This window comes from Artibeus jamaicensis, unplaced genomic scaffold, assembly GCF_021234435.1.
Source record: "Artibeus jamaicensis isolate MK-2021 breed Jamaican fruit bat unplaced genomic scaffold, CSHL_Jam_final scaffold_833, whole genome shotgun sequence".
Classification (NCBI taxonomy): Eukaryota; Metazoa; Chordata; class Mammalia; order Chiroptera; family Phyllostomidae; genus Artibeus; species Artibeus jamaicensis.
In genome coordinates, this window is record NW_026522056.1 from 15635214 (window position 1) to 15756152 (window position 120939).

General features: G+C 46.9%; 1 protein-coding gene across 1 annotated transcript; it reads left to right on the forward strand.

Annotated features, from left to right (window-relative positions):
• The first annotated feature begins 21100 nt into the window (after nt 1–21100).
• PRAG1 (PEAK1 related, kinase-activating pseudokinase 1) lies at nt 21101–70012 on the forward strand. Its single transcript, XM_037128857.2, has 6 exons — nt 21101–21311; nt 25806–26222; nt 28287–30115; nt 50400–50557; nt 61273–62030; nt 68457–70012. The coding sequence occupies exons 2-6, from the start codon at nt 25893–25895 to the stop codon at nt 69624–69626; spliced, it is 4245 nt and encodes a 1414-aa protein (XP_036984752.2). The 5' UTR covers nt 21101–21311; nt 25806–25892; the 3' UTR covers nt 69627–70012.
• The last annotated feature ends 50927 nt before the right edge of the window (nt 70013–120939 follow it).

A 120939-nucleotide genomic window follows, 5' to 3' on the forward strand; every position in this document is an offset into this window, starting at 1 on the left:
GCTTAACTTCACAGGGCGATAGGTGCCTCGTTAGTTCTCAGTAGCAAGTAGATAAGACTTGATGGAAACGCTAACCTCGAGTAACTCCTCAGTCCCCCCCAAAGCTTTTTAACACAGCCATTTTCAGGGTTTCCAGAAGCAGCACATTCCTTCCTAGTGTGGTCCACTCCTAGAAAAGTGCCACTAGGACTCAGATACTCGTGACTGAGTTTCCAGAGCCTCTGCTCTTCATGGGGAGGTGGAAGCGCCGCCCAGGTGAGGTGACCCAGTACATGGCTGATGACTGACAGAGCCTTAGTTAGGAGTCAGATAATTTGTCTGCAGAGTGTCTGTCATCAGCCACCGCCCTGTCCTGCCCTCACCCAGGTGGCTGTTCTTTAGCTACTGACTGGCTCTGTGAATGAACGTTCCAGGCTCTCCAGAGAACCCAAACCAGCAGCCTGTGTGAGTACATATGTACGTATACAAGTGTGTGTGTGTGTGTGTGTGTGTGTGTGTCTCCATAGTTACGTCTGTATATCTGTACATCAAGAGAGAGAATAAGAGAGATTTATTTTAAGGAATTGGTTCACATGATTGTAGAAGCTTGATAAGTCGAAAATCCCCAGGGTGGGCTGGCAGACTGGAGACCCAGGAAGAGGCAGTCTGCTGGCAGAATCCTCCCTGTTCCTGGGAGGTCGGTCTTCATACTCTTTGAGCCGTCAACTGACCGGGCCAGGCCCACCTGCAGTGTGGCAGTCATCTGCTTTACTCAAAGTCCACCCATTTAAGTGTTCATGTCATCCAGAAAACACAGATACAGGAACAACCAGAACAGTGTTTGACCAACTGTGTGAGCGCCCATGGTCCAGCCAGGGTTGACACCTGACCGGCCCACGGTGGTTTTCCGCAGAGACTCATTCTAGGTCCTCTTTAGTGTTCCACAGTGTGACAATCAGGTAAGAGCACGTGGGCTGATTTTGGAAATAGCTTTTGAGATTCTAAGATGAAAGGTGATGCTTCGTTACCCGGATTTTTTCCTTCTTTCTTCTCTCCTTCCTACCCACTCCTACCCCCTTTCTCTCCTCTCCTTGTCCCCTGTCTTTCTTTTTTTCTGGGAAAAAGAAGAGGCTGGAGAGAGAGGGAGAGAAAAAGAGAGAGAGAGACATTTTAACAGCAATAGTTTTGCAACGTGATATTCACAGCGCCTTGCAAAACTATCCCACCTGAGGCAAGTGTATCTTAAAGACAAACTCCACTCCAGCTGGTGTGGCTCAGTAGATTGAGCACCGGCCTACAAACCAAAAGGTCACCAGTTTGATTCCCAGGACACACGCCTGGGTTGCAGGCCAGGTTCCCATTTGGGGGTGTGTGGGAGGCACCAGATGCAAGTGCAAGCACTATAGAATAGATCAACATTTACATATCTTAGAATTTCGACATCCTTATAGGTACCTTTTCTCTTGCTTCTCAGGGAGGCGATTTTCAAAATGTTACAGACTTTGAAGAATTTAAATATGGCTCCCAACTGCCGGTGAGTCAAGTTGGAAACCCATTCATATGCAATTATTTGCTTCATAGCCTTATTACAAAAGGGAACACTGGATCTCCCTCGGCTACAGCCACCACCTTCTGAGTCCCTGCATCCCGCAAGCCTGGGATAAGTGCAGAAAGAGGGCTACCTATTGGAACATCTGTGATGAGTTCCCATGACAAGTCTGCCTGGTTATGGCCATCTTTCAGAACAACTGCTTCAGCTAAAAAGGCAGAGGGTAAGGGTAACTCCTTCATATCAACTCAAACTAAAAATACAGTTGCTAATTGCTAATTGCTACATGAGTAAGTTACAATAAATTGCCTACTGAATTGAAAAGCAAGGTTGACTTAACTTGCAAAGCAACCCTTTCAGGATGAATTTTTATTCAAAATCACCAAACCCAGAAACAAATCAAATGTTCATCAGTCAGTGAATGGGTAAACAAATTATGGTATATCCATATAATGGAATACAATTAATAAAAAAAGGACAACTTACTACTATGTGGAAAACATGGATAAATGTCAAATACATTGTGTTAAGTAGAGGAAGCCAGGCTTAAACTGCTACCTACTAATACAACTTTCTAGAAAAGGCAAAATGAAAAAAGGACAGAAATCGGATTAACAATCTCCAGGCACTAGAGATGGCAGCTAGGGGCTGACCTCAAAGCAGCAGGAGGGAATTTGGGGGGGTGATAGCACTGTTCTGTATCTTGATTGTGGTGGTGGTTGTTACGCGACCACATACAGTTGTCAAAATTCATAGACCTGCAACACCTAAAAAGGGTGGCTTTACTGTACATCAAACATGCCTGGATAAATATGACTTCTAAAGAAAGATGTATGGGAATGCAAATGTCTGGAGAGAGAGAGAAAGGCAACAATTTCTGCAGTGTTTTCAAGGAAAAGCAATGGGAGTCACAAGCCTCCCCAACCTTGCACGTGCTGGCAGTGCTCCGTTCAGAGTGAAGTCCGAACGCTGTGCAAGAGGCTTGGAAGGCAATCAGCAGACCGCACACTCTGTTCTCCATCCAACTCTAAATATTCTCTGCCAGGGCCTTTGTTTCTTTATGGCACACGTTCACTGTCTGTCTGGAGGTTGAAAACGTGCAGTCAGTGCAAACCTTGCTGCACAAAGATTCCTCTCCCGGGAAGAGGATCCCGTTCCCTTTCCTGCTGGTACAATATCTCTACGAGGGCACGAAACGAATGCCAACCAAGCTCATTTGGCTTCCCTTTATCTGTTTCTGGGCTGCACCTCAGGAAGGTATAGGACCAGTGAAACAAACAAACAAACAAAAAACAAGTTTTCAAGTTTGCCTTAAAGAGGTAAAAAGAAAAAAGTAGGAGAGAGGGGGCTGCCAGCATAAGTTAGCAAAGGAGTGTCAGGTGAGTGGTGTGTCACTCAAAGTGCCAGCCAAAATCGCATTTGGAGTCAAAGGCAGGGACTGGTAGCAGAAACAGTATGAAGAAATCCTAACCGTCTTAAGAAGATGAGATATCGTGACATAGGAGGCTTGACAATAGGCCTGCTAGGGGTGGGAGAAAAAGTAAGAGCCTCTAGGTCTTTCTAGATGGAAGGGAACACCCCAAATTGCACCAGTGGTGGCTGGAGAGACTGACCTACTTCCAGAGTAGAACTTAAAGATCTCCTTTCCTAGCATCAAGCACGCCCCTGATTTGCAAGGTTTTACCTCTGTCTTCTTCTCTGCAGCCTGAGATCACTAATACAGGCTATGTTTCCTCCTCACAGGAAAGCCACCTCTGCAGCCCCGATGCACTGCTAACTGGCATTGGGATGGCAGTCCGTACTTGGCTTTGAGATCCGGAGACAAATGCACCGCTTTGTTATTACCAAGGTTGTTTATCACCTCCGTATGCATTATGAGTAAGCTGCTGATCTTTGCCTTTTCCGAGCTGCATTCTTTTCTTCCCATAGCCAGACCATTCACTGGACTCACCTCTGTCACTATGAATCAGGCTTGGGCATCTGAGCCCTGTGCTAGGTGGGGGAGATGGAAGGATTATCAGAGCCATCTACAGAGAACAACCTTTTGCAAAGAAATCAATTGGAGCCAGTAATAGTGCTGCTGTCATCAGTAAGTCTGGCCTCTAAGGAATAGTCTGCTTGTCTCCTATGGTGCTTCCCTAGTCCTTGGCTTTTCACTGATTTCATGTCCTATTAAAAGCAGCCCTCTGAGCAAGGTGCCATTAGCACTCCCATTTGTCAGAATCAGGGTACAGAGGCCTAGAGAACTTGCTGAAGGGCACTCAGCTGTTAAGGGGGCAGACCTGATACTCAAACCCATCCCAAACCAGTTAGCAAAGGCTGCTTCATCCTTGTGAAACCAAGACATTTCTTTCCAAAGTAATGGGCTCTCTAAACATGGCCTTCAATATTTTAAAAATATGCAGGATATATGATTAGGAGCTGGCCATGGGATTCTGTGGAAAGGGAATGGCATCAAATTGGCTCAGATTCAAATATAAGCTCAACAACTTACTGGCCATGTGAACTTGAGTAAGTTGCTTGCTCTCTCCAACTCTGATACTGAAATGAGAATTAATGCTTATCTTGTAGAATTATTTTAGAGATTAAATGTGACATATGCTTAAAAATCACTCCATAAATGGTACTTTTTCTCTAAATGATGATTGCCCCAAAATCTAATTTCTTGCTACTCCTAGCCATTGTAAATTGGCATGAAAGGACAGCTGGACATGTTCAGAGCAACCAATCATTGTTTTTCAAATTTTAAATGTCTAACATCCTGGTGTAGGTATTGAGCTGTACCCTGGATGTGAAGGAGGGAATAAAATTGGCACTGCCTTCTGAATGACCACCATGTGTTTAAGAAAGACCCACTTGAACGAAGACTTCAGCACCGACATTGACCCTCCCTTCTCCCTCACCCTCCCTCCAAACCCTACCCTTGCTAAAAATCTTGATTCATCTCTGTCCGAAGCTGGAATCTCATTTGTTAGAGGTGCTACATATCAGGAAGAACATAAATGAGTTGGAAACCATGATAGTGATTTCTGTGTGTCATTAGAGAGCACCTGCTTTTTATTTTCATGCAATGCAGGAATCTCTTTTGTGTGTCTTGATCTGAACCCAAGTCCTTACGTCTTACCAGTGTTGGGAGTGCATTCATCACATTATAATGCAGCTCCTTTTATTTTTCACCCATGGTGACTCCCTATAGTTTGACCTCACTAGTCTCTAGCGTTCATACAAACGAGTTCCACTTTCGCATTACCTCCTCACATGTGTAGACAGAAAGATGATCCTGCCGCTCCCTCTCCGCATCAAATCTTCTTTTCCGGGTGATCCAGCGTTCAGCCTTTTATTCTTTCTTATGAGCAGTGTGCAGACTGTTGGCTCTGCTTAGCCTTCAGCTCTGTCCAGGACGTCATCATCCTACATTACCACGAGGCTAAGATTGTATTGACTTGTTTAGTTTTCTGCCACTTTGTTGGGTGAGCACTGAGCTTGTAAAGTTAGAATTGGCCTAAGGAAAAGATGAGGTCCTTGGTCCAGAAAGTGGTGATGAGCACCAGGAGTGGGGGGTAGATTTGACTAGGGCAGAGAACCCAAGCTCTATCAGCTCCCTCGACATCAGTCCTGCTCTCCAAGGTGGGACAAATCTGTGAGACTGACACAGTACATAAAATCCATTCTAAATTAATTTAGAATGATAATAATGTGTTGGGATCAAGAAATGCCTTGGATTCAGCACAGTTTATTTCTCCCTCTTTCACATAAAGACATTATGGACTTCTTAGTCAGATGTCTCCATGGAATTTCTAGATGCTCGATATACTGTGTGATCTTCCTCTACCGGTGTGATAACCACTGAATCTCCTTTCTGCTTCTTCAAATGGCAATGACCAGCTTTCCCAGTTATTTCAAGTGTCCTTGCACATCCAGAAAACCACCAACGTGATCCAGGTGGAAGATAAAGTTGGCAAGAGATCAGACTTGGAATAAAATATTCGCTTGACAAAGATTGACAGGGAGACCACCAAAGACTCTCAGACACAGCATATGGCTCCTCTGATATGCAAAGCTCACCCGTGGAGGCTAAGAGGAGCTTGAATCAGAATATCTGACCTTTGGGCTCTTGCTGTCAAGGCAAGAGAAGAGAGAAACCTGTGAAATGGTTGAGAACAATGAAAGGAGGCATAGAAGTTACATGAAAAGCCCAACGTAAAGGGTGTTGGAGTTCAGAGTGGATTGGACTGAGAGGGAAAGAACATGGTGAGGGAGTGCAGAAAATGACCTAGAGGTGACCTTTAGAGGATGAGTGAAATTTCGATCGGAAGGGGTGAACTCTGTGCCCTGCGTCAAATAGAAAATAAGGAAGGAAGGACGCACTGCTGGGTGAACGCATCCTGTCAATGATGACAGAGTTAAGGAGGCCTGTGGAGAACGAACGTGTGTACTGAAGCATTCGGGGACCAGGGGAGACTTAAGGAGGACCTGCAGCAGTGGTGAGAGAACGTGAACTGCGTGGGTGGAGCCCAAAGGGAACGCGAGAGTTAACCTGTGGAGCTACAAAATGACAGCGTTTGGAGAAAGTAAAATACAATATTATTTTGCACAGGAGCTGGAAACTTTAAAGATAATAACTAAACATATTCAGAAGGGTGGCTACAAACTCATAGTTTATACGCACGTCATGAGTCATTAGAGAAACAGATACGTGCCTGCATCTTGAACTGATTTGAGCATAAAAAAGGACAACAATGTCTTTTCTAAATGAAATGACAAGACCCAATATATCCAGTGTTATATCACATATGAGGCCAGGGATTCAGCGACACACAGATGACATCTCCGAACAGAAATGTTTCCTAACACCCTAGTCCCCAAAATAGGGCTCCTTGCTCCTTGAAGAGTGTCCAGTTTTCTTTCAAGTAGTCTGTGTGCTAGTAAGAGCTATCCTTGTTTTCTCTCTTGACTGTCTTTGGTCTTCTTTTAGAAGGCATCAAATATTCAGGGAACTTTATTTTTAAAGACTAAATCAAGTAGGACATAGCTTTAATTGACCCAAACATGCATAATCCATCCTTAATATAAAATGCACTCAATTGAAAAATTACACATAAAATACAAAGGAAATGGCCCTGGCTGGTGTAGCTCAGTGGATTGAGCACGTGCCTGTGAAGCAAAGGGTCGACAGTTCGATTCCCTGTCATGGCACATGCCTGGGTTGCAGGCCAGTTCCCCAGTAGGGGACACAGGAGAGGCAACCACATATTGATGTTCCTCTCCCACTCTTTCTCCTTCCCTTCCCCTCTCTCTAAAAATAAATAAATAAAATATTTTTTAAAATACAAAGGAAATGCAACTTTACATCAGTAAAATGATTGCTAGCAATAGCAGTTTAACAATCAAATTAATAAAGACATCATACATTAGAAAAAAAGAGCGATACCTTAAAGTCAATTATTTATAGTACACCAAGGGACATTCTGATATGGGATAGTTTAACTCAAAGCAAAGAATAAGGCGCCTCCTATGAAGTTAGAATAGTAACTTTCATCTTATAAGTTAATAAAATAGAATTAGTTAACCAAGACACTAGTTTCAAAGAGTATAGGGTTGATTTCCTGGGTGAGGAAGAAAAAGGAAGGTAACAATGAAGATAAAAACCCGCTGGCCCCGGGTCAGCGGATTCCTTTCCTGTTCTAGGCTGGTCAACTTTCTGACCGTCCAGCCTCCCCCCTCCCTCGCTCTCGCCCATCCTTTGGGGCATCAGAAGCTCTCTCCGAGGTCACTGTGTGTAGACTAGGTGGCAGTTTTCCCCTCCCTTCCTCCTAAAACAGCTTATTTTAAAAGAAATGTCCTGAAGCAGTTAACAAAGCAAACCAGCGGTTTTCTTTCCAATTCATTAATACATAGACACTTCTCAGGCTTTTTCCATTGTTATGGCTAAGTATTCAAATAGTAGTTTCCAAGTGTGCCTTCTCTCTCACCCTTACCTTTAATAAGAGTTGAATCACAACCTATAAAATCCAACAAAGGAAGGACTACAGATCTTTATCTGTAAATCTGTTTAATTCCAGATAACACTTCAGTCTGAAGTACCTAGAACCCGAACAGAATTTTAATCATAAATCTGGCCCCTTGCCCATCTTGTAAATTCACTGAACTTTCTGATCTTTTCATTTCTAGATACTCCTCTGGCGCTTGAAAAGTCTTGATTGATGGAATTTGGGATAACTGTGAAGAAGATACTTCTGTTTTCCTTTAACTTTGGTTAAAAATAGGTGTGCTACTAATGTGCTATTTTTATAGAAAATGTATTTTTGTATGTAGTATTGCATCAGAGCATCACAAACTTAGTTACCAGCTTTCTCTCTCTACACCAGAGAGCCCAGAGGCTGTTGCTATGTCTTGTTAATAAGATGTTTCAACGCCATGCCTGAGTACTCCCCAGAAAAAGACAATCCTATTTTTTTTTAAAGATTTGCTTTGTAAAATAAAGAGGATTTTTGGTGAGGAGGGGATATGTCTCTTCCCAACATTTTATTTTAACAATGTTTAAATTCCACTGGAACCGCCAAGGGCTATTTTTACCATGATTCCTTTCCTCTAATAGAGGAACAGAAATAAACACCTTGGAGCCTTTGATATTATGTTTAACTGGCCACACATTTCAATATTTTACAAAAGTGTAAACAGAAAAACTGAGTGTGTGGCAGGGGAGGGCAGTGACGCGGACCTTGGCACAAAGGACGGTGTCTTTGGTTGTGTGGCTCCGGGGAAGGAGGAAATGCCAGAATGGCCTTGAGGACAAGCCCATTCGCCTCATACCTGGAGGAGCCAAAGAGGGACCTGGCTCAAGTAATGAAAGACAAGGCAGTGCCCGGGCTCCAGACCCGAATTTCAGCCTGGTGATTTCACCCGCTGTCTGTCCTGGGTGCAAAGTAAATCATTCCTTTGCTGTGTTCTCTCTAATTTCTTAACCTATAGGCTCCAAACCACAGCCTGGAAGTGGCTGATAGAAGGAAGCTTGGCTGCCATTGGAGCTGCGAGGACACCAGGGCTAAGGACTCAGAACGGTTTGGGGTTCTCTGAGGGGTTCACATCTCCACGGCTCGCCCTGTATTTGGCACGGATAAGCCAGCACTGGCTGAAGTAACCATCAGGGTAGATAATACGGTGGAGAAGTTCTGCATCTCTCCTAGGGACTGCCCTTTTGGTGGGATGGGGGAACAGTAGGGGATTGGTGGTGATATCCATGTGGATTTCAATGGTTGTAGAGCTGATTAAATTGGACATATTCCGAAGTTGATAGTCATAGATAGAAGGTGAGATTAGTTTCTATTCTATTCTATCTATTCTTTTCTTTTAGCTTCTTTCTCGCTTTTTCTTATTTCTGTTTGTCTCTTTGCTCCCTTGTTCCCTTGCTTACCTTTCCTTCTCTTCCCTTCCTTCCTTCCTTCCTTCCTTCCTTCCTTCCTTCCTTCCTTCCTTCCTTCCTTCCTTCCTTTCTTCCTTCCTTCCTTCCTTCTTTCCTCCCTTCCTTCCACCATAGAAATCTTTGTAACATCAAACTTTAGACCTGGAAGGAACCTTAGCAGTTACTTTCTCAAATCTTCCATTCGTGGCATGGGATAAAAAGTCCTGGGTTTCACTCTAAGTCCTACCACCTACTGGGTGCGCATCCTGGGGAAACACCCTTTTTTTGAACCCTGGTTTTCTCATCTGTCACTAGGACCGCTGGCCAGGGACGGGATTCAGCTCTCCCAACCCTCAGCCCAGCGCTCCTTGCATTTGCCCCAGCATCCTGTTGGCACCTTTCCATTTGCCCCCATCACCTTCCCCCAGGGGTCTTCCCCCAGGCCCCTAGCCTCCCCCTTGCATCATCCGTGTTCCCTCCATACCTATCCCTGTGAGGCCAGAGGACAGCTACTCCTGGGCCATGAAAAGCACTGGAATATAGCTTTCCCCACAGCAATAAATATCCCGATCCTCCAAAAGTATGACAATAAAGCCACAGCAGAACATATACCCTTTCCCACCTCCTGCTTCTGTCTCAGGCCCCACCTTCCAAGCAGTTGACCCTCATCCTTGCCATCTCTGCAGCCATGTCTCTTCATAAGGAAGACCTCTTTGACCACCTATGGGATGGGGTCCCCCTACTCTGTGACCTTAGACAGCATCATCCCTTCTGAGTACTTGTCACAATTTGCCATCAGGAATGCGTGATCCTGTTTGACTGTGTCATTCACACACACACACACACACACACACACACACACACACACACACACCCCTTTATATTGTCTGATTCAGAAAGTCTGAACATATCCCTGTTTGGCTCGTCACTGTATCACCAGGGCATTGCTTAGAATCTGTTTTCTCCATGAAAATGTGCGAATGAGTGAGTGAATGGATTTAACTTTCTGATGATGATCTAACAACACCCATCATCTCTCCAGGGCATCGCGTATGCCAAGTGCTGTAGGTGGCTGCTTGGGTTCCCCCAAAATTTATACATTTATACAAAACCCCAGAGTGGTAGTGTTAGGGGGTGGTGATCTTTGGGTTGATTAAGTCAATAAGGTCAATATTATTTATTAGTCAATATTATTTAAAGTCAATATTATTTATCATTAAATCAATAATCCCATGAATGGGATTAGTGCCTTTATAAGGAGATCCCAGAGAGCTCCCTTGCCCTTTCAACTGTGTGAGGACACAGCAACGGAACAGCCTTCTGTGAGCCAGGAGGCCAGCTCCCACCAGAAACTGAATGTGCTAGTGTCTTGATCTTGGACTTTGCAGCCTCCTAAACTGTGAGAAATAAATATTTGCTACTTATAAGTCGCCAGCCTATAGGACTTTATTATAGTAGCCCCAAAGAGCTAAGTAAGACCCTGGATCTAAATAGGCATTTTACATAACTTAGCTTGCTTAATTTTCAAAATAACCTTCTGGGAAAGCAATCACTATGTTTTATAGACATAAAAACCAGTGAGGGACATTGAAGCCAGTGAAAGTACCAAGATGGACCTTCAACTCAGCTTCCAGACTCAGGAAAGGCTTTCCAAGCCTTTGGAAATGATGAAACCCCACTTAATCCCTTTCACGTCTTGCTAAAACCAAGTTCAAGTGGCTGAACTCCTCTGGCAATTTAGCATCTCAAGAGGAAGCGATGGATCGATATCTTACATGGATGATCATACAACTGATGTTCACAAAGGCTCTATTAGCTATGGGAGATATTAGTAAATACGAGACATAAGCGTCTGGAAAAGATCTGGGGTAAGCTAGTCACCCATGGAAAGTATGCGGATTGTTTCCTTTTGCTCTCCCTTCCCCTGCCCACAAGTATAGCCCCTTGGAAACTCAAAACTGTCCCTTCTGGCTGTCATAAGACACTAATACCAATCTGTCAAGCACAGGCTTAGCTGTCTCACACCCTCAAAGATGTGGATCTCCTTCTTATCTCCTCTGTCAGGCCACAGCATTGTGATGCGTGTTCTTTCAATGAATTACACACAAAGCAACACTATGCCCTGATATGAAAAGTCACATTTATCCTCCTTCTGGACACTAGCTCCGTGGGATTATGTAAGTGAATGCCACTGTCATCCCCACTCAGCCTTAGTCAGCTGAGTTGGAAGAGATTTTGTGTTTGTCTTTTTTTTTTTTTTTTAAGAAAAGAGATTAGTGAATAGATGCCTGTTTGAAAGCAAATTCCTTTTTGGGCAAAATCACCAGCCCTCATCGTCCCATGAGCTCTGACCTAAGGGTGAGAATAACAGATAATAAGAGGTTTATTTAAAGAAGAATCAGAGATAAAACTCTACAATTCCCTCATCTCACAAATGCACATTTTTCTTTTCCTTTGATGCTCTTGTGTTACATCTTTTTGGAAGCTGTTTTCTCATTCAAACCACCCCTACTGGGCAGGCCCGGCTGGAAGAGCCGCAGGTGTCCCCTGGCTGCTGCATACAAAGCCTACTTGTTAATCAGCCCCATCACGTGGCTTTTGACCCCCTTCCTACCCAGCTCTCTCCACCTCTCTCCCAGCCAACCACCACTGCTACTTCTAAAAGGGAAAAAACTGAACAGCCAGTTCAAAGAGCTATTATCCTAAAGACTCCTTAACAAGGCCTGGAGCTTCCAGTAAATGAGTTCAAGCTTTTGCTCCCCTCCCCAATTCTACACATGGTTTCCCCTTCCCCCATTCACTGGTCACTGCAAAGCTCATTGACTCTGCTACATTCTGTGGGCACTGGACATTCTACCAAGCATCCGCCTGGGAGCCTCTCAGTCACCATTCCTTATACGTCAGAACCAGTTAGGAATGCAAGCCACACGCAGAGCGTCCCGACTCCAGCCGGGTGGCGACGGTGATAATGGTGTGCCCTGCTCTCTGGGAGTTTGTACAGAGGATATGGGAGACAAATTAATTTTTGCCCCCTCCAATCTTCTCTGCTTGGTTATTGACTGGTTTGACTATGCAAATCCTCCCCGCATCTCTTTATTGAGATCCAAAATGAGAATATTAATTTTATGACATTATGACTTGGGGAGATGTAATTGGCTAATAAAAGTCAGTGTTTGCAGAGGCTCTGGGGTTGGCATAGATAGGTTAGAGATAATCTAGGTCAATTACGTCCTGCGGAGCTGAAATTGGAGGAAGCCTGCCCGTATCTGCAGGTGCTGGATGGGAAGGTTTATTTGCTCCCCAACGTCACCCTACCCCACCCAGTGCAGAAATCAGGCAGCATCTGTCTCATGACTGAGTTCGTGTTCATGAAAACCTGGAAGGAGGAAGCAGGTTAAGGTTTGTTGTGGTTGTGAGGTGGGGAGGAGAGGCGTTTGCCCTGTGGTAGACCCTGGAGAGAAATAAGATATGGCCCCGCAGTTCCTTGTACTGTACTGAAATGGACTGTTACTCCTGGCAAGGGCCAATGCTGGCTACTAGTAAAATACCTTAAGTGTCTGAAAGATTGCCTTAAGATCCTTTCATGATATATTTCCTTGTAAAACCATAAGAAAATAAGAAGTGAAAGAGAAAAAGGCCACCTCACTTCAAGGGTGAGTCAGCAAAGGAAAGACTTTGTTTTTCAACAGGTTTATTAAACTTTACGATGGGTGGCAAATGTCACAGTTTTTTGTTTTTTGGTTTTTTTTAGATAAATAGGAAGGTTTTTTTTCCCCTACCATCAAACGATCCTCAGGAAAACTCGATTCAGAGCGCTGGCTCGCCTTTGTGAGTAAAAACCCCTAAGATACGGTCCATGGGGTGACAGTCTCACGGCTGGGTTTTGGCAAATGATAACTAGGTCTCAGAGGTGATATTACACAGGAAGGTTCCAGGAGAAGTCAACAAAAACAGCACAAAGGTCAGGACACCTGGACACCTAATGACCTAGTCAAATCAAAACCACAGTTGCCATGGACAAGACGAGGGGAAAGCGATAGGACTGTGGAACACAGCGAAGCATGTGATGTTTTCTCCTCCGTGACTTACGAGGCAGCAGCAGGCCTAGGATGTGCGTGGCTCTGGAGCATTATGGGTCGATCCCTTTCCTGCAGGAGGTTAATGACCAAAGGCCTCGGGAATGACTAAGGCTCACTGACTTAAGATAACATGCGATTTCCCAGACCTGTTTCATCTTCCAAAAAAGGCACTTCGCTTACAGAAACATAGGCTGTTTCTCTCTCGCTTTCAATTGTGACAAGATATGTGTAACGTAAAGTTGACCATTTTAACTGTTTTACAAGTGTACGGCTCCATGGCAGTGAGCACATTCGCACTGTTGTACAACCATCCCCGCCATCCGTCTCCAAAAAAATTTAATTTTTCCAAACTGAATCTCTACCCACTGAACAGTCATTCCCCCCTCCCCCCAGCAACCACCATTCTATTTTCTGTCTCTATAAATTTGACTAATTTAGGTGCCTCATATAAGGGGAATTACATAATATTTGTCCTTTTGTGACTGACTTATTTCTCTTAGCATAACGTCTTCAAGGCTCATCCATGTTGTAGCATGTGCTAGAATTTCCTCCCTTTTAAAGGCTGAATAATATTCTATTTTTTAATAGACAACTTTATCAAGGTATAATTTATGTACCATACACTTTGACTCTTTCAAGGGCACAATTCAATAATTTTTATTACATTTGTCAAGTTGTTCAATCATCAAGACAATTTTAGAACATATTTATCATCTCATAAGACCGCTAACGCTCATTTACAATTAATCTTCATTCCCATTTCCCTTCCCACCTCAGACCGAGGCAACCATTATTCTACCTCTGTCTCTAATAGAGCTGCCTTATCTGGATATTTCATGTAACTAGAATCAACACATTAGTCTTTTGTGTCTGGCTTCTTTCACTTGTCATAACATTTCTGAGATCCATCCATGTTTTCATATGTATCAGTTTATCAGTATTTCATTCTTTTTTAATACTGATAAGATAGACCATTATATGGAAATATTACATATTGTTTATTCGTTCACCAGTTGATGGACATTTGGGATGTTTCCACTCTTTAGCTCTTATGAACAATGCAGTATAAACATTTCTGTGCAAGTTTGTGTGCGGACATATTTTCATTTCTCTTAGGTAGATATCTATGGATAAGATTGCTGTGCCTTATGACAAATTTGTGGTGAACTCTTTAAGCAATTGTCAAACTGTTTTTCAAAATGACTGTACCATTGGAGGTTTTCTTTAGGGGGACTACACAGATCTTTCCAGTGGGTTTGTTTTTTTTTCTTCTGTGACCCTTTCTAATGTAAAATATTCTGCTTTTTCCAACTCTGACCCTGGCTCAGTCAGAAAGCCACGCAGTGGGAGTTATGAATGAATTCCTCAAATAGTTCTCATTTTCACATCTTTGGCACACAGCTGAGTTCACATGAAAACCAAACAACCTTGAAAGTGCAGAAGAACAGTGTTATGAAATGTCCAGGGAGACCTTGGACAAGTCACATGGGTCATTTAGAGACTCAGTGTCCCCATTTGTCAGGGAAAGATTAGACCTAGGTAATCTCTAATGTCCACGAACGCCATCTCCAGAAATATGCGTGGGCCCAGAACGATCCCTTGATGGGCTTTGAGATGCACCTTAGCTCACACAGCCTGCGTGAGGAGGGAGAGTTGCTCAACTGTGCAAAGGCCAGCTTGATTAAGGACCTTCCCCCACGTGTGGCCCCTGAATACTGAAGATGGAGCTACAGATGGAAGGATAAGCGTTCTCTTCCTAGGGCAGGTTGAGTGAAGAGACACTCTGACTTCCCTACAGTGAACTTTCTGGCGTTACATCCATATTGGGCATTGATTAACGTGTATGTCATGTATGTTCTTTTGAGTTGATTTTTGAGAAATCTTTATTTTCTGCCTAGCAGCAATATATCATTCATCCAAACATTTTCATTTTAGTAACTACATCAAGTTTCCTGATTACCATATCAGCTACAATAACAGTACCCCCCAAAAAAGTACCCCCTTCACCTCCCCCCCCCCGCAAATATCCTGACTGGCTTAAAACAGCAAAGATGTATTCTTTCATAGTCCTGGAGGCTAGAAGTCCAAGATCAAGGTGTCAGCAAGGGCTAGACTCTTTTTGACAGACCGAGGGAAGAACCTTCCCTGTGTCTCCTTGCTTCTGGCGCGTTCTGACAGTTCTTGGCTTTCCTCGGCCACTAGAAAAGAGACTCATCCCTGTTGTAGCGTGTGCTAGGATTTCCAGCACATGTGCTAGCTAGAGCCTCTGTCTCTCTAGTCACATGGCCTCTGCTCCCACTGCCTCGTCATCTGTGTTTCCTCCACGTGGGTCTGTCACTGGGTCCAAAAGTCCCCCCTTTTACAGTGGCCTGTCATGCTGAAGAAGGACCACCTTCCTGACCTTAATTTAACTTCACTTCTGTCAAGACCCTACTTCCAAGTAAGGTGACATTCTGAGGTAGTGAAGGGTAGGACTTCAATATATCCTTTGGGGGAGGTCGGGGAATACAGTTCAACCCCAAACAGTAGCATTTTGGGGGGAAATGAGATTTGCGATAAGATATCTGTTACTGAAGGCATGTTTAACTATAATTATATTATAAAAAAGGGAAAAACTGTTTTCCTTCTTCAACATCTGATATCTGAGCTCTCGATCCCAAAGAAAGATCACAATAATCTTGAACCCTGGACCCTCAGTTCCCTGTGGTTTGAGGTTCTGATATCCTGCAGTTATTTAAATAATAGCTTTCAGTTTGGGGGAGGGGTGGTGGTGAAATCTATTCAGTGTTTGGAATGTAATGCTGTAAATTACTTAGAATATTTCATCCGGTGGAGAACTGCCCAGGACTCAAGTCGAGGGGAATGGGATATTGAAAATGCTTTTTTTAAAGGTTGGGGCACAGGACAGGGATTAATGGATATGTTTGCTTGAATTTCCACACCTCAGGGAAACAAAAGGTAACCCTGGGTTGGTAACTCAAAGAGCTGATTATCACTGGGAGGAAAGAGGGATGAGGGGAGGGAGGTGCTGAGCATGCTTGCTAGCTGAGCCTTTAACTGCTTTGCTGAGATCATCTACTTGAGGGAACCCAGAAGGCTCCTCACAGCAAATTTTCAGAAGTTCTTTTCCATCCCCTTCCTCCCCTCCCAACTTCCTCTATGGTGGTTCCGGGACCCCAGACGCCACCAGCGCAGGAGCAGCACACGCCCATGGCTTCCAGGTGCTCCATCCTCCCTCACCTGGGTCACCCTCCTCCTCTTGCTAAATGCTGCTTGGCCCTGTTTGCAGCCCCATCAGGTCCACCTGCCCCATTCCATCTGTCTTCCCTCTGACTTAGTTCTCTCACGGAACCCCCTGCTGTGATCAACAAAGCCCACAAGGGCAGAAGCTGGACTCAGGTTGTCCCCACCTCACCCAACTAACTGAAACCTGGACTTTCCACGACAACACCTGCTCCCTGGCTAGCCTCTCCAAGACACTTCTCTTCTTACTGCTCTGGGTTTAAAAAGTGTGGGAGAACCCTGGCTGGTGTGGCTCAGTGGATTGAGCACCGGCCAAGGAACCACATGGTTGTAGGTTCAATTCCCAGTCGGGGCATATGCTTGGGTGGTCAGCCAGGGTGCCAGTAGGGGGCATGTGAGAGACAGCTACACATTGATGTTTCTCTTCCTCTCTTTCTTCCTCTCTTCCCCTCTTTCTAAAAATAAATAGAATATTTTTTTAAAAGTCTGGGAGAGAGGGTCCAATCTTTTTCTTTATGGCTTCTTCTAGATTCCTGTGTCCCATTTCTCAACTTTTCCAGTCAGCTTTGCTCCTGCTTCACCCAACTTCTTTCGTTTTTCCTGTGGTTCTAAACACCACACGGGACATGAGCACTGCATTCACGGGATGGCCACCACACACGTAGGACTCAGGAGACCACAGACCGAACCCTCTGACTTCCCTGTTTATACTTATGATACCATCATCAGTGCCGTCAGCCTCCGAGGCTGAAGTTCATCTTTGATTCCTTCCTCTGCCGCAATAACAGCACCTACCTTGGAATTCCTGTAAAGTTTCAATAAGAGAAGGCATGTAAATCATTTAGCATACAGGGCCTGAGCCAGCGTGAGTGCTTCATAGTGACACGATGATTAATGAACATCTTATCCTTCATAACGAATCAGTGCATAGCCTGTCCCCATACCTTCCTCTTTGTGTCTTTTAAAACCACCCATCCAGCATCTATTCTTCTATCCCACCCACCACCTCCCTTATCAAGGCCCCTTACCTCCCATGTGGACCAGAGACAGAAACTCTAAGCCAGTTTCCTTGTCTCCAATCTTCCCTCCCACTTCCTAACCCATCTGAGGTATAACTAGATAGAGCTAATGAAAAATCAACTTGGGTAACGCCACTCAGCTACTGGGGAAGGCCGGTGCTCTTCTGCTGGCTCACTTGAGAACCAAGCCCATTCTGCCCAGTGCCACACTGAATTCCCCGCCTCGCCTCCAGGCAGACTGGCTAGCGAATCTCTGAAAAGCCCTCTGCCTCTCCCATGTCCATCCTTGGTGGATACCATTCTCTCAGTCTGGAAAATCCTCATTGTCCTCAAATTAAAATCCTTCTCATCTAAGTCTCCTTCCTTCATGAAATCACCGTTCGTGCTTCTGTCTTCTAACTCCCCCTCACAACGCTTATATTTGGCCTCTTACTCATGTTTCTTTTTCTCCCTATAGTACATTGTCATGTGCCTCATAAATTGAAATGTTTATGGATACAAATTGTCCACCTTTCTCACTTTAAGGTGAGAGACCCTCTGTTTTCCCAGGTCTATTCTCCAACCGGGGACGTATCGCGTGTGGGATCACTTTCTTCCAATCTTCACACTTTCTAACCCCTCAGACACCCCAGCTAGTGTTTTCTCAGTGCAGTGATGCAGCCACAGCTGAGCAATGCTGATATATTCTGAGAAACGCGTGGTTAGATGACTTCACCACTGTGCGAACACCACGCAGTGCACTTACGTAAACTTAGATGCTACAGCCTACACGCCTAGGCTCTGTGGGATAGCCCATTGCTACAAGCCTGTACAGCAGGTTACTGTACTAAACAACACGAGACTGAATCAAGCACAGGAGAAAATGATGCAATCAGCAGACAAGGGGAACACGAGATACGCGAGGCTGCTGCTGCCATACCACGGCTTACTGTCTGACAGCAAACTGTTTTAGAAGTAGAGAGAACACACTCTAAGATAATGATGAATAGAATGTATAGTAAATACATAAATCAATAACATAGTCACGTGCCATCAAGTATTATGTACATAATACTATGTACTATACTTTTATACAACTGGCAATGCGGTAAGTTTGTTATTGTCAACGGCACCACAAACACATGAGAAATGGGTTGCCTCACATTGCTATGATGGCTACAAGGTCACTAGGCTGTAGGAATTGGCTCCATTATAATCTTATGGGACCATTGTCACATGAGCCGTCTGTCATTGATGGAAATGTGGTTGTTACGCGGTGCAGGACTGTAAGTTAATGCTGTGCACTTCCTCATTCTGCCTTTCTAATTCTGAACTAGTTTACCTTCCCTGCCCTCAAGCCCCACCTGTCCCAGCTTGCGTCCTTATTTCCTGAAATGTGACTGCTCTCTTGTACAGTGTGGCGCCCGTGGACTGAAACCCTGAAGGGAATCACTCCTCTTCCAGGTCTGATCTGTCCCAGGGAACCCAAGCCCTACAGTGCAAAGTGCCCTAAAAACGGACAGGTAAGCAGGTCGAAGAGGAATGCTGTGTATACACAAATTGCACTGCATTGCAGGGAGCCGTTTGGAAGTTCAAGCAAGATTTGTTTATTAAAATGCATGAGCCTACCGTAGCTTTACTGAGGAGAGAGCATACTTCACAGCCACTGGTGGAGCCCTGCATGAGAAAACGGACATTTTTATGTGGATCTAAGGGAGGCTTTGGAAGTATTTTTTTATTCTTTTCATTAGGCAAGATGAAGCTACCTTCAGGCCACAATGCTCGTGTCAAAACTGATGCACGTTAAATGTCAGCAACTACAATATAATGCATTTACTTTGTGTGAGCACGGAGAACACTTGAGAATTAGTTTATTTTGCAAAATGACTGAATTAACCCTTCAATTGCTGCTGCATACCACAGAACCGCCAATCTTGTTCAACTAGCAAGATTTTCCTTATAATTTTGTTCTTCAGCCTGTTCAGGTATTAAGGATAGATAGGCAAAGAGATGGAAATAAAGTGGGAAGGTCAGCACTTCCTCCGTAATCAGTCCTGTCGGATGAGTATCTCCCCTGGGCCTCACAGAAGAAGAACCTGTCCTGAATCACAGGGACCTGCAATTTCTCAACCCCCCGCATTTGCCCTCTCACACTGTAGCTGACTAGCATGCACCTGTTGACATCATTTATTTCTCCAGCACAGATGGCTTTGTACCTACTTGCCTCCTGGGTGTTGTGTTGGTAGGTGAATGGGCTGGACCCTTCCATTTTGTTGGATGCAATGGAGCCTAACCAGTTTGGTCAAATGGTTTTCCTCACTTTGGAAAGAAGGAAAGATAGGGCTGGTTTCCAGCACTTGGAGAGCACGGCAGGGTGGCAGAGTGGAATTGCCCATCAGTGGGGTCAGAAGGCTCCAGGTCCCAATCCTGGTACTACCACTTACAGCTGATGGGCTCTGGCAAACTATGGTCCCTTTGCATCTGTTTACTTCTATAAAATGGGGAGGATGTCCCCCTTATGGAGATGTTTGGCACAGGGTAGGTACTTAAGGACTGATAGTTCCATTTCCATCCCTCTACCCCTTCCTCCAAATTCCATATCCGTTGGGTACGCTGGAGCATGAGGAAGTATTCCCCGACTCCCCTACCTTCCTCCTCTTCTTCATAGAAGCCAAACCTCAAAAACAAGTCTTCTTCCTCTCTCCAGTCCACCTACCTCTCACCCTCTGAGTCCTACTATGTCAAGCCAGATCACAAGGAGAGCGCAGGAACCAGCCTCTGTTTTCTCAGCGGGATGGGGGCGGACAGGTTCATCCTGACTGGCTCACCGTCCAAGCACCCTAATTGGAATTACAATACGCTGACTCCCTAGGGAGGCCCAGGGCCGCGAGGAGACCTGCAGGTGTTTTGCTGGGGGCTTCTTCCTGTGCCGTTTCACCTCATTCCCCAGCCCAGGCCAGCGGAAGGCTTGAGCCTCCTCCGCGCTGGCTGCCTGAGGACACACTCAGGTCAAGGTGTGAGCCTGTCTCGGACAGCAAAAGGAGGCGAGGGGACCGACTGGGCCTTAGGCTGCCCTACCTTTGGTGAAAAGATTTTTAGCCCCAGGACTGTCTCTAACTCGTCCCATTCCAGTGAAAGAGTCACTGGGTGGTAACGGTGTAAACGCAGGTGTAACAGTGGCCTGCAGACGACCCAGCAGTCCCAGGGGCGTGGAAGAGCGGCAGTCTCCAGTTCAGCCCTTGCATTCCACATCCAGCAAAGTAAAATTAAGAGAGATTAAGCAAATTGCCTGAGGCTTCGAGTCAGTCCAGAGGCTGGGGAGGACCTGGAACCGGCTGTCCCGATTCCCAGCCCGCCTCGGTCTGGCGCCACCCTCCTCCCAAGGACATGAGTAATTGACAGTCAGGGTGCCCACGCAGCTTTCGCATTCCGTCTCGGGTCTTGACCTCATCATTCCACCAGCGACCCCTCGTTTTCTGCTTCCCCAATCCAGAGCTGGTGCTATACCCCCCCCCGTCTACCCCCCCCCCCCCGCCCCCCGTAGAGCCTGATGGATGAAGGGACACCCATGCACACATCGTCGTGGAAGGCTGCAGAGACCGAAATTCGACCCCGCAGAAGCGCGCTGAGCCACTGCTGGGGAGGGTGCCTATGGGGGCTTGGCTCGGGGTCAGGCTGCGCGGAGTCTCGGGCGGGGGCGGAGCCTCACGGAGGGGAACGGGAGGGGCGGGAGGAGGGGCCGGGCGTGGAGAGTTTGGGGGAATCCGGCTGAAAAGCCGGAGCCCGCCGGGGTGGGAGCTGGAGGCGTGCGGGACGGAGGGAGTCCGGGCCGCGCGGAGTGCGGAGGTGCGGCGGGAGCCCGGCGCGCGGCGTCACCGGAGGCGGAGGGGGCGGAGCCGCGTTCTCAGCTGCCACCCCGCCGCCGGGCTCGGCAGACGACACCCGCCCGCGGCCGGGCACGCACCGCGCGCTCACACTCTGCTAACAATGCTCCCCGGCGCCCGGCCGGACGGCTGGCGGCTCGGCGACCGACGGCGAGGCCGGGAGAGCGCGGCCCCGAGGTGAGCCCGCCACGCTTTCTCCAAATTCGGCCTCTTTTTGTCTAGCGAACGTGGCCGCAGAGGGGAGCTTTGGAGGACCTCTGCGATCACTGGGCAGGCGGTCCCCTGTCGGGTCCGCTGGGGTGACAGGCGGCCGCTTGGGGCTGGTGGAGCGTCGGGACCGCGTGCGCCCGGGGTTGTGCCCGAGGCGGAGGCGCGCAGCCCGGGGGGCACGGTAGCCGGAGGGGTGTTTTCGATTCATTCGAGAATTGCGCTCAGGAAACGGGGAAACTTTCCATGGAGTTCCGGGAGGGGAAACCGACTCTTCTGCTGGTCTTGCCGACCCCGCTGCTCCTTTCGGGGCGAGACTGAAGAGTTTTGTGATCGCTAGAGCGGAGACACCCTTTCCGCCGCAGCTGTATTGTCAAAGGAGTGGAGAGGGGTGATGGTTTGGGTCCCCAGGGTCGTAGCTGCCCCTTATGCGGGCTCGGCTTAGATGCCAGCTTCGGAGCCCCCAGAGGTGCTGAGATGATGCCTTTTCCCTGAGCCACGGCTCCGCCTTCTGTAAGGCATGCCGTGGGCATGTTCCTGACCCTCGCCGCGGCTGTCCCCTTCCCCAGCCGCCCGCGCCCGCTCCCCCCCCCCCCAGAAGAGAACCTCCCCACTTTCAGGTGCTGTGCATGGGAATGGAGGCAGGCCCGGCTGGCTGTGTAACTGTGTTTCTCTCGGATAAAGCCCAGCCAACAAGCACATGGCTTTGCACAGCTGATGGGATAGCAAAGCCCGAAGGGCCAGTTTTGCAATGCCTCCCGTTCCGAGGCAGGTTCCGAGGCCTTAGTGGTCACCAGCCTGCACTGATGAAAACAACCCCTTCCCTCTTTGAATCTAAAATTGGACATGAAACCCTGGGGAATTCTGAAGTTGTTTTCTTATTGCAGGGTCTTGGGGAACTCAGCATCCTTACTGTAGGTTCAGACTGTAGTGGGTCTAACCCAGAAGAACACATTCCTGCTGGTGAGAGTAGATTACATAGCAGCGGAGAAGGAAAAAGACGATATGAAAAGTTGGGTGGATATCATGACTTGCTCTGTGTGTGTGTCTGTTTGCAGGTATGTGTGTGTGTGTGTGTGTGTGTGTGTGTGTGTTTTAAGGTTGTCCCTCTCCTTTCGATCCTTGTCAGTGGGTTGTTGAAATCCAGCCTCTTTCCATACCTATGTTCTCTTTTCTGATGTTGCATTAACTTAATTGTAATATGTGTACAATTTGTAGAGGAGTGTTTTCTGGTATCCTGTCATTTCAGGGTAAGGCATAAACAACTTTTGATGCAAGTATGAGGGGCAATGTTATGAGCCAAAATATTTAATTTTGTGGCTCTGCATCTGGCCAGCACTCTTCATATTGTTTTTAGAAGGAGGTGGGAATCTGACAGCTTCAGTCTTGCACTTTGTAGCCCCAAGTCTAGTGCACAGATTTGCAGAGGTAAAGGTATTTTATCACAACTTGAATCAGAAAGAATGCTGCAGTCTTTTTCTAGTCTCACACTACTGCCTCCTACAGAAATGGGGGAATTTGCATAATTCTGGGGGCCGCCTCCCTGCAGAGGTAAGGAATGTGGGCTGGAAAGGTGCCATTCGCAGGCTGGGGAGAGCTCCCTGGTAGGCAAGGCGCTGCTCCCGATTTGTGAATGCCCCTTGAGTTTTTCACCATCTTTTACTCAAAACAAATAGAGATCCTCTCAGGCCGTCTCTAAACAAATAGAACTGGAAAATAATCTCTTCGAGCTTGACACGGTGGTAAGTTGTTTGCTGTGACTGAGAAACTAGTTATTTTATCTTATTTTATTTTAATTATTGTTCAAGTACAGTTTTCTGCCTTTTACCCCCAGCCCAGCCCTCCCCACCTCCCTCTCGTTTCCACTCCCCGCCCCCATTTTTGTCCATGTGTCCTTTATACTTGTTCCTGCAAACCCAGTTTTAAGAAAATGCCACTGAGCCCGTGATGGCGAGAAGCCCGGGGCTTTGGTAACTTTGCATCTCTGAGCAGTCACGTTGATGAAAGTTGTGTCCACTCTCAGAGAATTGCAGAGCCTCAGAGCCAAGAGTGTGCTCAGAAAGGGAGGGGTTCTGAAGGAGGCGTCCCCGTGTGGGTAGCCCAGAGCCTGCCAGAAGTCCCAGCGCTGCATCGGGCCATGGTCTGCAAAGGAGGGCGACCTCTGGCACCAAGTAGCCATGCATGACAAGTGTGTTGCTCTCAGTTGCCTGTTGAGGAAATAAGATGTGACCACCCCAAACAGCTTCTTCATGGATCTATGGTAGCTCTGAGGAAGTAGTTGGATGCCCAACCCCTTGGACAGCCCAGCCTCTTGAGGGGCTGCAGGAATGTGGGGAGCCCACACAGAACTGGTTTCCAAGCTCTCTTCCTCCAGCCCACTGAGGGGCTCCGGAGCCTCATCCTGCACTTGAAGGGGGGCCGCCTTTTCCGAGGCCAGGAAGGCAGCCTTCATCAGCTTCTGGGAAAGAAAAGACCTGCTCCTCACCTTGGGGCAGGAGTGTGGAGACTTGCGGTGCTGAACACCAAAACGCTTCCTCCACTCTTTCCCCCTTCCAGAATGCAGCTCAGGCCAGGCCCTCTGTGGCCCGAGGTTGTGGGAGAAAGAAAAACCCCTGCTCTCCTCCTCTGCTTGTTGAAGCTTAGTGACCTCTTCTGGGCAAGTTGGCAAGGAAGGGACGAACCTGCAACTATGGTGTAGGGAGAAGGGCCTACCCTGCAATCATCTCCAAGGGAGGGGTGTGTGCCATCCTCACGACGGTTGCTGGAAGACAAACACTGTCTTTTATTTCAGAGTGTTCATTTAGCTTAAAGACGCAGGGCTTCGAGGTTAACTTTGGAGGCGAAGGAGGCAAACGCAGCTTCAGCACTTGCTGAATGAGCGCTCCTGTCTGTGAGTGTGGGAGATCAGAAAGATAGCGCTTCCCACAAAGATTCTGGAATGATCTTTGGGACACCTGGCTCATTCCACCTGGCTAGCCCTGTGGGTAGTAGCTTAGCCTCAAAGCAAGTTCTCACAGGAAGAGAGTGGAGAGCAAACCCAGGGCAAAACTTTCCCTATTGAATGAGAATCTGTTCACTTCAAGTTCTTCAGTGAACTATTTTCTCATGAACAGGCTTTGTGAGCTGTTGGTCTAACACAGTGATTTTCAACCTTTTGTATCTCGTGGCGCACATAAACTCATTACTAAAAATCTGTGGCACACCAAAAAGTGAAATTTTTTGCCAGTCTGACAAAAAAATTAGGTATAACTTTGATTCATTCACACTGGACTGCTATTGTTGTGTTGGCTGTGCCCCTTACTAAATAGTCAGATATGGCATGTTTTAAAAACGCTTGCGGCACACTGGTCGAAAATTGCTGGTCTGACCAATGACATGGTGAGGTGGGGAGTTGCCAGCAAAGTTGACTTCTCTTTCCTGACCTACCGAGCTCTCCATGTCTATGGACAGGTCTTAGTTTATGTGGCTGCCATTGTTTTCCCATCCATATCAAAGGGATGCATCGGCCTGACAGGGTGTTATCCAGGTTATTAATTAATACCTGCAACCCTTTGAGCTCCTCCTGGACGGGGAATTTACGAAGTGCTATGATGCAGACTCTGCTTTCGGTTTTACTCTCAGAGGCAATGCCTTGCAGCCAGCTGACTGCCTCGCCCCCAGGGTTATCGGGGAAACGACTGTGCGGTCCTCTCCCCGCTCTCCTGTATTCCATCCTGCCCCGCCTAGACCGCAGCGCTGTGGCACAGATGCATTTCTGTCTGTTTCCCCCTTGGCCTGCAGCTGCAGCTTTGCTGAGCTCATTGAGCACTGGGTTGAATGATGTACGGGAAGCAGGGGGAAGGAGGCAAATTTCCAGGGTGCCAGACCGGACAAGAGTCCCCCGTGGGGGCAGGCCAGCACCACACCCCTTGCCTGTCTCACCCCCTCCGTCTCTGCCTGGTTTCAAGTGTGGATTACAGCCCTGCTTTTAGGGCCTAGGCTCACGTCCCTGCGCACATAGTTCTTCGTTAAAAATCGTGGCTTTATCCTGCAGAAGCCACTGTTTGTATCCACTGCACCACTTCTATTCTTGTTTCTCTGGGGCAGTCCCAGGCTCTAGACCCCTAGTGGCAGAGAATGCATGGATGAGATAACAGGCTTCTCTCCTGTGTGATTTCTTCTCATTCAGCTGCCCGTACACCTCCAGCCACTTGGGATTTATTTTCAAGGACTGAAATGTCTTTTATGCTCTCTATCCACATAATAGAGCTCTGTTTAGTTTTTCAGCTTCCGATAAGGCCACACCACGAGAGAGACTTAAGAGGAATGGGTGAAGGCCTGAGCATAAATGGAATACTGGTCTTTAGCTTCTCTCTCCTGCTTTCCTCCCTCCTCTCTGCTCCCCAGACAGTCAGACCCTAAGCAGTGATGCACTTGTCCCCTGGCGGGGAGGTCTCTGATCAGCCCAGTGTCCTTCCGTTCCAGGAAGCTGCTCTGTGACCCACACCCGCCTCCCACAGGACCACGCCAGAGAGCCAGGTGCAGGATGAACCAGCGCACTGTCCACCCAAGATGCACCAGACCATCGGACTGAACCCGGAGAGCCTGAAAATGTCCGCGTGCAGTGACTTTGTGGAGCATATCTGGAAGCCTGGGTCCTGTAAGAACTGCTTCTGCCTGCGGAGCGACCACCAGCTGACGCCCGGCCGTCCCCAGCCCAGAGCCGGTAGTCTGCCCCCTCCTCCCCGCCTGCCCCCCAGGCCTGAGGACTGCCGCCTGGAAGATGAAGGTGTGAACAGCTCACCCTACTCCAAGCCCACCATCGCCGTGAAGCCCACCATGCTGAGCTCCGATGCCCCTGATATGTGGACAGAGGCGAACATGAATGGAGACGTCCCACAGGTGAGCCTGACCGTCCCGTGGTATTCTTACTGGGGCTCTTCCTAGTGCCGAATTTGGTGACCAGCTGGCAGCCGGGAAGGGCCGTGAGAGCAAGACTGTCACAGGACGGCAGCCCGTCAGCTTGCCCGGAGACCACGCCTTCCTGACAGCTGCCCTCTTGCCTGTCTGCTCCTGTAGGCTAAGGACCATTAATTCACTCTCTTGAAGTCCATCTGGAGACTATATTCATTATTCATTCAGATAAATGTCAGGGCACACAAAATGAAGCTCCTTGCGGTTTTTTAATCCATAATTTTAAATGTGTGCACAAGTAGCAATGTGGCATGAGGAATTCCATGCACCCGCCGTGGCTTAGCCGGTGTCGACAACCACCAACTCACGACCAACCTTGTTTCTCCCTACCTGTCCCCCACCCTCCCTGTCCTATGATTTTAAAGGCCAGTCAGTCACTGCATCATTTTGGTACGTCTTTAAAAAAAATAAAGCCTTTTAAAAAGTATAACCACAATACCATTTAACACTTAAAACTATTAGCAGTCATTCATTAATGATGAATTAATGAATGACTCCCAGCTAGTGTTCATATTCTCTGTTCTGAAGCTCAGATCTCACCAGCTTTGACGTAGGATCAGTAAAAACAGTTACATCCATGGAGAGTAGTCCATTCAGCTCATCCCACAACTAACGCTCCCAAGGACTCATTATTTCAAGGGCATGGAGAGCCTGCTGCCTGCAGACGCTTACAGAGTTGGGCGTTTGGGACTTGTTCTTTTTTTTAAAAATTATATTAAAGATTTATTTAGTTTTTAGAGAGGTGGAGAGGAAGGGAGAAGGGAGAGGAACACTGACTTGCAAGAGAAATGTCGTTAGCCGGTTGCCTCTCGCACACCCCAGCTGGGGACCTGGCCTGCATCCTGGGCATGTGCCCTGACCAGGAGTCAAACCAGTGACCTTTCGGTTCACAGGCCAGCATTCAGTCCATGGAACCACACCAGCCAATGGACTGGTTAGGGCACATGCCCAGGTTGCAGGCGAGGTCCCCGGTTCTGCAACTGGGGACCTATAACCACATTCTAAGAACTGCTGGCGACCTCTGTGACCTCTTCGCCTGTTCTAGTTTTCCCAGACCATGGCAGTGAGTGACTCAGGAAGGGTGGGTGAGGGTACGTGAAACCAGGGGTCAGCGTTGAGTCGGGGAGCGGTCACTGAAGAGAGGCCTCTCCTGGGGTCGCGCCGAGTGCTGTTTCCCCTCAGGGCCGCTCCGGCCTGGGGACGCTGGTTCCATCCTCTCACCGGGTCTGCCTTCACAGACACGAGCCAGGACTCTTCTATTTAGAGTCATCTCGGAAAGGAGCCAGATGCGGGTTGACTTCGAGGCTGCTGCTCGAAGTGGTGTCCCGGGAGCCTAGACGGGGAGCAGGAGGGGACAGTGACTTCAGGGATGAGAATGACCAGTCTGCCTCTCTGTCTCGTAGCTCAGCTACTCCAGCCACTTACGCAGGCCCAGGCCGGGGTCACCGCCTGTCACTGGGAGAAAGAGCAGCTCTTTGGCACTGGCCAGCTCAGAAACCACCCCTCACCCTCCCGCTCTCGCCCCCACCGCTCACCCAAGGTGTTTTAAAAAGCCTCATGACTGCTTTCTTCAGGAATGTGTCATCACACAGTTATCAAAAGACTAACAAACACAAAACAAAAATTAAACTAAACCCAAATATTGATATTCAGAGCCCATAGGAGAACTTATCTCATCCGGCAGTTTCAAGGGAGAAGGCAAAATGTTCCTTTCTGGAGTGATTTTTTTCCCCTCCTTCACGGACCTAAGCTGAAAGAAGGCCAGGCCCCGGTGGGCAGGGCAGCCCGGTGTCTGGGCCGACCACAGGCTCTTCGGGGCCTGGCAGCGGCCAGAGGGCTGTGGGGAAGTCGGGGGGCAAGCTGCTGCCCCGCTTGTGCGCTGTGTCCTGGAAGACGGTTTGCAAGGTCTCGTCACTTCCTTCCCACTTTTTCTCTCTCCTTTTTTTCTCTGATGAGGTCTAATGTGAGTCTTTTCACCCCGGGGCTGTGTAGGTCCTCTGGAGACGGCCCCCCGGCAAGCTCCCCTTCTCGAAGCAGGACGAGAGGTCGGTGGTCTACCTGGGCAGCTTCCTTGGCATGCAGAAGCCCGCCGGGCCCTCGGCCCCCGCAGACGGCCACCCTCGTGGCCCGCCCGCCTGTGCCGCGGGCGGCCTGCACAGCCCAGAGCGCCGGGGAGAACGGAACACTGCCTTCCACCCGCTGAGTTTCCCCGCAGAGAAGGCCGGGCGAGAAGAAAAGCCCACGTTTCCCTACCAAGAGCCGACTTCCACTCAGGAGAGCAGCTTCCACCAGAAACAGGCTGCCTTCGTCGGGGTGACAGCTGGCTGTCACAAGGGCCCTGGGCCCCAGCCCTCGCCGCAGCCCCTGCGGGAGTCCCTGCCCTCGGAGGATGACAGCGATCAGAGGTGCTCCCCCTCTGGGGACAGCGAAGGGGGAGAATATTGCTCCATCCTGGACTGTTGCTCCCTGGTCCCTGCAGCCCAGGGCACCGCACAGGCCGAGGGGCCCCTGTGCAAATCTGGCAGGGACTGCTCTCCAACGTGCTGGGAGCAGGGGACGTGTGTGGGGCCAGCTGAGGACGTGAAGCGGGAGTGCTGTAGCCAGGGCCCCAAAGAGACCCCAGCCCGTCTGGGCCCCAAGCAGCTGTCCCCTCCCTCGGAGGCGGCCAGTTCCTGCGATGGCCTCTCCTGCGGGAGCGCCAGCAGCGGCACCAGCAGCCCCTTCACCCCGCCTCTTGAGAGTGATTACTGCTCTCTCACGAAGGAACCTGTGCAGGGGAAGCAGCAGGACTCTGGCTGCCACGTGGCGCCCTCTAGCGGGTGCCTTGGGCTGACCGGGGAGCCCCCGCCGCCAGCCCGCCCCAGGGAGGCTGTGCATCCCGAGCCCATCTATGCTGAGAGCACCAAGAGGAAGAAGGCGGTTCCAGTCCCTTCCAGGCCACAGGCCAAGGCACCACAGGCGGCAGCAGCCCCCAGCCAGGGCCACAGCCACGGCCAGGTCCGGACGGCTAACACCTGGGCTCAGAAAGCGGCGTCTGGCTGGGGCCGGGACAGGGAAGGCGTGGATGTGGCCCCCCAGTTGGCGGCCACCATCACAGTCATGGCGGCCCACCCGAAAGAGGACCACCGGACCATCTACCTGAGCAGCCCCGACTCCGCGGTGGGGGTGCAGTGGCCACGCCAGCCTGTGAGTCGGGACTCGGAGGCCGGGGACGCGGAGACTCCAGTGGGGCAGGGGAGGAGCCCCGGGGAGAGCCGCCGCCTGGATGCGAGCGAGCGCAGCTCCCAGGGGAGGCCTGCCATCCCCCCCAAGCTGTCCAGGAGCAGCCCCGGGGGCTCCCCTGTGTCACCGTCAGCCTCCCCACTGGCAGACCTCAGCGAGGGCAGTTCGGGCGGTGGCACTGGGCCTCAGCCCTCATCCAGGGGCCCCACCGACTCTGCGTCTTCCTGCCGGGCCAACGGTGTCGCCAGCCGTGACTCTGTCAGGTATTCCCCGCCAGCCGCCAGCACCTCCTCGGCCTTGGACCAGAGGCGGCCCCGGTACCAGACCGGGGCCTGGAGTCGTCAGTGCCGAATCGAGGAGGAGGAGGAGGTGGAGCAAGACTTACTGAGTCAAAGCTGGGGAAGAGAGACGGAGAGTGGCACCACGGACTCCTCGAACTCCTCCACCTGGCACCGCCTCTGCCCCCCAGACAGCTCCTCCGGGCAGAACGACAAAGCTGGGGCTGGGATGAGCAAATCGGCCTCTTTCGCCTTCGAGTTTCCCAAGGACAGAAATGGCAGGGAGGCCTTCTCGCCTCCTCCACCACCTCCAAAGTCAAGGTGAGTACGAGTGTCTGTGTGTGACTCGGGGCTCTTACGGGAACCTTTCCTGCCCGCACCAGAAACCTGCAGCCCAGGCTCTGTTAGGTAAACTTCTGAGAGCTGTTGCTCTTTTTTGTGGCCTGGAAACACAGCTACAAGCAAGTGCCCTGCTTGGGATTGGCTCTTTGGAATGAATTTTTCCAAGAAGCCCTGCCAAGCCGCGTCCCTTTCGCAGCGCCCATAACTTCATACTCTGGTGCCCTTTTCCTCCCTGTCTCTCTGAAGGATCTTCAGTAGGCTGTTTCAAGGAAACTCTGAAATTCTCCGTTTACTTTTAAACCCGCGGCAGAAGGAGGCTGTGCTTCAGGATTTGGGGAAGCGAAGGGGCCGGGCCAAGTGTGCGCGGCAGGAACTGCAGCTGCCCTGGCCAGGAGGCCTCAGGGCCAAAAGCAGGATAGTGGGAGGCTCTGCACCTGGTTAGGAACCCTCAGATGTGGGTTTTTGAAGAAAAAAACCCTGCAGTTCCATTTTAGCACTGAAACTCACAGCTTTCTCCACTGCCTCACTGCTCTCTCCTCCCAGTCCACAGAACCTTTCACGGGCCCGAGAAAAATAAATGCCTTTTTTAAGGTACCCAGCTGTTCATGGAATTTCAAGTCCAGAGGAAAAAATTTCCTCTATTAAAGCAAAACTGATTCCTATCAGAAAAGGAGAAACCTGCTATTCCCCCCCACCCAAAAAAAAGGTGGTCTTTTTGCAAAGACTTTCCCTAGTCTAATGTCATTTCCGGTGGATGTTTGGCTCTCTTTGGTTACAGTTTCAACTCCCTAAATGAATGAGGGGCTCAGCAGCGGAGAGGAGCTCCCATGTATGTGGCACTTACTGAGGGCTGGGAGTTGGACATATTCATTCATCTGATCCTCAGAACAGCCCCCGGAGGCAGGACAGACCACCCCCACTGTACTGATGATGAAATGGAGGTGGAGTTAAATAACTGCTCAGGTGGTATGGCCGTACCTGGCAGTCTGGCTCCCGGAGTCCGTGCTCCTAAACATAGAGGGCACATCAGCAGGCAGAGGCCGTGAGCAGGGCACGAGAGTAAAACGCGGGCCTGGCATTGTCTGCCTCGGGCCCGGGGAGGTGAGTGAGAAGCACCAGTTTTAGCCTTAGCAGTCGAGGTCATTATGCATCTTTCTCACCTACAGGCCGAATGAGCTTGAACAAGCCACTCGCCATGACTGAGCCTCCAAGTTACTCTTCTCTAGAACAGGATGACCATAACAATAATCACACCATTTATTGATGGCTCACAGGACCCAATGGCAGAGGTTAGTTACTGTGTAGGCAGAGAGCTACAGGCCATGGCAGGGACACTCGCCCGCTCTGGGAGTGAGCCTGGCCCAATCCCGGACAGGCTGCCTGAGCTTTGAGGAAGCAGCTAAAATGTTCTTGTTTTAGCATCTACAGCGGGGCTGGAAGAAGCCCCAGTCACCCCAGCAATGCGTTAAAGACCGAAAATTAGCCAAGTAAAGTGACAGATCTAATTGACTTTATTAAGCAAATCATGAATCAGGCAGCGTCTCATCTAGTAAATACCAAGGTGCCCTAAGGAATGGTGCCCAATGGACTTATCGGCAGAAGCAGAGTGAGTCAAGGAAGTTAAAAAGGAGCATCATTTCAGGCAAGGTCCCCTTCCCTCGGGGGAGGCAGGGGGTCTTATCAGGCATATTTCCTCGCTAGGGTTGACAAGAAATTCTAGACTGGTTTGAAATTCTACTCTTGGGAGAGGCTAAAAATGGCAACTAGATTAGGTACTGAGTCTTGGTGGGACTTAGAAAAAGTGACTCCACTTGGGACCCATTGTTTCTTTTTACCGTTCTGAGAGAAGTGATCCAAATGTCCACCACCAGCGCCACTCTCTGCCACCGCTCCATAGATAGTGGGTCTCGAAACTTGTCATTGATCCCTTTGTTGTTGTTGTTTGCTGAATCTCTCTGGTTGCAGCTTTAGGCTCATAATTTTTTTTTAGGGTAAATCCTGTTAGGCACAAACCACTTCCACTCAGGCAGCGTTGTTAATGAATTCATTCTCAGGAATTGTTGCATTTGCCCATTCAAGCCAGGAGTCGGCTGGGTTTCCTCCTAGCCTGAAATAAACGTTTTCCTAAATTCCAGAGGCTACCCACCGTAGCAATGGTCTGGGAGATACAGGGACAGCATTATCTTTTCCTTCGGCCAGTGCCAGAGTTAAGGTAAAGCGGGAGGTCTTGGTCCAGCCCCTCGGGCACAAGCAGTCTGCATCAATGTCAGCTACTTCTTTTTTTCAGTCCAGTGTTTGGATAAAAATTATAGCCCTCCTCCTCACTTCATTCAGTCCCAGGTAATTAATACTCTTTTTGAATCTATTTTTGAAAATTTGTTCTGGAAATTTCCACTCAGGTCTTCTCCAAGATCTCAAAGTCACCTGAAATCTGCACCTGTCAAAAGTCCCCTCCATGAATCCCCTTGAAGACAGAGCCCCTTTCAGGAACATGTCAGTAAACCATCAGAGTAAAACACCGACTGTGAATGACAAACGACTTGAAAATGTCCATTATTAAAGATCTGATGAGAGTTTATTATAATGGAATTGACCAGGAAACTTGGTCATTCCTGAAACATGCAACATTTTATAACATTATAGCAGAGCATGCTACTTTGGGAGTTTCATACAATTCCTAGAACACATTCCACGAACACTTACACTCATACAACATTAAGCTTAGTATTCTTATTCGACCATACTTCCCATGTGTTTTAACATATCAGGTGAGCCTGAATATTTTAACATCTCCCTTTTATGAGGTGAGAGAAAAACATTTTTTAAACTGTTCTAGGAGTTGTCTAGAAAATCCCAAGTGAGTTCAACGTCAGAAGGACTTCATTTGGAATTTGATTTGGGGAAATCGGTTAAAAACAGCAAAAGGTTTTACAACATTTGGTCAAATAGGAGGACAGTTTACTGGGAAACAATACTTAGTTGTCCATCATCCCACAGTAGGCACGATGGAAGGTTTCACGGGTGCATACGGCAGGTTACACAGCTCTGAGAAAGACTTACTCCGTTGAATGTCAAGAAGACTAGGTTTACCAAGAACACGCACCCGGCTTCCCTTGTATACAGGGTTGTCTTTAAGTAGCTTTAATTACATATATTAGAATTCTTACCCCTTAACAGCCTTTCATTTCTAGTGAAAACTAAGAAGTAAACAATTGTGAACTATCTCTTACATTAGCATTCTGTGGATGGGTAGACTTGCAGATACTTTCTATGATTTCTAGAAATGTACTTCCTCACAAAATTTCTCAGTATGGCATCAAATATATTTACTAATAGACCCAAGTATGTTTAGATACTCTGTAAAAGGAAGCCAAAAATGTGGGGGGGGGAGGGGAACCCAATGTTCAGTAATTAATGTTTCAGTATTTTATTTTAATTGGAAATGATCTAGATATTTAATAAATTTTCATCCTCTAGCTTTTATCCTAACAAAACTGAAGTTTCAAGTTACCAAAAAGATTTGGAGTAACGATTTTAAAAGTTCACCTAAAACTTTTTATCCTTACTTACATTTATTGGCTGCACCTGTCCCTAAGAAGTATGTTTAGATTACTTATGAAAACTTTCCAAGGTGGAAAAGTGTTGGAAGGTCTTTGAGCAACCAGAAGGTTGATTTAATGTCCTCACTCAGGCCGCCTGTTAAATGGGTTCCATTTCGAGGGATCAGCCTCCCCTGTGAACAGGTAACGGATCCGGTGTGAGTGTTATGCTCTCCCAGAACTCTGGGGAAAGGTTGTTTGATTCAGGACGGTGTTGCTGTACCTGCCCTCACATAGATGTGTCTGCTCTCTAGGGCTGTTATGAATACAAACAGAGAATGATTTTTAGTTTGCCTGGGGTCCTGGTTTAAAACACTGACTTTGACTTAGAAGGAAAAAAAAAGGCTGGTGAGAATGACTTGGCTTTCCTGTGGTCTTGTTTTGAATGTTTGGCAGTCGCTTGTCTGTCTGCGTGAGATACTGTTCTCTGTAAACTCCCATTAGGGTTCCCGAGAAACCTCTTGCTGTGATGCCATGTAGGACAAAGTTTCTCAAGGCCCGTTGGATGGGCTGACAGCGTGTTGGCTTCAGCGGTGTCGGAGCCTGTACCCGGCCCAGTGAGGCAGAGTCTGGGTCCTTGCCTGCCGCTGTCAAGGCAGCCTGCTGCAGACACCAGCCCATACCTCCTTAGACGGACAGGGCCCGCTGAGTCTCTGGGTCAGAAGGTGAGAAGTGACCAGGACTGCTGTTTAGGAAACTAAAACCTGCAGGAAAGGAGTGTGGACCTCTTAGTCTAAATGTCAGGGTCAAGACCTAACACAATTCAGTGAGAGCAGAAGTGCCTGGGGAAGTAATTAAAATGCGAAAGAATCAAATTCATTTCTGCCTCTTATTTCTTCCCAGAAGCAAACCTGTTTTTAAATGGCTTTTGAGTGACAAGGTCTGCTGTGGGAGAATCATCTGATTAGTGCAGACAAACATCTCACAAAGAAACCCAAATTGGGAAGGAAGGCCCGGACTCAGAGGTGGGATAGGAGCAGGACAGGTGAATGAGACATAAGACACGTGTACACGGTTGCAGTTTCCAAACAGTCTTTGGTCCCTGCGAGACTGATCGGGAGGAAGGGAAGTTTCACCGAGAAAGTGAGGCATGACTTTGTTTTGCAGTTGTCACTGGTGTTAGTGGTGATTTTCACCTGCTACTCAGCCACATTGTCCCTCTGCGGGGACCCTGGGGAGCAGAGTCTGTCCTCAGGCTTTCGGTCACTCTTCGATGCCCCCCTCTCCCTCACGCTGCCTCTTGGCAACGGGTGGTGACCGTGTCATAGATGCAGGTCTTTTCTGTCCAGAAGTGTGGCCACTGCTTCTGGACCGACTTCCCGGCGGGCTCTCTCCTGAACAGGGTCTCAGCATGAGCTCTGGGGGGTAGGAGCAGAGGGAGTGAGATGGGTATTGACCACCAGCCCCCGCATCCGATGCAGTTAAAGCTCCAGATGCTGCTGCACTTGCTGCTGCAGTAGACTGTGGGGTGGGGGCGGGGGGACGGCAGCAGTTTACTAGGAAGTCCCATCACCTTTGATGCCTCTGGGATTTCCCAGGTGGCATTTCGAAAACCGCACTTTGTATTAGAAAGCACTATATGTACTTAGAGAACCATCTCTGACTGTGTTTTGCCTTTTTGACAAAACTGAAATGAGTCGGTCCAGGAGAGAGTGAGCAGTGGGCACACTTCAGGGAGAGAGTCCTTCCCCCGCAGCCCCACACAAGGAGTTTGGCAAACAGAACAAAGCACGTGTATCAACAATGCAAAGCTGATGTTCTGTTCCATGCCAGGGGCCAATTACTATTTGGCCTCTTCCCTGGAGCTTGTGGAAAGAGCCTAAAAACACTGGACGTCTAAAGATGCCGTAGCACTGAGGATTCAAATTGATTCCTAACTTTCTGTTCTGTAATTTAAAAAATCACTGAGTTGAATAGTAGTATATATAAAATATTTATGACATTCTTTCCATTTTTAAGCACATTGCCCATGGCTAAAGTTAGGGATTAGTGATTCTTTCATTCATCAATATCTACTAATCGCCCACGTTCTGTTACACTTTGTGTAAGGTGCTAAAAAAGCCAGTGGCTTCCCTTAAGGCCCCTGAGGGTTGAGTTGATATAATTAGCTCAGCAGATGTGTGGTGTGGCCACCAGTGGCTCACCCCTGCTTTGATTCCCTCTAAAGAGACTGGTTATCATAGCAACTGCATTCAGTAATGCAAAGGTAAGCTCAGTTTGGTGCCCAGGAGTAGTCCTGCCTTTTGACCTGATCCAAGATCAAGATCATGCTTCGTGCAGGCATATAGATAACCATTTATTAAAGAAAATCATGCCAGATGCTTCTTGGTAAAGAGCATGTTTAGCCATCTATAATTTCATAATCTGCTCTTGGGTTGCTGGGCACAAAGGAGATGCTCAAAAAATATTTGTTAAATCGTTGTAGACAGAGAACATTCCCATTTATTTCAGTTGCTCCAAAAGCACCTAACTCGAATGCTTTGAAATGCTGAAGATAGGAACAGTAGCTTTACAAACTTGTATCACAGTTTCTCCCTGAAACCAGCTCTCCTAATTGCCCCCGTGCTCTGTTCACCGCTCATGCCTCTGTTTGGGCAGCTGACAAGCCTGCCTTGTTGTATCAAGTCGGAGACAGGTTTGTATCCATGTGTCAACTCCTTGGTGTCCTACACAGGGACTGTGTTTCACTTTTCTTCATTTGAACTTTCCTAGAGGTCAGCTTAGCACAGTGCCTGGGGTATAGTAGGTACTCACCGAAGGATGGTTGAATTAGAAAAAAGAGGTCACTGTGAACGACCAGTTTTTCACTGGACACCCCATCGTAATTCTCTTCCTAGACTTACTCAATAGAACATGGTCACCTTTGGTTAAAGAAGCTGAGGTTAATAATTATTAGTGCTTCGGGTGGGTAAATGCCACGTGGGCACAACACATCCTTTCATGGATTTGGTCCCCAGTGGTTGTACATTTCACTTTTGCTACTGGTCTCTCTCTCTCTCTCTCTTTTTTAAGTTGAGCAGGCATGTGGAGCCTGTCCTTTCTCGTCCCAGAATGTCCCTTTCAGGTAGTAACCACTTAAGGACTTTCACTGCCCGCTACCACTGCCGCCCCCCTCCTGTCCCCACCAATGAGTTGTAAGGAATTCTAGGGTGTGGTTTTGCTTCCGTGAAAATAGATTTTCCGTGTTTTCTAAGGCAGGTTGGAAAACACACACCCGAGCCATATGATCAAGCCCCTTTTGTCCTCAAGTGATCGGAGGGACTTTGTTTCTGGAACGGTCAGCCTCCATTTGGTGTGTGGACTCACCAACGGTGAGAAATCTGCTCGATTTGGGTTGCAAACAACTCGCTGCTGTTTCAGGACCGTGGTGTGCCCCTGGGAGGGTTCGTTCGCATTTCCTTCCGTCAGGGTTGGTGGACCGGCTGCAAAGAGTCGTCGGCAGCCCTTTCTGCAGCTGGTGGTTTTAAGATCAGAGTCTTCATCCTCTGTGCCAAAACTGCTTGTTATTTCTCTTTTTACTTTGGGGCAGATCCCTAGCAATGCCGGGCATACGGGTGCTCGCAGTTCCCGTACAAGTCTGTAACGTTCCCTGTGTCAGTTGGCTTCTGTCTAACGCCCCAGGCAGCTTACTCCTTGTGCCCCTCAAACAGGCCGACTCCCATAAACGACTGTTGGAGTGATGCCTCTGACTTCACTGGTAGTTTGTTTCTTAGCCATTTCACGCCCACTCATGCGCACGCTATGAAAACCAGAGTCTGAGATCCAAGCAGATGGATGATTGCTGGTGTGAGCTCTGTGTGGTGCTGGGCTGTTGGAAAGCCCCGCACAGCTCCCTACAAGGATGGTCAAGTGAACACAGACACACCTCCATTGGGTGAAGACAAGAACAGTTGAGATGCATTGACGTTCCTGAGTCACATGACTCAGAAGACCAGGAAGAAAGGTGAGAAGAGTTTGGGGAATTTGAAAATAGGTCGTAGGAGCTTGCCCCTGAAATAAGTCTTACAAATATGTGCAGATGAGAAGGAAGGAAGATTTTGGGATGGGCCCTTTTTGAACCACAAGGGCAGTGAGGCTGCATCCTCCACACCAGTCCCGGTCCCCTGGAGTGGGAGTTCGGGGGTCCACATGGGAGACAGGGAGGCTGTGGGCCCAGCCCACAGGACAGCTTGCTGCAACCAGTCAGCAGTCTTCAGGTTACGGGACGGGGGCAGCAGAGGGGGGTGCTGGCTGTTTGCCAATCCAGCTTTAGACTCTAAAATTTACCATCTGTAATGCAAACTCATTGGTGGTGGATAACTAACAGTTCCATACCCTGGAGGGACCCTGTGGTCTGTCCAGCCCAGGGGGCCCTCAGCAAAGTGTTTGGCAAAGGGTGGTCATCCTCTCTGATTACAGCTTCAAAGATCAGAGGGTAACACCAAAACGTTTGTTTCCGCTGACTGAGTAATTATGAAGATTTCATGAATTTTAATGAGCAATTATGACTAGCCCATGAATTTTTGGAACTCAGCATTTTAGTAAATAGCAGTTACCATTAAATCTATTTTCCATTATTTAAAGAGTTACTTTGCTGTATGGACCTTACCTTTACCTTTTCAGTCCTTAAATCTTGGTAAATAATGTGTGTTCACTAAGCCTCACCCTCTTTGGCTTGTAACATTGACTTTCTGTGCCCCAAACTGGGGGGGGGGGGGGGGGTGAGGAGGTCAGTGCAGGAGGTGTGTCAGAATCTTTTGGAGGAATAGTTTGAAAATAGAAATTAAATATTATACATTTAAATGTGAAAAATAAAATCAAAACGACTGCTTTCATGATCTCCAGTACACATCATTTTTTTAAGTCTTCTCGACAGGTAACAAGTTAGGCCATCATTCTTATGGAAATGTTCAACCTTGGGACACAGCAGGTCTCCCTAGGAGAACTAGGCAAAACCAGGACAGAAACATTCCCAATTTATTACATGTTCTTGGTGCTCTTCCTCCGAACCTCGCAGAAAGCCTTCTCTGTGTTCGTGTCCCCTCCCACACCTGGACACAGGGACACTGTCGGTGGGGCAACTCCCCAATCCAGCCCCTGGGTCCCGCCTCTTACCCAACTCTCTGTGCTTGTCCACATTTCCTGTAAAAGCAGAGAAAGGTAATGAAATCCATTCTTACAGCTCAGAGTTTGAGGCTTTCTTGTTCTTGACAGTCATTTAGCCACTAAGCACTAAGGACTTAGTGTAGGTAGAGCTAATGTGAATTACTCAGTAATTAAGAGTAAGACTACCTTATGCCCCCACAATCTTCATTCCGGGGTGTGTGCCTCAGAGAAATCCACACACAGGTCAACGCGAGGGCATATGCAATGAAGATTATTCCAAGGCTGTTTAGAGCAGATAAGGGGGGCGAACCCAGGTCTTCATCTCTAGGGAAACAGAAAGGTAGAAGGTAGTGAGTATAAAGTGAAATATTTAATAGCAGCCCCATGGACTAGATGGATATACAGAAACATGATGACAAAGAAACAGAACGAAATCTGTAACACAACGCAATTGATAGAAATGTAAACCACACAAAGTAACACTATATATAGTTTAACATAAATCCCAGGGTATGTGTCCAAGGGAATATACTGTGAGTGCCTGGAAGTGGAAATTTGGGAAAGCCGAGTCTTCCAGATGGGGGCGAAGAGAAACATTTAAAATGATGCAGATTAACTTGAAAGTGCGTAGTTAATTGAGGCATGACTGATAGTGAGTACAGCGTGAAGAGAGACCGTGAGTCAGGGAGGAACAGAGGACTTACTTGAAAGAGGCAAGAATTAAGAATACCAAGAAAAGGTGATGAATGTTTGGAATCACTGCTTTGGAGAATGGGAAGTCAAGTTCAAGGATTGCTAGGAAGCCCCAAGGGCTCCCTGAAGGCAGGAAGTGTGAACTAATTATGGCCCCGGGCTGCGTGGCTGTGCCTTTCCCCAGAGAAACACGGAACTGCCTGGTGCAAGAGTGAGGATGGAAATGTTCGGAGTTACCCCGTGTGCATTATGACTTATAATAAGAAAGCATATTTGTTCTTCCTCCCTGGTTCTGCCACACAACTCCTAAAACACCTTGGAATTTCCCAAGAGCCATAAAGGTGATTTTATTATGTGAATGAGGTGATTTTTGGAACTCACCTAAAAATGGTACTGGTTGCCAGGAAAGGCAACCATCGCCATTACAGGGTTGGAACTTTCAGTCCACTCCACAACCTTCCTGGAGGGTAGAAGGACCAGAGGTTGAATCAGTTGCCAGTGGTCCATGATTTGATGGATCAGGCCCATGTGAGGAAGCCTCCGTGAAAACACACAAGGACACTGTTTGGAGAATTTCCGGGTCAGGGAGCACACGGCAGCGTGGGGAGCGACACACTGGGGAAGGCGTAGAAGTTCCACACCCTTGCCCTGTGCCTTGCCCTGTACATCTCTTCCTTCCGGCTGTGCCTGAGCTCTATCCTTTTAAGTAATTTTTCTGATTTCGGAGTGTTGTTTTACATTATTAATCGAACTCAAGGAGGGGCCCTTGGAACCTCCAGTCTGTAGCCAATCAGAAGCACAAGTGACAACCTGGACTTCCATTTGGCATCTGCAGTGGAGGGGAGTCTTATGGGACTGAGCCCTTAACCTGAGGGATCTAATGCTCTCTCCATGTAGACAATGTCAGAATTGAGTCTAATGGTAAGACACCCAGCCGGTGCCCAAGAATTGGTGGTGTGGGGAACCCCCACCCCACAGCGGATTCGGGTGACCAGAGCCCTTACCTAACGTCGAGGGGTCTCAGCCAAGGCTGAAGAAAGGGAGATGGAGCTGTAGAGGGGCAGGTGAGAGAGGGCTGAAGAGCACCTGGGTGTGGGTGCGGGAACCCCACCGTTACTGGGCAGCACGCTGGACCAGAGTGGGAGTGGGAAGCCGGTCATCCTCACAGCTCTGTGGCAAGCAGCCTGACTCTTCCAAGCCAGGAGCGTAGAAAGGAAACCTCATATAAGTCAACACATGTTTCTTAAGCCAAATAGCTGGACTCAAGATCTGGGTCAACATGGGGGACTTAAAGCATTTGCTGAATCAAGGAAAGGGGAGAGGGAGGTAATTCTGAAAAAAATGCAGTTGCCAAAACCAATAGTCTAGAAACAAACAGATTTTGGTCAGGCACAGACCGTCTTGGTGGGTGGATCCCAAAGGAAGAGGTCAGGACTGGAGCAGCAGCAGGTCTCAAGCTGGTGAATACCCACTGCTACTGCTTTGGTTTAGTCAATCAGAAGAGTCCTCTGGGTGTTGGCGGAAAGGGTGGGGAGAGGTGTGAAGGAGGCAGGAATCATGGGAGGTTCTGTTTTTGTAGGGGGAGGCAGGCTGATATAATAAAAGAGGTTATTCTGTTTCTAAATTTTTGTATAATGGAATGTGTCAGCTGCTGAACCTGGGGCTACGCCAGAAATGATCTCACTCTTGAATATGTAGATTCAAAGTGAGATCTAGTTAATGGACAAATCAACTCTTCCTAGTTATGGGAGAACAGTGCGTGTGATGGTTAAATCCCGTTCTTTAGCGAGTCTCCTTAAAGACACAATAAAAGCAGAGGTGTCAGGAAAGTGAGACCTCCAGCCCACCTGCTGTTTTCCGCTTCTCTCCCACCATCAAGGAGAATTTGGGGTTCACAGCGGCTGCTGAAGTCCTCACTCCGTCTCTGCCTTTCTGTGTCTCTGTTCCTCCCCCCACCTCCATGCCCGACCATCTGTTTGTCTGTCCAGCTATCCACATTCATTTTTCTACATAACAACACTTTCTATGTACTGGGTGCTATTTGTAGCACTCGTCAAATATTAACTCAATGAACCTTCCTATCAGCGCCATCAGATAAGTATTACTGTCATGCCCATTTCATAGATGGGAAGCTGAAGCAGAGAGAGGTTTAGAGCCTTCCGCAAGGCACAGGACTGGTGGAGCCAGGACCCAACCCCAGGCAGCGACGCCCTGGGGTTCACACTCCTGCCCACCACATGCATCAGTCTCCTGAGTGACTCTGAAGTCCATCTGGGACATTAGACCAGGGCTTGCGTGGTGGTTCCTCCCCAGGCTCCTGAGGGTCCTCCCACCCCGCACTGGCCTGCGGGCTGGGCAGCTGGTGGGAGGTGCCCCTCTGAGACTGCAGCTGCTCTATCTTTACCTCCATTTGTTACGCATCTCTCTCTTTTCATCTCCTCTCCCATCTGCCCTTGTGTGAACAGATGTAAGAGCTTCCTCCTTGAGTTTCCAGGGCAGGAGCTGGGGGCTCATGAGTCTTAAGCTGTTGTGTTCAAGATGAAAGTGTCAGTGGCCTGCTGTTGAGTTCCCTGCGCCTCAGCAGTGCCTGTCCCTGTCCTCAGCCTTAGCTGAAACCTGGCCATGCCAGGTAACTCCAGACACGTGCTGTCCCCTGTCCTGCCCCAGGCAGCCTGGAGCTGCTTTAGGAAAGCACATACCCATGCAGACTCAAGCCACTTGCAATTACTGAGACCGGAAAGGTCATCTCTTAAAAATATTGGCATCTCTCAATGCCAAAGTGTATCTGCAAATAGGCAGGCAAATGCCTGTATGTTTCCACTCGACCGATTTAAGCCTTTTTACCTTTGACCAAAACCCACTAGTAATCTAAATGTGAATGTGTGTTTCTATCTTTAAAAATAAGTATGGCTTAGTCCTATCTTTAAATGGTTTCCACTGAATGCAAAGCGTGTTCATCTTCAGGGTGAACCAAAGGGTTTTTCAGCTTACAGAGCCCTGCAGTCACTAGAGCATTAACTGTAAAACGCAAATTAACAGGCCTGCCCCGTAAAGTCACATGACCAGCAATGAAGCTGCCTTCCTGCCCTGAACATGCTGATGGGAACAAGCCCCCAGAGCAGACTGGGCTCAGTAGTTCTTTCAGGTGGCACACAGGCACTTGCTAAATAACTCCCTTAGCATTTTCATCTGAGGATGCCAAAGATAAAAGCCGTAAAAACTTTCCAGCTTAGTTTTCTGCCTTTCTCATCTCCTGTCCCAGAAAACAGCAGCAACAATACAAAGACTACGAGCCTCGTGCAAATTCAGGATCGGGTGGGACGGTCGTGTTTTGTAGGTACAAAAAGGATCCAGCTATTGCATCCAGCTTTCTTGAGCGTGGTTGTTTGCTCGCTGTTCCTGCCTTTTGCAAGTTTTTCTGGGCAAGTGTAAATTTTTTCCTAAAGGAAACATTTACCCTCCTGCATGCCACCAAGTTACTGAAATGGAGGCAGATAAACGTAATCCAGAAGCATTTGATAATTACCCTGTGTTCCAGGACACCCTGACTGTGACACAGCTCCTCAGTTTATAATTTGGGGGCAGTAGCAAGCCCAGCTCCCATGAGACAGAATAATCTAACCAGGATTATAACTCAGTGCTCAGGGATGGGTGCCCAGCACGGTTCAAGGCGAGTTCCAGTGGGGACAGGCGAGTCAGAAGACTGAAGCGGTTTGGGAGGGATTTGCAGGTGCTACTGAGGCTGGCTGTGAGCATGGGGACGGTGTGAAGGGGACAGAGAATTGTTTCCTGTGAGTCCAAGTGAGGAAAGGAGAGCACAGGGTACTCTGGGGACAGTGAGAGACAAGCCTAGCTGGAGCGAAGGGTTTCATGAGGTGGGGTAGCAGTGTATTAACCAAAATGGTGATCAGTTTTTTCCCCCAAACCACAAATCTAGGCACATGTTGTGATGTATAAACAGTGGAGGGAGGGGTATTTGACAGGGAGATTGTCAAAGGAATTTCGGAACGTGTGTTTTTGTCACCATGGAGGACCTGAGTTGACCCAATGTGGTGGCCCAAGTCGAGAACACTTGCAGGAGCTCTGGGGAGGGATCTTGTGAGTCAGCCAGCGTCGCGAGAACAGTATTTTAGAAAGGCTTTGCATCAGGATGTTCAACCCCTGGGGCTGCAAATCTCTTCTGGAGATGTGGCTTGAACCCTCTGTCCACTTGTTTCGCGGAGCCTGATAAATAAGAAGGGATGGCGTCTGCTCTACCCATCCCTGTACCCCAACACTTAACATGGTGCTCAGCGCACAGTAGGTAGTCAATGTCCACTCATTGAAGAACCTGGAAATGGTCTTCAGGATAGACAGGATGGGAGACACGCTGCAGGTAATACAGACATACATTGAAAACAGGGTTCCCTGATTTGCCGAGGAAACTCACTGTTTCAGCTTAAATCGTGTAAGGATTTTGACCTCAGTATGTGGCTGAAAAGTAGAGACTAAATGGGGGGGAGTTGAGAGTATTTTTGTGCATATTTGAATGGCTCCTAAATAGAGCCCAGTAAGACAATTGGAGATTGAAGGCAGCGGGTCCCTGAGGCAGAGCCTCCCTGCTTTCCTGTGCTTTTGCAGGAAGTGCATTTTGTAGAAAAGTCAGAGAGGAACTGAGCTGGTGATTCACAGCAGGCTGACAAGGCACCGCGGCCGCCCCTGAAGCTGGCCCCGCATCCTCAGGGCTGCCCCACGGGACCCTACAGTGGCGGCCCAGCCTGTCATGGGGCTCTCGGTGGCCCAGCTGAGAGGCACGGCACCACGGGCTGGAGTCTAGGATGGTAAGAAGTTCTCTTTCTTTGATTTAGGCATGACTTGATCTCTCTGCTTCTAAACCCATTCTGTTTTCTCCTTGGTAACTGTTAAACTGTCGATGGAATTTTCTAACCTGTTTATGCTGTCAGAGCTACCTCAGAGCTCTTCTCTGAGTTGTCGCTGAACATAGCAGTGAACTTGACCAGTCCAAAGACTTGGTGCTGTGAGTGTGTACTGGGTGTAGAAGGTTAGTCGAAAACAGCACACTAGCATTCTTTGAATTTGCCTATGGCAACACGCGCTCAACCAAGTGTCCATGGATTAAACCCAAGTGAGGGCAGTGAAAATGAACACTTGCTGTCGTCCCACTCGGAAATGCGCTCTTTCTTGGGTGCGGGTCTCAGCAGCCAGCCGTGCGAGGTTTGACGTACAGTTTCTGCCACGCTCTGGGGCCTGGCGTCCATTAAGAATTTTGGAGGTTCTGAAAGCTCAGGGGTATTTTTAGAAGAGGCTTGTTCCTACAAAGGAGGAAGTCTGGCAGATGGCTCTTCCGCCCGGATTATTTTTTCTAGCTTTCTACCCGTGCAGTATGGACAGAACGCTGGCAAGCTTTCTTTCTCCGAGGACAATGGGGGGAAAAGCCATTCTGAAAACACCGGGCAGCAGCTGCAGGGCTCAAAGTAAGGACTCCACGCCACTGGCTGTGGATGTCACCTTACTCCTGTGACCGTGGCTAATCCACAGGGGGAGCCAGGAGAGGAAGTCTGAGCAAGAACGAGTCATTTATCACCGTGCATGAGCACAGACATCTGTGGGGGGCTCTGTTCTCACCGCCCCGATAAGACTGTTACTCACCACCCAAAGAGGAAAGACGTGTGGTTTGGGCCCATTGAAACCACTTCCTTAAATGACATGACATAAGATTGCCTCTTATAGATGGCTTGCACAAGTTTTATGTAAGATAAACTGCCATTAACGAGGGAAAAGTGCCCTGAAAAAAATAAGTATGATTTTGTTATACACCGTTGTGTGTATTTGGGTTGCCTTTTGGCCTCAGGTGTGGCAGAAGAATATGTTAGGACCCAGAAGAGTCGCCTCTGGACAGCGAAGCCCTTTCCGGGGATTTTTAAGAGAGCTGTTGCACACGTAGACTGAAGACACAGAGACAAACGTGCTGGTCGGTCATCACGACTGCGGTGACACGCGTCCCCTTTCATTTTCACATCTGCTCATTCTCTAATTCAAGTGGCAATCCTCTAAGGGTTCAGATGACACCCATTTCCAGGGTGGGAGTTATCGGCTGCATCTTGCACCAAAGAGTCATCACTCCCAAGATCTTGCTATTAAGGGAAGGGAGTCACCCCTCTCCCTCCCCATTTATACCTGAGCATTCCAGATGCCTATTGGTTTTCAGGTACCTGGTGGGCACATACTTGAGCCTTTTCTAGTAGAGAAACAATAGTAATGTCCCCAGAAGCCATGACGACGTGAAATGGTAGTTCCCTCCCCACTCCCTCCCCCACACACAGCCTGCAGAGAGTTTATTATATAAGCATCGGAATACTCTCAATTTGTCTGCATTCACTTGGCGGGTCCCCCAAATTGTGACTTTTCCCTTACAATGACTAGATGCAGAAAATTAACCCCCCAGAGTCTCCGAAGGGTTGTCAGGTCTGAGAAATAACTTTCCCATCCGCAAGGCTGTTCTGTGGGGAGTCACCCCTCCCCGATCCTGCCTGTCCCACTGAGGGGCTTCAGGGAAATCCCACTGGGCCACCCCTCGAGCTCTGTGCCTCAGAGGCCAGCCGGCAGGGGAACAGCGTGGCAGTCCCTGGGTCCACGCAGGCCCTAGTGATTTTTCTTCCTTCTAAAGATGTTCATTTTCAGTGTATCCAGTATTTCAAGCATCAATAAAGTTCATACATGATTGAACTGACGTTCCCGTATTTCCCTAAGATTTCTCAAGTATTGACATTCTGCCATATTTGTAAATTTTTTAAATAAAACAAGTACAATGGCAGATCCCTCCTTATCTAATTTCCATTTTAATTTCCTATTGCTACCCAGAGTTGATGAGTATTATTTCCACTTTAGTATAATTCATATTATATACAGAAAATATGTAATATTGTTTTAAAATGTATATAAATGGTATATGTACTTAATGCCACTTGCATACTGTACTTGAGTCTTTTGAAAGCTACTTGTAATATTCATTTTAAGGGTGACTTTCAGATTGGTACATAAAAATCAAGTGCATTTACTTTTGAATGCTATATAATGCGCCATTACAGGATCTTACCAGTGTGTCCATTTCCGTGTGACAATGGACATTGGACTGCTATGATCTCGGTTTTGCTGTTAGGAACACTGGCAGCCTGGTCCGCGGCGAGCATCTCTCGCTCTGCCCTGTGCAGTGCAGCGGCCACAAGTGTAAAATGCGGCAAAAAGAACGTAAACTATCTCATTAATAATTTTATGTTCATTTCATGTGGGAATGATAGTTGTATGTATTTTGTTAAATAAAACATATGAATCAAGTAATTTCACCTATAGTTTGACTACCAAAAAATGCTAAATTATATCTATGACTTGCATTTTATTTACATGTAGCACCCCCAGGCCAGCCGTCTGTTGATAAGTCAAGTTTTATTATAAACACGCCCAGTCATTTACACATCACCTGTGGCTGCCTCCCTGCTATGGCAGTGGGGGTGAGTAGTTGCATCTGAGATCATGTGGCCCATGAGCCTGAGATATTTGCCATCTGGAAATTAAGGAAAAGTTTGTTGACCCCTATTCTAGAGCCATGGTTTTTAACCTGATTTAAACCCAAACCCACAAAAGCAATATATTAATATTGTGATCCATCCCACACACTCTTGCAACAAAAGTTTTACAAAACAAAATTTTGTAAATCCTGACTATATATTTTTATGTTTTCTGGTCTGTCCTATTTAAAAGTAAATAAACTGCTTGTCAGGAAACTGCTACAACTCACTGAGTTCAGTTCGACATTCATTTACTACTGGTCATTTGAACATCATTGCTCAAAGATCTATATCTAAAAAGGTATAGAATGTTCATTATAGGAACATTCCTATTCAGGTCTGCAAGATTCATCAGAGTGTTGTTCAGAGTATATGTGTGTGCATATCACTCTCGACTCCCCAAACAGGGCCCGGGGGGTCCCACTTCCTGTCATCCTTAGCAATACCTGATTCTGATGTTGCCAGGCTGCTCTGACAGGTGTGAATGAAACCTTCTTTTATTTCTAATCTCATGACTACTAAGTTTGATCATCTTTTCATGTGTCGGTTGACTTCTCATATTTTTTATCTGTAAATTGTCTTTTCATATCCATTGCCCCCCCCCATTTTTAAATGGGGTTATTTATCTGTTGGTTATATATTTTTTGTGTTCTGGATATCAATACTTTATCAGTTGCAATATATTTGCACATACTGCAAATATGTGGGTTGTCTATCCAAGGTTTAAATTTTTCACTTTCTTGATGGTGTCTTATTTTATCAGACTGAAGTTTTACATTTTAAAGCAGTCTTATTTATCATCTTTTTTCCTGCGGTTCTATTTTTTTTAATCTCTTTTAAGAGATGATCTTTACCCAAAGATCATCAAGATTTTCTCTGATACTGTCTCCTAACACATTTTAACTCTTGGGGCTTTCTCTCCCATCAAAAATTCCTGTCTGTCCTATTATTTATTAATAGCTGGTCTATGACCGCCATGAACTGACTTGTCCCCACTCCTGTCACTGAGGAAACTCTGCACTCGTCACATCGCCAGTTCCTGCAGACAGAGGTCTCTGTCCCCCAAATCATGATCCCAGGTATATCAGAAATGAATGTTCACTGGCCTCGCTTACACTGCAGTCCGATCTAGAAGGTTTCACGGACAAATTTTAGTCATCTTCCAAGGAAACATAATCCCTCTTACACAAACTGCCTAAGATCATTGAAAAAGAGAATAAGTTACCCAATTCATTTCAGGAGTCTGATTTAACCTTTATGCCCAAACAAGACAAGAACAGTGCAAGAAAGGACAATTCTGGGCTAACCTCACATTTGAATGTCAGTGTAATGGTCCGAAGTTAAACATTAGTGAAACTGAATCCAGCCATGGGTAGTAAATGAAATTTATGCAAAGTGCGCAAGTTATTATGGAGCTCATCACAGTAACAGAATAAAGGAGGAAAACAATGATTTTTGTGTAGATGTAGGAAGAAAAACATTTTATCAAATTCAATAACTGTAGATGACATAAGAATAGAAAACATTTCGAAAACTTGGAAGAGAAACCCTTCCTTAACCCGTAAAGAGCGTCTACCCGAACCTGCAGCAAGCATGTCTCTGTGTTGAAGCCAATCTTGTAATGCTCTGTATCGAGTTCCCTCTTTGCCTCTGGCCCCTGAGAACTTTTCTTTCTTTTAGTAATTTGCTGTTACTGTAAATAATTGTGTACGTGTGTATACTCATATGCACATTTGTGTGTTAAAGTTTTGTCTATTTATATATGTTGAGTGTTTTTCTAAGTGTGTGGAATGGGGAGCTGGGCCAGCTAAGCAGTGATGGGGCTGGAATTTCCCCCTTGGCAATTTTCTGGGCCTTGAAGACTCAAGAGACAACAAAAAGCACTCGGGAGCGGGCTGAGCAGCTGGGTTGTCTTGGAGCTGGTTTCTCTCCCAGACTGAGGGGTGGTCGCTATTCACAGCTTCAGATTTGAGCTTCATCTGAGAAGCCATTACTGATGGATCTGGTGAGGATAAAAACATTTTATAAAACTCCTATGATTGTATTTTGCCATAGCCCTTCCTAAGGGTTTGATATTTCCAAGATCCCTGCCGTGACAGTGAAATACAGAAATACTGTTAATTGTAATATTGTCATCACGGTCACACTTCCATTTAACAGCTTCGAAACATTTTTCATGGTGGTTCCAAGGGTGGGAGATGGAGAGAGGGAGATGTGTTTCCAGAAAGCACTTTTCATGGTAGCAAACAAACTTTCTCTAAACGTGTCTGTTAATGAACAAGGGATTCCAATGACTGAAGACCAGTACAGCACAAGGAACAATCGATGCATTCTTGGCTGTAAGGTCATGTGCATTAAATAAGGCAGTTCTGATGCCAAATCAATACTGTGTTGTCTATTTCCTGCAGCAGATATAGGAATATAGATCGGTGGTCAGGGGAACAAGAATGTCCTCAGGAAATGTCAGTTCAGACAAATCTGGGTTACCACCAACAGGGAAAGAACTGGATTGATTGTGGTGTGTCTCGCTGTGTGATGGAAATGTCAGGGCAGGGTGAATATTCATGTAGTTTGTGGAAGGGGGGGATGGAGAAATCAATAAGCTAAATGCTCTACCTCATGATGGAACTATGTTCACCAACCCAAAGTTTTTTGTTCTTGAACTTGGTATTCCTCCCTGATGTGTTAGTAGTGCTGTCCTAGAGGTGCAGTATAAAGATTTCATAGGAAGCCCAAGGGCAAATTTATTCCATAGTTCTGGAGCAAGTGTTATGTTAACATGGTTGGAGCTGAACATTGCACTAGAAGTCTGGTTAAAATTTAAATAAACTTTCTCTTAATTCCAAGGAACCACCGAGACTCTTTGAAGCAACATCAAGAGACTACCAGGCTAAAAAGAAATCCCGTGTTTTTAGTCTTGATTTGCAGTTCACTTGTTTTGTGATCTTGCAAAAGCTACTCAGTCTCTGTTTATCTCTATACATTGGCTTGTATGATAATATTCAGTCAAATCTTTGTAGAGATGTCACACAGGACATAGTAGCAGACAGTGTCAGAATATGAAGACAGTTGCTCTCAAATCGTGATTTTTGTCATTTGTCTAAATTTAATAGACTCACTTCTCTTAACCACACCCAAGAAGTCTCCTACCATTTATGTTCATAAGGTTTCGTAAGAGCACCTGCTCTTCCGAAAATCATGTTTGCAAAACTTGCTGGCATTGGTCAGATTTCAAGAGCATAATAGGTTCATGGTCAGTAGGCCTGGTTTTAGAGTAGAAGACAAATTAATCCGTTTCATTGTTTGTTCCAAATTTTTCAGGCACCTTTTAAAAATGAACAAGAGCAGCTCTGATTTGGAGAGAGTGAGCCAGGGCTCTGCAGACAGCCTCAGCCCAACCTTCCGCAGCGCCCACGTCAGCTTCACCACGGGCTCCACGGACAGCCTGGCCTCGGACTCCAGGACCTGCAGCGATGGAGGTAACAGACTTGACCTTGACAGGGAGGCTGAGACTCTCCTATGTCCGTAAGGCCAGGCCGGGGTTAACTGGCAGGATTTGGAAGGGCTGAGCAGCCCTGCTTTCTGGGCCCTGCTGTCCCCATGAAGTAGACTCTGCCAAGGAGTCGTTGACCTTATTCCCTGGTGGATACGCAACAAGGGGCCTCGTCCTAGACTGAGTTCTCCTCTTCTACACAATGTGCGCATGTGGCGATGAGGCAGAGGAGGCAGAAGCTGAAAGCATGTGGGAAGACCCCTGATTCTGTGGGTAATAAGCCATCTATACATCAGTCTGCTCTCCATTTCTGCCCTCAGGATGAATTCTCAGGGGGTTGGATTCATGCTAACCGCAAGTCTTCTCTCTCTAGCCAACCTCTGCATTTCTCCCTCTTTCTTCCTCCTTCCACTAGTGCTGTCCCCATCTCATGCTCTCTCATGTGCGCATATGCGCACACACACATACATACACATACGTGTGTACATGGCCAGACTCGGTGTTTACATAAATGTTTGTTGAATTAAAAGCATGCGGGCTTCCTTAGGCTACCAGCCATTCCACCTTCTGGATAAAGCTCCAGGGTGTAATGTGTGGGTATGTCCCGACTGGGTATATTTCCGAAAAGAAACTCTTGTTTTTCTATTTTCACTCTTTCAACATTCGTAGGTGTGTGCCCTCTCTCTCCTGCCTTGCTCTGGGACTCGGCCACAGCATGTTAGGTTTCGACGTGTGCTAACACGACTTCCTCTCTCCCTCCTGTGGAAGTATTTCTTCTCAGTAGGCAATTTTCCACGGGAAATATACTGTCACCCACACTTTTCTATCTAAAAGAGGAGTACCGCTAAGACAAAAACGTATGTAATAAGTCAGTCTGTGGTGTGTGCTGATGGGAAAATTCTGATAGCTCTAACTTAAAAACAGGAAATGTCTTAGCCTTGATTCGGGTGGGATGTGACCAAATAGGATTTTCTTTTTCTGCAGACTTTCCTGGGCTTCTATCTTTTTCCTCTTCCCATCCCATTGTGCAAACATTCCACGAGGCAGATTATTCTGCTGAGGGCTGGGCCAGGAAACACGAGTCTCTGTGCTGGTCAGCCCAGACTCGCTCTCCTGGGATTGGGACCCGTTGTGAGGGAGCAGGCTACGGTGGCGCCCTCCGTCAGCCACCAGCCGGCTGGTGTTGGGTAGAACTGGGCTTAATTGCCTTAGGACTTTGCTTCTCGCACCCAGCAAATCATGATGTTTGCTCTCGGAGCTCTGAAGTCTATCTGGGAAGATAAGGTTAAAACGCGTGACACACAAGTGGATGGAATAAGCTAGGAAATTGGACTGCCCAGGACCTGGGTGCTTATAAAGCCTTCTGGAAGAAGGAGAAATCAGTGAGAGCAGGTGGAGGGTCCAAGGAAGGCTTTTTGAGAAGACGGGACCTCAGTCTGCATGCGAAATGTGGTCAGAACTGAGGGGGAATGGGCTTTGCAAGCTAAGGAGACACTAAAGAGGAACCAAGGCTCAGGGTTAGTGCGCCTGGGAGGAAGGTAAGACCAGCCTGCCCCTCTCGGACGTGAAGCTGGTGGGAGCGGAGGCTGGATTGTTTGAGAAACCAGTCTGTGGAGGTAGGACAAAGGGAGCCTCTGGGGGCTGATGAGTATAATGATCACACCGAACCCAGACAGTTTTTCAATTAAAATGGTCACACTTTTATGGTTATTCCTGTGTCATGATCCAGTTTTTCCGTGGAAATGCACTTCAGATACACACAAGAAGGTATACATCCTGTTTCAGACTCTTAGAGCAAACCATTTCCACTGCCACTCCTATGCACGGGCCTGTACCCAGAACCGTGCTTTGAAATAGCAAGAGACCCAAGAGGGGCTCAATCCTGTCTTTGCCTTTCTCTCTCTCTCCCCGTCCCTGACATCTCTTAAACATTAATTCAGGAAGATCTAGAACCACCAGTCACGAAACATCAGAAACTCTTCACTTAGTTTCTCATCATCAACCAAGGCCGCTTGCTCGCGATCTGTTATTAACTCTCTCCCAGTCTCATGAGTCTTAACTGACTTTTACCATGTAGCCAGAATATCATCCTTCGTGACTTCTTCTACTGTTCGTCATCTAGTGCTAAAGCTGAGACAGTGGCTCAGAATAGGGGAGGGAGAATTAGTTCAAACCGAAGCTCCTTGAAACCAGAATGTAGTGTCTACCTCTAATATTATATATCGACATAATACACCTTTAGGCTTTGTGTTTATTTTGCCAGTTGGAATTCACTAACACAAACAACGCATTGAGTTTTTGCATCCACAGTGTAAGCCGGCTGGAGCGAGGCAGGGACCAAGTCATTCCAGGGCATATCATAACAGGAGCTTGTGTAAACTTCTCGGAAGCTCATGAGGATTCATTATTAAAGTTAGATTTCTCCTATTCAGGTTTTATGGCCAAAAAAAAAAAAAAAAACCCAGCGTTACATTTTATAAGAAAAACAAACAATGATAATCTATAACCGTCGCATTTTAAAAACAAATTTGTCTAAATTTTGTTTACAAAAGATCATTTTTGGTGCCAATATCAATTTTATGTCTTTCTGCTGATATCACGTTTCATGCTCCTCAGAGCACATCTGTCATCCCACTTGTCCATGTGGGCAGTTAGTTGCACAGTGAGTCAGCTCCGTGGAAGGAAAACCCGTCTCAGCAGTTGTTTTGGCCTCGTGTGGGAGGAACAGAGTGCAAGTGTCGGGCAGATCCATGAACACTGCCAAGGGGAAGCCGATCTGTAGTGAATGGATGGGCGGGTGGGTGCGGAGGAGAGCGATCCGCTGAATGAAACCGTCATCAGGAGGCCATTGTGCTTTGAATGGTTACTTTTACTTACGCCAGCCTCACGTCCCATTGAGGTGGTTTTCCTTTTTGGTTTAGGGTAACAAAATTCAGGTCAGCCACTGAAGCGGCATCTACGGATGCCAGGTTCCCATAATGCAGCGGGTGAGGGCTTCGCTGAACTGAAACTCTTGGCACAAACACTGGGTACAAGGTCCAGCTGTATAGTGAGCACAGGTAGAGACCACGTGAAGATAGGCACCCGGGCAGCGTTCGTATTCTTATATGTATAGCCAGCAAATTGGAGATACAGAAAGTGAATTATGTATCTTGACAGTAGCTCGTTTTTCTGAATAATAATGCCAGGTAGGTTTTTTAAACACGTACATTAGTTCAGTCATTGATTTGATAGGTATTTGTTGAATGTGAACTACGTGCCGGGTACAATGTCAGCTGTTGAAGATACAGCAATGACAAAAAAATGTCCAGTCCCTTCTTCCATGGAGCCCCATTCTAGTGGGGAGAGGTGGACAGTGAGGAAGATGAAGGGGTGAAGGAGTGGGGGTGTCACATGGCCGTGGGTGCTACAGGGCAGATCTAGCCAGGAAGGTTGGGGGGCGGTGGGAGGGCCTGTCAAGGGGGGAGACAATAAGTCCACGAAGACCAGACATGAACCCAAATAAGTGACAGCCCGGCCTCCCCCGAGCCTTTGTGCCCCCCTCAGGCCGTCACCTGAGACTCTGAGAAGAAACAGTGGTTTTTTTAGAGGGGTTCTTGAAAAAGGCATCTAAAACCCTCCAGCTAAAAGCAGTGTGTTCTCTGGCTTGCTAAAGTGCTTGACCCGAAACTGAGGGATTTGGTCTAACACAGAAGATTGAGTCATGGGTTCTGTTCTGGGAGGTCTAAATACTCATTGCTTAGATCATCTGTGGCCTGAGCCCTGACTCTGTCACCGAAGTGAAGCTTTGACGTTGTTAAAACTATTCCATTCAAACTGGATTTTAAATATGTATGATACTTCAGTAAAGTCAGCACAGGTCTGTAGTCAACATTCAAACAGCGGAGTAAGGTGTGAGAGGCAGAGGCTCCCACCACCTCGCACCGGCTCCCACCACCGCTTCGGACGTCTTTTCTGTAGCGCCTCAGAAATTTGTATCCATCTTTTAAATACCATAAACTTCTTTTCTGTGCATTTTTTCTCAATATATTTTAAAGCCTTTTAAATCACAGCCTCTAGATCTAGCTGATTTTTTTTTATCATGCTGCCTACATAGTCTTTTGTATGAATTGGTTAAACCCTTTTAATCAATGCATGTTTAGGTTATTTTATTACACATCTACAGTAAGATCCTATGCCATACTGTGAAATAATTTTGTGGACATATCTGGAAGATAAATTCTTAGAGGTAAGAATTGATGTGTCAAAATATATATGCATTTTAAGTAGCTGTTACCAAATTATCCTCTAAAAATGTCAGTTTACGCTTCCATCAACAGTGTGTAAAAGTGCCCTGAGCCAGCTTTTAATTTTACTGTCAGTTTTGGAAGGAGCCCCGTAGTGGTCGTGTTGTAACAGGGAGTGGGAGATCGGGATTCCTGAAGCATACTTGGGCTGTGGGCACGGGATGTTTTCCGTGAGCCTTTTTTCCAAACCGAGACAGTGTGTCTCTTTTGCATGGAAATCGCATTCGTGTCTAGATGATTGTTTGTTGGGATGATTAAGTGGTCCGGAGAGACTCCACACAAACGCCACATTTTCCACCCAGTTGTAAAATGCTAATAACATGCTTCCATTTTCAGACCACGTTTACCTTCTTGAAAGAGCAAGAATTCCTTTTGAAGGAATGTTTTGTTGCTCTTGTTTTCACTGTTCAGAGTTGAGACTGTTAAGACTCTGGGACCAAACAGGAGGTTGCACAATTTTCCTTTGGAGGAAAAAGTTACACACGTGAGGCTAGCCCCAACCCTTCCTGCCTCCTGGGGTGGCGAAAGGGGAGGCAGAAACCTGCAAGACTGCTACTTCCTGTGTGAATGTGGCAAGGTGCCACGCAGATGGCTGTCGTTTTCTCACCTTTAACGGGAGGGGATTGAAGGATTGAAGGAGCCGAGGGGCTTGGGCGAGGTTTTCGCCATCTGCTCTGTTCCTGGGGCCTTTCATTTAGTTAGTAACTTAGTAGATGCGCAGGAAATACTGACCAAATGGCTACATCTATATAGCCATTTCTAGCTCTACAATCTCTTATCCTCATTTTTTAAAAAGAGTCCAAGTTTTCTGACTGAAAGAAAATCCCATTTGCTCTACCTTACCACAAGCTGGAGGATAGTCAGACACAAGAGATAACCTTTGACTCGTGGGGACTCCGCACTGGGACTCTGCCCTTGGCCTCCACACTTGCGCTGGCCCAGCAGCTGCAGAAGTCAGAGCCAGGCACCCAAGGAGCCCAACTGGGTTCATTCATACCGCTCAGAACTCGACTGACCACTTTCTCCTTAGGCTCAGCTCTCATTTTGTCTGCAGAGAACAATGACAGTGCCTATTAAAAAGCAGCAAGAAAAGGACTCTGTAATAAGTAAAACCTCACAGCCCCACTAGGTTTGAACTTTGGCCTGCATTTCTGCATAGAGATTACGCTGTTTTTCCTGGCCATTGAAATCCTGGCTTCTCTCCTCTCTAAATATAATGGCACTGCCCTGGCTGGTGTAGCTCAGTGGATGGAGCACAGGCCTCTGAAGCAGAGGGTTGCTGGTTCGATTCCCAGTCAGGGCACATGCCTGGGTTGCAGGCCAGGTCCCCATTGGGGACACATGAGAAGCAACCACACATTGATGTTTCTCTCCCACTCTTTCTCCTTCCCTTCCCCTCTCTCTAAAAATAAATAAATAAAATAAAATAAATATAATGGCACTAACCTTCCCCCAGGTTCCTCTAAGGTCCCACCCAGTGCCCCCTATGTGATGTGTAGCTTCCCGCCAGAAACACTCTCTCGCCTGCCCCTGAAGCACACACTTCAATTAGTATGCAAAATTAGCATGGCCCAATTAGTATGCAAAATCATTTTTTAAAAGTACAGTGTTGTAACTATGACGTAGGTAGACGTCTCTGCAAAATAGTTTCCATTCTCACTCCTTTTATACCCTAATTGTAAGCCAGACTTTGGGGTGATCCAACACTGGCATAAAACTAGGACATGTAGACAGACCTCCTTTTACTGTGCTTTACAGCATCGCATTTCTTTTACCAATTGAGGACCAGACCCTCCGCCAGCAGAAAGACATCGACTCACTTTATTGCAGCGGGCTGGGACCCAACCCACAGCCCCTTGAGGTCTGCCTGTATTTGAATTTGTCTCACGTGCCGTTGGAGCTGAGTCCTAAGAGTACAGGTGGTTGACCAGGGTTTTTCAGATGTTTTTAGACACCATCTTCTGAACCAGTGGTTTGCCTATGAATTCTAAAACTATTTTAGGTGTGGAGGCATATGGGTTCCCTCTTTTGGGGGAGGCTGGGGGGCTGTTCTAAATCAGAGTGTGGCAGCTGCTGCAAATAGTAAGTAAGGCTCTAGCTGCTGTGTTTAGGAGATTCTCCACGTGACAGTCAGGAAAATGACGGAACCAGAGTGGGTCCTTGGGACGGCCCTGGTCCCATAGCGGGCAGCTCCTGCTGGACCTGTGGAGAAATCGGTTTCATCGAGACGGGCTGTGTGTCGGCATGTGTTTCAGAGTAGCCCGAAGAAATAAACAGCTGAGGTGTGGTGTGGTCCTGCAGTGACTGGGGGCTATCACCGTGAATTACGGGCTTCTCCCCGGCTGTGGGTCCACATCTGGAGAACAGTCTCCGGGACCCATAAGTTCAGAAGGATGCCTCCGGTCAGAAGGTGGTACGCCTGTGACGGAACTCGGTGGGATTTTTTTCCCCCACTACAAAAAGTACAACGTGCTTACGTAATGCTCTGTTATTCGAGCAAAGTGCATGCTTTACGAAGATGAGCACTTCACCTGGTGAGGTCCCCACAGGGACAGTCCTTGACAGCTGCTGGAGAGGTGGGTGCGTGGGGAGCACCCCTCTGATCAGTACGTGCTTTAGCAGGGGCTGTCGGGTGGCGAACACATAGCATCTGAGCAATGAAGAAAAACGAAATTGCCCGCCTGTCGATCCTTGAGACCACGCCTCCTCCTGATAGCCGTACTCCTCACCTCAGTGGTCGTGGGACCTGGGTCTGATCTGAGCCATGGACAAGTACAGTCCCCAGGAAAACCAGAGAAGGTCGTACAGCCCCCGGAGAAGCCAGAGAAGGTTGTTTCCTTCCCCCTGCCTGAACACACGAGTTATTTTTTTTTTTTGCACTAAAGCAGAACCTCTTGATTCTCTTTGGTAATCTGGGGAATAAGAGTGGACAGATTTTTTTTTATTTAAAGATCCCTGCTGTCCTAACAGATTGGGAGGCTCACCGTGGGCAGCTGTGGGAAGAGCCAGGGAGTGGAGAGGCGGGAGCAGCATAACCATCTGCCTAGAGGTATTTTATTTCAGGGGCAGCTCTGAGACAAAATGCATGTTAGCCAAGGTCAACAGTCAAGGGAGTGGCTGAAATTATAGACTATTAGTGCTGGAAGGGGCCTTCCCGGTGCCGCCAACCTGTCAGTTTTTAAATGAAGAAACTCAACCTGGGGGAAGTCGCCAGCTGGTTACAGGTCCGTCCCTCAGAGCAGAGCACAGGCAGAAAGGGACATGTTGGGGGCATCGAGCAGAACCTTAACGGAAGTCAAAGAGGAAAAACCAGTAAGGATTGGGAAGTAAAACAAGCACAAGGCTTACAGAGGAAACTCGCCAAGGAACTGATTTGTCAGAACCTTCCCATCCACCAGACTGGGGACCAGGGTCCTGACCAGAGGTGGGCTGTCCCTGATGCTGGAGGCGCTAAGGAACGCATATACCAGGGATTCGCGTCACACTCCACCTTGTTTCTTTGTCCCCCATGTTCTGCATTTTGAAAATAAAAAAGCTGAGATTCCAGCAGCCGGATGGGGTCCGCTTCTGCAATCCAGAATGCAGAAAGGCCAGGGAACGGGTGTGGTTCGGCCCAGCTGTGCTCCGGTACATGGGTGCTTGGTGAATGAGGTGCTCGGACCTCTGAGAGCCCTGTACAGAAAAGATCTTGTTCCTCCCTTTTGTAGCCTGGAAGCTGGTGAGTGACCCTCCCTCCCCCCCCCCCCAGCGTGTGTTGCTGGAGGAAGGAGGGAAGGAAATGACTCACCACCCCAGCCCTCCTCTGTCCCCACTGCTGACCGAGCCCCCGGAGGAGACAAGCTCCCACACCGGAGCATGGGCTGGAGGACCTGGACTTCAGGGTTGCAGTCTGCCAAGATCAGCTGCAATAGGACCTCCACTCCCCTGTGATGCTGGCTGCTCTTCACGTGCCCCCATTCTGACAGTCAGAGGGAAGAAGATGCATAGGCGTGGGAAGTGACTGGTTCCCACTGTGCCACTGCTGCTTGATCTATAATTAACCTGAGCTTCTTGGGACGGGTGGAAATCACTGCTCATTCAGGGCTGCCGGCAAGTGCCCCACCTGTCATTAGCTGGTGCGGCGAGGTGGGTCGGGAATCTTCCCACAATCTTGGTAAACCACTGGGAAGCAAGAGTGACAGCCCATGGCAGACGTGGGAGCATACGAAACATCGTGCTTCCTCCTGGGTCTGGTGACCGATGTGGGGCCAGGCAGCCTTGCTGCTGCTCTGGGCTTCTCTTTGCACGAGAAGCCCATGTCCAACAAGCTGAGTGCACCAACTTTGTCCTGCTGCCAGCTTGGCATTCGGGGTGGTGTTGGGCAGGAGACCTGCTGCTGTCACACACAGTCATGTGTCTGGGTGGCAGTGAGGCTGGGGCGTGGGTGTCAGCACCCGCCCTGCCCAGGGCAAGGTGAGCACTGAGCACCTTGCTCCTGAGAGGGTCCCTCCTCCCCTCAGAGCATCCACAGTGGAAAGACCCAGCGGTCATCCGAGGGCCTGGTGCCAGTGCCCGTCCTAGCACTGTCCATTCTGTCCTCATTTGGGTTGGAGAGAGCAGAGGGGAACTCACCGTGGGCATCGAAAGTCATTAACCAATCAGGAGCAGCCCTGCGGAGGGCCGGTGCACCTGAGTGAGGTGACACAGGAATAAAGGACAGCTTACGTCCTTTGGAGCTGGTCACCACTTGCCTTGGGCCTGTGTGATTGTCACACCTCCTCCTCTCTGGCGGTTCTGCCACGGTGGAGAGCGGCACAGGCCACATGCCCTGTCCTGAAGGTGACCTGGCACAGTGAGCTAGGTGAGGGGCTCGCGTGTAAGTACCTGTTCCCTTGAATCTAAGACCCGTATTTCTTTCGAACTTTAACCTTCAGGATGATAGGATGCATTTTTCAACCTACGAGTACAGTTAATATCTGTTTTTATCCCCCTAGAAGCTGTTATTAAAATAATGGGTACCTCTTCCAGTCTCAGTTCTTAGAATGAAAGAAATGAGTAGTTCAGTTGGCCTTTCCTGTTTCCAATGTCCATCGCTTTTTCCTGCGTTTTTATTGCCTGACTTGTTTCTCAGTAAAACTCCACTTTATACATTGATACAAAGACGGAGGTGCAGCCCAGGCCCATTTGGGCTGAGTTGGTTAGAGCAGCATTACGTACGCCGAAAGGTTTCGGGTCGATTCCCCGTTAGAGCACATCCCTAGGTTGCAGGTTTGATCTCTAGTTGGGGCACAGTCAATGTTTCTCTCTCTCCCTCTCCCCCTCCCCCTTCCTCCATCTCTAGAAGTAATGAAAAAACACTCTCGGTTGAGGTTTGAAAAAAAGAGTCAAGTGCAGCCTCCTCCCTGTCTAGGCGACCTCATGGTCGGGGATGTTTCTGAATCTCCCTGTGCTCTGGGGAGACCTGTGGAGCCTTCTCCACTTGCTTTCGCTGGAGATCTGTTTTTTCTTTGATGAAACCACATTCCTTGCCTTCTAAAATGTCTGTGGGCCAGCACTGCCCCCAGCCACTGCCGTGTGGGTCAAAGCTCAGCGAACTCCGTGGGAAGGAGGTAGGAGAGGGCAGTGGTGGGGAGCGGCGGGTACGTGGTGATGGAAGGAGACGTGACTTGGGGTGGTGGACACACAATACAGTCTGCAGGTGATGTGTTAGAGAACTCTACGCCTGCAACCTGTATACTTTTATTAGCCAATGTCACCCCAATAAAGTCCATAAAAAGTAAAACGAGAAAGACTCTTAGAACTAGACCCTAAAAGGGTAGAATGTTACTGTAGGCAACTTGCACCCTCTGTAAACCGGACTTTCCTAAAAGACACAATCAAACGCCACACGTCAGGGTTGCGGTTGCTGCTGCAGCGCCGTCTGCAGGATGGTGGGAGCGGCCTCCGTGACCGTCGGGAGGGCGCCGGATAAGTGAACCGTGGTCCTCGCATGTGTTGGGGCAGCTGTTGACAGGACCTAGATAGACTCGTGCGCCCGCTGTGAAACAGCGCCAAGATGTCGCGTCAGCTGCAGAAACGCAGTGTTCCCAACAGTGGGCAGGTCGGCCCTCCTTCCTGTGAGTGTGTGTGCGGCGCCTGTTGGTGGGCTTGGCGCATCCCCAAAGGGACGTGCGAGGAATTGCCAGGCGGTTCCCTCTCAGGAGAGGGCCTGGGCGCTGCAAGCCAGGGTAGGGGAAGGCTTCACCAGCTCTGTACACTGTTTTTCATTTAAATTTGGTTCATTGTGTATAGGTCGTTACTTCAAGAGATAAATAAAAACAAAACTAAATTGCTTTGAGAGAGAGAGAATAGATAAACAAATGGATGCGGGCCCACAGGGCCTGGGAACTGCATGGCATTGACCTCCAGCCTGATTGCTTCCATTTCCTGTTTTCAGGCCAGTCGTCCGAGCCCACCCACTCGCCCACCAACAGCGGGAAGAAGCTCTTTGCTCCGGTTCCTTTCCCTTCAGGCTCCACTGAGGATGTGTCCCCCAGCAGCCCCCTGCAGCCCCCACCGCTCCCCCAAAAGAAGTTAGTGAGCCGGGCGGCCTCTTCACCAGATGGCTTCTTCTGGAACCAGGGCTCCCCCAAGCCGAGAACAGCAAGTCCCAAGCTGAACCTCAGCCACTCGGAATCCAACATCTGTGCACGTGAGGAGTCCCACTTCGGCTTCTCCTCCAGCCCCGGGAACCGCCGCCATCATCCCTTCTCCTCTTCCGAACCTCTGGAGAAAACGTTCAAAGGCAATGGCCACTGGGTCCCAGCGCCAGGGCTGGCAGGCAGCAGAAGTGGCAGTGCCAGCCCCAGCCTCCAGGGCAAAGGGGTCCCGTCGGCCGCCTCCTCCCAGCTGAGCGTGGCCAGCCAGGCCTCCACCGGCAGCACGCAGCTGCAGCTCCACAGCCTCCTGAGCAGCATCAGCAGCAAGGAGGGCACCTACACCAAGCTGGTGGGGCTCTACGCCCAGTCCCTGGTCCGCCTCCTGGCCAAGTGTGAGGATCTCTTCATGGGCGGCCAGAAAAAGGAGCTGCACTTCGATGAGAATAACTGGTCGCTCTTCAAGCTGACTTGCAACAAGCCCTGTTGTGACTCGGGGGATGCCATTTACTACTGTGCCACCTGCTCCGAGGACCCCGGCAGCACCTATGCTGTGAAAGTAGGTACCGCCCCTCGGGTTCTGCAGTCCAGTCAGCTGGGCCTGGCTCGGGCAGAATTAGGAGCGAGCCCCCTCACCTCTCCAGGCTTCGGGAGGAGGGTCGGGTCCTAGGGTTCTTTTTCACACAATGCTCAGTGATCTCACCCTCAGCCTGGCGTGGGGCACGGTGCGGCAAGATTTGGATTATGAATAGAAGATTCATTCTGTGCTTTCAGGCAGGAACTTAGCGATCTAGTTGGATTGAGGAAACAGTTGCCTTTTAATGCAACAGAGAGTTTATTCATTTATCCTGTGGGTTTTTACTGAGAGCCTACTATTTGCCAGGTGTTTTGTCGAGATCTGAGTATGGAGAGGAGAACATACAGAGCTTGTATTCTAGTGCAGAAGATGGGCATTCAGGGTGTTGTTCTTCTCAGAGGGCCAGAAGGAGACTTAGACCTAGGTGGGCATCACCTTGAACAATAAGAGGAAAAGCATTGATTGAGCATTTACTGCACAAATGGACTCGTCTTAGTGTATTAACTAACTGCGTGATCTTGAATCCTCACGGGGTAGGTAGATTTTACACATGAAGAATCTGAACCTTATGATGATTAAGTAATTTGCCCATAGCCAGCTGGTGGCTGAGATGAATTCAAACCCTGCTTTGTCTCGTCTCCAAAGCCTATGTTACCATCATGTCATTAAGAAAAGTGGAGTTCAGAGAAGTTAAGTGATTAGTCCCAGGTAACGCAGCTCTTTAGTCTTTGCCAGGGGATCAGGGATAATTCTACCACACCCCACTGTTCTCTCAGGGAACAGTTCTGAGCCAGCTGGCCGAGCATCTGCACACACTGGCCACTCTGATCTTGGCCATGAACTCAAGGCTTTCCATAGGGCTCCTTTCTTCATCTTTTAGTGCCCCTGGGGTATCTGATGGGTCTATGGCCCTCCTAGAAATGCAGGCTTTTGTCAGGAATAAGGAAGGAAATGCTGAACTCTTTTTTGCCATCACCTGTCCCAAGATATTTTATTTCCGGTTAGAAAAAATGTAAATAGTGAAATGACCTTGGTGGGCGGGGCAGCTTCCTACTTACAAGTGGCGAAAAAGTTTTAGAATATGGCAATTATTATCCAAGAAAAATTGCAATGAATTTTATGAGATTTTCCTTTTAAGAAGTTGGTGACACCCCCATAAAATACAGATTGGGAACTGCCGATTTCTATGTTCAAGAAACTGTATATAATTGCTTGCTGCCTGTCTGTGAGAAAACTAGAGAAGGAGTGGCTACTAGAAGGATCTAGTTACTGTACGGAAACCAAGGCCCCCTGAAAGACACGGGGGCGTGGCCAAGGTGGCAGTCAGGGAAGAAAACTCAAATGTCTGGATCGCGAGTCTGTGGGTTTCCTGAACTTCACTGCCTCTTTATGAGGCAGCAGCTGGTGTCTTGGTAAGGTCCCTTCCCTGCCACTCCCCCAACTGTGATTGAAAAGCAAAAGAAACAATTTTAGCGTTTCCCTTCCTGTAAGGATGGTGCTGTATCCAGCAGAGAAAGGAGTGTACCTTCCAGTAGGCTGAACGTGATTGGCCCGTTATCACAGTCAGCCTGGAGCCAGGAGTCCGTATCCATCCAATGAAAGGAACATAGATCTGACATCCCTGAAGGCCAAGGAGAGGGAGGTCCCTTAGGAAGACCTTCATTTTTTCTGGCCCCAGTGAGCCTGAGAAAGGGAGCTGCACGCACCTCCCTGTGTTCATGGGCATCCATCACTCTCACTGGTCTCCTGGCCTCAGCTGGGGGCCCATTCATTGTCCAGAGACAGCTGACCTCTCCATTCTGAGGAAGAGGGGGCTTGATCCCTCTTGCCCATGGGGCAGAAGTGATGTGACCCTACTGCAAAGGACCAAGGGGCCACCTGGCAAGGCCTGCCAGGGTTTAGGTTTTTATGCACAAAGGCAATTGTGATGTGCAGCTTGCATTCTAGAACCCCCTAGAATCATGTGGAATCGGCTACATTCTCTGAAGAGGTTGCAGCTTTCCCGGAGGATGGTAAAAGCAAGCGCTGCTTCTCACATCAGCAGAAATGTCAACTATGAGGAAACTGAAGATAAACCTTGGTCCTCTAAGGAACAAGGGACCCAGAGGTCTCCCTTCTGATTTTGCCAGACAGTCGGCAGCTTGGGGATTGTCTCGGTGCCATTGAGAAGGAAATCTGAAGACGAGCTTGAAGTGCTCAGAGTCTGGGGAACCACAGTATCAACTTGCACATGTGCCGGCCTGGCGATGGGGGGCAGGGGGCGGGGTGTGGAGCATCGCTTCGCGTGTGCAGCTGTTCCACTTCATTACCTTCGCAGTCTAGACGGAAGGCAGTCGTCTGGAATCCAAGGGAGGGGGACCGGGTCCCTCTCCAAGGCCTGTCTGTCGCTGAGCTCATTTCATTGGTGCCTGGTAAGGCTTGCACCTGCTCCTGCTAATGCTGGGCCCTAGTTCCTGGGCTCAGCGCCTCTCAGCAGTGAGGAGAGGAAGCCAGCTCTGTAGCCCTGCTCCGTGAGGATATGGCAGAAAAAGATCATTAGTTGCATGTGAGCTTTTGAAGCCCATTTCATTCCTCGGTCAAATCAACTCCAGTTGAGTAATTAGGGACCTGTGTTTAGCCGGCTGAGCCGTTTTTATTTAACAGACGTGACTTTGCTCAGATTTTCAACCATGAATGAGGCCCAGGCTGCAAAGTTTAATGTGAGGCTTGGCTCAACAAAATGTTTGAAATTTGACCTGAATCAAAGCTCTGTGTGAAGGCCTTGAGCCAAAGTATAAATGCATACCCCCTGAAAATGAAATAAGGGAGTTGGCGGGGACAGGGAGATGGAAAGGAAACTGCCTCCTGCCCCCCTTCCTGTCCCTAGTATCTCCACCCTTCTCTGCAAGCAGCCAGAGGACCAGCTCACACATTCTGAGCCACATCCAGCCCCGTTGCCATTCACTCTGCGGCCTCATTTACATCTCTGTGCGAACTGTCAGCAGCTCTGCTGGGAGCCTTTGCTGGGCCCAGCCTTGGATACCCTAGAGAACAGGCATCCTTGGAAACATTTCTTAGTCCCCGGGCAGCTGCACCCTCCAGTTGGTAAAATAACTTCCCCGCCAGCTCTGGGTTGTGTGCTAAGCGTGGCTGGAGCCAAACCTGCCAGAGTAATCACCATGGCAACCTTTCCTGGTGGCTGCTTACCTGCACCAGGCACTAGGAGCTGTGCTGGAAGCCACACCTGTGTTGTGTTATTTAATGCTGCCAGTGGCCCCGTGAGGAAGGAGCTGTCACTGCCTCTGATACACAGAGGGGAAGGCAGACTTCGAGATAAACACAGTCAATCCTTGTTGTTTGTGAATTCTGTGTTGTGAATTCACCGCTAGAATTTATCTGAAACCCAAATCAATACGTGTGGTATTTTTGTGGTCGTTTCTGCACATGCACAGGGTGGGGGAACCTGAGACACCCGACATGCAAATTCCCAGCGGAGGTGGCACCAGGGAGCATGTCGTTTCAGCCCTCAGGTGGCCAGCAGTGTCCCTTCTGTGGTCTATGTAGTGCCTTGTTCTCCATTCTTCCCATTTTTGTGCTTATTGGTGGTGACTTCACTGTTTAAATGGCCAGACTAAGCCCTGAAGTCCTGTCTGCTGCTTCCAAGTGCAGGAAGGCCGAGGTGTGCCTTCGGGAGAGTATTAGCTCAGCTTCATTCAGGCAGGCGGTGGTACAGTGCTGTTGGCCACGAATTCAGTGTTAGTGAATCAATGGTACCTATTCAAAATGCATCTTTAGACAGAAACCCACATAAAGCAAGGTTCTTTGTTGGCCAGTTGATGAAAATGTTGTGGCCCGAAGCTTGCATCTCCCCCAGGAGCAGTGGTTCGGTAGTCACTAAGTCACAGTTGGTGGCCACTTCACAGAACGGGCGACTGCTGGTAACCGGACTCCACTGCCACCTGCGGCGTCTGCAGAGGGTCTGTTTAAACCAAGGTCTTGTGCAGTCCACAGCCCATACCTGGACCTCTCAGATACTTATCATTTGTATGATCTTGAGCAAATAATGTAACCTCTTGGACCTCATCTGGTGGTTTGAGATCGAATGAGGCACTGAGTTTGAAATACTGAGCGGGCACCACGTCTCACACGTGCGGGACTCCCAGAGGTGTCTGCGTGACTGAGAGCCCTCACCGGAGGGGAGTGACCCCAGCAGATCCGCGCACGGCACAACAGAAAGGTCCTTAGGCAGCGGTTGGCATTTCTACCCAAGACTATTTGTAAGGACCCCCACCTTTCCTTTAGTGTCACAACCTTCCAGAAGCTGGCCATTGCAAAGCTAAAGACAGTGGGTGGGCTAGACTAAGAAAGCGTCTTAAGATTTGTATTCCAAAGTCATGTTTGCGGTGTAATTGGAACCACTATCAGGGTCAATGCAGTTCCCTTTTATTTCTATCCCAGTTCCATAATAGAGAGATTACTAGATTAATGTCTTACCTCCCCCGCCTCCCAACCACCTAGATAAAAGTTTCCTGAGCCGCTGAACTCTTTGATCTCAGGTGTCGTGCTGAGATGGTGTGCACAGCAGCAATATAAATAAATGTCTGTGAAAAGGTGCTTGCCATGCAGCTTCCACAAACAGCACCTGGGAGCACTGTGGCGAGTCGCGGCCACTGCTGTAGTCGTCTGCGTGGGACACCGCAGCAGCCCAAGGGGTTATTTGGGGATTGTTTGCAGAGCGGTGTTTTCTTGGTAGATGCAAGGTGCCTTTCTTCTTGGGATTACACGCTGATCCTTACCGTTCTATAAAGCGTGGCTGAGGCTGCACAGCAGCTTTTGAGAGAGGAGACCGCAGACCACGTTCAGTCCCTTGCAGTGTAATTACAGGGAAGTTGAGACCCATGGTGTCTGGGTCAAGCTTCTCCGGTTGTGGGGCGGCCTAATGAGGATTGGCGTGCTAAGGATCCTCGGGTGGCTGGTGCTGTCATTAGGACAAGGAGATGTTGAAGAGGCCTGGGAAAGATGGTCATAGGGCTCCAAAGGAGCTTGAGGTCCCCTGTTTGTTTATTCCAGAGGGTGCCTCTGGCCCCTTGGGTTCCCTGGCCCTGGAGAGTTTTCTGTCTTCTTTCAGTTGCTCTGACTCATGTAGAAGTTTCCCCATCGCAGTTTCATTAAAAGCAGCCCTGCTGGTCATACCAGCTAGTAGGCATATTTACCTGGATCTAGAAACTACGGCAGCCTCAGAGAACATGGCCAAGCCCCAGAGCAGGGAAGTCCCACCTTTTGGCGTCTCTGGGCCACACTGGAAGAAGAAGAGTTGTCTTAGGCCACACATTAAATACATTGCTATATGTAATCACAAAACAATCTCATGTTTTAAGTACATCTACAGATTTGCATTGGGCCGCAGGTTGGACGCTCCTGACCTAGGGGCTTAGGGCTGCACCTGCCGGAGAGGGTCCCAAGAAGGGTGCACCGCAGTGGTCAAGCACATCCCTTCAGGTGGCTGTCAATGCAGGTGCGAGGGGTGGGCAGCAAGGCTGACTGCCTGTGTTGGCTCTGATCGGGCTTCCTGGGAACTTGCCCGGCCCACACTGCGGGCAGAGGTCTTTCTACCAATCCCAGGAGACCTCGCTGTGTGCTGTTGTCCAGGGACCCCACTCTTGCTGGGTTGTACAGTAATTTTATGTTTAACTTTTTAAGAAGTTACCAAACTGTGTCCCAAAGTGCCTGCACAATGTTACAAACCACCTGCTATAGGGAGTGTTCCCAGTTCTCCACATTTCATAGACACTTGTCACTGTCTGTCATGTGTCTTATGGCCCTTTCAGTGGGCGGCAGCTAGTGTGTCATTGTGGGTCTGATTTGCATTTCCCTAGTGACTCATAACATGAAACATTTTTCCATGTGCCTACGGTCATTTACATATATCTCTGGTGAAGTGCCTATTAATATCTTTGTCCCACTGTTTTGATTGGGAAGTGTATCTTAACTACTGAGTTATAACAGTTTCTTTGTGGCAGGGGGTGGCTGGGGAGACTCTGGATACAAATCATGTATCAGATATGTGTTTTGCACATATTTTCTCCCAGTCTGTTACTTGTCTTCCTGTATTCATAATAAAAGCATATTTTGAAGCACAGACGTTTTGAATTTTGATGGGGTCAAGTTTTTCAGTTCTTTCTTTTACGGACCATGCTTTTGCTGCGGTATCAGAAATCTTTGCTCAGATTCGGGTCTCAAAAATTCTCTCCTGTGTATCTCTTCTAAAATTGGTTTGGGCTCTTATACCTAAGTCTGTGTGATGCATTTTATGTTCATTCGTGTGTAGGGTGTGAAGTAAGGGTCCCGGTTCACCTTCCACGTGGGGATTTCCAAGCTGAAGCAAACGGTGGGTCCCAGTCTTGACCTCACTTCTCCTTTTCCCCACAGATCTGCAAAACCCCCGAGCCCAAAGTGGCCTCCTATTGCAGCCCCTCCGTGCCTGTGCACTTCAACATCCAGCAGGACTGCGGCCACTTTGTGGCCTCTGTGCCCTCCAGCATGCTGAACTCTCCCGACGTGCCCAAGGACCCTCCGCCTGCGCAGGAGCAGGACTGCGTGGTGGTCATCACCCGAGAGGTGCCCCACCAGACTGCCTCTGACTTTGTGCGGGACTCAGCCGGCAGCCATCAATCCGAGCCCGAGGCCTATGAACGGCGGGTGTGCTTCCTGCTCCTGCAGCTCTGCAACGGGCTGGAGCACCTGAAGGAGCACGGGGTCATCCACGGAGACCTGTGCCTGGAGAACCTGCTGCTGGTGCACTGCACCCCCCAGGCCTCCCCCAACCCCTCCGCTGCTGCCGCTGCCAAGCCCCCCGCCTCCTCTGCCCCCTCTAACGCCCCTCCCTCCACCGCATCCCCTGCCTCTGCTGCCACTTCCTTCCCTTGCCCCTCTGCCACCCTCCCAGCCAGTGTCACCCCCAGCCCCCCAACTGCCCCCACCTGTCAGGGGCTGCCCAGTGAGAAGCACCTGCCCCGGCTCATTATCAGCAACTTCCTGAAGGCCACCACCAACCTGCAGCAGGTAAAGAGCCAGGCCCGGCTGGCCCCCGAGATCGTGTCCGCCTCCCAGTACAGCAAGTCGGACGAGTTCCAGGCAGGAATTCTCATTTACGAGCTGCTCCACCAGCCCAACCCATTCGAGGTGCAGGCCCAGCTGCGGGCCCAGCAGCGGGAGCAGGGCTACCGGCAGGAAGACCTGCCGCCCCTGCCCACCCTGTCCCTCTACTCTCGAGGCCTGCAGCAGCTCGCCCACCTGCTGCTGGAGGCCGACCCCAGCAAGCGCATCCGCATCAGCGAGGCCAGGCGGGTGCTGCAGTGCCTGCTGTGGGGGCCGCGGAGGGAGCTGGTGGAGCAGCGGGGCACCTCGGAGGAGGCGCTGTGCGGCACGCTGCACAACTGGATCGACATGAAGCGCGCCCTGATGATGATGAAGTTTGCCGAGAAGGCCGTGGACCGCAGGCGCGGGGTGGAGCTGGAGGACTGGCTCTGCTGCCAGTACCTGGCGGCCGCAGAGCCCGGAGCCCTCTTACAGTCCCTCAGGCTCCTGCAGCTCCTGTGAGCGCCCAGCCCTGCACTTTAGCACGTGACCTCCGATCCCGCCTTGGCCCCAGGCCCTGCTGCCTCGGGAACATTCGTGTCTCCCTGGGAAATGGTACAAATGACTGCCACACTTGGATGTAAAATATATATATATACATATATAAATAATATATAAATATAAAAGACTGAGGATGTCGTTGCCTGCTCGGGCCTCCTTGGCTGCCCGAGTTGCCCCAGTTGTCTCCCACTGTTCCAACTCAGTGCCAGGTCCCGTGGGCAGTCCCGCCTGAAGAATAAAGCCCGGCATCTGACTGGCTTCACTGCCCCATCATGGGATCTCTCCCCTTCCTGTCAAGTGGTTATTTACAAAAAACAAAAAAAATGTCATTAAAAATTTTTGATTGAGTCATGAGCCAAGTTCTTTTATCCCCAAATGCCCAAGTACAGTAGCATTAGTGGTGGGTGGAGTTGAGGACAAACCTCTGAGGCAGTGGCTTGGCCACTTGAAGGGTCCTTGGCCTTACCCTCCCCGGGAGACAGAGCAGCAGGCCCCTAGGGCCCCGGGCAGACCGACAGCTCATCTCCCCTGCTTCTCTCCCCACCCCCCAGTCTCAGGAAGAATCCAGATGCGGAGGGTTTGATCGCACAGCTTGGGGATTCAGTCCCCCTGCTCCAAACCATTTCCGCTTTGCTTGCTGGTTACCGTTTGTATGAGTCAGAGGCCTGGCTGAAAACAAAATCCACCCCAGGAGGGTCAAATGTAAAAACCACAACAGGGGGACCACTTAGAAAGGAGGGGGCAGGGTTAAGAGAAAAAAAAAATGATGAGGCAAAAGCCAGGGCCTGCATAGGACAATCACTTCTTTACTCTGTTTTCCAGCTGTCACCTCCAGGCCAAGACCAACAGGACCCCAGACAGCAGGGGCTTGGGTGACACACTGGGCAGGATCAGCCTCCCCAAGGAGGGGAAAGGGATGGGTGGTGGGGCGCCAGTGGGCAACCGGCTCACCGCTCCTGCTGCACCGGAGAATGGCGGCTCGGGAACAGAAGTCGGGTGCTGCCTGCGGTTCTAAGCTTCCGGTTTCCGGTTGTAAAAACTCATACATGGAACACACTGTGTGGCACCTACTATCTGCTGTAGTCAATGTTGCCGTGCCTTTAATGTGCACAGAGAATTAGGAAGCTCCAGAGTTTTCCTCTTCAAAACAGCACTGGAAAAAGTAAACAATTGCTCACTTGACGATTAAGAGCCCTAAAAACCCCAAAACCTTGTATTTTTATCTAAAGGATAATCTTCCAATTTGCAAATGAATTTCTAAAACCCCGTGAATAATGATGGGCAATTTAAAACAAATGTAAAGATTTTAATGGATGTCCTAAAAATCTGGGAATGTGGCTAGCAGCCAGGGTGGGGAAATCTCCCAGGTCACCCTCCAATCGCTGAGGTCTGTTTTTGCAAGCTCCGCCTTCCTGCCGGGGACTGAAGGTAAACATCCACATTCCCATGCATCTGGGGTGAAGACAGCACCTGTGGGGTACATCTCTTATTTCAATTGTTACTTGAGCATTCAGGAAAGGACTGGCTAAAACCAGCTTTCAACTCTGTTTTTGTACAAGAGAAAGAGCCTTTGAACATTGAAATCATAACTCTTTGTAAGACCTGTCGTAGTTCCAGAGGGTATTATTTTGTCAGTTGTTTGTTCCCGAGAATTTTCCAGGCCAACCCAACCGTCCACCTTGGGTTTGCTGTCTTGTTTTCTTGTCCTTTCTCACTCTGGGTAAGTAAACAGTGGAGAAGGAGGAGACATGTTCTGCCAGGAGAATGTGGTGCCATTTGGAAACACATCTCAAGAGGCACATTTTAAATCTCTGAATTAATCAAATCTTTTTTATATACCACCCACTTCAGATTTTAAAAAAAGAGAGATTGTAAAACAGTTCTTAAGAACCAAAATGAAGCAAAAAGTCAAAGTGGGGGAAAAAAAGAAACTGTGGTCATAAAGGCGGAGAAGGACGATAGTGATCAGACCACAAATGTCCTTCTGAGCTTCGCCCACCTAGAAAAAGTGGAAGACAGCTGGGTGCAGAATTCTGAGTGTAATTCTAAGCAACAGTTCCATTCATCGGGAGGAAGAAACCTATTCCCAGAGCTTGGTTCTGAAGGGACTTTGCCAAGGAGTTCCTTGTTCCTGCCCATCACTGGTGAAATCCAAGTGGGTAGCATTCAAGCCAGGCCTGTCAAAGAGGTTCTATAGGGTGATCCCCACCCATTCCTGTCCAGGGGTTGGCTTTTTCCAGAAATGATAAGCCACGTGGGTCACGTGGGCTACTAATGCTAGGTTTGGCGAACAGCTTCAGTTGAACTAAATTCAGTCACAGTAACTTTTTTTTGTAAACCCAAAATATACCCGGGATGCATGACTTTCTCTCACAGAAAGCTCAGCACTAAATAGATTAAATCCAGAAACCACAGCTTATTCCTCAGGACTGAGGTTCAGAAATAAGCAGGGACTTTTGGATGATGACAGTCTCCTAACATCTGGTTATTTAATACTCATGGTATCTGTGAGTTCATCTCCCTTTTTCTTGGCTTTGGACCCAACTACTGGTATTGAAATCTCCAGGTTTTTTCCAGCTCCTGCTCAGTCATGTCACCCCCATACCCTCTTCGTGTGTGTAATTTCTGTTGTTGATGGGCCTTTCCCTTTTTATGCCAAGATGGGGATTCTTTTTTCCTTCTAAGTTCTTTCCTGTAGGCATTAGGAAGCTGCACATCTGAATTGTTATATCCTTGCCAGAAGCAAGATAAGCACTTCGGAGATTATTTATTTATCGTAACACGTGGCTCAGATCTAAAAAGACGGGGCCCTGGGGAGCTGTAGTTACTTCTCTGTGTAACGCTTCCTGGTTTTCAAGAACTTAGGGCTGGAGAAAGCCCTTTTGTGATGTCCACATGTATAATTGGGGGGGTTTTGAAGAGGGAAAACACATGTTACTTGAATGACTTCTCCAAAATTTGTTCTTTAAATGTATAGCCAATAAATGAGGTAGCCGTTTCCCACTCTGTTGACTATCTATAAATCCTTGAAGATCAAAGGATAAGCTTACTAAATCTTATTTAAAAAGTATCTTTGTAATGTAAAATCTGCTTGGCATATTTAATAGAGGGTGATGTGCATGGAATTGACTCATTAGAAACCCAAATCAAACCCAACTGATGTCATTGCTAAAAATAAAAGACAAGAATAAAATGTTTGGGGCGAGTTCCATGGGGTGAATATCTTGACAAATTACTCTTTCTTTCTCTATTCTAATGCTAATTAGGGTAAAGGACGACCAAGGAGAACTATTCTTGGCAAGAGATGTCCCAGGAGGGCTTGTGGCCTGGGAAAGAGGTTACTGAAGCGGCCTGGTAGGACTGAGGAAAGGAGTCCAAATTAACCTAAACATGTATCATTGATTTAGGGGGAACCAGGGTTGGGTGAGAACTTCCATAAGCAATTGGGATCCTTACTGGATCCTGGATACTCTGATCTGCATCTTTTCTCCTAGAACCTGACTCGATCTCTTCTAAGCTTCTGGAGTGGAGGAAGCAAAGTTAAGTTTACTCAGGATTTTTCTGCGTGCCAGTAAGCCAACTTGATATTGGGCTATCTCAATGTGGACTTGAACACATACACATCACATACTCTGAATTCTGTATTCAAATCCTCTGGGTCTTTTACCAGATATTGTAATAACTATTTCCTAAGAACACTGTACTGAACAGTGGATATGCTTAGACTATCAAAACTTTTATGTGTGGTATTAGGACTTAAAGCTTATTCTCCAGACTCCGGATTATGCATTACCAGGGACAATTAGGCATGGAGACAGGTTGAGAGAACTAAGCGTGGATGTTTAAGGAGAGAAGAGAAGATAGGAAAGGAGAAGGCAAGATTCAGAGACAAACCACCTGTGTGACCACTGGCCTGGATCCAGCCCTGATAAGTCCCCACAATGCATGGGTCTTAGTCCAGCCATGCTGCTGTAACAAAATACTGTAGACTCGTGGCTTATAAACAACAGAAGGTTATTTCTCACAGTTCTGGAAGCTGGGAAGTCTAAGATCAAAGTGACAACAATTCAGTTCTGGTGAGAGCCCACTTTCTCGTTCATGGACGGTTATATTCTTGCTGTTTCCTCACTTGGCAGAAAGGGCAAGGGATCTCCCAGGGGTCTCTTTTATAAAGGAACTAATTCCATTCATAAAGACTCAATCTTTCTGACCTACTTACCTCTCAGAGACCCCCACCTAATACTGTCACAATGGGGATTATGTTTCAACACACACATTTTGAGGGGATTGCAAGCATTAAGTCAAGAGTTACACTTTGCAACCCTTTACTGGGATCACACAAATGCTTGTGTGTCTATTCTATTCTCAAAGATTTCCAGGGATGAGGAGGCTCTAGAACTCTAGATTGTGTTGCTCTCAATTTTGGAGCTTATATCAGATCCCTTAAAAGTCAGAAAGACTTTAAAAATTGTGCTCTTTGTTTATGCCCTTTATTCACAGACCATCCCCATCATCGTCATGATAAAGACTATTTTCACCTCTCCTAAAGGAATAACAGATTTCTTCTCCTTTAGCCCTCAGTCTTACTGGTTTTATATTGAGTATATAAAATAACATGACACTAAATGCCAAAAACATTTAAAAAATACTCAAAGTATCACTCCCCCATACCCTGTCCTCATTCCTCCATCCTTCCTACCCTGCTCCCACCCATTAATTCATTAATCCATTCAACTTTTAACACTGAATGATTTCTCATTGGTGGTGTTCCTTGGTTCTTTGGACAAAGTATTTTATTTCCATTGGGAGATATGGATTTTTTTTCTTCCAGATGGAAACCATGAATGAGGCTGGCCCCCAAACCACAGTCAGCATTGGCAGCAGACCCCTGAGTTAAACAAGGACATTTGTCCTTGGGCCCTTATTTGTTTCTGGAGTCATGTTGCTAGCTCTTGAACTTGAAACCCAACACTTCTTTGATAGACGGTACACTCATCTCTTGCAGCAAACTCAGCCTGGTGACTATGGCCAGATCTCAGAGGAACATACTTTGGGATGATCTTCCCAGAAAGCACGTTGAAGAAAGAAAGAGATTGTGCTGCTCTGTGGCTTGGCTCTTCCATGGCTCCAGTGTGGTCATTTCCTTCACAGACATTAAAGAGCTGCCCTGTAAGCAACGAGGACTCTGCTCATTGGAATCATCTACGGAACTTACAACGAACTCTTCAACAAAAGAAGCCTGATGCCATTGACCTTGGCTGAGTCCAACATGAGTCATCTGCTGTTTCAAGTACCTGACTATGGACAGAATGAAGGGGCTCGCTGGGTATTCTGTCCAGCTGAACAGTTCCGTGAGGAGACAAGGGTCGGGGAGAGAGGAGCAGGGGGAAGTTGTGCTCCCAGCGGAGAAAGGACATGGGGCACAGAGCAGCTGGGGTTGGCAGGCTCCTCCCAACTATGAGTCACCCATTCGATCATAGCCCTCAGCCTGCAGACAGGCCGGGCCTGCGCCAGCCCCTGGGCCTTTGGTTATCACTGAATTACCCTCTTTGTTTCAACTCTGAAAAGGCAACAGCTCATTGGAGAAAGCTCTGGGAAAAATAAAGGCAAGAAGAGCATTGTCACAGAGGGGTTGTGGCTATGTTCTTCTTTGGCTAGGATGACCATTTCTAAACGGCACCCAGCTCACAGTGGTCCCACAGAAGGGCTACCGTTAGGGCGCATGCGGGCCTCTCGGAGCAGCTCTGGAGCTGCAGGCTGGAGCGGTGGGATTATCACTTCCCAGGATGCAGGCCCTGGAAGGTCTGCAACTCCTCCTTTGTGGTTCCTCTAACATTTCCATGAAGAGAAAGAAAGGATGTAGGAGAGACACCATATTCCTGGAGTGATGTTGTTAGGGCATAAGCCACAAGCCCTGGGAATGGCTATAGCCGGGCTCCCTTGGGTGTCTGTGTGACACTGAGCAAACAGAAACCGGCCAGATAATCCAGGCCCTTTGTCTAGTTTTCTCTCCCATACCCCTGTGTTCTGAGCACCGTGAAAGGAATTTCTTAATAAGAGCAAACCTTTCATTCATAGGCTCCCTCGGTTGCATAAACAGAAGTTTTCAGTTTGGCGTCTAATGAAAACATTGAAAAATTGTGAATGACATAATAATAGTCTCTTTGTTTACCTGGCTTCTCTATTCCCAAAGACTTAAAGTGGTGGTATTTGAAATATCATTTTACCGTCTTACAATATTTTTGTGATAGATGTAGGGGCCAGGATGAGTGACCTACATTTCAAGAGAAAACGAGGCCTGGAGAGGTGAATGGAGAGGTGAACGGTGAGCCCAGGACTCGTGTCTGGGCACCATGCCTTCTGCTCTCCACTACGCACCCCTGTACCACGTGTGGCTGAGGGTTTACTGGGGACCTTGCAACAGCCTGGCTGTTCTTCAGCATTCAGGTCATTTTACCCTGCCCATAAAAGCTAATGTCCCTTTCTCCTTAGCACTCACTCAATCACCCCTGGGTCATTCTCGACCCAGTAGTGAGTCTCAACTGTTGACTCACTAATACTGGGTCTCTCTTAGGGTTGCAGGTACTGTTTTTTATTTTAGTAGTAAGAGTGTTCTTTCTCACTAAGGAGACTGTGAGCCCCTTGAGGCCAACTGCCGTGTCTGAAACCACTTTGTTTCCCTGTTCCTTAACCCCTTATGTTGTATACAGTTGGTGCTTAATAAAAGTGTTGATGCCATTTGTGATGATACATGGTTTACAGTTGGTGACAATGGCCACTGCTTAGGAAAAATGACGCCCCAGAAACAACACAGGATTTTACAGTTGGCAGAGCACTGTCGCAGGCCCTATCTCTCACCCGCCCCTAAGGTCATATATCACCAAGTACAGAGCACGACAATGAGTGTCAGAGACTGTGGCTGGTGAGTGACGGGACTCAGACTGGAGACGAGCCGTCTCTATTGAACCGCACGGCACAACCACCACCCGTGTTCCTGAAGAACCGCCCTTGCCTTCACTCTGAGGCCCCCAGGGCCTCGGCTTTGTATATCAGAGCTGCTGTGTATTTTTTCTATTCTATTCAATGGCTTCCAGCAGAAGAGAGACTGCATAGCGCTCCACTTATGAATATCAAAAGTGAAAATCGAGGGAACATTTTATCTTTTCTTAGGCATGCCATGCAAATACTTTCTGTTTTTCTGAAATTCTTAGTGATGAGGTGGGTAGTAACAGATGCACACAAATTTTCTTAGAACCCTTTTTAATTTGACTACCTTAAATACACTCCCACAGCAACAGAATGCTCTGCTACCCCAGAGGAAGAACATTCTCTCTTGGATCATCTGGTCAACCCAGGCCAGTGCTCTTCCAAGCTGCCAGCCCCCCTGTGCTGAGGCTTTGAGAGACTTACCCACGGATATGTGGGACGTGGCCAAGGTGTCTGCCCAGGTCAGCCCTTGCCAGACCCTGCACCAGGCCCTGCTTCCAGCCCCCTCGGGCAGCATACCTGCAGCGAAGCTGCTGTGACTCCATGGTCACCTCCCTCAGGGGTCTCCCTCCTCAGACTTGTCTGCCCGGGGCCCACTCAACCCCAGGCAGGAAAGCTGGACTGAGGGAGGAGTGCAGCTTCTCTGGCAGACTGCTATACAACACCAAATTCCATTCTCTGCACCCAACTGAGGCTGCCGGGGCGGGAAGGGAGCAAGAACCTTCAGCTTCCCGGGCTTTTCACTCTGTGTTGTGAGATTAAGACACCAGCCTGGCGAGACACCTCGTACACTGAGACTGCCCCCATGTTCCCAGCAGCTGCACCTTTGAAACAGGGCTCTGCAGAGCAGAGCTCAGCGCTGAGAGGCATCCTGGACACACTGCTAAGTCAGCAGGTCTGCGGGCAGCGCGTTTCCACAAGGTCCTTGCGCGACTCCTTACACAGGAGGCACGTCTCTTCTTCGATGCCGACGTGAACCGTAAGACGCGATTTGATGAGAAGCACCTGAATGCATAGTGCACATAAATAACTTTACAGACCATTGGAATGTTTGTCCACGATTTGAAAGGAATACGGTTGATTGAAAAACTTCCTTATGTTGTAGGGCTCTGCTCTCTGAGGTTCCCCAGATTTGGGTCAGCTTGAAGACTCACTTCTGTGTCTGGGGTGTGGCCCAAGGGCGCCTTGTTTTTGAGCTGCTTCTCAGTATTATGTTTCTACAGCAGGAGTTCAGTTTTCCAAAATAATTCCCCAGTCTTTCTGAGATGGAGGATCCTAAACCTCAAGAACCTATCCCAGCATTCCTGGCGGTGACACTTGGTGGAGCTCGGACCTCTGCCTGGTTTCTCTCCATTTCTGGTAGAAAGGTCTGTGAAAGTAAGCTAAATCCTCTGCAGATTATTTCATCAGCCCTAATAAAGGCATGTCAGGGCTCTGCCAGAAAGAATCTGGTTTCAGAAGCCACATTCTTTTAAAGGGCCAGTGTAATCGCTCCTACCCAAAGCCCTGAGGATCTCATTGCAGGAAGCAAAAATATGATAGCATGGCATCTTGGCAGACGAGCTCCTTCCCACTCCCCCTCCACCTCCAAACAAATGGCTCTCTGGGGGAGCGATGTCTACATCAAAAGCTGCTTGTCACTCGGTGGGCCTCCCAGATGGGGAAGTGTTGGCTTTGGCTGAGACTGAGTGTATTCTCTGCATCCGGAGCCAGGGGCTGACTGCTACGGACACTTTCTGGCTGCAGCAGGGTGGACTGGCGGGTGCCAGGCCTTCCCCAGCCCTCATCATCCAGAAAGGTCGGAGGAAGGTTAGGCAATACAAGAACAGAAGATCTGCAGTTGAGGCTGCCAGGTGAGCCATAGAGGCTAAAACAGCCCCCCTTAAGCTTCTGCGTTGATAACATCCAGCCCGTGGTAAAGTCGTAACGTAGATATAAACATGGAAGTCTTCCTATTTAAGTCATTCGTGCATCCATAGATCTTAGGAAAGTTGTCTGCTTTCGAAAGTCAGTGAAACAAGTGGCATATCAGCATCCTGCGGTGGGAAATGGTGTTTTCTCTGCATTGGCCACTGCCCTTGGATGTCCTGGGCCCTAACCAATTTCCCCAGTCATTGCTTCTCTGACTGATAGAAACTTGTAGCACCGTTCAGCTACTGAGAGCTATGACAATCCCAGAAAGCTGCCCTAAGTCTCTTTTACACTCAAGCGAGACGCCCCCTCTCAGTTGCCAACCACCGGTCCAGCATCCTTAGTAAGGAATGGGCTGGCCCTGTGGGGAAAACCCTAGAGAACAAAGTCACGATCACATCCTGTGACTTACATACACGACAGTAATAGAAAACAGAGATTATTGGCTTAAGATAGGGAGCGTCAGGAAACAGTGGCCGAAATAAGTTAGTATTGAGTCAGGTCTTGCAAAAAGTTACAGTCATTTTCTTAGAGAGTTCTACGTGCTGGAACTTGAATAGTCCTCATAAAATTGTATAACACAATATTTGCACACAGACCTTTCTCAAACATATCTTCTTTAATCATATTTTATGGGTGTCTTGTCTCACCAACCCTCATACAATTTCTTCAAGGAAAAAGACTTTATTCCTATAGATTTTACGTCCTTCAAAACATGATCCACAAGCCAGGAGCATCTGCGTGCCCTGCAAACTTGCAGAAAATGCAGAATGCCAGTCCCCCTCCCTCAGGGCCTGCTGTATCAGCATCTGCACTTTAAAAGATCGCCAGGGCATTTGTATTCAAACTTTGAGAAGAGCTGCTATACACCACCAATCTTTACACATAATATTCAGTTATGATATAAACGCTTAATTTTTAGCTTCATCGAGAACAATTTGCAAACCATACAGCTCAACCACGTATGATGTGTAGTTCAATGGCTTTTAGTATAGACACAGAGTTGTGCTCCGTCACCTCCCAACTCTGCATTTCCCCTGGACCCCAGCAAATCCTAATTCACTTTCTCTCTCTACAGTGTTGCCTAGTGTGGACATTTCATGTAAATGAAACCATCCAACATAGGCGCCTTCTGACTGTCTTCTTTACTCAGCGTGTTTTCAGAGTTCATCCATGCCATAGCAGATATCAACACCTCACTTCTTTGTATTTTCAAGTCGTATTCCATTGTGTGGGTGATACACTTTACTTGTCCCTCCATCCGTTGATGGACATTGGGGTCGTTTCTGCTCTTTGGCTCTCCTGAATAAGGCTTCTGTGAGCATTCATGTGCGTGTGTTTCTGTGGACACACGTTTTCATCTCTTTTAGTTTTGGACAGAGTAGAGTTGCTGCGTCATGCTTTGTGTTCTTAAAGCATTTGCGTTAAGAGAGCAAGCAAGTCTGCTTTCCCCCATTTAAAAGAGGAGGAAGCAGTGGGGAGGGCTGGTGGGCTGGGCTGGGATGGGAGTAAAAGGCAGAAAACTGTACTTGAACAACAATTAAAATAAAAAAATAATTTAAAAAAATAAATAAACAAAAGAGGAGGAAACTGAGGCCCAGGAGGCTGACTTCCTGTGGACCCTTGGAGTTGTTTAATTCTGTCTTTTGCTTTATGTTGATTAGATTGGTAAATGGTATAATTAACAGAGAACAGGTTAATTGGGTTTTCTAAGATCACCCAAAAGACTTAGTTTAATGAAGGAAAGTCCTGACCTTGGATCGACAATATTCTTTCCCTGAGGCCTGGTTGTTAACTGGGAGCCTAAGTCAGTTTCTCTACTATTTAGACTGAACTCAAATTTTAAAATGGACCACTTCATAACCTTTCTTCTACTCAGTGCTTTACTCGTGCAAGGCAGTCTGAAGGGGAGACATTTTTAAAGATATTTACACAAAAGCCAAGTGCAAGGCAAGCTCTGTTTTTCCAGAGTTCCCTCTACTATGACCCACAATGCTAGTGAAAATGTGTGGCTTCCTCTGCTTTTGCCAAATGTTGAGAATTTGCCCTGGTGAGTGGCTTGTCTCTAACACATCTATGCGTTTCTTTATGGTTTGTTTATTAAGGTTCTGTAGTGCCTTTCCACATAAGAGCTCACAGTATTGGTCATGGAATCTTTAGGATGGTATTGTTAAACAAATCGAAGCATCTGAATGTTGACTAGATTATCAGTAGGAATGGGTCCCAGTGTAGGTAAAGAAAAAAGGCAAAAAGAAATGATTGGTGTGACAGAAATATGAACTATAAACATGCATGCGAACTTCAGCGGAGATATGAGCTAAGGTACAAGGAGAGTGCAGAGGAAGGAAAAGCTAATTTTTTTTCCCTTACGAAGTAGAGGAAGGAAGAAACCAGGAAAGGTCTCAGAGAAAGTGATACCAGAGGAAAGTCTTAAAGAATAATTGGAAGTGTGTAAGATAGATGAGAGTGGAAAGGACATTCTATTTTTTAACAGCTATTTTGAGGTATAATTGACACACAATAAGGTGCACACATTTAAATTTCAGATTTGGTAAGTTTTGACGGATGCACTCACCCGTGAAATTATGTCACAATCGAGACAATGAACGCGTATACTCATCCCTCCCAGAGGGTTCCTGGGGCCCCTGCAATTCCTCCCCCTGCACCACCCCACCAACTGCACGCTCATCCTGTCCCCAAGTAACACTGAAATGCTTCCTTACCACAGTAATTCACATTTTCCTAAAATCGTATATAAAAGGAATCATAGGACATGCATCCTTTCGCTCCTCATTAATTATTTTTGATCAGTCCACGTTGTTATGATATCAGTAACGTGTTCCTTTTGATTCTTGAGCAGCTTTCATTGTGTGGACGTACCCCATGGCAGTCACTGCCTTTTATGTGTATTTGAGTTGTTTCTAGTTTTTATAAAACCGCTGCTAAGAACATCACGTACAAGTCTTCGTATGGACTTACACCTTCTCTTCTCTCAGGTAAATACCTGGGTGTGTCTAAACACCTGGGACTGAGTCATTGGGTAGATACTAAGTTAACTTTTTAGGGCCCGCCGAATAGTGTCTGTGCTTTTTGTACTATTAGACACAGCCTCCTGCAGTGCCTGAGTTCTAGTTCCTCCACAGGACTTGGCCTGGCAGGGTTTTTTCACTTTAATTTTACATGTTTTGTGTGTACCAAGGCACATTTCCTGTGAGTCCTTTGGAAGAAAATCATTGAGGTGATATTCAAATGAACATTTAAATCTCTTGTCTTATATTGCCAACTGTTTTCCATAACATTCTTTATGTATCCACCCTCCTAACAAAGATTTTATCTTATTGACCTTAACCACTTAAAATCCTCTTTCATTTCCGTGGAATTCCTGAGCAGAAAGGTCCCATGCGCCATCCTTCTGGGGGTGGGGGTGGGAGGCGTGTGTGTGGAGAGGGGTTTTGGGAGATTTTTGTTGGTATGCTTTTCAGTCATCGGCCTTCTTTGGCCCCTGCATTTTCGGGTATCTCTCTGGAGGTAAGGACTCCAGGGCACAGGGCAGGACGTGTCGCTGAGCTGGAGAGCCAGGACGCGCAGACCAGAGCAGCTCTGGAAGGCATTGTAATGCACACTAGACCTTGATTCTGTAATTGTAATGAGCATCTAGGCTGCGAGCCTTGTTTTTGCTCAAGTATAGGGGACTGACTAGGAGTTTCTTTGAACTTGATTCAAACTCCTTTTATTTTTCTGTCTCTCAAGCACCACTATTTATATCACTTATAAATGTGTTTATTTTTTATCATCCACCTAAAGTGTTTTTGGAAAACTGTAGTCCAGAGGTTACATGAGAGGGTAACCTGTAATGTCTTTTCCAGTTTTGTGGTTCTCCGAAGGCTATTTCCTGTTAGAAAAACAAGTCACTACTGTTTCTGTCTTTTTAAGCAGTGAAGGTTTCCGCCCTTTCACAGATGTTGGAGAACTTTATCGTTCATGCAACCCCGGCACCTTACCTTGACCTTACTCTTGGCAATTCAGGCATTTATTTTTCCTGTCACATTCTAACCGCTGTGATGCTTCATAGGGACAGTCTGGAGGCATGTTGGAGTTTGTTGCCTTAGATAACTGACTCATGCCAACCTAAAAAGGGACTGGGTACCACAATTGGGTTTTTTATTTTAATTTTTTTAAATTGTTGTTCAAGTAGTTTTCACCACGATTGTTTTTAAACACCAGCCAGAATGAGCTGAAAACCCTGTACGTGCAAAGGACAGACTTCCTGGCTCAGGGTGGACTCTAATCAGAAAAACTGATTACAGTTAGACTTAGCTTCTACCCCTTTGTTTTAACCGGAGCCCTGCATGTGGTTGGTAGTCCTGGGGTGCATCAGACATTAGCCCTTTTTTATGCTTTGTGAGTATTCTGAGTGCCTGGTCTGGGGGCAAATGGGGAGGTACCAGATAAACTCTTAATGACCAGCTACAACTGATCTTTGAACTTGGGATTACAGTTACGCAAATACATGAATGGTAAAGACTCTCTACAGCCACTATTAGCAATCAGGTCCCTGAGGAGGGGCCTCTGCAGTGTCCTCCGCACCACCATTCCTCTGGCTGGTCTCTCGCTGTCTTTGCGTTTAGCTGAAGCATTCCTCCCAGAAGTGAAGGCTTCCTCAGGTTGGCCAAATGGCTCACTGGAGGAGACCTTCTTGAATTTCAACATTAGTTTTCTCCTGGCAATGAGTCTCTGTACACTAAACCTTGATTTTTCTTCCTTTCCTCTTTTCACATTATCTTTCTCTCTCACCCTCTTTGGCTTTCTCTTGATTTCCACCTTCCCTCCAAGCAGAAACATTCCCCTTGCTAAAACACAGCCCGAGAGTTTCTCTCACTATAGGAACTGCCCAGCGACACACGCACCCTGTCTAGGGGGCCAGCCCGAGGGGTACACTGTGCATTTCCCTTCTGAATCCGTCCGCCTCCCTGACGGAGCTTCGGACCTGAAGTCCCAGCCACACCTGCTCTTCCCTCGTCATTTTCCAGTGCATTACGGTCCTGCCTTGGCGCCACAGAACACTGGTGACTTTCTATCAAAATGCCACCACTGTCTAAGTGTTCCTGTTCCTTCTCTATCTTTTTGGGAGACGGCAAGAGATACCACCAGCTCCATTTTTAAAAAGGAGGAAACTGTAGGGCATCCAAGTCACCACACTAACTGGTTATACAATTGCTCAAAAGCCAAGCGAAGGCCTGAATTTTCTGTTTTCTCTCCAAGTTTCATCTGAATTAGTAGACCACATAACATCTTCTGACCCAATCTAATCTTTCCCACCACTGTTTTCATCCCTGTACTGGGCTTGCCCTGTTTTCATACCTGTACTGCAGACTCGTGATCATGGAGGAAAGACCCCCTCAGATCCACCCCTTCCCCACCACTGCCCTAGGCCTCTCTGGTGTTCTTTCCAGCCTGGGAGAGGGGGCGGGTCCCTCAGCAGCCCAGATTTGCCACACAGGTCTGTGACTAAGAATGTCCTACTGTCCCACAAATGACCCCAACTGAGGAGCAGAACCCTGGAAGCCCTGGCCTGCTGACCCCTCTTCCTGAGAAATGGTGTTTCTTGCTGCTCTGCACAAGCCTCCCTCCGTGTGGAAGGAAAAAGATCTCTGATAGAGGTCACTTGCCAAGCTCCCAGGAAATTGGCCTACTCGCAGAAAGGGAGGGGGAGGGGAGGCAGGAAACTGCTGTGGTCATGAACCAGTGCCCTGAATGCCCTTGTGCAGGAGGGCGAGGTCAGGGCTGACTGCTGAGGTCAGCCAGATGGAATGCTCCTAGGTAACACCCGCTCCGGTCCAAGGCTGTGAGTCACGGGGTGAGAGGAGCCCTGTGGAGAGCGGAGCCAAACTGCACACCAAAAGCTCACCGAGGGAGGACAGCCAGGGAACAGGCTTTCCACCCCCCTCCCCCACCCCCCGCAGGGAGCAGGCGCTTAGTCACTCTCCGCTGCCTGGGCAGAGGCTCCATCTGTCTCGTCCCACACATTGGCTTTTTCCAGCAAATCCATCTTTTGGGTGCTCCTCGGATGGGTGGGCTCTTCCCGGCTCTTGGAACTGAGTGGGTGGGGGAGCCTCTCACCTTTACCAGCCACCTCGAGGGGAAGGGAAAAGTCCATCCAGTGGAGGACAAAATGAGGCGGCATCTTGCCGCAGCACGTGGTGGGGAATCAGCAAACATTTCTTCACGGAGCTGAGAAATTCAGGGTCCACGTGGGCACCACCTTGCAGAGCTGTGTCCCCCAGACTCGTGCAGAGTCACGTCCTTCCTGCAGGAGGGATTGGAGGTTGGATCGAGCTGCAGACTCACAAAATGGCGTGGAGGGGCTCAGCACTTCCACAGTGGGACCTGGGGTTGGGAGAAGACAGCAGTGGCCGTCCATGTGGAACTCAGCCTGTGATTTTTTTAAAACTAAGTTTCCACAGAGGTGTCACAGGTCATACTGAGACAGGACAACCGGCATGGACTTTGAGGCCTTGGGCACAAAGCCTAGAGTTGGGTCCAGTGGGCTGCTCGGAACCCTGAGCTGGTGTCTCGGGTTCTCCCGAGAGTATGAAGGACCGTCCCAGAGGCTGGGAAAGACGCCCTGGGCAGGCACGGACAGCCAGTTTTGCTGGACCTGGATGCTCACATAGTGCGTTTCACATGCTTGGCCCCTGCTCCTTTCTCACAGCGGCTGTCACCCTCCTAGTAGAGGTCCATTGCACGGTCAGAGGGGGGTGAATGGAGAGCCGTGAACTTGACCTCAGTCATGTTTAGTCATTGGAGTTAGGTGCAGGAGCCCCAGAGGAACGAGCCATGTAGATGGAGGGTCTGAGGGGTAAGGCTCAGCCAAGGGCTCCATTCACAGGAGGGAGCGCTGACTTCTCAGCAATCCCCTCCTCCCACTGCCCCGCTCTCTCCTCCCGACTCCGAGAGAGACATCTCACTTCACTAACATGGGCCTACAGGGAGTCCTGCTTCCCACGGCCCCTCATTCTTTACACAGGAGCAATTTCACCTGCCACCACCTCATCTCATTGATCCTGCCTCTCTGTCGTTCAGCCTGTCACGTCCCCATCCCTGAGTGGTCAGGGTGTGCTCAAACCTTTAGTAGGCCCGAGGGTACAAAGTCCATCATCAGGATGGACCTTTGGTAAGTTCTGTGCTGGTGACCCGAGGGAGGAACTGTGGGGAGAAAGGTCAGGGTCCTGTCAGGGAGAGGGGGACTGGGGGCAGGTCTTGAATGGTAGAGCATGGCTCTCTCGGAAAAAGATGTGGTCTTCATCGCAGGAAGAACGGAGGCATGCACACAGGCCCAGGATCTGAGAAGCTCGTTGCATTTGGAGAGCAGGAGGCAGCTGAGGATGCCCTGCGTCTGCTGAAGGCGCAGGGCTGTGGGTTGAGTAGGGGCAGGGGCGGGGCTGGGACTTCCGGTTCCTGGCTGTCCATCAGGGCTCGCACCGCCCCTGGCCTTGGAGGAGCTCGAGGTCCCCACCGAACACCTTCCTCTGGGCCACCACCTCCTCTCTGCCTCTGGGATGATTTATTATTACATCCCTCTCATCTGGATCAGCCTCACATGTCACAAATCCTGCTGGGCCCTGATCTGACCGGTAAGCACCACCTGCTCGGCCATTTTGCCTGGGCTGGAAAGGAAAGGCCGAATGAGATTAGCAAGTAAGTGAATGAGAAATCAGCCATTCCAGGTATCCTGGCAAAAGGGTTCAACAAAAGCAGGAAGGATGTTTCAGAGGAAGAGCCTCGGACAGGAAGTAGAGAGACAAAAATAAAAAAGAGAAAGGCAAAAACAAAGGTCACCTGTAAAAAATCCCTGAGCGAGCAAATAAAATACAGGAAATGACCAAATGAGTTAGAAAAAGTGAGGGAAAGTAATACTAGCTAACACAAAAGTAGCAGTCACTGTAAAAGCCCATTTCTAAGTCTGAAACATTTATTAACTCGTTGAAGCTTCGTGGAAGCCCCGGGAGTTCAAAATTATCCCGGCCCCCACTTTATAGATGGGAAGACTGAGGCACAGAGAAGGAATATAAAGAAGTAAAAAGTGGCTATATGCAATATAAGAATTAATAGTCTGTGTATATTACAACAAGTGTTCACAAAAATAAGTTTACATAAGGGTTCTGGGAACATCCTCCCCTCGCTCTCGGTTTTCACCAGGGAGTGTTGCGTCTGTGGGGCATCCTATCAACTTAAGCCTGAAGTACCTCCAGCTTTGGGATCTAGACCTGGCCGGGGCAAGGAGTAGCCTATTTATGTGAAAACCAAAACGACTTCGGGGGAAGAAACGCACACATACGTAAACGTGGTCCTAAGGAAAGGAGGTGCGGGCAGACCTACCTCTTGCTAGACTGCAGACGGAGCGATCCGGGAAAAGGATGGCTGTGTTTATCTTTCGGATCTGTCTCCCGGTCCTGCCCCGTGGACGCAGGCCTGACTCTTATTTTAAACACACTGTGAGTAGAGTTATGAGCAAAGTGAACACAGCTGCCTCACGAAACGCTTGGGTACAAGCTGCAGAGCTGTCGGACCAGTCGAATGGCCTGTGGCATTAACAGGGAGTCAAGAACTCTCTTCCACTTTTCCCAGGAACATGCTGCGACTCAGCTCCGTCCCTGCACCACCCCCAGCCCTGAGGTTTCAATACCTCGGTCTTTGCTGCAGGGGCTCCAGGTCGTCTTGGGCGAAAGTGAGCAGTGGGAGGCAGCGATGCCACGGACGGCAGAGACTGCAGCGTGCAGCAGCCTGGTAGTGCTCAGCGGGGAGGCCTGGTACCCAGTACAGAGCAGTGTCCGTGGGAGGCAGCAGGCCCCGTCCAGAGCCCTGGTACCAAGTAGAAGCTTCTGTAGTGTCTGAAGTGACGGTTGGACCTGGTAGTTATTACTTAGAGCAATGTCCAAATAGAAGCAATGGAAAATAATATTATGCACAGATAAACACAGGAACAAACCCCAAAGAATATTTCTGAAAAATTGTGGCAAGAGCAATAAACACAAGTGATTACTGTAAATGTAACCTCTATTTAAAAAAAATTTCAAATGGCCCTATGGAGAAGTATCTGAGTTGCTTTTATTTTAACTTAGATTTTAGGCACAATCTGTATTTTAACAGAAAAATAAACCAGTAATAATTTTCCTAAAGCAAAATAATATATTTTAAATTATCATGATATTAACTCAAAGAAGAGTTGGTGTTTAAAATATCAGCTTCTTAGGAGTTCACATTCATTTTTGTTTCCTTAAAGTTTTGCTCATTACTGATGAGTCTTTTCTCTTCCCTATTGTTTCAATAATATTAGTGTTTCTGCAGACAAAAGCCAAGACTCAGAATACAAAAAGAGAGTTCATGGCATTTAGATCAAGATTTGCAACTCATCTCTGTTTTTTTTTTATTGTGGTCTCGGAAGCTATGACCTTCTGGTGTTTTAAAGGACAGTGCTCTGAATGGCAATTAATAAAATAGAAATAAAACTATTTAATCGAGTTAATCCACCCGTGTAGCTAGATCACTTTATTTTAGAGGGTGTATGTATAAATAGTCACTCAACTAACCCTCACAGGAGTCGCCCTAATGCAACAAATACTATTTAGCTTTAACAAAATAAGAATTGTATACTGTCTGGCTTGTCCTTAATTCTTCCCTAAGGGTCTATTTGGTTTAGCATCAAATATAAGATTAAGAGACTCTAAACTTCAGCTAAACAGCCACTCAAGGGATTTGGAGATGATCTCTTTACACAGAAGAGAGTTAGCAGCCCTCTGATGTCCCTGCACAGGGAACACAGGCATCTGCACGGAATGGACCTGCTTCGCCTCCTGTTGCTTGTTTGTTTGTAAGCAAAATGAAAAATAATGTTACTATACCCTCAAAAAATCAACTTCAGTTCTGTAAAATTTGGGGAAAGACAAGGTCTACCAATTTATACTGCAATAGAAAACGATGAAAGTTATAATAACTATAGGATCACATAAAAACGTATGTATTTGCACATGGTGTGCTTATATGGATGGGTTTGCCTGTCTCTTAAATTTGCATAGCACATGAAATGGGGAAGTCAAATCTAGTAACAGCTCAACGGGAATTCAAACTTGGGTCTCCTGAGACCCATTCTAGGCTGCCTTGCATCACCTGTGCTGTGACCCAGACGGGGGCAGAAACTCACAAGACAGAAGAGAAAAATTGCAGGGAAATATTGCTCGGTCCCACTAGTTGGCTAATGATGAAATATTTTTGCATAAGTAGTGAACCATAATATGCATTGTTCTCATGTATTAGATTTGCTAAAATTATTTTAATAGTTGTAAGAGATAACAAGGGTAGAAAAGCAGGGAAGGAACAAGAGATAGATGGTAATAAAGACGGAGGCCGTGAAGGGGAATATCTGTGTGCGTGTGTCTCCGTGTCCCTGTAGAACGGCTTTTCTCTAAAGAGATCATAGGACTATGAAAAGAGCTGCAACTCTCCAAAGTGTATCACTAGGAAGCTGCAAGGTGGAGAAACAGGCTTAGACGTAGGGTTGGGAATGGAGGGATGGAACAGGTGAGGTTCCGGAAGGCAGAGGGGCCCCAGCCACAGCATGACGGTCGGCCAGACCTGGCTCAGTCAGAGGTGTTTGCATGTTGCCAAGGGCCAGGAGAGCAAAGTCACTCTCCTAGTTTACTGGCAAATGAGAAAACAAATACGTATTTTAATATTTGTATTGTTTTTGCAGGGCAAATGCAAATATTTGTGCAGAAACACATTTGAACGACAGAGCTCAGGTGTTCCATTTTCCAGAATTAATGATTTTCATGTTCATTACTGGTGAGTGCCCAGCGAATTTCTGGGTGGAGAGCACAGCTGTTGCACCCCGCCCCTTCATTTACAGAGGAGGGAATGGATTCGGATATCACATATGGTTTGCATATGCATAGCTTATGTAAAGTTATATTTTTAAACGGGAGGGTGTAACTAAGCACTCAGAACTATTTATTTTAACTCCCTTGGCCGTCTTTGATTCTTCCCAAGTCCTCTAAGTTTTCTACAAACGAAATTCAAGTAGTAACCTTTGTTTCAACCTCATTCTGTACAAATGTCAGCCCTTCCGTTAGGAAGACCTTGTGCCCTGGGAAGAAATGCTGATGATATGGCAACAGCAACCAAATAAAAGATTAGGAGCCATTGGGGAAGGACTATTACTCATAACTTGGTATACATCCTGTCAATTATCATGCCTTGGTGAGTAGTGTGTGACGGGAAACCAGGAAGTGATAAAAGACCTACCAACCCCAAGTCTTTGACCGGGAAGGTGGAGCGCTGAGTGATTGCATACCAGGCACCTTGCCACACACTACAGAGCAGGGGCTGGGTCCATTCATCACCCAGACTGCGGTCGACAGCCTCTGCTGGGTTACACAGCGGAGGTATAAAGGATTTGGCGTTCAGGTCTAAGTAGGTAAGCCAATCATGTAAAGAGTCCAGAATGAACGTCCTGTCCCAAACCAAAATGTTAGTAAGATGGAGGGGGGAGGGGTAATCATGCAAGCAAAAAGGGTAGCTTTGCTTCAGAAATGCATCTTTTGTACATTCTTCTTTCCAGTTTATAAATTACATGATCTAATCAATGTGCCATGATTGAAAAAACTTTTTTCCACATCTCTGTGTCAGTGAGCAGTATTTAACTTCATTTTAGAACAGCGGACCCAGAACTGCAGCTATCCTGGCGGCCTTGACCTGGAAGTTCTCACCCAGTGAAGGGACTCCTTCTCTACTACCCTGGGGGCTGACGCAGACCCAGGGAGTTCTTGCATGTTTCCGGTAGGACTGACCTAACCTCTCCTTTCAAACAGTTCTGATTATTACAAAGTCATCTGTGATGGGAGGACGCTGGATGCTGCTAATACTGCTAAAAGTCCCCACGTCCCTCATTGAGCATCCTGTGTGCGAAGTAATGTAAGAGCTTTGTTTGACTGAAAGGAGGTGGAGAGGGAAGACAAAAAGAAAAAGACCACATAGTTTCCATTCTCGCCCTTTGGCCTGGCAGGAGCCCTGATAGAAATGAGGATTAAGAGCCAAAAAAACGACACACTCTGAGTGCAAGCCTGTTACCAAGTGTAGTCAGCAGAGAGCCTTTCTCTGCAGCTGTCCAGGAAGCCCAGCTCTTCTGCGCCCCTTTGGTGACAGGCCACCTGGAGAGCACTGAGCAAGGGCACCTTTGCACAGACACTGGGCCTTATGTGTGACCCGATCTGCTGTAGCAAGAATGTGGCTCCTTCTAGTAGCTTCGTGAGGCAGCAGGTGTGGAAAAGGGAGACACAGGCTGGGCAGGGAATGCAGCAGATGTGTGGGGAAACTGACGCGGACAGGCTGCGTATTTGGAAAGTCCCAGAAATATTTGGGTTGGGAGGCAGGGGCACAAGAGGTCTTGGTGAGGGAATGGCCTGTGGGTGGCAGTGTGGGCTGACCAGAGCCCCACCACCACCACCATCACCGATGCTTCAGTGTACCCAGCTGGTAAGCCAGAGCAGCCCCTGGGCCGCATTTATGAAGAATCGCAGTTGCTTCCTTTGCAACAGGAGCTAATTAAATTTCCACTCATTTACAGAGACTGTGAGGATCAAATGTGTTATAACTCTGAACAGTTGTCTTTTAAGCCACAGAGTGCTCTTGTCAATAGAAAAATTAATGACTTCTGTTTTTTTATAACATAAAACATACATCTTAGACTATATGAGCAAGAGAGAAGCACCAAAGGTAAAAGCTGTCAATTAAAGGAAGAATGACCATATCATGTGTCATCCAAACGAGGACACTTCTGAGAATGAAAGGAGGTGTCGTGACTTGTTATGCTGGGACTGTTCTGCGTGCATTGGGCCACAGATTACCTTACCTACGAGTCAACCAGGAGACCTACGTGGGCGCTGAGACCTTATCCTTCTTTGGCTTAGAAAACATTCTAAGAACATTCTAAGAGCTCATAAAATGAGTTCTTCTCCTTCATATGATCTTTCCTTTTCTTCTTGAATGAGTTTTCCACACGACAATATCTGGCGCCCATTTCCAGATTTCTCACCTCTTCCCTTGCTATTTCCATCTCTTGGCGTGTTTTGTGATTTGTGATGCTGGTGACTGTCCATCTTCCAGACCGCGGACACAGTTCTCATCTGTCACCACCCACCTCTTGAGTCACCTACTGAATTGATTGGGTTTTTTTAAAGTCTTTTTATTTTATTTGCCATTTTGTAGTTTTGTCCTTAAGTATTCTCCTCAATTGTTGATTTAGGAGCCCAGTTGTCTGCTCTGGGGGAGTGATACAATTGTATTTATTTGTCCTCTCTTTGGCTTCTGGACTCCCTTGAAGAGATGATTATTTTTCTCTGTTGGCCATTGGGATTGGGGTCTTTTTAGGGGAAGGGGTGTTACTCTAAAACTCAGGAAACTGTCAGGCCAGGGGGTCCTCTCCCTGTGAGCCTGGCGGAGAGGCTGACAGTGCCCGTCTGCAGCACCCCGAGAAGGCACCCCTGCCCTCAGATCACCCTGAGCCCTCCCTGCACCCATGGCAGAAAAGATCTGTGCAATCCCTTATGTCTCTTAAGGAATCCTGGCACACTCAAGTAGGGCAGAGAGCTACCCCAGGGGTCGCATGTCCCTCTCCTACCTCAGCCCTACTTCCTTTGCATAAAAAGTTTTGGGAGTGGGGGCGGATATTCTTACTGAGAGCCCAAGGGCTCATTTACACCCACCGTAGGTCCTAGCTCTTAAAGGGCAAGACTCTTGGATTTGGAAGTAGAGGGGAACAGAATCTCATTCCGATCGCCCAGTTCTAAAAAATGCCCTGCTAGGGGTCTCTTCTGCAAAACGAGGACTCTTAAACCAGTGTTAGTACTTAAGGGCTTTTCCAACACCAATGCAATCTCTGTAACTCAAATATTAAATTGAAAAGGATCACGATTGTGATCATTTACGGGGTTAGAGTGTGTCCTGAAGGGAGCACTGCAGGACAAGCAATTTCAAAGGAAAGAAGAGTTTTTGAGTTACAATGCTTTTAGGAAAAACCAACGAATCTGGAGTCAGGAGATGGAGCTTGAAACTGGACAGCAAGCTCCACTGAGCTGTTAAATTTTTTTTTAATCCTCATCATAGATGGAGCACAAAATATGTGTCCCCATAGCCTGGAACAGCGCCTCTCACACGTACTGTCCATACAAATCAGCCGCAGGTGTGACGGTGCAGGTTCGGACGCAGTGGGTCTGGGAGAGCGCAGGGGCATCTCTCTTTCTCACCGAGAGCAGGCCCCGCCGCGCAAGGCGGCGCACGCAGCCCGGTAGCCCCGAGGCTTGGGGTATTTGTAGTGGCGGGTAGACCTCTGGCGGCCAGAGCTGGAAGTACACTCATTTTTGTCACACAGCCATAAATTCGGTTTTCTGGAAATTCGAATAAAACATCCCCTGCCCCCAAAGCCAGCAACCGATATATCTCTAACTGACACGGTATAGGCAAAGCCAACATCGTTTATTAATTTGGACTCTCTTAATCTGGACGTCGGTGTCATTCCAGACAGAATGCTCTGCCAGTGATTATCCAAGAGGGGTCGCATCTTTTCTAAAAAAAACTGAAAATGAACCTAGCGCTAGCCTTTAAATACAAATAATGAATGACTTGTAAGTGATCAGTCTTTATTTCATTTATTTTGATTTTCTAAGGCTTCCGATTCAATTCTCCTATCCTTGTTAAGAGCTGCCATAAATTACATTTCTCATAAAACGTCCTCTGATTCAGGCCTTTCTCTGAATCAGACAAGCCTACTCTTTAATTAGGAAAAATGACGGCAGTTTTATGGTAGTTTTAAGTTTCTCGGTCTTCTGGCTCCTCTGGGTCTGGGCTTCTCCGAAGAGAACACAGTGGTAGCTGTTCGACAAGCTGCTGTCAGCGGTTCAAATCAAACAAAGGAGCAATGAATGTCGGAAAAATGTTTTATTTTTGAAGACTGTTTTCTCTATTATTATTTTTCTAGCGACAAATGTGTTTCTTATTTTGAATGTCCTAGACATATTTTCTGGCTTTGCTGTGGTAAATAGATAAATGTTCCAGAAATCATCCATTTTATTTTTGAGATAACAAAATTAGCAACACTCTAGGGAGGAAGATAAACATCCTATATCAAAGATGTGCTTACTCTCAAACTTGATGCCCGTTTAATTGAAAGAGACCTGCAAATTGATACCAACTTGAAGTCGATATTGACACAGGCCTCTGCCTCAAGAACAGCTCACTATCACTAGTCCTGAGCCCAGTTCCTGGACAATGGCCCTTTGGCTAATGGCATTGTTCTCGAGTTCACTCCTGCGCAGTGTCCCTTGCTTTGCATACGGACCCCAAAAGCAAGTGTTTTCCTTGCTGGATTCCACAGTATCATCCCATTCACTTTTTTATGAGAGTTATACAGATCTTCCATATTGTAAGAAGTTATGTATGTTTATTCAACCCTTTTATGAATCAGCTTCATAAAAACACCTAGAGTTGTTACTATGACTGACCTGGACTCGGCGGCTCCTGACGGAACTGTCTGTAGATGGTTTTACAGGCCCCTGTGGTGCTCTCTCAGTAAAGGTGCGTAGGAAGCTCAGGTAAGTGGTTACCACAGATACCTCTGTGTTCTTAGACCCTCCAACACTATACACTTCACATGCATCTCTGACAGGCATTGACTTCAGTTTCGTGCATGGAACCCACGCCACCTGGTAGCAGACCCGATGACCATCTGCTTGATGAAGGAAACACACTATTCCTCTGCTCTCTACTCACGACCCTTGGACAGCACATGGGTGTGGTTCCCCCACATCGACCAACTCTCTGCCACCAGCTGGGTGACCTACAGCGCAGTTCTGTTCTGACACTGTCCACCTAGAGCTGGCGTCAGATCCCATGGGTTAAAGACTCAGTCCTGCCCCGACTTCAGATGCCAAGTCCCCAGGTTACCCAAGCTGCTGCCTGACGTGGCTACAAACTGGGGGTGCCGATGACCCTTGCCTCAGTTTCCATAACTTGCTATAGCATCTCACAGAACGCAAGGAAATACTTCTCTATATTTACCAGTTTGCTGTATAACAAAGAAGAGGGGAAAGGTACAAACGAACAGCCTGGTGTAGAGGTACATGGGGCAAGATCCAGAAGGGTCCCCAGCGCAGGAGCGCGGGTCTCGGTGGAATTGGCGTGCGCCACCCTCCCAGCAGTAGATGTGCTCAGGAACTTAAAAGCCTTTTCCACTGCTGTGTAGGGAATTCGCACAGAGGGTGAATAGTGTAGTTTAGGTTTCATCGCGTAGGCGTGATTAATTACCAACGCAGTTTCTGGTCCCTCCCCTGCGGAGAGGATGGGAGCGGAGATGTGCGTTCCATGCTTCCGACCACGGCTCAATCTTCCTGGTGACCAGCTCCCATCCTACAGTGATCCAGGAGCCCACTAGGACTCCCCACCCTAGGAAAGAAGGCACTCCTAGCACCCAGGAAATCCCAAAAGATTTAGGAGCTCTGTGACAGAAACTTGACCAAATATGAGAACAAAAGATGCTGCTAGCCTCTTTATAAGATAGCGAGAGCTCTGGCCAAGAGCCGGGGACAAAGATCAAAACACATATTTATTATTATAACACAGTGTCACACTAACCTTCATAGTTTCATTACATTTTAAAATACCCACCAGAGTGGTTAAGCAGGGGAATGTTCACCAGCAGGGTTTTTTTTTTTTACCTGCCGTTCATAGCATTTCATTACGACAAGGCAGTTACGAGGCAGGAACAGAACCTCAATCTGTACCTACGAAATTCAAGACACCAGTTACTGTGCACTTGAAAACCTAATTTGTCTCTTTCTCAGGTCAAATTTAATTTATTCTCCTTCTTGTCTTTCATTCTGCGGAGCTCTTTTCTGTTGGGTGCGGCAGAAAACAGGAAGGTGATAAGAGGAGCATTGGTTCCAGCTCCAGCTGAAAGCAAGTCGCTCTGTGCGCCAGCCCTTGGCCACAGCCGAAAGGAGAGAGTCAGAACTGGTTAAAGCAAATATACGTTCTGGTAGCAAAAACTCTCAAATCAAACCATAGAAATTCAGAAATAGCAGAATATCTAGATTCTGCCATATCTGTGTACCCACTCGGACAACCACAGAGGCTGTTTGAAACACGGAAACACATGGAAACACGTCTGGCCTCTGTGATTTCTGAAGCAAAGTGAGGGTGGAAGTGGAAGTAACAGGCCTGAGCTGCCTGTTACTATGGGGGGGGTGGGACGGGACTCGGGAGATTCCACCTTACATCACCTTGAAACTTCCTGGACCCCAAATATTGAATATGTCACTTTGTATTGTTACATTTATGGATTTCTAAAAACTAGACATACACATAAGAAATCAGCTCAAGTGTAAATGGCAAAATTCATTTACACATGAAAAGAAACCAATTCTACCAGGTGGCTTTCTTGCCATCTGTTCAGAACAGCCTTGTTCAGAGGGTAGAAACAAAGCAAGGGATTCTTGATCACAGAATTCTCTTCTTCAACTGCCCTCCTGGGATGGTGGGGCCGGCAAAGGGGCACCCGTGCAGTCTATGGGGTTGGAATAGGTCGGAGGAATGAGGCCTTTATTGCTAAAAGTTGTGCAAGGTGCAAACAGGTAATTCTGAAAGTTAAGTTTCCAAAGAATGCAAAGTCAGAGCCAAAGCAAACAGTCGAAACCGGGTCAGCAGCCCCAGAGGCCAAATCATGAGTGGCAACTGAGATAAGACGCCAAATGGGTTAGGAAAACAAAACAGAAGAGAAGTGAGAAGTGGCAAGAGCAGGTGGGACCCAAGGAGGCAGCTTTCTGAGGTCAGCTGACCGCACTTAGACCTGAACTAGTTCAGCACTGAGACCCACCCGTCCACCACCAGCAGCCTTTTTCCCCATAGGATTTCCCTCAACTTGCCTGGTGGAAGTTTCTAGAGAAGTCCAAAGCTTGTACTTCTAAGATGAGGGAGTTTCCTGTTGTCACAGTGGAGAAGTGACTGGAGCTTTTACTAATCTAATGTTCAGGGTCAGTTTTTGGAGGGTGGGTTGGGTGTAACAGGAACTGATGGAGCATGGTGAGGCTGTTTGCAGAAGAGGAAAACCAGGGACAGAAGGTCATGGGGATGATGGCCTCTGACAGCTCGGAGGCCACACACGGACCTCCGGCTTTGAGGTGTCAGGTCTGTAAGATTCTGGAGGAAGCCCAGGCATCTTCCACAGGGATGCCCTCCTTTAGGGATAAACAGCTGTCATGGTAGGACTCGTTTTTACCCTGTACATACTATATGGTTTTCTAAAGGCTTCTATAGGTGTCATAGTTCCTCGAACCCCAGGTACCTGCTGACAGCCAGGCCTGTTGTTCTCGAATGGGGTGTTCTTGGGGGAGGGGAACGGTGAATTGTTGCAGCAAATGCTCGCTGGTTGAGGGGGCTGCACTAGTTACTTTGGTGTCTGTGGGACTGCAGATGCTTTCTGTGTTGCCCTTTTACCAAATAATGTGGATTAATTATTTATACGTCCAGCACAGTGATAAGCGTTTAACACGTGATTCTCACCGACCCTTCCCCACATTCATGGTCCCTTTCTTCTTTTCCCCAGAGCCCCAACTCTGTTCCATTCCCCACCTTCTCCCCAGGAGGGGTCACTGCACGCTCAGTACTGCACTGGCCCTGATTTGTTGAAGGGCCCGCCCAGTCCTTTCACCGGTTTCTACTGCAGGAAAGAACCTATGATCAAGTTTTGGCCAACAAGACTTGAGGGAGGAAGCGTGCCAAGTTTCTGGGAAGTGCTCCCTCATTCCTGAGAGAGTCAAGAGAAGGAGTTTCTGTTTTGTCTCTATTCCATGTTGAACTTGAACCTACTTACTAGAACCTACTTGCCAGAGGTTGAAGCCTACACACAGGGAGGTGGGTAGATCGAGATAACCGCAGAGAACTGAAACTAGATTTCTGATAGCCGGTCCGTGGAGCAGACTGCTTTTACCATGAGATAACGAATCTCATCGTTTAAGCCAGTTTCATCCGGGCTTTCTGCTTATTGCCACCAAATCGTCCTATTGATATGACGACATAAGATTTTTTTCCCTGTTCTACAGATGAGGAAATTGAAGCTTAACATTAAGCAATGTTTTCAAGATTAGACAGCTCCTAAGGGAGAGTCAGGATTTGAATGCAACGTGGCTCAACTTCTAAGCCTGTTTTCAAACTCAGAGCCCCAATTTGATAGGATTAATCTGACTTTTATTAGAAGGTCAAAGGTCATAGACATAAATGCAGAAGTCCTTGATTATCCCAGGGGCTCCCAAATCCAAGGCATTTGTCCTGGGGGTGGCCTTCTGAGGTTGGTGCTTTTAGAGGCTCAGGACATTTTGAACCAGGGATTTATAAACGACGAAGAGAAGGTCCTGCCAAAAAACAATCTCTCTACGTTATAGGAAGACTCCTAGCCATCCTTCCTGAGTCCCCTTAAATGCCATTTCTCAGTAGAGATTTTCTCCTGTATCCCAGGCTCGGTCGGTCCCTGGACAGTATGCTCTCATTAGACCCTTGACTTCTAGAACTCCTCCCAGTTATAATCAGGTGAGTGTTTAATGTCTGTCTTCCCTGTAGACTATAAATTCCCTACTCTTCTGGGCTTCCTTTTCTCTAAGCCCACTTCTGGCCCAGCCATCTATTTGGTTTGCACACCTAGTTGTTCTGTCGAAGAGCTGGGACATCTGTGGGGACCAGCACAGCCCTGAGCCCTGCGTGGAGGCAGGGCAGTGGGTTCCAAGGTTGGGCTGCGGGTGGGTGCTGCACGCCTGGGGGTCTGGGGAGCACATGCCACTGGGCCAGCACGTAGACAGGAGACTGAAGGAAACTAAAGGTGAACCTCATCTATTCCAAAGTTTGGCTGGAAATTCCACACCCAGGAAAGGAGAAGCACTGTGCGACCTATTTATTTACCAGCAAGATAGATACACACACACAGACACCCCAAAGGAACTTGAACTAGTTCCTTCATCACTACCATCAAGTTACATATGATTTCCTGGACTGCTTTGAAAACTTAACTGGCATGTGTAATTTAGTTCTTATTGGAAAATACTTTGACAGTACCCAAAAGTATGCACTTTATACGGACTTTTAGTAAAGAAACAATTATTGCTTTTGTATTGAAGTGGTTTGTTTTAGGGGGAGGTAATTTTGGCTCCTTCTAAAGCTAAGTGCATTATGTGGAAACTGCTGGATGTAGGTATTCAGTAAACAATTGTTAAATAAAGGAAAGGACGTTGACCATTGGTGGTACTTTATTTCTAGGCAGAAAATAAACACAAATGAGCTTATTTTAACACAGAGTGTACATTACTAAGGCCTTTGCTGCAAATGGAATTCCCTTTAACAATAATGGCTGAAGAAGAAAAAAGAAATAGCTTAAAGAACCTCAAGATTGTTAGAAGCAAAGGGAAGGTGTTAGAATGCTGTGTGCCCAAGACCAGCTTACGGCCCGCTGTTCCTTCCTGCCTTCATCGTCAATAGGTATCTAGCCAGCACAGTGCCCAGAGTACTGAGCCAGGTACCATGAAGTGTGCATACGCAGTATCTATTGGAAAAAACATGCTACTGTTCTTTCCATCCTTTCAATGACCAATTCTGTCCATACACAGTCCTATCTGCGGTGGCCCCCACTCCCTTTACCCAGTGAATTCCCACTCACCCTTCAGAGGTCAGGTCAGACTTCACTTGTTTGGAAGACCTTCCCGAGTCCCCTAGACTGAGTTGCCATGATGGAGCCACACTGATCGAACTAGAAGTAGCTGTCATCATCAAAATAATGTCATCTACTCCCCTTCTAAGAAAAGAGCTGTTGGAGAGTTGGCAAGGGCTTAAAAGGCAGCCAAAAAACTGAGGAGTGAGTGGTGGAATATAAAGCTATGAGGAAAAGTTAAGGGCACATTTCTTCAGTGACTGTTAATTACATTACTATTGTCTTCAGTATAATAGACTCTGAGGCAGGTGCTGTGGGAGTTCAGAAATGGCAGACCTCAACAGAACTTACAGGCCAGTAAGAGGAGGCAGCCACACCCCAAGCACATTCATTAACTCGACTTAAGTGGTGCGTCAGAAATCGGTTAGGGGCCCAAAAGGGCCCTAAGGAAGAAAGGACAAAGTCTCCCAGGGGAGAGCAGCTCACAGCAGTCATTGTGAAAGCAGAAGTCTGTGTGGCCAAGGAGTGGCTCTTTCAGAACAAATACAGACCTAGTTACACTCAAAAGGAGGAGGGAGAATGACCTTACACTGTAACCCCAGAGAGGTAGATGTCTTTATACTGGAAGTTAATCCAGAAGTTATTTGCTGTAAATGGTGTACAATCTTCCTTCTCCAAAAAAATTTAAAAAATGCATTTTATTATCTCACTGGGATGATGTAACTGTTAATTAATGTTTTCAAGACTCACTTAGCTCATAAAATGCTATTTTTACAAAAACTCAATTACTTTAAAAATTGACTGCAAGCCTGACTACTTAAGCACTCTCAATGCAGACAATTAATGCTTATAAAATAGTGAATCGTGTCCACAGTGTCTCCTAAATACTGCCTGTTCTCCAAAGCTTCCTGGTCGTTCTGGAAACTCTTCTAAGTGCCCCCTCCAACTACAGGGTGTCGTTCCTGAACCCCGGTGGGTGCCTGGAATCACAGACAGCTCCACACTCTATTTAAACTGTGTTTTCCCTACACACACATACCTTTGCTAGAGTTTAATGTATAAATTAAGCCCAATATGAGATTATAGCAACTACTAATTTAATAAAACAATTATAACACTATACCATAATAAAAGCCGTGTAGAAGTGGTCTCTCTTCTCTCTGAAAATATCTCATTGTACTGTGCTCACCTTTGTACTTAAGGGGCGCCCTGGACGGTCTCTCTGTGGCGTGTCCAAGTTGCCGGCATCACTACTCTTGTGGTCTGGGGACATCATGAAGTAACATAAGGGTGACTTGAACACAAGCACTGCGACACCGCGACAGTCCATCTGATAACTGAGAGGGCTACTAACAGGCTGGGAGGGTCTGCAGCATGTATATGCTGGACAAAGGGACGAGTGACGTCCCAGGCAGGACACATTGAGACGTGGAGATTTCTTCATGCTACTCAGAAGGGCTCGAAACATCAAATGTATGAATTGTTTATTTCTGGAATTTTCCACGTAATATTTTTTGGACTGTAGCTGACCATAATTAAGAAAGCAAAACCATGGAGAAGGGGGGACTACTGTACTTACAAACGTAACTTGTAAGCCATCACACACAGGAGCAAAACTATTTTCCAGAACAAAAGCATGTTGACTCTGCCTACTGCCAACAGATGGCAGAGACGGTTACGCACCATCATTTTTATTTGCATATAAATTTGCTGGTGGCTTTAGCCATTGGCCTAGCACGTATCTGCTATGACTACATTTAGCACTGAGGTGCTTTTATGAGCAGGCTTTGCCCCACTAGCTCCAATAAGTACAAAAACAGAGGCTGTTAGACGTGCAAGTTTGAAGACACACCCAATTATAATGAAAAACAACAGTAGAAATAATAGAAAAATTATTTGAAAGTTATATATTTTTAGACACAGGCATTACTCATTCGTCCATTGGAACAATTTAGTGTGACAAAGTGATGTGTGTGTAACCAGGGCGGCTCTCGCCCTGGCTGGGAGCCTCGGTTGGTTGCAGGAGCATCCCATGCACCATTAGTATTTGGCTTCAGTTTCAGTTGGCGCGTGCAGGAGGCGACCAATCGATGTTTCTCTCTCACATCAATGTTTCTCTTTCTTTCTCCCTCTTCCTGTCTCTCAAATCAATAAATAGTTTTACAAATTATACCTTAATGACAGGAATGTTTAGCAAAAGATTAGGAAGAATAACTAGCAAACTGAAAAAGAAAATGAGCTCGACAGGTGTAAGAAAAAGGCTAGGAAGTTATCCAAAACCTCGGCATGGCGGAAGCAGTGAGCCACTGTGGCCTGGTGACAGGCAGTAGATGCCCAGGCTTCTTCAGATCTGCACAAGGTGCGAGTCAGCGGTGCCGTGTCCAAAGCAGATGGAGCAGCGATGAGTTTCTGCAGGACCCTTAATGCCACACTGGGGAACGGGGCTCAGGGAGTGGAACAAGGGTAGGAATTGGACTCTCATTCACTGCCTCAGTGGATGACCAGCCTCTGTATACAAATCTGACTGCTAGATAACATCCCACAACATGTGTGACAGTCCCTTGGAGAGGAAATACTTGCCCACCAGATTTTCCTTATAGTGACAACCAATCTTACTTGGAAACAGGTGTAAGAATTTATGCCTTTTAAGGGTATAAATTACCTGAATATGGCACCTCAAAATATGCCACTTTGGCATAAGAATTATATGGAGCTAAAGACACTCGATAAACAGACGATGTATGAAGTATATTCTGACCTCCCCTTTCTTCCCTGAAAGCAGGAGACAGAGTTCCCATGTGGAAAATGTCCCCCCGTCCCAGGAGGAAAGGAACATGCTTACCACCAGAGACCAGGAGTCGAGGACTAGCAAAGTCTGTGCACAGACTGTTAAAATAATTCACTTCTCCTTCAGCCTCCCCGTACGTATCAGTTACTCTTCCGCCATTGCCTCTTTTTGTTCCAGTGAGTATAAAAGCATTCGGGTTTGGCCACTCCTTTGAGTTTTCATTACGTTATGGAGACTTGTATGCGCATTTAAAAATAAAATTTCCATTATTTTCATGTTTTTGTACTCTATCTTATGTCAATTTAATTCTCAAGCTAAGCTGGAGACCCCAAAAATGATGGAGGTAAAGTTTTACATCTCTTACACTAGCAAGGAGGAAAATGTTACCTGATTTTAAAGCTCTTAGAAGAACAAGTCATTCTCCTACCGGATGAAAACACTTTGGACAACCAGGTATAAAACTCTCTTGGCCATTAGAAACTACGAAAGGAAAATGTCTTATTACAGCTTTTCAGGATGTGGTTGGTTGTATGCTTTTCAGGATGTGGTTCGTTGTATGCAAATAGGACCTTCAAAAATTCCCTCTTCGATGCTTCTCCTACTAAAAATTTGAGTCTGTTACCTCTTCCCTTGAATGTCTTGGCCTTGGGACTTGCTTTTCTTGCTTTAACTTCTGTCCCTGTCAGAATGCAACAGAAATGACATTCTGGGACTTCTGAGCCTGGGACTTAAGAGACAACTTCTTCTTTCTCTTGGAAGCCAGTCGTGGCGTGAAAACTCCAACAACCCTGAGATCAACACCCAGCGAAGCAGCCAAACAGGAGACCTGGAAAAGTCGTGAGAGGGAGGAGCAAGGGACCCTGTTGCTGACCAGCCAATGAATGCAAGCCCTCAGGCCACCCCCGGTGAGACCAGCAGGAGATCCACCCAGTGGCCCCACCGGATCGTGAGATCATTAAACTGCTTTTGTTTCAAGCCTCTGAGTTTCGGGGTTGTTGGTTGCCCAAAGCCTCACCAGACCATAAAAGGAGAGGGGCTTCTGCTAACAGGTATGTGAGACCAAAACCAAAAACCGGCGCCCCCTTGAGATTTCATGGAGATCGACATGAATGGCAGGTCAGCAAAAACCCAGATGTGAGGTCGCAAAGGCAAAGAGAAAAGTTCTCTGGTAGAACTTGTGAAAACGGAATGGGTTACATTGTCACTGGAAGGACGAGACAGATGACCCCTGATGCAGGCTGTCGGAAGGGGATTCCTGTACGTTGTGGTTTCCAAACTATTTTGGAATGGAACCCCAATACACAAGACTGATAAAATGCTCTTTTATTGGTAAGTTATTTTTAAGTTTAAGGCATTACTTTCACTTGTTCAAAAGGTCATCCATGAGGTCAATAAAAGCATTTTAATTTAGACAAACCAAGCATACCATCAGCTCTATTTTTATCCTCACTACCCACTTCATTTGTAGATTTTGTTTGGAATGCACTATATCTAGAAAATTCCACTTAACCTAGAAGTAGACGGAGAGGAACTCAAGTTCAGAGACTCTGCCCCAAGGCAAAGCAAACCACCCAGGATGTGGTAGGTGCTGGACTAATACTGCCTGAATGTGTGACGTTGGAGTTGCTGATCAGGCGCCTCTTTCCAGAAATAGCCACTCCCACAACTGCCTTCAGTGATGAGGATGCTCCCAATCTGTTTTCCTTCGTTCATTTGCTTAGTTGCGGGAGCTACGTAAGGAACCTCCTTTACCTACTCAAGGCGAAGGAGCTCTCTGCCCCTCCCCTGCTTCTTTACCACTGATGTCTTCTCCCTCCCCCCCGGGGGACCTCAGGGTAGTCAGAGTTCTTTCATGATGCCTGAAGGCTCTCAGAATGAACATCCCAGGAGAAACTGGCATTCATTTCATAACCATTTCTCCTATTTGGGAAATCACGCAGAATCACTTCAGCCACTTTCTAAAGGTCTGTCCAGGTTCAAGGGGAGGGGACATGTGAACCCCCACTTGATGTGAGTGGCAGGGATTGAGGGTATGTTTGGAACTGCCTCAAAGACCCTCCCTCTAGCAGCAGCGTGCGTGCGGGAACTCCTGTCCTCTTCCTCATCTTTCCTCTGTCTGGCTGCCTGGAAAACAGCTCCTTCCACCCTGGACCTCAAGGTCAAGGCGGGTGCCACAGAGCAACTAGGCAGAAGAATTCTGAGTCACTGTGAACCATTGCAGCAGCCCTTTCCACCTACTTGGATGCTTCTGTCTTGTTTAAGAGAATCATATTTTGAGTTTTCCATTACTCACAGCCGAACCTAAACCACAGCAATTAGCAAGGTCAGCAGGACTAGGCAGTGAACACCCTGAAAAGATCAGATGGTAAGAGTAATCCTATGAGGATTAGGTAGGCTGGTGAAATGCAGGAAAAATAGCATTCCACTAGCCTACCACTCTTCAAAACTTAGAGTCACTATCATGGCTTTGTAGGAAGAAATCTTGTATTCTACTTTCCGTAGACAGTTAGGGAGTCAGCCCCAAAGAACTCCAGTACATCTGCGGCATTTGAATTGTTCTGGGTGCCTAATAAATATGCTCCTCTGTCTCTTTTGAATAGATTCTTTGATCAAAACTATCACGAATTCTCAAGTTATACCGAAGCCAAAATCACCTCTTAACCTAAAGCAGTGTTTGGCATCATAAATGAGATTTGAGGCACAGTTTAGGGACTGCTTAATGTAAGGAATTATTCAAGTGAGAGAGTTATAACACGATGAGTGTTATATATAACTCATACGTCAGTAACACACTGTGTCCTACCCGATCTACCAGGATTAACATTTTCCTACTGAAAATATTCATGCAGCCACTTATTAAAAGAAAAACCTTACAAGGCACCTGTGAAACTATCTTGTGATTTGTCTCTCCTTTGGCCACTTATCATTTGGGATTTTCCTGTGTTTTATATCCTTTTGGGTGAATTCTCTCTAAATTAAGGATTCTGGCAGAATTAAGCCTGATGCATTTTAATGCCATTCTCCATTGTTGTTCTCAGAAAATTATGACTATTTCACATCGGGGATTGCCAAATGTTAGGCATCTTGGTTCCACATGAATAATCTTCTGCTGATAATTGCTAGCGAGGCTTATGGTTTACTGAGCTGCTGGGGTTTGTGGAGATTTATCATTGACTTAGAGCTGATGAAATTGTTGCCTGCTGCTTTTGAAATTCCACCACAGACACATGCCTGTTATTTGTGCGGCCTTCGTGAGAGAGGCCTGAGCGGGGTCGGGGCGCCGACTTGCCTTTTCGGTGTTCGCTGGGGGTCACATGGGGACATGGGACAGCCTCGCAGAGGGAAAAGCTGTGGCACACAAAAACCCCAACATGAGCACTGGTATTTGTTGACTGTCTGCCTGTTTGGTTGGTTGGTTTTATTTTTTATTTTTTGGGATTTCTGAGGTATTGGAACTACATGCTTAAACTTGCTGCATTTTCCTTCCAGAATCTCTCTTTGACTAGGAGAGTTATTTGGTGGTCATCCTATTTCTTTTACCATACTGATGTTAGGGAAAATTCTAAAATGATAATTTTTTAATGTGTTTATGGTGGGGGGAGAGAGAGAGTGAAGGAGAAAGCAGAGAAACATTGATATGAGAGAAGACCACCAATTAGCTGCCTTCCACATGTGCCCTGACCAGGAACTGAACCCCCAGCCTTTTGGTGTAAGGGACAATGGTCCAACCAACCGAGTCCTACCAGTCAGGGATAAAACCACGCATTCTGATGCATGGTTGTGAATACCTGAATCATCTAGGACAGTTTTACCTCCTCAGAAAGGTTTTTCAATTTAGAAATGACTAACGAAGTTTTCAGAGCAGACCTGCCCATCATTTGTGGTCACGTCCAGTCGACCGCGCCCCTTCACGTCGAGTTTTAAGAGTCGGAACCGCTGCAGAAGCCACGCTGTGGCCTGGAGACCGTGGCCTTCTGCCACCAGCCCAGCCTCTCAGCCCGTCGTGCCAATGCCTGTCCCTGCCTCGGTTTCCCCCTCCGGTAAATGCTGATCACAGTTGTACTGTCCCATGGGGTCGTTGTGAAGACAAAGAGACTACATATTTGTAGGCTTTTAAAAAAAAGTATTGGCTGGTACTGTTTATTTTTGTTTTCATCATCATAATTATAGTGATAAAACTCACATTTTGCTGAGCTTCTGAGTTCAGAAAGCTCACACCAGAAAGTTTCACATCAGACATCTCATCTGACCTTAACTGCACTCAGTAAAGTTGTGTGTTATTTTTATCATTTCGTTTTAGGGATGAGAAATCTGAGATCAGAAAGGTTAAGATTTTTTTTCCCCCCCGAAATCAAATGACTATGAGGTGATAAAGCCAAAACTCAGATCTAGCTCTGTGGAGTTCAGTCGTCCCTATTTATTTACCATTTCACTCTGCCATCCTCTAGCCTCGTCGAATTTAGGACCGGAGGAGACCTCGGAAAACATTAGTCTGAGCCCTTAATTATATGGCTGGGAAAAAAGAGCCCTCCCCCCAATAAAGATTCACCCAGGATCTGGTCGCACTGTGGAGAAGACCCACATTTCTTGATTACCATCTAAAATCCTCTGGCCACTCCCACTCACCAGATAATAGACATTCCAGTAAAGCACGGAGGAAGTGGTGATAACATTCCCGACATGAAGAATAAGGTTCCTTTTTTGGTAACTTGAGAATTTTAATATCATTACTTGTCTGCCAGCCAACTGCGGTGGAATTAACATCAGCAGTTGTTAAGTTAAATAACATCCTCTCCATCAATGAGTTATTGTTATAGCCAGAGGGTCCCTTTAATTTCCCCTTTGTAGCCGACTTGGGTTTCGTCTCCTGGTCATTTCTCCCTTTCTCATGGGAAACCACGGGTCTGGTGACAGCTGTCCTGCCCCTGTGATCGCTCTCGGTTCAGAGCCGCCAGGAGCTATGAGGTGTGGCTGACACACAATGAGGTCGGTTTTCACAGTGGCTTCTGGAAGCAGAGAGGAGCAGGGGGCTTCTAGTGAGCTGCGTGCGGAAGCCTCAGTGCAGTGGGTGCCTGTGGCTTAGTGGCTGCCACTGTCCCCCATGCATGTCACCGTGCAGCCAAGAAGAGTCTACTTTGTGCAAAGCCTAGGTACCACGTGCACAAAGGCAGCTCCCCAAGCCTGGCCCTGAGTCATGGGAAACACAGGGAGGAGGTGACTCAGAGAGATAGGCAATGGGTCCATCACCATGCCTGAAGGGGTGTCCCCTTCTGGTGAGAACAGGACTGGTTCTGGAGAGGGCTTCCTCTCCCAGCTCCAGACCGGACCACCGTCTCCTCTCGACCCAGGGGAACTGTGTTTCTGAAAGGCTCCTCCTGGCTCTCAGATATGGCAGGTTTCCACCCCCCCCCCCCCAGGGCCTTCTCACTTTTATCTTTTCCCCTGAAACTCTCCTCTCACACCCGGCTGCTTCTCATGCTCCGGAAGAATGTTTTCCTTGGTGACTGTCTCTAAAATAGAACACTCGGCCTATTTTATGTCCACCTCCTAGTCACAGTGCTGGTCCCAATTTTAAGTTACTTATTTGTCTGCTGCAGTAAATATTCTCTTTCTCCAGCTAGACTTTAAGATCCGTGAATTGAAACAACGTCCAGCTCAACCCACCAGTGCGGAGAAGACGCTGCAAGCTCGGAGCCCCTGTGCCCATGTGCTGAATGAGCACTTTCGTTTGGGTCGATTGAGTGGATAACTGAAGTCACTACAAAGAAGTTCAGTTTAAGTGGACCACGGAGGAGGGGGCGGTGGGGCGGGGGAGGGATGTAACAAGATGGAATTAAGGGGTGACAATAAGATAACAATCAATGGGTTTACACCAGAAAACTCATTTATTCACATCTGTGTAATTCCAAGGCCCAGAGTAGCCTTTGAAATAGACTCCGCGGGCAGGTTAGCTTGTGGACGTCTGGACTTGCAGGAGCTCCCCCATCCTTCTCTGAGAGCCGCCACTCGTACCCAGGGCCCGGCTTTCCCAAACCCTGCCCATTGCTTCTGCAGCTGCTTCCCACCCAGTTAGGGCTTAGGAATTTTTACCAGAAATCCTAAGCTACCTTTCAAGGTATTTTTCTCAAGTCCAAAACAGTTCCATCCCTAAGAGAAATGCTGGTGCTGTGAAAATAATGTGTTGTTTCACCTTGCCGCATTCGTTAAAGTACATTTGGTTATGAGGAACAGACCCCAAGGGAAGCAGGTAAGGGATTTACTAGAGGGATGCTGTGCTTTCTAATGGGACTCAAGGAAGAACCGAATAACCGGGCCCTGGGGCAGCGGCTCCCAGGAAACACGCATCTCCCCTGAGAATCCCAGACAATTTCCACAGAAGGAGTGAAGCCTGTGATCTGTGCAGACACTCCCAGGAACTTCCGTGACGTCGTGCCCTGCCGCGTGCCCACGATCGGGGGCTATTTCCTCAAAAGGGTGACTGTTTAAGTGGTTGGTGGACAGAGAATACTTCACAGTATGGGGAACTTTCACATATAACCATTTCCAAATTAGAAAAAATAGTCATTGCTTCACTTAAAAAACCCTTGGCTGGTGTGGCTCAGTGGACTGAGTGACGGCCTGAAAACCAAAGGGTTGCTGGTTCGACCCCCAGTCAGGGCTCGTGCGTGTGCTGCAGGCCAGGTTTCCAGGGGGGGACTTTCTGGGGGCAACCACACATGGATGCTTCTCTCCCTCTCTCTCTCCTTTCCCCTCTGTCTGAAAACAAATAAATTAAAAATCTTAAAAAAACAAACAAACCCACACTGTACTCCATTACCATTCAAGTGAGATACGGTTGGGAGTGAGAAGAATTCATTGAAACTCATTTTTAAACTAATGATGCCAGCAATTACATTGACCTTTTAAGTGATCATCTAAAAAGCCTATTTATTCTAACATCATTATCATCTTTGTACATTCATTACATGTCCTTGTGAGATGTGTAATAAATACTTACCTTCTACAAAATATGAGGTATAGTTACTATTTTTATTACTTTATAGATGAGAGAACCAAGTCTTGGAAAAGTTAACTTGTCTAAGATTTCACATTTAGGAAATACTAGTAAAAATATTCATTTATCTCTCAGGCTTCAAAGACAATGGTTAAAAAGTGTTCTAATATGGAAGATGTTTTTCTAAAATATAAAGAAAAACTGGTTTAAAAAACACTATGGTCTTATTCGAGAGCGTGTTTTTGCTCAAATGAGTGAAGTCTTTAAGAGCAGGAATCCACCAAACTCCTTCTCAGCCCAGGTGACAGAATCTGTGTTTTATCGTCAGATGTGGCAGCACCATCTAGTGGCGAAAAGAAGACATAGCCCTGTTGAGTGGTTTTCTTCATTGGAAAACTAACCCCATTTATAAGAGTGACAGAGATTGATTTGAGGCTTCCAATTGAAAACAAAATGAGCAAATATGTTTATTTTCTTTACCTGGAAAATGGCACTGAAACTGAGCTAGTGAAATAAAAATGTTATTAATTCACAAAGGCAGATGGAGACAAACCCATAGGGGACAAAGACTTCTACAAATCCTTGGAAGACAGAGGACAGAAGCTGCTGACTTAGAACAGGAAGCACATGCTTTTGTTCTCATCATGTTAACCTCCTAACGTTTCTTTTACCAATAACCCATCTAGTATTTATTTTCCAATAATGAGGTTTGAAGCAGAGACGGATTTGCGTCTTTCTTTGCAGTGATGAGACCAATCAGACTTTGTGTGCGTATAACTGCAGCAAAGTTGGTGAAATTTCAGACAGTATTTGAATCACTTCTTATCTAGGGGGTTGACAAGGTCATCACAGGCTGTTTGGTGCCCAGAAGGAAGAAGTGTGCCTGTCCTCCTTAGTGGTCATGCCGTTCATGGAGAAGTCTAGGCTTTTGTTCATCCTGTTCCCTCTGGAGTTCATTTTCTTTCCTCTTCACCCGATTAAACCCTACTCATCTTTAAGACAGCCTGGAGACCCACCCTGCAGAAGCCTAGCAAAGCCCTCCACACCACCCAACCCTCACACGGATTCAGTGAGCATCTTTAGAGTGTATGTGATAACACCCCAGGCAGGGGCCCATCCCCTCACAGGGCCCTGGTTTTAATCACCTGTTTCTGCCTTTGTCTGCCCCACTGTAATGAGAGTTCCTCGAGGGCAGGGACTTGGTGTTATTGATTTTTGTTGCTGAACATCTGGTGGGCCATAGTAGATGTTTATTTCATAAGTGAATACAGAGAAGTAACCATGGCTTCACAACAGACTGAGAAGAAACACAGATGCCCCTGGACCTGGAGCTCTCAGGCGCAGGGCCAAGGACTGGATGGAATTTTTAAAAATATATTTTATTGATTATGCTATTACAATTGCCCCATTTCCCCCCTTTATTCCCCTCTCCCCTGCACATCCCCTCCCACCTGCATTCCCCCCTCTTAGTTCATGTCCATGGGTCATACATATAAGTTCTTTGGCTTCTCCATCCCTTATAGTACTCTTAACTTCCCCCTGTCTATTTTGTATCTACTGTTTATGCTACTTATTCCCTGTACCTTTTCCTCCATTCTCCCTCCCCACTGATAACCCTCCATGTGATCTCCATTTCTTTGATTCTGTTCCTGATCTAGTTGTTTGCTTAGTTTGTTTTTGTTTTTATTAGGTTCCATTGTTGATAGTTGTGAGTTTGTTGTCATTTTACTGTGCACATTTTTTCTTTTTCTTTTTTTTAGATAAGTCCCTTTAACATTTCATATAGTAAGGGCTTGGTGGTGATGAACTCCTTTAACTTGACCTTATCTGGGAAGCACTTTATCTGCCCTTCCATTCTAAATGATAGCTTTGCTGGATAAAATAATCTTGGATGTAGGTCCTTGCCTTTCATGACATTGAATACTTCTTTCCAGCCCCTTCTTGCTTGTAAGTTTTCTTTCAAGAAATCAGCTGATAGTCTTAAGAGAACTCCTTTCTAGGTAACTGTCTCCTTTTCTCTTGCTGCATTTAAGATTCTCTCCTTATCTTAGGTAATGTAATTATGATGTGGCTTGGTGTGTGCTTCCTTCGGTCCAACTTCTTTGGGACTCTCTGGGCTTCCTGGACTCTCTGGAAGTCTATTTCTTTTGCCAGGCTGGGGAAGTTCTCTTTCATTATATTTTCAAATAAGTTTTCAATTTCTTGCTCTTCCTCTTCTACTTCTGGCACCCCTATGATTTGTATGTTGAAATGTTTAAAGTTGTCCCGGAGATTCCCAAACCTCTGATTTTTTTGAATTATTGTTTCTTTATTCTATTCTGGTCGAATGTTTCTTTCTTCCTTCTGATCCAAACTGTTGATTTGAGTCCCAGTTTCCTTCCCATCACTGTTGGTTCTCTGTACATTTTCCTTTATTTCACTTTTCATAGCCTTCACTTTTTTCTCTATTTTGCAATCATATTCAACCATTTCTGTGAGCATCCTGATTTCCAGTGTTTTGAACTGTGCATCTGATAGGTTGGCTGTCTCTTCATTGCTTGGTTGTATTCTCTCTGAAGCTTTGATCTGTTCTTGCATTTGGGCCATTTTTTTCTGTCTCAGCACACCTGTTATGTAGTAAGGGGTGGAGCCTTAGGTGTTCACCAGGGCAGGGCAATGACATCACTGCATTGTGGTGCAATATGTGGGGGAGGGTTCAAATAGGAACAGTGCCGCTTGCACAGCCCTAGACCGGCTTTCAGTCACTTCCCCCCACCCACAATCCAATTGGGCCCTTCTGGTGCTGATTCCTGGGTGGGTGGGTTTGTGTATGTTCTAACACCCTGTGGTTCTCTCCAATGGACTCTCCTATCAGGCTGGGAGTTTCTCCTGCTGCCTCCTCAACCCCCACAGGTGTTTTCAGTTGAGGTTTTAAGGCTTAATTTCCCGTGCTGGAGCCCTGGGTTGTGAGATCTCTCTCCCTCCCCAGTTGTTCCTCGTTATTTATCTGCATGCAAATGTGGGACCGCCCACTCTGCCAGCTGCCTCCTTGCCAACCCTGGTTGTCCAGCCACCACCTTGCCTCCAGTCCTCTCCACCCAGCTGCCTGTCTCTGCCCCTCCTACAGGTATGGATGAATGTGTCTTCTTTAACTTGTTGGTTGTCAGATTTCCGTACAGTTCAATTTTATGGCAGTTCTGGTTGTTTCTTGTTTTTAAATTTGTTGTTGTCCTTCTTATGGTTGTGCGAGGAGGCACAGTGTGTCTACCTACGCCTCCATCTTGGCCGGTGGGTTGAATTTAAGAGTCAAAGTGGACCACAGGCATGTCACTGACAAACACTCACAGTCTGTAAGAGAGCTAAAGACCAGTAACAGGGTGATGGATTTCTGGAGGAGTTTGCTCTGGTTATCTTCCTCAGCCAAAACCAGGATCTTATCGACAGCATCAGTGTAGTAAATGGAGAGAATTGTGTAGACTGACGAACTTACAGAGGTGCGTACGTGTGTAGGGCCAGAGAACTGTTACAAACCTCCACTTGACAATAAGACGGCCAAGGACTTTTCATAGGGGAATTGAACGGTATCTTCAGATGTGGTAGCACCATCTGGTGGTGAAAAAAGAAATCGACCTATTGAATGATTTTTTTCTTTAGACAACTAACCCCATGTATAAGAGTAACAGATTAATTTGGGGCTTAGAAAGTCTCAAGCAAATGGGGGATAAAGTAGTAAAAGATTGTGGTGAGGGTGAAAATGTGCTACAAATAGCCTTTAAGTAGTATGGTTTTAATAGCATGAAGTTGGAGATGTGATATTCATGTATTGTTACAAATTTTGGATTTTGAAAGCTCGTAGGGGCGATTTTTAGGCTTATTGAGACTCGTTTCTACAACTGAGGGAATGTGGCAGATGGTGCTTCCTGCTGCGTTGTTGTTGTTTTTTACAATTTTCTATCATTTAGTGTAAAGAAACCAGCAGAAATCCTTTTCTGACTAAAAATATGTCCAAAATATAAACAGAATTTACATGGCTAGGTAATTGAAACAGTGAAGAAATTTCACATTTTGTTTTTTAAGTGTCTGTATTATTTAATTTTATTTTAAAATGTGTATTATTGCTGTAATTATATTAAAACCAACCACCGAAACCATCATCTAAATCAGCGCATGGTGAGCAGTCAACTTCGCTCTCCATCTTCAGTGTTGGGGCAGAGTTCTCAGTGTGATGGCAAGTCTTTCTGGTTCCCAGTGGGAGGCAGGAAGTAAATGTGAGACTAGATATTTACAAGCAAGTCCTATTTTTCTCCACTTCCCCTGCACCCCCACCCCAGGACTCCGCAGGAAAATAGGGTAAAATGAGACAGTTGTAAAAGCTTGACATTTCAGCTGCAGTTGATCTTCCTGGCCACCAGGTGACGCTTGTGTGTCTCTACTGGGAAAGATTTGAGCCACGATGATCTAGAAAGAAATTTGGAATAGTTGAGAAATCATCAAGTGAACTTATGGAGAAATGGAGTATAGGTGTTTCTGAATGCATTTTTATGAACAGATCAGAAATTAAGCTTCTAAAGGACTGATACAAGAATATCCAATACTTGTACCCAGTGTTGGGTACAAGGTAAATGCTAGTAAATATTTTTGGAACCAAAGATCCAACTGTGAAAATAGTACTGTTTTACTTAAAGAGACCTAGAATTTCTTCATTTGGCTCTCTTATTTTTCACATATTATCAACAATCTGATGCAGAAGTAGCATTAGAATCTGTTAAGAATGAAAATAACTTAAGGACAGACTGCATTGTCCCAGCAAATACATGGGTACCTTTCACTTCATGGAATTTGTTTCCCTGCAGACCCCAGTGAGCTCTAAATTTTGCAAAGTGCCCCACATGAGAGGTAACATGAGGTCAGTTGTCCGTAAGCCTCTCCAGATAGGTAGTCATGGTACAGGTGTTTATTGAGTAACTACTACACACATGAGGTGCTGGAACCACTCCGATGTTTTGGACTGGGATGCGATGCTGGCTTTCCTTATGCGTCTTGCTTTACCAGCTAGTCTGAATGGATTTATGAACACATGTTTCTGGAGCCTAGGGCATGGTTACTTTCAGTCTGATCGGCTGATTTGTCCCTAAATCCCTTCCGTTCCTCATTTTCGGCAACTCTGTCTCTCCTTACACATTCTCCAACTCTGGAATAAATGGTAACACATTAGTTACTAGAATCAATGTTAATCTGACTAAGAAAGTTTTCAACCAGTTTCCGACACACTTGCACATGGCCTTTGCCTCACAATCCTGTGTCAGTCTGAAACGGACGCTCTACTAATATTCTGAGGTTGTCATACTAGGACACTGGTGGCTTTAAACAACATAAATTTATTTACTCACAGTTCTGGAGACTAGAAGTCCAAAATCAGGGTGTCTCCAAGGTCATGTCTATTCCAAAACCTCTAGGAGCAGATTCTTGCTTGCCTGTTCCAGCCTAGGCCCCCCTCAGGCACCGGTTGGCCTGTAGACACATCACTCAGACCTCTGCCCCCATCGCCACCTGGCCGTCCTCTCTTTGTCTCTGTGCTTCACAGGACATGCTCTTCTCCCCTCTTCTTATTCAAACGCCACTCACATCGGACAAAGGGCTCACTGTACTCCTCATTTAACTAGTTACATCTGCACAGTTGATCCTGTTCCCAAATAAGGTCACAGTCTGAGCTTCCACCAGTTTAGGGCTTCGGCATATGCTTCCTGGGGACACAGTTGAACCCAGAAATGACTTAACTAACTTATGATTCAGTTTCCTGTGCAAAAATTCTGTACAGAAATCTGTCTAAAAGTTCCTATTTTATAGGATTTTTCTCAGAATTAAATGTGGTGCTTCACCACAGTTTGAAATTAAACACAGTTGTGATGAGAACATTTTCTAAGGATACATTTAATGTTGATGAACAGCCAAATGCTATTTGGAAGCAGGTCTGCAAGAGAGCTCACTTACTAAGCCAGGTTATAAATGGCTTCTCTATAAACAAACAAACAAACATTTTCCAAATGTTGGCATTTAACATTGGCTTAGGAAAGAAATTCATATAATTGAGCCCTCACCTCACTGCAAACCAGTCGGCTGAGTTGCTGCTATTTCGTTAGCCCTTGGCCCACCTAAGTTTGTCTTCTTGCTTCCCTTTAAATAGGTCTCTAAGAAAGCAGACTGTCTTATTCGTCTTGAGCCCTGGGAAAATTGCTTGTATTATTTGTTTCTTCTCTTCTCTCAAACTTCTGTTACCTGGACGTTGAAACTTCATCTTTCATGTCTCATTTTTTTCCTCATATTTTGACTGTAGTGATTTCTTCACTGTGTTTTGGAGACCGCCCCCCCCCATTCAATCCTCCACCCCATCAATTCATTGTTTAATTCATTCTCCTCTTCAGCTCATGTACTTGCTTATTTTTATGACTCATTCATTGATTCGGCAAACTTTACTGAATGCCTCTATGGTGTCAGTGACTATTTGGCAAGTATTTCTTAGATTCCCAGATTGTTTTTGGAATTGCGCATTCTAAAATCTAAAAATATTGTTTGTTATCTTGTTTAGGGTGTTTTATCTCGAATTTCTAGGATTTGATTGTTTATTCAACTTTGTCACTGGGGATTCCTGTTCATTTGGGGTTGCTCATTCGGTCAGCCCCCTGTTGACCGTGGGGGTGACCCTGGAACACACGCCACATGGGTAAGGTCAGTGGCCCATGGTCTGTGCCCAGGGCTCTCCATCCTTTTGGGCACCTGTAGCTCATTAAGGTTCCGTGGGTCTTCCTGGGTCCAATGCCCACATTCAGGGAGTTGGCCTGACAACAATTGCTGCTGCCACCTGCTGCCCGGCCTAAGCGGAGGACAGGGCCAGGTGATCCAGCTGTGTCAGGGGGACCCTCCCCTCAGAATCTTCTGGAGCTTTCCACGGCATTCTCCAAGTTCGGGGCTTCCCCGCGCTCCTCCATTTCTGCAAAGCTTTCCTCTGGTGCTTTCCTCCGGTCCCGTGTCAGATCTGTTTGTCCCAGAAGTCTCTCGAACGCTGGTCAATTGATGAACTTCTGCTTCCACAGTGCCATTAGATTTCATTTCCATTTCTGTCATTCTTCCCCCCCTGCCCCCAGATTTGGGGAGAAAGGAAAAGATAAAAGCACTTGCAATCTAATCATCTTTATCCAATTTCCCTTCTTAACTGGCATCTATTTCTATTCTGTTCTCTAGTCAGCATGCATCTTGGAGCTTAAATCTATCTGAATTGCTAAACCCTGGCCATAACACTCAGGAGAGGGTTTTTGTGCTTAATTCAGTTACCTCCTGGCCGTGCCAGAAGTAAAGCAGAAGGAAAATGCTAAGGAGTCAGAGTTGCAGTGGAGGGAAGGCTTTCATATTGGACCTCGAAGAACAGGAAGAACTGGGTGTGCAGAGACAGGTGTGTAAGACAAGCACGGCAACCAGCCACTTCTGCCTGAAATGTTGAATTCATGACAGAACTTAGTCACTTCAAGTGATAAGGGGGGAAAGCATGTCAGATTTTTTTGGTCACATTTTTAAATTAAACGGTACAGAAAGTGTAGTGAGAAATAGTTTCCTGATATTAAGAAAAAAAAATCTGTAGACAGAGCAACAATCAGACAACACCTATCACAAAATCAAGGTCAGGTGACAAATAAAAACCAAGGATTCCTATTAGTATGTGTGTACCTGGAGACCACTTAACACCCATTTGTGTGTGTGCACACTCATGTGTACACGTGCAAGCACACACATTGCAGACCCAGATTCAACACCAGGTGACTCCTACTGCCCCCCGATATCTCAGATAGTTTGAGAACTATACATGTAACTTCTAGTGCCGGACACCACTTAGCAGGCATTTAGTAGTTTATTAAAAGAAAGTCTCATCTAACACATCAGAAACTACTGATAAGGGCCTTGGGGGAGTGACCCAGGCTTTAGACAATGGTTTCTGCAGAATGAATGAACACATTAGCTTCCCAATCGGCGTAACAGAGGCGGCAGAGGATGTAGAGGACACCTCCAGGCAGTCATTTCTGAATACATTTTAAAAAATCCTTCAATATTAAAAGATGATTTGTTTCTATTTGAAAAATCCTAGCTGGGAAATTGGGGACTGAAATGGTCAAGTCCGTTGAATGAAGAGGAATCCCCAATGGGTATCATGTATTCATCCTTATCCTAAAGGAACATGGAATTTTTAACTCTTATTTTTTAATTGAATTTATTGGGGCGACATTGGTTTACAAAACCACACAGATTTCAGTGTACAAATCAGTAAAACGTCCTCTGATCACTGTATCATGTGCCCATCACCCAAAGTTTTTTTCTGTCCCTGTTTTCACCCCTTTGCCCACCTCCCCCTATCTCCCACCCCTCCCCTCTGGTTAGCACTGTTGTCTGTGTCTGTGTGTTATGTTTCTTGGCTCATCCCTTCGCCTTCTTTCATTGGGCCCCAGATCCTCCCCTCCGACAGCTGTTAGCCTGTTCCATGAATCCATGTTTCTGCTTCTATTTTGTCAGTTTGTTTTGTTCATTAAAATCCACGTTAGTGAAATCATATGGTATTTGTCTTTCTCTGACTGGCTTATTTCACTTAGCATAATAAACTCCGGGTCTATCCCTTCTGTCACAAAAGGTAAGGTCTCCCTTTTTATGGCTGCATAATATTCCACTGTGAAAAGGTACCACAGCTTTTTGCACATCTACTGATGGGCACTTGGGCTATTTCCAGATCTTATTGTAAATAACACTGCAATTTGTATATCTGATGATTAATGATATTGAGCAGATTTTCATCTGTGTACTGGCCATCTGTATATCTTCTTTGCAGAAGTGTCTATTCAGGTCCTTTGCCCACTTTTAAATTGGATTGGTATTTTTTTGGTGTTGCATTGTGTAAGTATTTTATATATTTTGGAAATTAAGCCCTGTTTAGACTTATCATTGGCCAATATGTTCTCCCATTCAGTGAGCTGTCTTTTTATTTTGTTGATGGTTTCTTTTGCTGTACAAAAGCTTTTGTTTGATGTAGTCCCATTTTTGTATTTTTTTCCTGTTTCCCTTGCCCAAGGAGATACACTGGCAGAAATATTGCCACATCTCTGCAATTTTACTATGTTTTCTCCTAGGATTTTTATTGTTTTGTGACTTACGTTTAAATCTTTTACCCATTTTTAATTTGTTTCTTGAGTATGGTGTGAGTTAGTGGTTTAGTCTCATTTTTGACATACCCAATTTTCCCAACACCATTTATTGAAGAGACTGTCTTTATTCCTCTTGCCTCCTTTGTTGAATATTGATCTTAAAAGCTTGGGTTTATTTCAAGGCTCTCTGCTATGTTCCATTGATCTATATGCCTTAGTATCGGGCTGTTTGATTACAATGGCCTTGTAGTATAGTTTGATATCAGGTATTGTGATACCTTCAACTTTCTTCTTCTTTCTCAAGATTGCTGGGGATATTAGAGGTCTTTTTTGTTCTAGATCTGTGAAGTATGTCATGGGTGTTTTAATAGGAATTGTGTTGAGTCTACAGACTGCTTTGGGTAGTATGGATATTTAATAATGCTAATTTTTAAATCTATAAGTGAAGCATATGCTTCCATTTATTTGTATCTCTCGATTTCTTTCTTCAACATCCTATAATTTTCTGAGTACAGGTCTTTTAAACTCTTGGTTAAATTTATTGCTAGGAACCTTTTTATTGTTACAGCAGTAAATGAGATTGTTTTCTTAATTTCTCTGATAGTTCATTATTAGTGTTTAAAAATGCCATCAATTTCTGAATACTAATCTTGTATCCTGCTACTTTGCCAAATTCATTTATTAGATCGAGTAGTTTTTTGGTGGAGTCTCCAGGGTTTTCTATGCACAATATCATGTCATCTGTGAATCATGTTTTACTCCCTCCTTTCCAGTTTGGATGCCTTTTACGTCTTGTCTAATTGATGTTGCTAGGACTTCCAGTACTATGTTGAGAAAGAGGACATCACTGTCTTGTTCCAAATATTAAACACTTTAATTTTTTGCCTATTGAGTATCTTGGCTGTGGGTTTGCCATATATGGCCTTTACTATGTTGAAGTACGACCCCTCTATTCCCACTTTGCTGGGAGTTTTTATCATAAATGGATGCTGGGTTTTTTCAACTGACTTTCTTACATCTATTAATACGATCATTTGTTATGTGACGTATTACTTTTATTGATTTATGAATATTGTACCAATCTTACATCCCTAGAATAAATCCCAATTATGGTGTATGTTCTTTTTTAATATATTCCTGGATCCAGTTTGCTAATAGTTTGTTGAAGATCTTGGCACCTATATTTACCAGGGATATGAGCCTGTAATTTTTTCTTTATAGTGTCTTTATCTGATTTTGCGATTAGGATAGCGCTGGTCTCGTAAAAAGAACTTGGAAGTCTTCCCTCCTCTCGAATTTTCTGGGATAGTTTGAAATGGATAGGTGTTAATTCTTTGAATGTTTGGTAAAATTTGTCTGTGAAGCCATACAATCCAGGACTTTTGCATATTGGAAGGTTTTCGATTACTGCTTCAATTTTACTCATTGTAATAGTTTATTCCAGTTTTCTGATTCTTCCTGATAGTTTTGGAAGACTATTTGTAGAACTGTATCCATTTCACCCAGGTTGCCCAATTTGTTGCTACATGGTTGTTCATCGTATTTACTTAGGATCCTTTGTATTTCTGTGATGTTCTCTCTCCACTTTCATTTCTGGTTGTATTTGGGTCATCTCTTTTTTCACGATGAGTCTAGTTCAAGTTTCATCAACCTTGTTTATCTTTTCGAAGAGCCAGTTCTGGGTCCCATTGATCTTTTGCATCACTTTTTGTCTCTGTTATTTATTTCCACTCTGATCTTTATTATTTCCTTCCTTCTCCTCACTCTGGGCATTGTTGTTCTTCTTCTAGTTCTTCTAGGTGTGAGGTTAGATTATTTGAGATTTCTCTCACTTCTTGAGGTTGGCCTGTATTTCTATGACCTTCCCTGTCCGGGCTGCTTTCACTGTGTCCCACGAATTTGGGGTTGTGTTCATTTTCATTTGTCTCTAGGTAATTTCTTATTCCTTCCTTGATCTCATTACTAACCCACTCATTCTTTAATAACACGCTATGTAGCCTCCACATTTAAATGTCAGTTTTTAATTGTATTTGGTCTCTAATGTCATACCTTTGTGATCAGAGAAGATGCTTGATATGACATCAGTCTTCTTGGATTTGGAAACATGAATTTTGCATCCTAACATGTGGTCTATCTTCCATATGCACTTGAGAAGAATGTATATTCTGCTGCTTTGGGATAAAATGTTTTGTGCGTATCAATGAAGTCCATCTGAGCCAGTGTGTCATTTAAAGTCATCGTTGCCATGGTAGTACTTTTGTCGGGGACACCTGTCCACAATGACAGTGGGGCACTGAAGCCCGACTCTGTCATTCTCTGTCTCTTCCTTCATGTCTGACTTGATTCCCAGGGTTATGTCCTCTTGTGGGATGGATCCCAAAGGGCTCTGGGTTTCTAAGAGGTTGAAAACCGGTGCTTTAGAGGTTGGGTCAAAGGGCCTCAAGTTTCTCAAGACCCTGCACTGTTTGGTAAAAACTCGACCAAAAGAAGTTTCAGGGAAGCTAGTGTTCAGTGTCTCAGGGCACAAAACCACAAGGAAAACACTGTTCTTTTATTATGCAGTGTGATTCCTCTACTTTTTTTTTCACTGACCTAAATAAAATTTAAGAAAATGTTTATTATGAATTTAGCTTTTATTCAAAATTAAATAAGCAAAAGCAAATTTTCCAGAAACTTTTACAAATTACTTACATAAA

Coding starts and splice junctions, on each gene's coding strand:
- PRAG1 (XM_037128857.2), top strand. CDS start 25,893: ATGCACCAGACCATCGGACTGAACCCGGAGAGCCTGAAAATGTCCGCG. Junction 26,223..28,286: donor TGAATGGAGACGTCCCACAG/GTGAGCCTGACC, acceptor GGGGCTGTGTAG/GTCCTCTGGAGACGGCCCCC. Junction 62,031..68,456: donor GCAGCACCTATGCTGTGAAA/GTAGGTACCGCC, acceptor TTTTCCCCACAG/ATCTGCAAAACCCCCGAGCC.